General features: G+C 32.9%; 8 protein-coding genes across 17 annotated transcripts in view; 3 read left to right on the top strand and 5 right to left on the bottom strand.

Moving 5' to 3' along the window:
- Positions 1-16916, bottom strand: part of LOC134705362 (uncharacterized) — an 18805-nt gene extending 1889 nt beyond the window's left edge. Inside the window, exons 1-7 of one of the 2 annotated variants that reach the window (XM_063564107.1) lie at positions 16710-16916; positions 8293-8549; positions 4810-4975; positions 3870-4087; positions 2455-2632; positions 1801-1968; positions 467-493 (exon numbers count right to left, since the gene is read on the bottom strand). In XM_063564107.1, coding sequence (XP_063420177.1) covers positions 467-493; positions 1801-1968; positions 2455-2632; positions 3870-4087; positions 4810-4975; positions 8293-8549; positions 16710-16803 — 1108 coding nt within the window. In that variant the 5' untranslated portion in view covers positions 16804-16916. The remainder of the gene's footprint in view (positions 1-466; positions 494-1800; positions 1969-2454; positions 2633-3869; positions 4088-4809; positions 4976-8292; positions 8550-16709) is intronic. The other variant, XM_063564108.1, reaches the window with a different exon arrangement.
- A 6323-nt stretch (positions 16917-23239) lies between these two features.
- LOC134705361 (uncharacterized) lies at positions 23240-41602 on the bottom strand. 3 transcript variants are annotated; one of them, XM_063564104.1, is made up of 9 exons: positions 41482-41602; positions 36794-36909; positions 33303-33559; positions 32597-32765; positions 31023-31240; positions 29630-29810; positions 27782-27952; positions 27238-27255; positions 23240-24154 (listed from the first exon to the last, which is right to left on the bottom strand). In XM_063564104.1, the coding sequence occupies exons 2-9, from the start codon at positions 36873-36875 to the stop codon at positions 23940-23942; spliced, it is 1311 nt and encodes a 436-aa protein (XP_063420174.1). In that variant the 5' UTR covers positions 36876-36909; positions 41482-41602; the 3' UTR covers positions 23240-23939. The 3 variants fall into 3 exon arrangements, with proteins under 3 accessions (XP_063420174.1, XP_063420175.1, XP_063420176.1); XM_063564105.1 differs by lacking the exon at positions 27238-27255; XM_063564106.1 differs by lacking the exon at positions 36794-36909 and having other exon boundaries at positions 41482-41591.
- Positions 41603-78873: 37271 nt separating this feature from the next.
- Positions 78874-81324, top strand: LOC134705360 (epithelial membrane protein 2-like). Its single transcript, XM_063564103.1, has 3 exons — positions 78874-79161; positions 79473-79607; positions 80974-81324. The coding sequence occupies exons 1-3, from the start codon at positions 78906-78908 to the stop codon at positions 81135-81137; spliced, it is 555 nt and encodes a 184-aa protein (XP_063420173.1). The 5' UTR covers positions 78874-78905; the 3' UTR covers positions 81138-81324.
- A 2367-nt stretch (positions 81325-83691) lies between these two features.
- LOC134705359 (uncharacterized) lies at positions 83692-94456 on the top strand. Its single transcript, XM_063564102.1, has 3 exons — positions 83692-83981; positions 91531-91665; positions 93117-94456. Exons 1-3 carry the CDS (start codon positions 83729-83731, stop codon positions 93290-93292), a joined length of 564 nt encoding a protein of 187 aa, XP_063420172.1. The 5' UTR covers positions 83692-83728; the 3' UTR covers positions 93293-94456.
- A 2704-nt stretch (positions 94457-97160) lies between these two features.
- On the top strand, positions 97161-103831 carry LOC134707901 (uncharacterized). Of its 4 annotated transcripts, none has more exons than XM_063568058.1 (2): positions 97161-97278; positions 102111-103831. In XM_063568058.1, the coding sequence occupies exon 2, from the start codon at positions 102111-102113 to the stop codon at positions 103788-103790; it is 1680 nt and encodes a 559-aa protein (XP_063424128.1). In that variant the 5' UTR covers positions 97161-97278; the 3' UTR covers positions 103791-103831. The 4 variants fall into 4 exon arrangements, with proteins under 4 accessions (XP_063424128.1, XP_063424125.1, XP_063424127.1 ...); XM_063568055.1 differs by lacking the exon at positions 97161-97278 and adding an exon at positions 98637-98800; XM_063568057.1 differs by lacking the exon at positions 97161-97278 and adding an exon at positions 99717-99829.
- Positions 103832-107094: 3263 nt separating this feature from the next.
- LOC134707899 (kelch-like protein 38) lies at positions 107095-113069 on the bottom strand. Of its 3 annotated transcripts, none has more exons than XM_063568052.1 (3): positions 113003-113069; positions 110011-110187; positions 107095-109673 (listed from the first exon to the last, which is right to left on the bottom strand). In XM_063568052.1, exons 2-3 carry the CDS (start codon positions 110175-110177, stop codon positions 108002-108004), a joined length of 1839 nt encoding a protein of 612 aa, XP_063424122.1. In that variant the 5' UTR covers positions 110178-110187; positions 113003-113069; the 3' UTR covers positions 107095-108001. The 3 variants fall into 3 exon arrangements, with proteins under 3 accessions (XP_063424122.1, XP_063424123.1, XP_063424121.1); XM_063568053.1 differs by lacking the exon at positions 113003-113069 and adding an exon at positions 111423-111467; XM_063568051.1 differs by lacking the exon at positions 113003-113069 and adding an exon at positions 111352-111417.
- Positions 113070-116801: 3732 nt separating this feature from the next.
- On the bottom strand, positions 116802-125868 carry LOC134707898 (uncharacterized). Of its 2 annotated transcripts, XM_063568050.1 has the most exons (7): positions 125714-125868; positions 125198-125381; positions 123637-123763; positions 122861-122906; positions 121719-121793; positions 119925-120092; positions 116802-119128 (listed from the first exon to the last, which is right to left on the bottom strand). In XM_063568050.1, the coding sequence occupies exons 2-7, from the start codon at positions 125290-125292 to the stop codon at positions 119103-119105; spliced, it is 537 nt and encodes a 178-aa protein (XP_063424120.1). In that variant the 5' UTR covers positions 125293-125381; positions 125714-125868; the 3' UTR covers positions 116802-119102. The 2 variants fall into 2 exon arrangements, with proteins under 2 accessions (XP_063424120.1, XP_063424119.1); XM_063568049.1 differs by lacking the exon at positions 125714-125868 and having other exon boundaries at positions 125198-125695.
- A 3172-nt stretch (positions 125869-129040) lies between these two features.
- Positions 129041-141990, bottom strand: LOC134707897 (uncharacterized). Its single transcript, XM_063568048.1, has 6 exons — positions 141819-141990; positions 137729-137858; positions 136616-136664; positions 132701-132775; positions 132121-132276; positions 129041-130793 (listed from the first exon to the last, which is right to left on the bottom strand). The coding sequence occupies exons 2-6, from the start codon at positions 137855-137857 to the stop codon at positions 130774-130776; spliced, it is 429 nt and encodes a 142-aa protein (XP_063424118.1). The 5' UTR covers position 137858; positions 141819-141990; the 3' UTR covers positions 129041-130773.
- Positions 141991-144179: the final 2189 nt, after the last annotated feature.

Below are 144179 nucleotides of genomic sequence, written 5' to 3'. Positions count from 1 at the left end.
CATGGACAGTTTCCATTTCAGATAATCTGATTGCATCCCGATTAAAGATTTGGGTTGCTTTGTGTAGTGTTTTATGTTTTTTTAAATGTATTTTCTAATATTGTCTGCTGTATGGCAACTCATGGTTTATATTGACACAAAACAGGGTGATACTTTTATTACTAAAGAATTGCTTGTGGTATGAACAAGCAATCCCTTTCGTTTTTCGAAAGCTTCGTATATTGCACCAATCATTTTTTTAAATTTCAATTACATTTTTAATCGCATTGACAGACTGTACTCCTTTTCCAATCAATTCCCGAGTTTTTTTTTGTTAAAGGTATATGTTCAAAACAGTATATAAAATTGGATTTAACTTTTCATGCAAAATCCATAAAGTATCTGTTAGTTATGATAATACATGGGAGGTTAAAGAATCAATGTAGTTAGTTTAGATACATAAACAAATAAACACTCTTATACATACTTCTGCACCTAGAAACTACACGTCGACCTGCAATGGTTTTGTTTTTATTTTGAAAATAAAAAATAAACTTAGATAAACTAAAAATCTCCTGGATTTTTTTTGGGGTTGTTATTATTTCATCATTTTCAATTCAATGGCATTAATCGAATATTTATGGATTCCAGTCACTCCTTGTCAGCATCCCAACTTTTGATTTCACGGCAAATAGATGTCAACGAATTTAATGTTATTGAACGTTGCTAATGTTTAGTTTAAATGATTAGGAGGACCAAACATATTATTTTGGTGATTTAACTGGGGACTGACTGACAAAAATCACGTTAAAGTTGAAAAGAACTGCAGTATGTGAATTAATTGCCACAGTTAACACATCAGAAGCTAAAACAAAACCCATGTTCAATCCTTTAGTAGCAATTGATCTAGATTTTCCCTTTTTTTTGTTTATCTCGGAAAATTCCTGTTGAAAGTCAGAAATGTGACGTTTGTTTTCCATTCGTTCTGTTAGTCAACAAAGTCTCAAGTTTGGTATTGTTAGTGTTTGTGTATTTCATTTTTAATCCTCCATGGAGTTCGGTATTTATGTTATACTTTTTAATGTTATATTGAAAGTAATGATTTGTTTTGTTTAATACTTTTCAATTTAAAAAATTGTTCCGGTCATTATTAACTGGGACACAAATACAAATGTGCATTTGGTGCATCAATATGACAACACTTAATGTTGCATTTCAATGATAATAATGATCAAAATAAACTTAATAATAAAAGTCTATTTGAAATACATGATAATAAAAAGTGTGTTTGTGTGTGTGATGTTGTGTGATGTTACATTGTTATTTCAGGTTAGGGTGAAGGCTGGCGCCTATTGATACGTTTAAACCCCGTACATTTGTTTGCACCTGTTCCAACTAAGAAATCGGATTTTCAGTGGTTGTCGTTTGTTGAGGTTGTTCATAAGTGTTATTCCATTTCGTCTTTTATATAGATTAGTCCGTTGGTTTTCCTGTTTGAATGGTTTAAGACTAGTCATTTTTGGGGTCCTTAATAGCTTGCTGTTCGGTGTGATCCATGTCACCGTGTTGAAGCCTTATTTGGATCTATAATGTAAAAAAGAAGATGTGGTATAATTGCCAATGAGACAAATCTCCACAAGAGACCAAATGACACAGAAATTAACAACTATAGGTCACCGTACGGCCTTCAACAATGAGCAAAGCCCATAGCGCGATGGTTTATTTTTTCACATTGTGACCTGGATGGAGAGTTGTCTCATTGACACTCCTACCACATCTTCTTATATCTATATAACAAATATTGAAATCTTTTATTTTTACCTTGAACTGATGATTCATGGTGGATGTAGTTAACGACTTGTCCAGAATGGGTCGGTTGACATCTTTTACTCTTTATTAAAAACCCAATGAGAATTAGCAATAAAATGAGAAAAACTCCTCCTGCTGCAGAGATTGCTATGGGCACAGCATTATTTTCGTTATTGACACCTTTTAAATGAAAAAAAAATTGTAACAGTAAATGATTTAGTCGTTTTTAATTAATTCTGTGATTTAATTAATATAGATATCTATAAATTATAAGATGCTGGAAAACAAATTTGTAAATCAAATTGTATTTATTGATTGTTTTCTGGTGTATAGTTTTGCCTCTACTTTATATAAGAAACACCAACTAGCACTAACATATCTTATCAATTGAGACATATATTCCTCAAATGCATAATGTTTAAATATTGTAAACAAAAAGTTATCAATGATAATATTTATGCCTATACAAGTAGTGAAAAATGAAATTCAAATAGAATGCAACTATAATGTTTAGTGACAACAATCCCTTGTCTCCCATGTTCTTATTTAAAGTTTCAAATACTTTGATAATGATCAGTATGGTTTTATAACATTTTGTTAAGATTTACCCTGGTTGCTTGAAGTTATTTAAATTCTGATAAATCAATCATAATTAATAATAATCACCATCCGTATCTGTGGTTGTTGTTAATGAACACCTCCCATAATTACTAGTGTTTGTGAATATTGTCACAGTGCAAACGGTGTGGTCAATCACGCCTTCATTCTTAAAGTTCAATTTTAATGTTTCTCCTGCTATATTCCAAGGAAGACACCAAGGGATATGTATTGCCCTGTCTAAAGTCTGTAAAAGCATGAACATATAATTACATGAATTACAAGAGAAAATAATCTTTAAAACTTCTTTAGAAGATTCATTGAATACTGTAATATTATTTGAAAGATATTGTTGGCAGTACAATATTGAATACGTATCATGTTTAAACAATTTAATTGTTAAATATTAAGGATACAACACACATAACAGTGGCGGATCCAGAAATTTTGATAAGTGGGGGCCCACTGACTGACTAAAGAGGAGGCCCGCTCCATTCACGCTTCAGGAATTCCCTATATAAGCAACCACATTTTTTTAAATCCGCCTCTGTATAAGGGTCAAATGTTCTTAGAAAACCATACAAGATACGCTTCTTTTTGTTTAAGTGTTTTTAGTTATGACGTTTTGTTTCGTTTTTAAAGGGACATTTCTGTCAATTTCATGTTAATTCACGATTTGACACAAATTACAATATTTGATTCAAACCATATTGAAATGTGTATCTAAATTACAACAACTCTGAAATAAACGATTAACATTGCATGAACGCGATGTATCCAGACGAACACCCAATACTGCCTTGCAGTTCTGCATAACAGAGTTGAAGATATTTATTTCTTCATATCTTCAACTGTGTATCTGGTATTAAGCACTGCAAGCCGTTTGACGTATCCCATGTTTTGATATGGTTCGTGTAATCCAACCTGTTTTATGCCAAGAGTTTGAAAAGCGGCTGTTTGTCATTTCGCGTTTTTTCTATTCGACCCATACATTTTTTCTTTGCTCTTGGTATGAAATACTTTCTGTAGCACCTGTGACCAATCTCCTTTGTGGAGGGTTATTTTTTTTCAACGGTTTTCTCTCAATCGATTCATGACTTTTGAGCACCGATATACTACTGTTGCCTTTGTCTAGTTTTCTATACAGTGTTTTGTAGACCGTTATTTCTTTGTTTGTGTTGAGATTCTATTTTAGCCATGGTGTTTTCCTTCGACTTATGTATTTTGATTGTCCCGTATTTCTCCCACCCCTTTATGTGAATTTTTGCAGATATTTCTGAAATTAAATCAAATTAACTGAAAATAAGACTTTCTTTGAAATTGTAAATAATTGTCTTTAGTAAAATGACACGAGCTTTAAATCATTTAAAAAGTTTAAAAAATCTGTATCATACATTTTTTACATAAAGTAAGTATCAAAATCTACCATAAACTAAAGAGACATTGATTGTCGAAATGATATGGTGCAGAAAAATGGTACTTACAAAATACAATTCGTGACCGACACTAATTTCTGCAATATGACAATTGTTCGCATTTCCACAGCAGTAACTACTAACTGTTATACAAATCTGTGGGTTATTTGTTACCGGGAAATATAAGTAACATGAATCTCTGTTGAACTGTGATGATGCCCTCATCTGATAGGTTACAGCGTAATTGTCCAAACAGTAATTTGTACCACATTCGTCTGGCAAATCAACTGAAAAACAACTGTGTATCTTTAAACTCGAATACTGTCGATTCTTTATTTTCGTAGATACCAATTTTTGAGGATTCTGTTAAACTTTCACTTTCGTGGATACTTGATTTCATGGTTTTGCTAATATTTGTATACAATCGTATAGAAAATATGTTATTCATTGAACATTTAAATTTGTGGTTGACCTGCTCCCACGAAATCTATTAAATTGGTTCCCAACGAATAATAATGAATCTACAGTAAGCAGGTGAAAAACTCCTACACAAAGAAGGTGGTTAATTAACTATGAAATGGCAGATTAAAACGAAAAACCGTGTTTTTGCCCCTGTTTTCTTTCTGAAAGTACTTAGTCAATTTGTTTATGTATCGATCGTTTATTGCAAGCTTCCGTTGTTCTAGTTATCCAATATATTATTAAAGGTAAGAATATTTCATTAACCTCTTTTAGCTAAAATATAGACCTTTGTGTTCTACAATCTTTGTTTGGCGAAGTTCTTGATCGGTAATGCCTCGTCATTATATAGATCTCACATTTTTAATTGATCAGAAAACCAAAGGATATGGGTTATCCACCCATGACATAATATATTTCACATGATAATTTTCGAATTCATAGTGCCAAAATAATTTAAAAAAAAATCCATACAATTGGTTATATATTCAATAAGGAAACATAGCAAGTACTAAAATACTTCTCCTCTATGAGCAACAAAATAACTTACTTATAGTTGTTGGTATCACACTGGGCATGTTTAGCTCATAGCAATTGTCCATGCACTCCTTCACAGTAACACTGATAGTAAAATTTGTCACTACTAGACTGACAAATGTTATATACATATCACTCGATTGTAAATGTCCTGTCCATTTTTGTGGTGCATAAAATGTCTGAAATTGAAAATAATGCAACCGTAGTTAAAATTCTGTGTGACTACAGGTTGAATTTCTGTAAATACTGACAATGCAATTTCCCATAGGAACTCCTTTTATGGCTAAAACTGTACCACTTTTACTAAGAAGTTTTGAAAAAAATCTTATCCTAGAATTGTAAGTTCATTTGCACCACAATTTTTTTCAAAGGTAAAAATATAGGGCTATGCGGCGTATTTTTTAACGTTTATATGCCCTGAAGTTTAAATTTACACTAATTTTCTTAACTACCCCTACCGCGAATGAAAGGTTACCACAGATTTCAATGTTAAACAATATGCACGTGTTTATTTACTGGTAACATTCCCAAATTCTGTCTCTGCGATATGGAACACAGAGAGCATAACTGGGAACCAGTATGTAAACCAAATTAATTTTCTATGAATATTCAATTTCTCCCCAAAACAGGCGTGTTTTCAGAAACAGCTGTATTTACAAAGTGCAACCTATACAGACATTTATTCATATAGAAAAATCTAAAATCAGTATTTCTCACATTAATACTCATTTATCAGATTTATAGTCTAAAGAAATCACTGTGTATACTTTAAGTTTTTCTTTACTATACATTTTATACCCCCTCTCCTGTTTCAATTTTTTTTAAAGAATTTGAAAACAATTTGAAAACAAGACTTTAATTAATGCCAGCTTACCCTATTTGCATATTTTCTGATAAAAAATACCTAGAATCTGTTAAAAACTGTTTTGTTAACATATTGAAAGCATATCAGAATATTATAAATGTAATGTTTAGCAGTCAATCATTACAACATTCAAGATTATATAAAGTATCCAATCCAACCTCTGTCTCCAGTCCACATCTTACTGTGTGCCTATTTGTCAATTAAAGAACACATTTTCTGCCTCAAATGGTCAATTTAGAATTCTTGTCACAACAGTATCATCTGTTACCATATATCTGACACAATTTAGCTACTATATATACTAGAAGTGTTCAAACAAAGCCATATTTGCAATAGTTGTATGTATGCAGATACCAGTCCGAGATATACATTCACTTAAAATGTTGTACAAATGACTGCTAATATCTGACATTTGCATAACTTCCAAGCATAGTTATTGTTTTCTATATCAAGAACTTCAAAATCATAAAATTATAGCATTTACAAGTTAAATCATTTGTTTTATGACCCAGGGGGTAAGCAATTTTCTATGTTTTTTGCCCCTGGGGCCTCAAATTTCCTAAATCCTTCTGCTGTTTCTAGCAATTTGGAATATTTAGTACATATTCAGGATAGAACACACTATTGTAAGTTTTCTTGAGATATTTTTTTTTCTAGCTTGTATTTATCATGCCGTGGTGACAAAAAAGCAGATTTAGGTGTTGCGACTTAATTTTGGGTTATCGAAAGGACACAAATACTCCATAAATAATATTCAGGAAGGATCTATGAGTTTCAATGACTGCGAAGAGTAAATATATGCACTTCTTAACAATTTAACTTACAAATATGCAAATATTATGAATTAATTTTGTATCCAGGACTTTAAGTAAACTATGCATACTGTAAACTGTGAATTTATGCTGAGCCCAGGATTCTATCAATCTTCATTAAATATTTATTAAACTTCATATTTGAGTTAATTTCTTTAAAATCTGTGAAATAAAGCAAATTTAATTAAATTCTGAATGTTCCTCTTTTTCACCCTATATAGGCTCAGAAAATATGAATATTCTACGGTTTTGGGTTTTCTATTCAATCTTTCGTGCTTGTTAAAAATGTGTTTGTGTGTTGACTTCATACACATCTTGTCAATAGCAGCTGATATAACTATCTTGGGTCGGGTTCGAGTTCCAGGTCTTTAGTTGTGTTTTTTGGTCTGTTGATTGTCTTTTGATCTTTTACTTTTTTTGCAAAAGCGTTGGCAGTTCGCTTTCTATGTCAACTGTTCCTTTGATATCTTTTGCCCCATTTTTCTCCAAAATTATCGATCCATGGCAATATTCTGATTGGTGATTTCTGAGGTTTCCATTCGTTTTATGTGTTTGAGCTTTTGATTTTGCCATTTGATTAGGGAATTTTCCTCGGAGTTTGATATTTTTGTGATTTTACTTTTTAGTATGATCATTCACAGATGCCGCGTGTGGAGCAGGATCTGCTTACCCTTCCGGAGCACCTGTGGTCACCCCTAGTATTTGGTGGGGTTCGTGTTGTTTATTCTTTAGTTTTCTATGTTGTGTCATGTATACTATTGTTTGTTTGTTTGTCCTTTTTCATTTTTAGCAATGGCGTTGTCAGTCTATTTTCGATTTATGAGTTTGACTGTCCCTCTGGTATCTTTCGTCCCTCTTTTACTCAAAATTTTTATCACTATAATGCATGTTTTTGTTCCTTTTCATGCAATTGACCTCAGTTTTTGTTTGTTACCTCGATTCGTATATCTTAAATCGATCATAGGGATTTCCAAATCGATAAACTACTGTTGCCGTATTAATGCGACTTACAAAATGTTTTGTCTGTTATTTTGATTCTTATCGTCGTCATCGATTACATACATTTCGTTGAACTACTTTTGCATGACTTTACATAATTACCCACATATTCGTTACAGCTACATGCTCATGTCATCGGTCACCGAAAATAGAGTATCTGACCAATACGTAGTAACTCATTCCTTCCAAGTTTTATATGACACATTGCCATTTATAACTTTTAGTCTATTGGTTTTAGATTGTACTACACTTAAGGTTGCAGACACCTCTAACTAGTTCTCCGAATATACCAGGTTTTTTTTTACAAATTTTGCACGTAAGGGTTATTCCAAAAATACCGCCATGCGCTTTGAAATCAGTCTCGTTTTTATTGAATTAAAGGAAACTCTGTTGTGTTTAAAGCCATACAGTGATAAATAGTTGGTAACTTATATGTATTATGTCTCTTGTGCAGATGTGTCTCATTGGCAATCACATCACATCTTCTTATTCTAAATATATATCTTCCTTTCCCTATTTGTTAGAACCATGCGATACGTAAATAAAGCCAAAAGTACTATACCAGTGTTCAAAAGTCATCAATCGATTTTGAGAAAAACAAATCTGGATATTAAGTAAAGCCGGGAGAAATATATCAACTATAAGAGGAAAAATAAAGTACGAACTATTTGATGACAACTGCCATATTCCTGACTTGGTAAAGGACATTGTAAGAACAAACGGTGGGTTGAACTTGATTTTATGGCTAGACAAACGTAACATCACTTACATTTTATTCTGCAGAGAATATCAATTGCGATATGTTATAATGCATATTTACCTCAACAGGTTTACTTCGATTAGGGTGTCCAGCAAATACATGAACTACAATCATTCCAGATATCGCTCTATTACCGATTAGTTGAACTGTTGCATTGTATTTATGTCTGGGTTGGAAGTCTGTATTATGAATATGAATAAGACAATTGGAACGGAGTAGAGAAGTGGATATGACGGCATTGAAATCAACGGAGGAACTGGTTTTATCGACAGACACAATGTTATTGCGTACACAGTTTTTCTCGTTTATCACCACATCTGAAAGGTAAACATAATGTTATATTACAAACCAATATTTGAAATAAAATTAATATTTTATTATGTTGTTAAAAAAAATAATGTTATATTACAATCATATTATCATGAAAGTGATTTCTTCATGTATCAACTTTATATACTTCTATATGTATATTACACTGTATGGAGAGAAAGAAAGGCTATTATAGTTGTTAGCGTTTGTTGTAAGGTTATTATCTTTTTGACATTTAGCGATCTTTTCTCTAATAAATAATGTCTGTGTCATTTTTGTCTTTTGTGGATAGTTGTCTCATTGGCAATCATACCCCATCTTTTTTTTATAAGACTGTATTTCAGTGCAACGATATTTTGGATTAACCATCACATTATCTGCCAACTAACGAAAATGAATACCTTAAGGTTCATGTGGACCCTATGGCTAAAATGGCCGTATTTTCACCTCAAAGTTTTCTCTGAGTACAGGCAAACCTGTGCATCAGGAAAAGATTTAAGGCAAAGCATGCCCTAGATAAATAGAATTCAAATGCATTGTATGATTTAGAAAATTCATAACTTAACTGGATTTTGCCGTACACTTTTTCCGTCTCTGCAAAAGATGATAAAATTAACAAACAGTTGAGTTTACCTTGATATGGTCCACTCAGGTACACAGTTTAAATAACCAATTATTGTCAGGTATCTATTGTCCATCTAATGTCCATGTCAATTAAAAATGCTCACTTTAATTTTTACCTGTGGGGAAGTTCTCAAACTTGTTTCCAAACTTAAAAATATAGTATATATACCAATACACATAATTAACAGCGCCTGGTGATGTTTGTTTCCAAACTTAGTTTATTTTGGCACCTTCTGGAGGAATGAAAAAATGTGCACGGCAAAATCCTGGTAAGTTTTTATTTCTTTAAAACATAAAACATACTAAAAATTCATTTATCTAGGGCATGCTTTGCCTGAATTTTTTTACAGATGCGGAAGTTTGTCTGTACCCAGAGTAAATTTTGAGGTGAAAATACGGCCATTTTAGCCATAGGGTCCACATGAACCTTAAAGTTTTTTTTCTTTTCTTAAACACCTTCTATTCCTCTGTGAGAGATGACAATATTCTAGATGGTTTGACTGTTGCTAGCTCTAATTTGGTGATTTTTTTATGGGGCATGATGAAAGTTTTGTTAGATATAAAAAAAAAAACCTATACATTTTGTTGTATCATTCATCTGTAAATTTAGATATAGTGGATTGACAAGGAGGTTGCGTGCTAAGAAAACATTCCTCGCAAAATTTTTCACTTGATCGTGATACTTTAAAGGGTGACATCTCAAATAAAGTAACACCCTACTACATTTTTATCCGTCATGTTACTCTCTCTTATTGTGTAATATATTGTACTTCTGTTACATAATACAAATGAAACTAAGATAAATTCCTCTTCCTTTGTCATTTTATAAAATTTGAAGATCATTTGACTATATTTTTTCATATTATCTGCGCTTTAAAATTTCTCAAGGTGACCTTCACACATAATTCATTTTCCCTTTATTTATTTTGAAGAGTATGTGCCATTGTTTCTCCCGTATGCAGTATATATTTATTTGTTGAATCAATATGATGTGCTTGCAGTAAATGAATGCATTTTGCAATATTGTATATTCATCAAGGATGTATGTCATAATTTGGTAATTTTGTATTTTGATCCGATACATAATTATTGCAAAAGTACGATGGCAATAGCCTGATTCGAATACAATATCAATTATATTAGGAAATTTGGTTTTATCGCCATTGGGACAATTATCCATTAGATAACAAAATTAACTTAAGGATATCCTTATGTGGAAATTAAAACATATATAGAATTTAAAATGATACTAAATGAGCTTTAATTATTAATAGGTTATTGAGCTCCTTTTCGAGATGATTAACTTATTATAGGTATGATTTGGTTTTCATATCAAAAGTAAATCAATATAGAATATCCTTGTATCTAGTGAATGACCATTCATTAGCTATTGCAATCTTGATGATGAAAATGTATAAGTGTTACGGGGCATTTGTTTTTGTATCATTGGAAAAAACTAAGGAAGCCGAAAATTCGTCAAAATTCCTGAACTTCAACTGAGTACATCCTTCAAAACGGTTCAAGATTCATAACAGTTATAAGAAAAGTCGGATTTTTGTCCATACAACATATTTGTAAGCACACATCCAACTATTTAGTGTTAAGATATCATATACGTTTTAAAGTAAGTTTAAACTATATTATGATGATTTACGAAAAAGCTATAGTTTCTGGAGTGAAAGGATAGGTCTCAAAACTAAATATCGTTTGAATAACTATAACAAAATATGCACTCTATCCTAAATATTCTGAAGAAAAAAATAGAATTGAAATTGAACAAATTGAGATGGAATAGTTTGGTCGAGCTTGAGTAAATAAACTCATCATAGATACCAGGACTAAATTGTGTATATACACTCATCAGTGAAGCTCGGATCCAGATAATTTAAAAAGGCCAAATAAAGTACGAAGTTGAAGAGCATTGAGGACCAAAAATTCCTAAAAGTGTTTCCAAATACAGCTACTATAATAAGGGTATTTATGCCTGAGGTAGAAACGACTTTGTATTTCAAAAACTCCAAATTTTGTAAACAGGTAATCTATAGATTAACCATATCAATGATAGTTCATGTCAGCTCTAAAAAGTGCTGACTACTGGGCTGGTGATAATTGATTTATAAGAAGTGAAAAAGACTAATTCGTTTTGCACCTGTTGTGTAGTGAAGTGGTACATGGACGCAATTCTTCCGTACAATTTCTGAATTTTTTTTAAATTTGAAGGCCGATATTATTGTGTTATATGACAACCTTTTATATGTTTTTTTTATTGGTTCCATATTATAGCGATAGAATATACACATATTGTATTCTAAATTCATAACTACAATAAAATCGTTCTCCTGCGAAGAAAATTAATACAAACACTGTCAGCGGTCCTTTTATTTACACTTCAGGTATAGTTATTAAACACAGTATTTTGACCTTATGAAAATGTGTTGGTTAATGTTTCATTATTAAGATGTAACATATACATTGTTGACGTGGATCTGTGCAGATTTGTTCTTTCAGTGTGTTTCAGTGTCATGATTTAATGTAAGTATCATTTGCCCTTAATGTTGTTTACAGACCATTTTTGTAATAAAATATGCACTTGCAATGAAACACAAGAAAACTGACCGTCTTTGTGTTTTGTTATTTGAAAGATAAGTTATGTCTTCGTGACTGCGGACCTTATTACGGAAGTTTATTTTATCTCGTTCAGCATTGTTATAAACGGTGTTTACTTCCGCATTGTAACTCCTTTTTTTTTCTCAGGCGCAAAAAAGGATGAAATTTGGGTCGGTCTGCCTAGATGAATTCTATATTTGTTTTAATTAACAAGATATCAACTAAGAGTGATGTGAATTTATACAAGTTCATTAAACATTGTATGGAAAGGGTTAACGCTGTATATTTTTGTCTGATAAATTGATAATAAGACTAAGTTTTTTTTTATGTCAAAAAGAAGCCCTCTTGCATATTTAGAATGTTATGTTTGAAGAAAGAAAATACAATGCAGATTAATATTATGCAGCCTTAAAATAGAAGTTGTCTTTGGTTTCAGCTTTACTTTAGTTATTTATGGTGTACTTGTTATTTTGTCAACTACATAACGAAAAAGTTTTGCTTGCTATAACATAACTTCTGACATTTCTTTTTATCTTGAAAGTGCCTAAGCTATAACTCTACATCATTATTATAATGAAAGCATACTTAAAAAAGATATATCTGAAAATAGTATCAACAATAATTGAGATTCAAGTTAGTAGAAGTAGCCCCGTACTTTACCTTGTACACTTGGTAACAGTGTTTATTTTATTATATATATATTTTTTTTATCAAAATCACAATGGAACATATAGAAAAAAGCACATTATGTGGGATGTCGAAGTATCAGTGGTATCAACAATGCCCCAAAGCTAGTGTGAATTCTTTCACTACATAACGTTTATCTACATAACAATTGACATAATTTTGTAATGTAGTGGACATTTTTGTTATTTATTTGACAATGTCGTTATGTAGTTGACAAAATTCAAAAAGTCAAAAGTGCACGTTGACCACTGGGATAACTGAAGTTATCAGAAAGATAGTAAATTTATCATAAAATATTTAACGAAAATTTCATCATTTATTAGTACCTTACATTGATACTGCATCTCGTATTACACGAGATTGGGTGGTGGAATCTGTTTCTCTAATGATCTTTTAACATTATGCAGGCAAACTTATTCCTTCTTTTCGAATGATCTGCAAAAAGCTGTGTTCTTTCTATGTGACGTCGTCAGGCATGGTCGCCTTTTTTCATGCCGTAACAATAGGAAATTCAGAGGAAAGCAAGAAAATTCGACGTCACAATCGGATTTTAACCAATGAAGTACTGAGATCAAACGAACAACACGTTGATTAATTTTTTTTTATACAATGGGTGCAGAAAGGGATAAATTGACGAAGAATTAGAGAAATCAACATAATTGATATCTTTATTTTGTAGACAAATTCCGTATTTTTTGTTATTTATTTGCGTTTAAAATGATCCTCCGAGTTTCATTAAGACTGTATATTTTATATGATGTTTATATAAATTATTAATAGTTAGAATATTTGAAATTGAATTAAATTAATAAACAAAAATCAACTTCTATCTAAAATATGAACTGATTTTGAAAACGACTGATTTTTATAGTTCGTTCTTATGTTGTACTGTTATACCACTGTCCTAGGTTAGGGGAGGGTTGGGATCCCGATAACATGTTTAACCCCGCCACATTATTTATGTATGTGCCTGTCCCAAGTCAGGAGCCTGTAATTCAGTGGTTGTCGTTTGTTTATGTGTTACATATTTTTTTTCGTTCATTTTTTTTTTACATAAATAAGGTCGTTAGTTTTCTCGTTTGAATTGTTTTACATTGTCTTATCGGGGCCTTTTATAGCTGACTATGCGGTATGGGCTTTGCTCATTGTTGGAGGCCGTACGGTGACCTATAGTTGTTAATGTTTGTGTCATTTTGGTCTTTTGTGGATAGTTTTCTCATTGGCAATCATACCATATCTTCTTTTTTCTTTTTTTTTGTTATACCAAATGAACAAACTATAAAAATCAGTTGAAAAGTGCTCAACTTTTCAGATCAATACAAAAAGTAAAATAAAGAATCTTTATGAAAAAAGTAAAATAACAAAACTACCAAACTTTGAGGAAAATTCAAAACAGAACGTCCATACCCAAATGGCAGAATCAAAAGCTCAAACACATCAAACGAACGGACAACAACTGTCATATTCAAGACTTGGTACAGACATTTTCCTATGTATAAAATGATGAACTTAACCTGTTTGATAGCTAGCTAAACCTGTCACATATATGATACTTTCATAAAAATAACTATTTTTACAACGATGTTTTATCAAAACAAATATGTAACAAAGAAATATAAAAATGCATATGGACAAAGCACATCAGCAACAATGAAAGACAAGAATAAAACCATTACCACTTCACAATTTCATAATGTGACCGAGCCATGTAAAACGAATATCACAAAAAATAGATTAAACAGTAACAGTAATATTAAATACAAAAAAGAATATTATAACACGTTATTAAGATGAGAAACAATATCAGTACCTAAAATATATACTTCAAAACCATCGAGTATTATTTGTGAAGTAGATTCGGAATATTTTTCAACATGGTCTTGGCACCTTCCGATGAACTTTTATATTAGAAAAAGAACGTGCGTTCTTTGACATACCCCTGGTTCATTAACTTTCTTCTCAGACATACACTGGTGGCGTTTTACAAGGTCTGAGTAGGAGTTGCAAGCTCTTGAATCCCGAATAAGTTGGGAAATATATATCCCATATGCAGATGAAGCTTGTATATTGCTACTCAGATGTGAAAAATTTATAATTTTAAATATTGATCGTCTCGTTTGTCATATATTATGGTACTGATTAATTAATTGATTGTTGGTTGCTTTACGCCGCATTAGTACAAAAAGGCTATATCGCGGCGATATTTTGGTACTGAGAAGGCTGTGTATGTCACAAAAACAAATAACAAGCGTGGACGTGGTAGGGTACTTTTACCTCCCCATAACAAAAAGACAGTAAGTACAGATCAAAGGGTACACGTAGAAGTATATCGAGAAAAAATAACTGCTTATAACAGAGTGTATACCCAGGAGCTCTAATTGCAAATAACAGAAACGGTCAGTAAAGGTATTTAATTGAGATAAGTATTCCAAATTTATAATCAAACGTTGTTCGATATAGTTAAATTATATAGAATTATTCCATGATACAAAAATATGTTAGGAGTACAAACTTAGTAAATTGTTACAGCATATATGCAATAAAGATATTTTTACGTTAAAAAAATGAGTACAAACATGTAGATAAAAATCTGATGTAGGTATTGGTTTCCAGGACATCAATGGCAATGTAATATTAATTACAAAAATGTTTTTGTAATAGCAAAAAAATAGTGTAATAGTATCCGCGAAAAAAAATGATATCTTCTATAATATGCATTTTGTTTTTGTCTCATTCTAGATTTACCGCATTGACTTTTGACATGTTGGTTTTTATTATTGTCATCATACTCTTCACACCTGTATTTGCAAAGCAGAAAAAAACCTGATTAAAGGTGTAAAATGTTCTTTGTATGATTACCGACGATAACAAATTTGGAAATATTTCTAATACGGTTAAGTTGCTTTTTTAAAGAGTTTTTTTATAATCCTTTAGAGGCTCTTAGGGTACATTATTAAAATTTAGATTAATCAAATGGTGTTTTTGTTAACATAAAAAAAAGTTAGTTTTGATGAGTGAGGAGTAATTTTATAGTTTAATGAACCCTTACATTTTTTTTTCGTTTTTGAAGAAGCAGATCCATTCTGAAAGCAACATTTGACAAAATAATAATACAATGTATATAAATATAATGTAAATAAAGGCAACATTTACATTACTGCTGTTCAAAGTCATTAATCGATTGAGAGCAAAAGACTCCGGGTTACAAACTAAAACCGGGGGAAACACATCAACTATAAGAGAAAAACAACGTAACAATAGAACACTGAAGTACTACTAAACATTTTTAAAGCGTTATATGTGACTTTATTGACTGAAACTACTTTTTCATGGAAACCAACATGGCGGAGGAAATCTTCGATGCTCCAAAATAAAATATATTTAGACCAATGAAAATATTTGAAAATAAGAAATTGCTAATTTTAATTGTGTTTTGGGGTTTTCCATCGAAAGTTTGTCTGTAATTACGAAAAACAAAATGTAAAATGAATCTGGTAATCAAACAGTTGCACATTCCATAATTACTGTGAAAAAAGTGTTTGTGTTCTGCTTTGTTTTTTGACACGGGTCATATATAAATTCACATTCGACATTTTGAAAACAAAAATTTGAACCAAATTACCAATGCATTTTTTCCGAGATTCTTTTGTTATTGAAAATTTGTAATTTACTACGTTTGCAGTGTGCTCCCTTACAAAGTATTACCTATTACTAGACTTTAAACTGTTTGATCAGATATGAGTACTATGTTTTATGAAAAAAAGCAATTTGCCAATTTATCGTTTGCTGGTTAATTAATATTTCAAAAACTGTGCTGACGTAAAATAAATTAACGAAATGGGATGCATTATTAAGATATTTCTGATTTTTATTTCAATATTTTTATTTGTAATATGTGTGCCGTTTGTGCTTCATCATTAAAATGGGAGCATACAACTATTTAAGTATTACATCCTTACAGAAAAACGATTATTCAAAATAAATATGAAAATTGATAACTGAAATATATTCGGCTACATGTCATCAGTTCTAATTTCCTGTTTGTAAATAAACATTGTATAAAATATTATTTACAAAAAACAAAACTGATCATATTCATTTTGCAAATAATTAAAAAAAAAATAAAAAAATTAGATACTAACAATTTATTTTCAAATTGATTGTTCTCAATAGATGAGAAATAAAGAACGACAAGTTTAAAAATACCTATTATCAATACTATTAAAATAAAATAAATACTGATGACTTACATGAGCAATCATACAACTTCAGGAAGCTAAACAGACACAGGATCGAAAATATCAGTTGATGTTGTTTTTTCAAATCCATTCTCATAAAATACATGAAAATCGCATTTAAACTCGGTTTAAATCTTTTATTCTTATCAATCTACTGCAAAAATAAAGATAACAATCTTACACGTCTTTATGACTTGAACTAATTAAGTTTTTTGATAATGTCGCATCTGTAACTGATATAGATAATGCAATATTTAGCAGGTAATAATATATGAATGAAATGCATACGAAATATTTATTGTAATCAACCAATAGCATCTTTTTACTTAAATCAAGGTGGAGAATTTCACCCATGAGTACCCATATATCACTGACATATAAATAGAGGCATATGTATATTTAGATGAAAAAAGCCGTGACTGTCCGACTTATGCCTCAGTGGTGTTGACCCAAATTTACATCGTATTGTGTTTTTAGAAGAAAAAAAATAAGGTAATTTATTTTGGGGGATTTCATTAAGTTGTTATGAAAGCTTAATACCATTTTGTAAACATGTGTTTTGGCAATTAAACTATCAAATTCGTTTTAGTATAATGGTCGGATATATATTTATTAGAGAAAGATTTAATTAATATGTCAAGAGTACAAGTTGACATCCATCAGTTATTGAAGTACTGTATTGAATACAAATCTGACCCCTCCACAGACAACATAAGTAGCAAACAACGATAAAAAAAACATAAACAAAAACCAACGAAACCAACAAAAATAACCAGTAAAATTTTTAGTTATCACGACGAAAAAATAGAAACTATATCATCTTCCCATAACTCATTAAAACATTTAATTGAAAATTTATTAGTTAAGGAACATAGGTAATAGTATCATACATTCGCATTTGGATTATACCATATGAACGAATGAGTCCCTAACGATGATCCCAGCTGTATAATGATTTTCAATGTAAAGCTCAAGTTTTGATAGTTTTGTAATGATGTCATTTGGTGTGCTGAATTCATTCATTGCTACTCACCACGATGCAAATTAAGTTATTACGTTCATATCATTGGTCACTATCTTTCAATTATTACTTAACAAAAGTTAGCTCTGATTGGTTCGCTAATGATTTGACTTACTTTGGTTAAATTGAATTAGTTAGTATTGGGAACATCTAATGGAGTTAAAAATTGGTATTCAATTAAAATACAAAATGATTTTTTTTCAAACTTGATCCATTCAGATACATGTATTGATTTCGCTTCGGGTCCCCCAGAGACATAAACGTATTGTCTCGGGTTACCGTGTCACTTCCAGCCTTTTGTGGTAGAGTTAAATAGTTAAGATCTTTCATATATCTTACATAACACTTATGTCACCGATGAGGCTGTTCTTGGCGAATAGTGCGTCTAGGGAACAACATTTGAATCCTAGAGTCTATGATAATTTTTCTTTATATGCATACAATATCATATATTTGTTAGAATAAACATACACATAGCAAGCATTCATGCAACCGCTTTTTCATGTAGAGATGAATAAATTTGACAAGTAGCTGGTGCATTTATGACTGTAGTTTGAAATGACTGTAGTTTGAAATGACTGTAGTTTGAATCACATGTAATTCAATCTTTATACGAGTTAATTCAATAAGCAATTTTGTCATAAATGTTAGGACCTTAATTTTTTTTAACCTTCTCATACGAAGTTTGAAAGGGTGGCATATATGCACATCCCTTCGAATCACTACATAGAAATGTCGTTCATTCTAATTAATAGTACACTATTCGTATGCATGATTTTAAACAACAATTAACTATATATATTAATAGTATTGTACACTGATGCATTTATTAGGTGCTGACCTAAAATATTTATAAGGACATTATTTGCGATAAGGAACTTGTGAAAGTACAATGTAGTAATAACAAAAATTACATTGGACTAAAACGTTCTCGTAATTCTTAAATCAAAACAACACGCAAGCTGTTAATCTATATCATCAAAACTACTATACTGGCTATGGGGTCAACAAATTCGAGCTTGATTATCGTAATAGAGATATCAACATCCTACATACGGACGTTACTCTATGAACGTATCATAAGGAGCAGTAATTTTGTTTAGTTAAAAATTGCTTCCGATATTGCAGTGTGTTTAAAGACTTAAAAGGTGTAATACCACCATTGCTTTTTCCCTATTAGTCTTTGTTAAATTGGTACTTAAATTGTTTTTTACAGTATTTACCTTTATTTCAACCAAAGAAATACTTTGCATGTGTAAAGTTTAATCTTTTCCAGTGCTACAGTGAAAATTTCACACTACATTTCATTGCATATAAGAAAGTAACCATCACCGGAAGTAAACAACCCAATTTTTACACTGTTTTTTACTGGTTACCTGCTTTGGTACCTATGTAACCTTATTGTTCCAAAATATTTCATAAGACCATCAAATAAAAAAAGAATGATGCTTTCAGACACCCAACATACATGGTTATGACTCAGAAAAATTTAAGTGCATTGAAATGCAGGGTTAATTTTCTACAACTGTCAAATTCAAGGACCTACTTTCGTATACAACCGGATGTGACGTACCATGATTTGGTGGTATTACACCTTAGGTAAACAGTTTGATGATCTTTTTGCATCGTAGTATTTATTGTAGTGTTCCAATAAATTTATTTTGTCTTGTAATATGTTGCGTAATCTAACACTGAAATCCGTTTGTTTACATGTCGTATCTGCGTTCTATTTATCTCCTTTATACATTACCAAAGAACGTTAATTTTGTAAATTGGTTGAAAGAAAAAAAATCGCGCATCTTTTTTGCGTTTGATTGATTGATTTATCAATGTTCGACTTCAGTGGCAAACTTTGCATCATTTAATGCAGGACTGGGTGCAAAGTGTTTGTGTGGATTTAGATAGGCCAAGCAACACATATTTATCAGAAGTGCACAAGGACTTAGCTAGATGTATAATTGTAAAGCACGATTTGTAATAAAATGTATCAATTAATACTGGTAAAGAGATAAATTTCGTTCACAGTAAAAGGGCATGAAAACAAAACAAACCAAAAACACTATACATTACAGAGTATCTTTTTCAAGTTGATTGTTTTTTTCAAACTTTTATTTTGATATTTTTCTTTATGTATCTTCTTTAGTATCCCAGTTTAGCAACGATATAAACCAGTAATGATCATCTAGGGTTTTGTTATCTTTGATCTGAATCTGGATAAGTTTTCAAAAAAGATTCCGAGCCCTCCCATTTCAAAGTTCTACATTTACCATTTTCACATAAGTGCACTAAAAAAATCTACTTGTTGGTGTTATGGTTGTTCAAATCTTTTATATGATTACTATCTTAAGTCTAAATATTGTATATTCTTCGCCAGAATGTATTGATGAATTATATTTACTACTGTATTGTTTAATCCATAAATTGTATATTTCATTTTGTTATTATCAAGTCAATATAATATGCGTATAAAGGCAACAGTAGTATACCGCTGTTCAAAATTCACAAAACTGTTTAAAAAAAAAACAAAAAACAAATGCGGGTTACAAACTTAAACAGAGGGAAACACATCAAATATCAGAGTAGAACAATCACTAAAATGGTTGAAAAAATCTCTGGCATGCATATTTTTTTAATTTAAAAGACATTTCTAAGGGATTGCAGCACCGATAGTCTAATATTATCAACCAAAAATGCGCCCTCCCTTTTTGTACGTCAAGGTAGTTAAGTTAGGGCTTTATTTGTTCGTTCGTAAGATGTTGAGAACCTCAAATTACACAAATCATTATACTGAATTTGCGGTACCGAGATAAAGGTTTAAACTCCGAGTAAAATGACAGAGAGCCAAAGTGTCAATCGACATCCACCTGAATCAATCTGATCTATTTATCAGACAGTATGAACATATTTTAAGGGTAATGATATATCACGTCAGCCTAATCAATAACAGTGTTATGTTATTTTTTTATTTCACATTTCTTTATTTGTAACCCTCATACAGGATGGCCCTAAACTTGTTTGACGCATTAGATTTTGTTCATGATATTCCAGTAACTAGTAACAGATACAAGAGTTAGCTATATGTCTCTTTATGTTTGATCACACATCGTTGCCAATATTATAGAATTGTATGCGACTGTCAATCAAGTGAGATGTTTGGCTAGTTATAAAACTATGTTTAATGCACCATTTGTACACGAAGACATTGCCTGTAAAAGTCAGGAATACGACAGTTACTATCCATTCGTTTGATGTGTTTTAGGATTTTGATATTTGCTTACTGACTTTCCGTTCAGAATTTTCAACGGGTTTCGGTATTTTTTGTAATTTACTTTGTTTTGTATCAATAAAACGGGCTGGTTTGTTGCATTCCAGGTTCTACTTCACCAGTTGCATGCGCCATGTTCCTCTTGGCAAAATAGATAATTTTCAGTGAAAATAAAATACGTGATAATGACTACGACTATTTGAATATATCCATGTTTTGTAACAAATATACTATTATTATTCCATAGTGGTCAACCAATCAATTATTTGAATGTGTGACTAACGTTTACTTTAAGTAATCCTTGGTCAATAGTATATTGGTAAGCATCAATCCTCTACTAGGAAAATGATGACAACAATCACAATTAAGCATTGGGATAACGCATCATCTGAGAGCATTAATAATTCTGCATTGGCATGCGCCGCTAGAATGTTTAATACTATATGCAAATAGAAAGTTCGCGAATATCGTAAATTTTAATTTTCAATCGATGGTCATCCATCGCCAATGTCTCTAGTAAAAACTCAACAAAGATGTGAGTTTTTAGTTCTATATGTCAGTCCAACTTTTAGTCTACACAAGTCTCATCAAGTTGAAGAGCATTATTACCTGAAATATTTTAGAAAGATGTGCCAAATAAGGAAATCTTTGGTTTTTTTTTAAAGGCCATACGGTATCCTTTAATTTTTAACTTCTATGTCCGTTTGTCTCTGGTATCGAGTTGTTTCCTTGACAATCACACCACATTTTCTTATTCTTTATTTACATTAAAGGGGAAAAAGCATCATTTTATAGTAAACTGAAGTTAAAAGATATAATCAATTTAGCTGGAAAAAAGTAAATAACAATAATAGGTGCAAAGATTATAGCTATGAGCTAGCATTTGATGCTCTTATATCGATACTTTGCTTATTTTTCGCTTTTATCTTTGTTTTGTTGTGCTTTGTGTCGATCTGACAAGTCGGAATACATGTATTTAACTCTAGTGTAGTTTTCATTACTTGACCATGGTTTTTGCTTTGGTTTATCGCTTACAATATGAAAAATTGTTAACCAGAGGATGTAAGAATGCATAGCCCTTCATACAACTACAACAATGAATAAAACACAATATCGTATATTCGACTCAAGAGGCTACGCCATTGAAAATATGAAACAGTTCAACTACCAACGCCTAATGTATACCAAAACAATTTACGATAAACAAATATAACAGACATGAACCAAGGACAACTACTGAACTGTAGGCTCTTGACCAAAGACAGGTTCATATTTCTAAGCAGTCAACCGTCATATAACCTGGGACAGTGGTGTAACAAAAAACATAAGATCAAACTATCAATTCTTATTTGACAACTCAAAATATATGTTTAAGGTGGCACCCAACACCTAGACCAAAATTAATTTGGCTCGTTTAATTTTCATAAAAAAAATTCATAAAAAGTATTTACTTTGACCCTTTGACAAAAATACAAAAAAATCAAAAAATTTGAACCAACCGTTTTATCAGAAAAATTACACTGGTTATAAAGCAGTTTGACAAACACTTATTTTGATCATTGAGAGGCTTAATATTCCCTTTAAACACAACGTACTTAAAACGTTTAGCTGATTTTACAGAGGTATCTCCTTGTAGTGTTAGGTACCACCTTAAGGTAAAAACATAACATAACATAAAGATACTTGACATAAAGCACCAAAATGAGAGTACTCTTTATAGCAAAGTTACTGATGTTTCGGTTAACCAAAAAAGAATAATTTGGAAGGTTTGTAAGACTGTTTTAAAAGTGACATGTATGATCAAACAATATTATTAATCATGAATACGTTTTTTTTCGGATTTCCAGTGAAATCAAATAAGGTAGTTTGCGTTTGCCTTATTCAATGTGAAAGTGTGCAAGTAAGCTCTGGTGCCTGGTTTATATAAGAAAATAGGAGTAGCCTTTGAATAGGAGTATCATTTGATGTACAGGCAAAAGTTGCAATCAAAATTAGTGTTATTAGAAACTGGAGAGTGTAGGACCACAATTTTATAACTTTTGATGTGTAATGTTGTGTATGATAAATAAGATGATATTCGTAAATTTTTTTACAATATTGGTTACTAGTAGGATTTTCCAACTAGCATTCTGGCAAGAACTAATTAACTTTAATTATACTTTTAGTAAATAATATAATAAATAATAATCATATGAAAATTAAAAAACAAAACAAAACATTATATCTAAATACATTATATATGATGCAACTCAATATCAGACACAATCAAAAAATTCTATGGAACAATAATATAAATCATATACCATTTACAAAACATTTCAAAACCCTTCTTTTAAGCAATGAAGTTTTAAACGTAAAGATAAAAGCAAATACCAGGTTTTAGTCAAATTAAAACTAACGTACACTAATTTTTTTGGCAGAAATAACCAATATGGAAATGATGACTGTTATATTCATTTATTTTCAGATAGAGGTTAATCATCAATAAAATTATAAATACAAGGCTTAAGATGTGTACGGCAACGCGCGATTCGTCTACAAAAAAATCATCAGTGATGCTAGTATATTTCCCTTTCCCTCTTTCTCTTACTCTCAATATTCAAAACGGTTTTATTTGTTCATGGTTATTATGTGATTAAATTATCACATACTTTAAAAATTAACAAATGATAAGGTACTTATATAGACTGTTGATAATACATTAATGTATAATTGATAGATGTTGAAACTCATCAAATATATTAGGCTAATAATTTGAGACTTCAGATTTCACTTTCATTTTCTTACACATATACGCATCAACCTGAAACATTTTACATTTTAAAATATAACAAATTTTTATCTATTATCGGGATACAAGTTTTGCATTCTTCTTACTGCTTTTTTGAGGTATCAGCTACCAGTTTTTGAATTAAAATCTATGAATCGTCAGCTATAAACCAATCAAAATTTCCTGTCATGTTGTGTTGTGGTTTAGAGAAACGCTATAAGGGGGTGGGCAGTCTATGTTTTGATTTAAATCGTCAGTATTCCGCACCATATTCTCTGATTGATCACTTCTGGTTACAATTACTTCTGAATCATATCCCGATTCAGTAGAATTGCTGTTATTATCGTTTGAATTTGACAGAGGACTATCTCTCACTGCAATGCTATACGGCGGTGGTGTCACTACAAAAAAATAATTTAAAATGCACAAATGACAACTAATATGTTTCAACTGTCGTAGCTAAAATCCCATCCCCTTTTCGCCTAATCTGAACTACCGAATTTGACTTAAGTTTTATATGTTGTGTTCTGTGTCCAGTAGTTTGTCTGTCATTTCATTTTAAGCCATGGCGTTGTCAGTTTATGTTCAACTTTTGAGTTTGAACGAACCTTTGGTATCATTCGCCTATATTTTTATTTATTTTTTTTATATTCTGAACTATCACAAATCCAAGTGGATCCCGTTTAGTGTAATCGAAACACGGACAACAATGAATATAAACTAGAGGCTCTAAAGAGCCTGTGTCGCTCACCTTGGTCTATGTGAATATTAAACAAAGGAAGCAGATTGAAAATTGACTACAAAGGTCAATAACTCCTACAGGAGTCAATTGACCATTTCGTTCATGTTGACTTATTTGTAGATCTTACTTTGCTGAACATTATTGCTGTTTACAGTTTACCTATATCTATAATAATATTCAATATAATAACCAAAAACAGCAAAATTTCCTTAAAATTACCAATTCAGGGGCCGCAACCCAAAAAACAGGTTGTCCAATTCTGAAAATTTCAGGGCAGATAGATCTTGACCTCATTAACAATTTTACTTCATGTCAGATTTTCTCTAAATTATTTGGTTTTTGAGTTATAAGCCAAAAACTGCATTTTACCCCTATGTTCTATTTTTAGCTGTGGCGGCCATCTTGGTTTGATGGCCAGGTCACGCCACACATTTTTTAAACAAGAAACCCCAAAGATGATTGTGGCCAAGTTTGGATCAATTTGGCACAGCAGTTTCAGAGAAGAAGATTTTAGTAAAAGATATATAAAATTTACGAAAAAATGGTTAAAAATTGACTTTAAAGGGCAATAACTCCTAAAGAGGTCAACTGACCATTTTGGTCATGTTGACTTATTTGTAAATCTGACCTTGCTGAACATTATTGCTGTTTACAGTTTACCTATATCTATAATAATATTCAATATAATAACCAAAAACAGCAAAATTTCCTTCAAATTACCAATTCAGGGGCCGCAACCCCAAAACAGGTTGTCCAATTCATCTGAAAATTTCAGGGCAGATAGATCTTCACCTGATTAACAATTTTACCCAATGTCAGATTTGCTCTAAATGCTTTGGTTTTTGAGTTATAAGCCAAAAACTGCATTTTACCCCTATGTTCTATTTATAGCCATGGCGGTCATCTTGGTTAGTTGGCGGGGTCACCGGACACAATTTTTAAACTAGATACCCCAATGATGATTGTGGCCAAGTTTCAAATAATTTGGCCCAGCAGTTTCAGAGGAGAAGATTTTTCTAAAAGATTACTAAGATTTACGAAAAATGGTTAAAAATTGACTATAAAGGGCAATAACTCCTAAAGTGGTCAACTGATCATTTTGGTCATGTTGACTTATTTGTAGATCTTACTTTGCTGAACATTATTGCCTTTTACAGTTTATCTCTATCTGAAATAATATTCAAGATAATAACCAAAAACAACAAAATTTCCTTAAAATTACCAATTCAGGGGCAGCAACCTAACAACAGAATGTCAGATTCATCTGAAAATTTCAGGGCAGATAGATCTTCACCTGATTAACAATATTACCCCATGTCAGATTTGCCCTAAATGCTTTGGTTTTTGAGTTATAAGCCAAAAACTGCATTTTACCCCTATGTTCTATTTATAGCCATGGCGGCCATCTTGGTTAGTTGGCGGGGTCACCGGACACAATTTTTAAACTAGATACCCCAATGATGATTGTGGCCAAGTTTGGTTAAATTTGGCCCAGTAGTTTCAGAGAAGAAGATTTTTGTAAAAGTTAACGACGGACGACGACGACGGACGACGACGGACGACGCCGGACGCCGGACGCAAAGTGATGAGAAAAGCTCACTTGGCCCTTCGGGCCAGGTGAGCTAAAAAGCAGACGAAATATTTCAATAAAAAAAACAAGTAAATGTAGTGCAGTTTGTGTTAATTGTGGAAATCTATGCGCACATCACATTGTCACCAGGCTCTTGCGTGATTAAAAGTTTGGAAAGCAAAGAATGATCAGGCAGTTAGGCAAAACAGTTTGTATATTGTGTAATAATACTTCCACCATTAAATGGACCTTTGAGTATTGCGTAGCATTAAATAAAGAGTTTTGTTGAGTAGTGTATATTCAATAATTATTTACGTTTAATATTGAGTTAAAAAAGTAAATCTTTAAAGGCTGAACTCAGGAGCGCGGATTCAATGAGTCAATGTTAAATAGTTTCTTCAATAATTTCTCCTGGATATATATAAGTTGAAGAGTCTATCAATAATTCCTAAATTGAGGTAAATTATAAGGCCTTCCAAATACCGTTTAGATCCCTAAAATCACTGACGAGACATTAATTGTCGAAATCCGGATATGGTTTACAAATTTTTGCACCTCATGTTTACGGTATACCATCATGTCCACATGTTTATTGTTTTCTGTTTGGTATTAAATTAACATTCCAGATACATTTTGTTAAATCTGGTATCAATGTATTTGGCAATCTCCAATGGCAGTCAGCAGGGTTTCAGAATTTCCGTTGTTCGACCTGTATGTCTAATACGTTTTGTTAAAATATAGTTTCTCACTTTTTATGGTCCTTGTGAAAATGATTTTTATCCAACGCAATCATAGGTTTGAACGTTGTTTTCAATTAAGAGTGGTTTATTTATATATATAAAAAAAATAACAGGGAAAGATTGTATTCTTTACCAATCCAATTTATATTAATACATCATATTTTATATTGATTAAAGGCTTTGCCACTCATTTTCCATCGAAATGCTGTGTGTTTCACTATCGAATGAATTCTGCAAAATACAACCTTACACGAACTTCACTTATACGTGTTTTGATTTAAGAGTATGTTTTGTGTTGAGTCATATTGAAACAGATTCCGATGATTACATTAGTAAATAGTTAGTTGTGTTAGTTATGATAATATTTTTAAGGTGAGTGCGATAATACTTGTAGTTTTGCTATATATAAATAAAAAGAAAAGTACGACATACTTGTACATATGGAATCTCCTACAAAGGTATATTTATTAGTTTAATTGATGTATGGTGCTGGTATGTCAGTAAATGCTAGTAGTACTTTGTTAATTTATATATAATTTAGTCCATGTTCACTGAACTAGCACACATTTGTTTTTAGGGATCAACTCAAGCCCTCCTCTGATTTTCGGATTTTCGCGCTGTGTTGAAGATCCATTGGTAGACTTCGGCTTTTTTCTACTCTTTAATTGGGTTGTTGTCTTTTTGACACTTTTTCCCATTGCTTAGGATTTCTCTGATTAGAAATATCATCGGAGCTCGTATTTTTAAGATGAATCATTTTACAAGTCATGGTTATCTTTCTTTGCATAAGTATTTTATAATGTGAGAATAAATTTAAGACTTCATTCTAATGTTTTTTTTATTTTTCTATATTTGATTACAATCGTAATTGACCAAATATATTTTTGAGCTTCACATATAGTGTATCTAATTGGTTTCGGTTCACTTCTTTCAATGAATAATAATAATGATAAACTCATGACTCAGCAATTTTTACCTGTAACTGACGATTGATGGTGAAAGAAGTTAACAACTTGTCCTGTTTCAGCTGGTTGGCGTCTATTGCTAATCATAAAGTATCCTATGATTATTGTTGATATGACGAGTATAGCTGCTACTCCTGCAGAAACGGTCGCTATGAGCACACTGTTACTTTCTTTTCCAACACCTATTAAAGAAAAAGATATTTATGTGAAAGCTTCTATAAGTTTCGTCTTTTTATTCAATTATTTCAACCCTTCAGAAGCAAAAACTTCGATATTACATTAATTTAATTGATATAGTAAAATAATCCAGAACATAATGACAAAATATAGTTTCTGTTTGCTAATCAATGAGCAATTCTACTAAATTTAAGGTTTCTGCCTATCTTACAAAAGTGTTAATGTTATATGCATCTTTTTTCGCTTTTTGAAATGTTTGTAACGAGTAAGCATAAAGATAATTGCTGTAGAAACATGTGTTTTGATTTAAACATGCATATCAATAAGGATGTGAAGACGAGTTGCCAATGAGACAACAATCTCCCCTTTCACAGGCTGTGTCAAGTATGTATAAACATTGCAGAAAATTCAGTTAAATCTTTTTTCTAAATTGACCATACACAAAAGGACGAGAATGGTATCAAGTATATGTCACCGTACAACTTTCAAAAATGAGCAAACCCGTATATTATTGTAAGCCAAAAAGACACGATCGGCACAATATGTGGAACTAATCAATAGAGAGAACCCAAAAATCTATTCTATGCAAAAACTATAAACGAAAAACAAATTGGCTGACAGCAACAATGAAAACATTGAATTTAACCTGACTTATCCCTTGGAAAAGGTATATAATGAACGTGGCGGTATCACTTGTTTGTTAGCGATCAATGTGCCCATAGGGAAACAGCACAACATAAAAACACTCTATAAACATCAGTTGTTAACGGCTATATACTCATCAGAATGACTGTACAAAATAAAACATTACCAATTTGCAATAGGACAATCAAAACTTATACGACAAAACACGTGATCACATAATTATCAAAATCAAACATAAAATAGCAAAATTCCATCACCTATTTTCGGAAATATTTCTGTTCAATCTAATTTTTAGGATTCCTATCTTTGAATTTTGACAAAACAAAAACATCATACAAATCCTGAACACTACGTCTACAATACTGGCAACACATAACGTAAGCCTAGTAACACATACGAATCCTGACAGTAAAATACTGCCTAACAATGGCAGAAGTTACAATATTGCATACACATGCCTGGCAGTACAAAATTTCGCGCGGTTGGCGCAAATACAAAATTTCAGTCCTGGTATCTATACACAAATGTCTAACATGCATACAGATGCTGACAGTACCATACTGCTTACAAACCTGACCGTTAAATAACGCATACACATGCCTCGTAGTACAATATTGCAAACCAAATGTCTGACAGTAAAATAACGCATTCAAATTATCCCTCTTTTTATGTGTCCCCATTTCGATTTTCAATTCTAAATATCCGACGCTTAAATAATGCGTATACATGTATGATAGCACAAAGGACTTTCAAAGCTGGCAGTTAAATAACGCATACAAATGTCCCATCGCTAAGTGTCGTACAATATTTGTTATAAATCTTTGGCTCTTAATCTTGCTGTCGTCTCTTTACTTGTTATTGTGTTATAAATCTGTGTTCTCATTTTCGTTTCTATTTTATTTTATCAAAGTGTACTTTTTTTCTTTGGGCTCCTTTCAATTTTGTTCATTGTATGCTTGTTTCTTATGGTTTATGTATTAAAATGAAAGACTTCTTATTCAATTAAAGGTGTTTTCATCGTAAAACAAAATACTCACCATTTGAGGACACTGTTGTTGTTGGTAAAGAACACTGTCCGTGATTGCTTGTGTTTGAGAATATTGTCACGGTGCAGACGGTGTGCTCGATCACGCCTGTATTTTTCCAATGAAATGTTAAGGTTCTGTCTGTTATTGTCCAAGGTAGACACCACGGTCTGTATATTTCCTTGTTTAAAGTCTGTCAAGCATAAAAAAAAATGGTTAAACGTACTGTTTGTACAAGATTGAATATTGGAGATTATTTATTCGATTTTTGCAGGTGGAAACATTACGCGCATTTAAATCGTCACAAATGTTTCAATCGTGGATTTCTCCTCCTATAAATATACCAACAAAAGACAGTGTGAACAATCCATGGAGAATTTGATAGTTCAATAAAATTGACATCCCTTCGGCCAAAAAATAAAAATGTCGAAGAGACAAAAAATGATAACAAAACATTACACATCCAGACTGAGGGAACAACACGAACCGAACCAAAAACTGGGACTGAGCTCGTATGCTCCGGAAAGGAAAGAAGTTCATTATCTACATGATTGTTGTAAAGTTTAAAAAATTGCGGAAGTAAATAAAAATTGTAACAAATCGGATAGAAAAATGTTATAACGGGATTATGATTTAATCTTCATAAATCCAAATTATTTAACCACCACGAACGGAGCACAGTCTAGAAAAAAAAATAATTTATCCAATTTTCTTGAAAAATGTTACAGTTTATTCTTAAATGGATACACTATATTAGAAAATATGCATGCTTTACCATACAGTAACCTAAGCTATGCTTTATTAGACAAAATTTGAAACCTACCATGTTCTTTGAATAGAGAACATCTCTACTATGTGAGTGAGTGCAAATGTTTAAGCGTCAGTAATCTGATACATTAAGTGAATAAATCGTAAAATGTGCATATCATGCACACCATGAACAGTAATTACAAATAACAATCAGGAAGAGAAATTTATTTAAGTGTTGAATGTTCAATGTATAAATTTATTGGGTTGTACAAGCATTGACCAAAGCACATTTTGTATACTTAAATTCTGCGCACGATCAACCCTTTACAATTATAAAAAGAAACATTCATTATTCTTAGAGACTCCATGTTTATACCACCACCACCATGAACTCACTAGTTATTATATTAAATGTTTCGTTTGTTTTACTTTGCATCGTTTACACTTTGTTTCCATTTTGAATTATCCTCGGAGTTCAGTATTTTTTTTATTTTACTTTTTACAAGGAAAGCAACCATGGTCAAGACCATTGTGAAATAAAATCTAATTTTGATATGCCTCCCGATTGTTATCAAAAGTAAGATTCTGATTAAACCTACATGTAATGTAACTATTTTCAAAAAATTCAACGAATCTTATTGTTACTTCCACTTACAAAATATACCGCTTGATCAACACTGATGGTTGCTATATGACAGTTGTTCACATCCCTACAACAGTAGCTACTGACTGTTAAACAAATCTGTGAGTTTCTGGTTACCGGAAAATATAAGTGGCATGGCTCTGTATTTAGCTGTGATGGTGCTCGTATAACATAGCTGACAGCGTGATTGTCCAAACAGTGAGTGGTACTGCATTGTCTTGGCAATTCAACTGTTTGAAGATTTTTTTTTATAAATTATAAGGTACTAATTATCTTGAAAAGAACGTATTATGATTAAATGAAATATTTTATATTTTTACCAACAAACCAGCAGGTTATCTATCACTTGGTAGAAACCATTGATGTTAGACGGTTTATTTTTTATTTTTGCTGAAATGAAATACCGTTGATGCGACCGTTTCTGTAAATTTAATGTTGGTTCGTATGTACACAAAACGTAAAAATGACGAAAATGTATGTGAGTTTTAAAAAATAATCCAAAAACACATGTTGTTACATGTGGTATTAATTGCCAACTGTTGCAAAACATTGCAGTATAGAAAAGAAAAAAGTATATTGTTCTAAATGGCGATGCAAACGTTTTTCGATCAATATAATATACAGCTAAAATTGCATTTGCAATTTTACGAATTTGCAGAGCATTTTTGGATGTTACAGAAACTTTCTGCTGTTTAGAAATTTGTCTCACTAAAAAATATAGTTTTAAAGTTGACATGCTCAAAATTGCTAAGACCAGTTAAAATCGTCATTTAAGGTCATTTACTCCTATTTTGAGTTGTATGATTGTTTCGTTGCTAGGAATTGTTACTCCGGCTGGTTACTTCCTAAAGAAAGTACATTTAATAGGACTTGACGATATTCTTAACATTTATGTACCGTTTGATACGTGTAATAATTATGTTGTTTTTGAATTAAACACACGAACTTCTTGTTCTAATTTAAGCATTTTACCCATGACGGTAATGTTATTTGATGAGCCGTAATACATTTTACAAATTTCATTTAGACATAATATCATATTATATCAGTCATATCAAGTTTAATTTCCATTGGTTTATTAGTTTCGATGAAAAAGATCATTGGACAGGCAATTTTTAATACTTTGAAGGCTACTATGTCATATTCAAGCACGCTTTAATAGACAGGATTAAACACACAAATTGTGATATAAGTTACAGTGAGGGGAATACAGGGGGACATGCATTTCTCATATACCGCTTTTATAAATGTTCCAACTTCTATTTGTTTTTCTTTCTTTCTAAGATCCCACTTTTTTTTACTAGTTTCATGGTTTCATAGTTTATTAAAGAAAACTCAGCCGCAGAAGAATGCGTAACAGGAGCATATTACTCCTGTACCCATATTCCCACTTTTGAATTTTTATATTATGTTCGTATTATAGTAATATATAACTTGTGTTATGCTGTTCCCCCTTTTTTGGTGCTCGTAAAGTGCATTTCCAACTATTATAATCTAACACGAGTTAACTTAAAAATTGGCTGCTTGTGATTTATTCACGGTACAAATCGAATTAGTGTAATTTAAGTTAAACATATGTTACTTACCGATAGTTGTGGGTATAATACTTGGCATATTGAGCTCATAGCAGTTTTTCAAACACTCTTTTACAGAAACGCTGATAATAAAATCTGTTTTCACAAGACTCACGAATTTTATATACATATCACTCGAGGGTAAATGTCCAGACCAATTTTCATTTGGTGCATAAAACGTCTGAAATTTAAATTTAAATTTTAGATATTTTTTTAGACAGAGTTATGTCATAACCTGTACAGTCTAAGATTAAGGAAAAAAGACGGTGATGCAACAGTCATGTTTGGTTGACCTTTATGGAATATCTATTTCACAGATGATATCGGATATGTTCATAATGTCGCAACTACAAATTACAATCCGTTCCCTTTTCACGAATGTGACCTACCGATGTAGACTATTTATCGGGTTTGCAATAACACGAGCAACACGACGGGTGCCACATATGTAGTAGTCCACATACTGCTTACCTTTCTGGAACACATGTGATCACCACAAAATTTTCCTTAATCTTTAGTTTTCTATTTAATGTCTTGTGTACTATTATGTGTCTTTTATTCAGCCAGTTTATCAGTTTATTTTAGATCTATGAGTTGGAATGTTCATGTGGTATCTTTATATTGCAAAGGACATCAATTCTGTATTTCTTCAGAGTTATGTTATCTAGTAAATACACAAATTTTACGAAAAATACATTGTTTATAAAGTTGCATTTACCTTAACAGGTCTACTTAGATTCGGATGCCCAGCAAACACATGTACAACAATCATTCCATACAATGTTTTATTACCAATTAGGCCTACTGTTGCATTGTATTTTATTCTGGATTGAAAATCTGTATACCGGATATGAATAAGACAAGTGGAACGAAGTAAAGAGGTCGATATGCTGGTACTGAAATTAATCGAGGGGCTGGTTTTGTTGACAAACACACTGTTATTATACATACAGTTTTGGTCGTTGATCACAACATCTGAAAGATTAAAAAAAATACCTAAACAATCGTATTATTATTGGTATTATAGAGGCCCCTCATGGGGAGTCCTAGTAATCACATAATCACCATTTTTTTGCCAATATAATCACATAATCATTAAATATTTGCTTATCTTTAGTAATCAAATAATCATAAACTAAAAATACAGTCCTAGGTAATCAAATAATCATGAAATATTTGGCTTAATAATCAAATAATCATTAAAAAAACGGCCAAGTAATCACATAATCAAAAACTCCATGAGGGCCCTCATTATAATAGGTTGGTCAATGAGACCGCAACTAATACTACAATAACAAATACTACATCTGGAGGTCCAATGCCACAGTATAGAAACAACTGCGGTATCATTTATAAATATTCTTATAGTAGTTATGCATTGAAAGTTTTGAAACTGTAATTAAAATTCTGCCATTAATTGTCCTACCTTCTTTTTTTTAACAAGAGGTCACAAGATGCCAAAGGGGTTATAACCTAAAAATGTTCAATTTAATCCGTGTCTCGGAGACGGCGTGCACAAAATGAGTCTACAAACGTAATGTCTTAAAATTGATTCAATCATTTACGACGTTGGTATTCCCCCCAGAAAACGTAAGCGTAACAAAAAACACTGGACACTAAGTTTTTGATATAACTCTAAACACATAAGTTTAAGAGATTTCTTTTTTTTTCAACAACAAAGTGCAGAAAATGCACATTCTGGAAATATGAAGAAATATATGCCAAGAGCAGTGTCATTGAAATACTAAGCGACTATGTTGTGGACCCTTTTTAGAAAATAGCGTTGAAAAGGTCATTTCTTGAAATTGTAACATAATTTGACATTAAAATATGCAGGTTTAAAGCCTGAACTTTCGAATCATTAATTTTTTTCAGATTTTTTTAAACCTCTTGTTATGCACATTAGGAATTCAAAAATCTGCAATTACATATTTTTCTAACCGATTCATCAATTTTCGAATACTAATTCTTCCAAATTACTACATTCCAAACTCCACCATGGGCGTTTTTTTAGTTTTTTACGGTGAATTTCGCATAATGTCAAAGTACGAATTCAAAAAATGCGGTTATAAATACGAAAATGAGGGAAAATATGTTGAAACTTGTATAAATTTTAGGTCAAAAACTGTTTTTCATGCATTTTGATGGTTTCAAGTTTTACGTATTTTTTTTTCATTTTCTCTATGTTCGTTTCGTACTTTAAAGATTTAATCTTGATAACCTAACTAGTAATGACTATTTTAATGGATAGCATTCATAATTTTCTCTTAAAATAAAAATCATTTTAAACACGGTTGTATGAACTACTTTTCAAAACGCATTAATTACAGTTGCCGTCAACTTTGTGCACGCCGTCGTTACACTTATCGTGATGAGTAGCGTTTTAGATACAAATGAAGATAAATATCGAATGTATGTCATAATTAAAATGCCTTGCGGACTTCAATATCCAGTCAAGTTTTGCGTTCAGATATCGCAGATTAAATTTATTCGTGCATAGTGTATTAATTTACGTTTTTTGATTGATTTAAGCCTGCTAATTGATATTTATCGTGTGTTTTACTATGTTGTGATGTTATGCTATTGTTCAGAAAAGGGAGAAGGTTTGGTACCATTTAAACGTTTAATCCAGCTGCAAATGTTTGCACCTGTCCTAAGTCAGGAATCTGATGTACAGTAGTTTGTTTATGTAATTTGTATGTGTTTCTCGTTTCTCGTTTTTTATATAGATTAATTAGACCGTTGGTTTCCCCGTTTGAATGGTTTTACAATAGTAATTTTGGGGCCTAGGCTCCGTGTTGAAGGCCGTACATTGACCTATAATTGTTTACTTTTTTAAATTGTTATTTGGATGGAGAGTTGTCTCATTGGCACTCACACCACATCTTACAAATCTTTTTGGCTTATTCAACCTTTTATAAAGATCAGTTTAGTGTAATGAAATGGTGGTAAAAAGAACTTGGAATTTGTACGCGAATGATAATACCTTCCGTCAATGCTAAGAACGAGCGTTTAACGAGTACTTCAAAATCATGAAGAAATAGAGTATAATTCAATAACACACCTAAAATATTGTAAAGTCCTCACGTTTCAAATGACCTCTTTGTTTGGGTTTAATAAAACAAATCCTTTCATTGTCTGTTCTATAAATTCTAACTGTCGAGGCAAATTTCAATGCTTAAGTATCTGCCGGACCTTTTTGGATATTTAAGTTTCAATTTACAACTGCTTAAGGTGGTATACCTTGGTTCAGGGAGATAACTCTTTACATCAGTAATGTGTTTGTAAAAGTCAAGTTTCATCAACGTATTTTAAGCATTTACCTGAAACAGATTGAAGCTTAGAATATATTAATGAAAATGGTTGACACAAACGGACTGATGATTTTAAGTGTTATTTCCCTTTACCCAGGTCTACCTCCTTAAATGATTTGGCCTTCCATGGATTGAAACGAGCGTCATTGATGAGTCGTACGTAACGAGATGTGCAACTGGCATAATAAAGGATAATCCTGTCTCTTCGATGACTTTACAGTTGTTTTAATGAACAACAATAAAACACATTTTAAATAGATTTGGTAAAGGTATTTTATTTCATAAATTAAACGTTGTTCAATTAATGTTTTTCATTTGACACTACCGGGTTTCCAATATCTCAAGGCGTGACTAGAGGTATTTAAATATGGTCGCCTGGTCGTCTCTAAAACGACTGTACCTAAATTTCCCATGCATATAAAGAAGGGACATCCGTTTGTCTGCGAGTAATTAATAGCCAGGAAGCTATGTCCGCTTTAAATCTGCTCCCCTCTAATGATATTATAAAGTTCCCACCCTTTCCTGGTCAATCAACTTTGCAAAACCTACCATATTGGAATTAAATTATAATTAACTTGCCTCAATCTTAAATATACATGATATATTTGCCACTGGAAGTTCAGCAAACACCAACCAATGGATTAATTGGCTCTAATCTCCTTCCAAGTTTGAATTGTTTATTTAAGTTAACTAACAGTGGTAATTAACGATTTGTTCGCAAAAGGTTTGTTGTTCCTTCGTTAATGCAAGCGTATGAACAAACATGTTTTTCGTTTAATTATCAATCCGATTATATTCAATAAATGATAAAAAACGATCCTTAGTTATCAAAATTGAAAACTGTTATTTTAGGTACTTCCAAAATAAAATTTGAAAAAAATACAGAACAACTTACTTGATGAATACAACAATTTCAGGAAGCTACAAAGGCACATGAGTATCAGAAATAGCTTTCGATGTTGTTGGTTCAAATCCATATCAGTTCTGGTATTCAAATATCACATCAATATGCTACAAATGATTTTTTTTGTAAATGACATACATCTGGATGACTTTGCCAGCATTAAAGTACATTGAAAATTGAGCATGTGTAACTAATTCAGTTGATAAAATAACTTACTAAGTTGCATACGAACTTTAAACTTATCTTTTTTCAATCATGCAATAAGATGTATTGAACTAAAACAAAGATTTTCATCCATGACTAGTCTACCAACACATTACCGAAGTAAATATATAAACTGTCAATGACCGACTTACGTTGAACTAGTGACGTAAATTTTTAAACATAAATTAGCTTATTTACAAATGTATTTATTTCTAGTTGAATGACAGTTCAGCGTCCAGAGATTTATATATATACATATTTTTTTCATTTCACGTTTGGATTTTTTTATTTGTTGATATATCAGTGAAATTATATAAGAAGGGTACTTGTATTGTGATCATTGTGTATTGTTGATCGTTCGTCCGTCGGCGGATTGAATCTTAAACGTTCATTATGCTTCACGGTGAAAAGGGAGGAATATATTATTTGAAGTAATAAATCTTTTAAATTTTCTGTAAATTACTTTTTATATTTAGCATAAACATGTTATTGCAATGTGGTTACATATACCTTTAATGCTATAGATATTTCTTTTTCTTTATGGATTTGGCTAAATTGATATGCCTAATAATATCCTAGATAAGACCTTTAGGGGAAATGGTGTTTTTTTAACAATTGTATGTTGTATTACTGTGTGAAATTTATTTACAGTATGTGGTTTGAAATGTTAGAGTAAGCATCTTCTATCGTTCATATAAAATAACACGTACAAAAATAAATTCAGATAGTAAATATGATATATTTCAGACGTTTGATTATTTTTTTTCATCTAATAAAATGCATGCCTTTTAATAGACGAATTTTCTGTATTCTCTCTCCTTTTCGTAGACAAAAATACGTTGTATTAATTTTCGGCCTATTCACTCGATAATTGTTTTTTGTGAGAGTTTCATTACTTATACATAAGGTAAGATCGCAATAACGGAAATATTCCTTGACACATTGAATCAACTGTGGTCTGTTTACGCCATCGGTCTTATTATAATGGACAGATTATATGTTTTTCTAAAGAATGGAAAGTTAACAATATGAAAACTGAACATACATGCGGTATGAGCTTTGCTCATTGTTGAAGATCGTACTGTAACCTATAGTTGTTAATGTATGTGTCATTTTTGGTCTCTTGTTGATAGTTGTCTCATTGGCAATCATACCACATCTTCTTTTTATATACATCGCGTGTGTCATTGATCCACATGTTGCATGTTCCATTAGCATATTTTTTTGATATATAAGTCGTAGAAAAAAAGCAGAAATGCTTGTCTATCTAGACACGTAAATTGACATGTTTTGAAGTTATAAGGCCATATCATTGTTTTTGATGTAACCATTCAAATAAACGAACTTGACCAGTTTATTATAATCAAGAGTTCCATTTTTATTTTTATTTTTTCTTTTAACTACTGGTATCATTTTGAATAGCTATCTATTTTATTTAAGTTTTCATTCCTTTGGAACATCCTACCACGTTTATCTATCCAATATAATAGACTGGACATTTAGATTGGTATTACGGGTATTCAATATGTCATTGAAATATAATAGATTAATTGATTCTATGTCGTTAGTAGTTTCATTGAAATATAAATTGATATAAGGTCGTAAGTAATTTCATTAAGATATAGGTTGATACTCAATTTATTTCACTTGACTGGGCGGAGTTTAACCGGTTCGCTCACAATAAACCAGTCCATCTATAGATAGGTGAATTAGGATAAACTCATCAATGAAGTGTACAGTAATTCTTTTGTAAATTCCTTTCATGACACTGATAGGTGATTTGAAATCAGTAATAATTATAACGGCAATCATCCTTATCACACACATCTTCAAATAGACTGTCCTTATGCAAATTAAAACCTAGCTCCGCCCGATCAGTTGAAATAACATTGGTAATACTAGTAACTATGTCGTAGTTAATTTAATCTAAGGAATGACTGTAATATTTTTTCTGTCTAAGAAGAAATAAAATAAACAAAAATGTGGTGCACACTGAACAAACCTCGCAACGAGTCGTAGTGTGTTTATATAAAGTGTGCAAACACATTTTTTTTAAAAAGTTATATCGAATGGAGACAAAATAGTACAGTTATTCTTTATAATTTTAAACAGATATATCATGTTAAGGAGGGGTATTTGCGAAAAATACCAGTCGAGAGAATGTTGAATTTCACGAGCCGTAAGGCGAGGGAAATTCATTCTCAAGACTGGTATTTTTCGCAAATACCCCTCAAGAACATGATATATCTGTTTAATTACACCGAATGTTAATGTTCTAAAACGCATTGATGATCAACCGTCCAGACGGATAGAGTATTTTTTGGCAAATACCACGGCACAGAGGGTCAAAAAGGCAAATCCTTTTGGCAAATACCCCGGCGGCGTTAAAATATGAACGGTATTCGTTTGATGACAGTGAATTGGTGAAAAAAACAACGGCTATCAACCAATCAAAACCCAGGATTCTTACATAAGGGATCATAAGGTGTAATTAATTTCTAAATTCCTTTTTTGAGTAAATCATGAAGACATTGCCACAGTCACATTACAATTATCAACCAATCAGAAGACACGTTACATACACAAAAATAAATTATTGAATTAAAGATTTATATTATGTCGTACTTCATTTTATTGAAATATAGACTTTGGTATTATGTCGTAGTCAGTTTAATGTATTTGGTTCTCATTTCGACTACATATTTTGTTATATCTTTCTAACTGTTTTTTTTTAATATTCGTACATGTGTACTCAGTGAAATTCGGTCACGTCTGGTAGATATTGACCAATTTATATGTGACAAATAAAATTGAGAATGGAAATGGGGAATGTGTCAAAGAGACAACAACCCGACCAAATAAAAAAACAACAGCAGAAGGTCACAACAGGTCTTCAATGTAGCGAATAATTCCTGCACCCGGAGGCGTCCTTCAGCTGGCCCCTAAACAAATATATACTAGTTCAGTGATAATGAACGCCATACTAATTTCCAAATTGTACACAAGAAACTTAAATTAAAATAATAATAGACTAACAAAGGCCAGAGGCTCCTGACTTGGGACAGGCACAAAAATACGGCGGGGTTAAACATGTTTGTGAGATCTCCACCCTCCCCATATACCTCTAACCAAAGTAATATTAGGTATTCTTTTTTTCACTCAATAACAAAATAACAAGTACTGTTCTTTTGTCATTTGATTATTATTAGAAAAACAATCTTTATGGGGCAACGATTAGCCAAAATTTAGTGTGTTCTTAACATAGCTTGTTTGCGTACTTTCCTTACACAATATTATATATTTAGCACAAAGACGTAATAAAAATGTGATAATACTACATAAACTAATTTAAAAATCTAGTTATTTGATATTTTTTTCGATATGGCTTTAAGAAATAAAGCCAAGACATTAAAGTGAGATAGTATTTTGTTTACCAATATTATGTTGTTCAACACATTCAGATAGTTAACATTTGAAAAGATTAACTTCGTACTTTTCGGAATTAGATATTTCATTAACAATTTTTAAAAATCGTGTTTGACTAGTTTTTGCTGTTCAGTGTTCAATGTATGTGAGAAAATTAGTTGCGCGATAAAAAAAAAAGCAGCATTAACGTTATAAAAAGCTTTATTTTGAAAATAAAAAAATATGTATGATAACCAATGAACCAACTCCCATCCAGAGACGTAGATATATGCCACCGTATATAATAAAATTGAGAATGGAAATGGGGAATGTGTCAAAGAGACACAACCCGGCCATATAAAAAACAACAGCAGAAGCCCTTTTTCAAGGAACAACACCCATACACGAAACAACGAACAAACGAGAAAACTGACCACCTGATTTATAAAAGAATCAAGAAACGAAAAACAAAGATTATTTACAGCAATTAACCACACACATTAAATTACAGATTCCTAATTGGGTCAGGCACTTACAGACGGTGGTGGAGTTTGGTATATTGATGGGCGCAAGCCCCCTTCCAACTCTCACACACTCTTCACTGAGGAGTTACAAAACATCACAGGAACAAACAAACATGCAGTTAAACAATTTTAAATATTTGAGTTACTCCTGTATACAACCATTTTGGTAGAACCATCAGGTGAATAAACAATCGGCATATTATAATGTTTTACCAAAAATGCCTCGATATATAGTTGTCAGTGATACATATAATAACTTGATGGGTCTCACACTATCATAACTTAATGTTGATATGATCGACTAGTTGCTTTTAAAAGAGGGACAACAGATACCAGAGGGAGAGTCAAACTCTGAGATACAAAAAATAAACTTGAAAAAGACAATCAGACAAATAATAGTACAGAAGACATAACCTAAAAACTAAAGACTAAGCAACACGAACCCCACCAAATACCTAAATTTAAATTAGTAGTACATTTTTGTACAATGAAATATATAATTCATCAGTATATTATAGACAATTCGTTTTAATATCAAATACTTACATGAACAGCTTCTGAACATAAGTAATTAACACCGATGATACGATACGCATAACGTGATCCTAAATTAAAAAAAGGAAGATGTTTTAAATCTATTCTTACTGTTCTTCGTTTTACAGAAAATTACTGACCTGAACAAACCAGACAGAAGCTAGCGAACAATAGCTAGCGAACAATAAGCCAGCGAACAATAAGGCGATATATCGAGAAACCACAAAATAGAATAAGACAACAACGGCCGTTAAATAAAAAAGTATTCAAAAAGGCAGAAAATCAGTTAAAATATAGCAATTTTAACTCAATTTTGAAATGGTTTTTATCCAATCCATTGATTTAACAAGTCGCATTACTTTTTAGGCTAATATTCAGTACCACAATAACTCTGCATCTATCAACGGATTATTTGTAGGTGTAGGGCCACCAATGCACCCACTTTAATTTAGAACGTATGTAAAAGTAGTCCTACCCTGTAAATTATAGCAACTTTTATGTCATTGTTTAATTTAGAGCTCAAAATTTGAAAAAAATGTGAAAAAATTAGGGGGGTCGGCCTATTCCGGGGCTTCTAGAGAAAAAAAATGAGGGGTGTCACGGGGAATGACTATATAGGTCTTGTAGAGGAGAAACAGGCGCTTCTTTTGCGCTAGGTATCGAAGGGCGCTATGTTCAAAAATCTGAAACTAGGGCTCAAAATTTGAAAAAAAGGTCAAAAAATTAGGGGGGTCGGCCTATTCTAGGACTTCTAGAGAAAAATAATGAGGAGTGTCACGGGGTATGACTATATAGGTCTTGAAGAGGAGAAACAGGCGCTTCTTTTGCGTTAGGTATAGAAGGGCGCTATGTTCAAAAATCTAAAACTAGAGCTCAAAATTCGAAAAAATTGTCAAAAAAATGGGGGTAGGGTTGGCCTATTCCAGGAGTTCTAGAGAAAAATAATGGGGGGTGTCACGGGATATGACTATATAGGTATTGTAGAGGGGAAACAGGCGCTTCTCTTGCGCTAGGTATCGAAAGGCGCTATGTTCAAAAATCTGAAACTAGGGCTCAAAATTTGAAAAAAATGTCAAAAAAACGGGGGTAGGGTCAGCCTATTCCTGGCGTTCTAAAGAAAAATAATGAGGGGTGTCACGGGGTATGACTATATAGGTATTGTAGAGGAGAAACAGGCGGTTCTTTTGCGCTAGGTATCGAAGGGCGCTATGTTCAAAAATCTGAAACTAGGCCTCATAATTTGAAAAAAATGTCAAAAAATTAGGGGGGCGGCCTATTCCAGGGCTTCTAGAGAAAAATAATGAGGGGTGTCACGGGAAATGACTATATAGGTCTTGTAGAGGAAAAACAGGCGCTTCTTTTGCGCTAGGTATCGAAGGGCGCTATGTTCAAAAATCTGAAACTAGGGCTCAAAATTTGAAAAAAATGTCAAAAAATTAGGGGGGTCGGCCTATTCTAGGACTTCTAGAGAAAAATAATGAGGGGTGTCACGGGGTATGACTATATAGGTCTTGAAGAGGAGAAACAGGCGCTTCTTTTGCGCTAGGTATAGAAGGGCGCTATGTTCAAAAATCTGAAACTAGAGCTCAAAATTCGAAAAAATTGTCCAAAAAATGGGGGTAGGGTTGGCCTATTCCAGGAGTTCTAGAGAAAAATAATGGGGGGTGTCACGGGATATGACTATATAGGTATTGTAGAGGGGAAACAGGCGCTTCTCTTGCGCTAGGTATCGAAAGGCGCTATGTTCAAAAATCTGAAACTAGGGCTCAAAATTTGAAAAAAATGTCAAAAAAAACGGGGGTAGGGTCAGCCTATTCCTGGAGTTCTAAAGAAAAATAATGAGGGATGTCACGGGGTATGACTATAAAGGTACTGTAGAGGAAAAACAGGCGCTTCTTTTGCGCTAGGTATCGAAGGGCGCTATGTTCAAAAATCTGAAACTAGGGCTCAAAATTTGAAAAAAATGTCAAAAAATTAGGGGGGTCGGCCTATTCTAGGACTTCTAGAGAAAAATAATGAGGGGTGTCACGGGGTATGACTATATAGGTCTTGAAGAGGAGAAACAGGCGCTTCTTTTGCGCTAGGTATAGAAGGGCGCTATGTTCAAAAATCTGAAACTAGAGCTCAAAATTCGAAAAAATTGTCCAAAAAATGGGGGTAGGGTTGGCCTATTCCAGGAGTTCTAGAGAAAAATAATGGGGGGTGTCACGGGATATGACTATATAGGTATTGTAGAGGGGAAACAGGCGCTTCTCTTGCGCTAGGTATCGAAAGGCGCTATGTTCAAAAATCTGAAACTAGGGCTCAAAATTTGAAAAAAATGTCAAAAAAACGGGGGTAGGGTCAGCCTATTCCTGGAGTTCTAAAGAAAAATATTGAGGGGTGTCACGGGGTATGACTATATAGGTATTGTAGAGGAGAAACAGGCGCTTCTTTTGCGCTAGGTATAGAAGGGCGCTATGTTCAAAAATCTGAAACTAGGCCTCATTATTTGAAAAAAATGTCAAAAAATTAGGGGGGGCGGCCTATTCCAGGGCTTCTAGAGAAAAATAATGAGGGGTGTCACGGGAAATGACTATATAGGTATTGTAGAGGAAAAACAGGCGCTTCTTTTGCGCTAGGTATCGAAGGGCGCTATGTTCAAAAATCTGAAACTAGGCCTCATAATTTGAAAAAAATGTCAAAAAATTAGGGGGGTCGGCCTATTCTAGGACTTCTAGAGAAAAATAATGAGGGGTGTCACGGGGTATGACTATATAGGTCTTGAAGAGGAGAAACAGGCGCTTCTTTTGCGCTAGGTATAGAAGGGCGCTATGTTCAAAAATCTGAAACTAGAGCTCAAAATTCGAAAAAATTGTCCAAAAAATGGGGGTAAGGTTGGCCTATTCCAGGAGTTCTAGAGAAAAATAATGGGGGGTGTCACGGGATATGACTATATAGGTATTGTAGAGGGGAAACAGGCGCTTCTCTTGCGCTAGGTATCGAAAGGCGCTATGTTCAAAAATCTGAAACTAGGGCTCAAAATTTGAAAAAAATGTCAAAAAAAACGGGGGTAGGGTCAGCCTATTCCTGGAGTTCTAAAGAAAAATAATGAGGGGTGTCACGGGGTATGACTATAAAGGTACTGTAGAGGAAAAACAGGCGCTTCTTTTGCGCTAGGTATAGAAGGGCGCTATGCTCAAAAATCTGAAACTAGAGCTCAAAATTCGAAAAAATTGTCCAAAAAATGGGGGTAGGGTTGGCCTATTCCAGGAGTTCTAGAGAAAAATAATGGGGGGTGTCACGGGATATGACTATATAGGTATTGTAGAGGGGAAACAGGCGCTTCTCTTGCGCTAGGTATCGAAAGGCGCTATGTTCACTAATCTGAAACTAGGGCTCAAAATTTGAAAAAAATGTCAAAAAAACGGGGATAGGGTCAGCCTATTCCTGGAGTTCTAAAGAAAAATATTGAGGGGTTTCACGGGGTATGACTATATAGGTATTGTAGAGGAGAAACAGGCGGTTCTTTTGCGCTAGGTATCGAAGGGCGCTATGTTAAAAAATCTGAAACTAGGCCTCATAATTTGAAAAAAATGTCAAAAAATTAGGGGGGGGCGGCCTATTCCAGGGCTTCTAGAGAAAAATAATGAGGGGTGTCACGGGAAATGACTATATAGGTCTTGTAGAGGAGAAACAGGCGCTTCTTTTGCGCTAGGTATCGAAGGGCGCTATGTTCAAAAATCTGAAACTAGGGCTCAAAATTTGAAAAAAAATGTCAAAAAATTAGGGGGGTCGGCCTATTCTAGGACTTCTAGAGAAAAATAACGAGGGGTGTCACGGGGTATGACTATATAGGTCTTGAAGAGGAGAAACAGGCGCTTCTCTTGCGCTAGGTATCGAAAGGCGCTATGTTCAAAAATCTGAAACTAGGGCTCAAAATTTGAAAAAAATGTCAAAAAAAACGGGGGTAGGGTCAGCCTATTCCTGGAGTTCTAAAGAAAAATAATGAGGGGTGTCACGGGGTATGACTATAAAGGTACTGTAGAGGAAAAACAGGCGCTTCTTTTGCGCTAGGTATCGAAGGGCGCTATGTTCAAAAATCTGAAACTAGGCCTCATAATTTGAAAAAAATGTCAAAAAATTAGGGGGGGCGGCCTATTCCAGGGCTTCTAGAGAAAAATAATGAGGGGTGTCACGGGGAATGACTATATAGGTCTTGTAGAGGAGAAACAGGCGCTTCTTTTGCGCTAGGTATCGAAAGGCGCTATGTTCAAAAATCTGAAACTAGAGCTCAAAATTCGAAAAAATTGTCCAAAAAATGGGGGTAGGGTTGGCCTATTCCAGGAGTTCTAGAGAAAAATAATGGGGGGTATCACGGGATATGACTATATAGGTATTGTAGAGGGGAAACAGGCGCTTCTCTTGCGCTAGGTATCGAAAGGCGCTATGTTCAAAAATCTGAAACTAGGGCTCAAAATTTGAAAAAAATGTCAAAAAAACTGGGGTAGGGTCAGCCTATTCCTGGAGTTCTAAAGAAAAATAATGAGGGGTGTCACGGGGTATGACTATATAGGTATTGTAGAGGAAAAACAGGCGCTTCTTTTGCGCTAGGTATCGAAGGGCGCTATGTTCAAAAATCTGAAACTAGGGCTCAAAATTTGAAAAAAATGTCAAAAAATTAGGGGGGTCGGCCTATTCTAGGACTTCTAGAGAAAAATAATGAGGGGTGTCACGGGGTATGACTATAAAGGTCTTGAAGAAGAGAAACAGGCGCTTCTTTTGCGCTAGGTATCGAAGGGCGCTATGTTCAAAAATCTGAAACTAGGCCTCATAATTTGAAAAAAATGTCAAAAAATTAGGGGGGTCGGCCTATTCCAGGGCTTCTAGAGAAAAATAATGAGGGGTGTCACGGGGTATGACTATATAGGTCTTGAAGAGGAGAAACAGGCGCTTCTTTTGCGCTAGGTATCGAAAGGCGCTATGTTCAAAAATGTTCAAATATCTGAAACTAAGCCTCATAATTTGAAAAAAATGTCAAAAAATTAGGGGGGGCGGCCTATTCCAGGGCTTCTAGAGAAAAATAATGAGGGGTGTCACGGGAAATGACTATATAGGTCTTGTAGAGGAGAAACAGGCGCTTCTTTTGCGCTAGGTATCGAAGGGCGCTATGTTCAAAAATCTGAAACTAGGGCTCAAAATTTGAAAAAATGTCAAAAATTTAGGGGGGTCGGCCTATTCTAGGACTTCTAGAGAAAAATAATGAGGGGTGTCACGGGGTATGACTATATAGGTCTTGAAGAGGAGAAACAGGCGCTTCTTTTGCGCTAGGTATAGAAGGGCGCTATGTTCAAAAATCTGAAACTAGAGCTCAAAATTCGAAAAAATTGTCCAAAAAATGGGGGTAGGGTTGGCCTATTCCAGGAGTTCTAGAGAAAAATAATGGGGGGTGTCACGGGATATGACTACATAGGTATTGTAGAGGGGAAAATGGCGCTTCTCTTGCGCTAGGTATCGAAAGGCGCTATGTTCAAAAATCTGAAACTAGGGCTCAAAATTTGAAAAAAATGTCAAAAAAAACGGGGGTAGGGTCAGCCTATTCCTGGAGTTCTAAAGAAAAATAATGAGGGGTGTCACGGGGTATGACTATAAAGGTACTGTAGAGGAAAAACAGGCGCTTCTTTTGCGCTAGGTATCGAAGGGCGCTATGTTCAAAAGTCTGAAACTAGGCCTCATAATTTGAAAAAAATGTCAAAAAATTAGGGGGGGGCGGCCTATTCCAGGGCTTCTAGAGAAAAATAATGAGGGGTGTCACGGGGAATGACTATATAGGTCTTGTAGAGGAGAAACAGGCGCTTCTTTTGCGCTAGGTATCGAAGGGCGCTATGTTCAAAAATCTGAAACTAGGGCTCAAAATTTGAAAAAAATGTCAAAAAATTAGGGGGGTCGGCCTATTCTAGGACTTCTAGAGAAAAATAATGAGGGGTGTCACGGGGTATGACTATATAGGTCTTGAAGAGGAGAAACAGGCGCTTCTTTTGCGCTAGGTATCGAAGGGCGCTATGTTCAAAAATCTGAAACTAGGCCTCATAATTTGAAAAAAATGTCAAAAAATTAGGGGGGTCGGCCTATTCCAGGGCTTCTAGAGAAAAATAATGAGGGGTGTCACGGAGTATGACTATAAAGGTCTTGTAGAGGAGAAAAAGGCGCTTCTTTTGCGCTAGGTATCGAAGGGCGCTATGTTCAAAAATGTTCAAAAATCTGAAACTAGGCCTCATAATTTGAAAAAAATGTCAAAAAATTAGGGGGGTCGGCCTATTCCAGGGCTTCTAGAGAAAAATAATGAGGGGTGTCACGGGAAATGACTATATAGGTCTTGTAGAGGAGAAACAGGCGCTTCTTATGCGCTAGGTATCGAAGGGCGCTATGTTCAAAAATCTGAAACTAGGGCTCAAAATTTGAAAAAAATGTCAAAAAATTAGGGGGGTCGGCCTATTCTAGGACTTCTAGAGAAAAATAATGAGGGGTGTCACGGGGTATGACTATATAGGTCTTGAAGAGGAGAAACAGGCGCTTCTTTTCTGCTAGGTATAGAAGGGCGCTATGTTCAAAAATCTGAAACTAGAGCTCAAAATTCGAAAAAATTGTCCAAAAAATGGGGGTAGGGTTGGCCTATTCCAGGAGTTCTAGAGAAAAATAATGGGGGGTGTCACGGGGTATGACTATATAGGTCTTGAAGAGGAGAAACAGGCGCTTCTTTTGCGCTAGGTATCGAAGGGCGCTATGTTCAAAAATCTGAAACTAGAGCTCAAAATTCGAAAAAAAATGTCCAAAAAATGGGGGTAGGGTCGGCCTATTCCTGGAGTTCTAGAGAAAAAAAAATGGGGGTGTCACGGGGTATGACTATATAGGTATTGAAGAAGAGAAACAGGCGCTTCTTTTGCGCTAGGTATCGAAGGGCGCTATGTTCAAAAATCTGAAACTAGGGCTCAAAATTTGAAAAAAATGTCAAAAAATTAGGGGGGTCAGCCTATTCTAGGACTTCTAGAGAAAAATAATGAGGGGTGTCACGGGGTATGACTATATAGGTCTTGAAGAGGAGAAACAGGCGCTTCTTTTGCGCTAGGTATCGAAGGGCGCTATGTTCAAAAATCTGAAACTAGGCCTCATAATTTGAAAAAAATGTCAAAAAATTAGGGGGGTCGGCCTATTCCAGGGCTTCTAGAGAAAACTAATGAGGGGTGTCACGGGGAATGACTATATAGGTCTTGTAGAGGAGAAACAGGCGTTTCCTTTGCGCTAGTAATTGAAGGGCGCTATGTTCAAAAATCTGAAACTAGAGCTCAAAATTTGAAAAAGATGTCAAAAATTAGGGGGTCAGCCAGCAGCGGCATAACACAAAAAAACTCATCATAAATACCAGACGCACGATTCATCTACAAAAGACTCATTAGTGACGCTCGAATCAAAATAATGGTTGAAAGGCCAAAATAAAGGACGAATTTGAAGAGCATTGAGAACATAACATTCCTAGCAGTTTTGCCAAATACAGGTAAGGCAGTTTATTCCTGGTGAAGAAAAACCTTATTTTTTTTCAAAAAATTCAAAGCGGTGTTAATTCATAAGATTATATCAATGATAAGCCAAGTCAACACAAGTGCTGATTACTGGGCTGTGATACCCTCGGGGAAAGAAATCTCTACCAGCAGTGGCATCGACTCAGTGGTTGCATTTTAAGTTTTAACTCATCATAGATACCAGTATTTTAATTTTATATTTACGCCAGACGCGCATTTCGTCTACAATATATCAGTGAATGTCCTGTGAAGGGAAAACAGGCGAACCGTTTGCGTAAGTCTTCAAATGGTGCTATGTTCAATTTTGTCGAAAGGAACTTAAAAAAATTCAAGAAACTCAACTGTCAGACAAGAACGCGAAAACCCAAAAAAAAAAACATATGATATTCAGCAAAGACTAATTTTCAATTTCTTGTCATAAAAAGTCATAATTTACCCATCCGAATAACATGATAAAAGAGTTTGTAAAATGTGTTATGTAAATACTGATAAAAAAAATGCTGATTACTGGCTGTGAAGGTTATGTCGAATAAACAACGAAGATGAAAGAACTTTAGTGCGAATGCCAGATGGTATATAACCAAATTGGAATTGAAATAAAAAAAACACTCTTTATTTTTTTCTGATATGATTTGTTAAAATTGAACTAGTTAAACACTATTTAAATATCACCGGAGTTTGATCAATAATTATCGACTCGATAAGTTCTTATCTGCACATGCAGCTACTGTACCCGTACACAGCAAAACATGTGTTTCATCCTCATTGTTTTCAACACTTTAAATAACCAAGTTTATAAAGTTGTGTGATTGACACCTTGAAATTGGTCCTCCACAACTCTTAACCGCAGCAAGATGGCAGATTATCAGCATGAGAGAGGCAGGAATGTCGCTGTGACAATTGCACGTATTGTCGGTCATCAATTTTCCACTATAAGTCGTTTAGATAAAAAAAAAAATGAGGCAATACACGATATAAAAGACTATCCGAGATCAAAAAGACCCCCTATGCCACCTGCTAGGCATGATAGAGCTTAGTCAGAAAGAAACCCATTGCATACAATACCATCCTAAAAAGAGAGGACTGGGCATACAGGAGTCTTTTAACAATAATTTTTCGAGATTGAATCATCCCTTTTGGTTATTGTGCGATAAGACCATTTCAGGGACGTTTGCTTACGAACAGACACACAGTTATCCGTATCCAATGTAGTGCAGAGCTCGCCAAAATTGGAAATTAGCATCGTGGAGGAAAATCCATTGTTCAAATTGAATTCGGTTCATCTTCCTTGGCCAGATCGTAGCCCGGATTTGAACCATATCGAGCATATTTGGGACACTATTGGGCGGAAAGTGCACAAAAAGACACACCAGTTCAAACACATCATGAAATAAACAATGCCCTTCATCAGAAATGGTTGCTGCTACCTTAACAACGTATTAGCCGATTTATGGCAGGAATCAGAATACGGTGAGATGCGGTAATCCGTTTGATTGGAGGCTGCGCACAAAGTACTAATTCTTTGGCGTATAACGACCAACCATGATGCGAACAGTCATCTGAAGATTAATTTTGAAATACCTGACATTGTAAAGTTCGACTACAGTACAAGTTGAAAAATGCATTTTTTGTACAAAAAACACAGTGACTACATTTTGTTATTAAAATTGTGGTTGCCAATGTTATCATAAACTATGTTTCAATAATATCATACACATATGTTATTATATTTCATCCAAAAAAAGAGGCTGATTTTTCAAGTTTTAAAAAATCAAGGTGTTGCAATACTTTTTTCTATGTGTATATATAATACAGCCGTGCGTAAGATGGGTTAATTAGGGTTGTTAACTAAGCGTCTTTTTGAAAGAAGTCACTCGCCTATTGCAAATAAGCAGTCGATGCTCAACATAAGAATACAACGACTCGCAACTATGTGAGTTAAAGAACATGGGTTGTAAACTATGCACTATATAACCGACTTCATCTAGTCAGCCGTTTAACAAACTCATCTTCACAAAAGTACAAATCGGTCTAGGTGTCTCTATAGAAAAGTTTGTTAAACGGATAAAATATTTCGACTTAAATTCGAGAAACGATGCTTGATCGTTGTTTGTTTGAGTGAAACTTGGATTACAGTTCTGTTTCAACAGAAAAAAGAATTCACGTTTATTCTTCGCATCATTTATGTTTTACTTGCCAATATGACTAAGTGCCGCCCAAGATCAAGAAGTTGTGATGATCCAGGTTGCTTTTCATACCATATTCAAGTCAAGTATTTTCATAAAACTATGGACGGAAAAGATTACCGAATTCAACAACAAAGAGATCAAAGTACTATGTATAAAACACTGCGTTGATGTCTCCTCTATCGATCCTGCAAGATTTGAGGAAACTCGAGTTTTTCTCGACCACTGAGATCATACCATGATGGGGAAGATGAAAAAATACTTTAAAGCCAAAAATATTCGCACTTGCGTGGTTGGTACTTTAGATGATCTCATTAACCAACAAAAGCACCACCAAACAGCAATCGACTTGAGACATGTGGCCGCAACTCATAAGAAATATGAAAGGTAATAAGTTGAAGTGTAACTTGTATGCAGACATACTAACTATACAGCAGGATCAGTTCCGCGTGATTACCAATTCCAGAATTTTAACAATGAGGAAAAACAGGGTTCCCGAACTTCTGAATACCGCGTATCGCATCTATAATCGTATTCTTGGGTGATGTAAATGATCTCTTGGAGGAATGGAAAGGTATTCTCAGTCATTCATTTCTTGGTTCAAACAATAAGACATGGAGTCACAACCTCTATTTTCAAACACAAAGGTTCGTGGTTTTATCTCCGTTTCTGGGAGACAATTTCAGGGACCAAATTGTCGGCTCTTCCTTCACACCATTTGCGAGTATCGTCTTCTGGAACAACGATAGTCTGCCAGAAGGATACGCGACTGATCAAGTGTTAAAAGAGAGCTATACCACTTGCACGTAAAAGACAACTTGTTAGCTTCCAAAAAAAGCAGGCTAATGGCGCTACAAGGCAGCACTCGCACAATAAAAGTAGAAAGGGGTATGATTAATTTAACTCATAATAACTTGTTTCCAAATACACTTAAAATAACTATGCTTAAACTAACATCTCTAGAAGGTCTATATTCTTGTTGATTCTCAAGGACTGTAGAGGTTATGTGAATGTAAAGGTTACTAGTAGTAACCAATGATTCAGCGGTTTTCTCTGATAAATCAGTGTAACTACTATGAATATATGCTGCATTCTATTAAACAAGAGATGTCGACGTGCATCAATTTAATTGGCGTGCCGGTGCTATTGAGAGGAGTGACTTGCGGGTAGACATTGTCTGTAGGTGAAATTATGATATGTATTTGTGTATTAGAGGTAGTAACATGGCTACCTCAAAAAACGATAGTATTGACGGGTAAGTTATAACTAGATGATTGTGAGGATTGAATAAAAAAAATCTAATTTAACGAATTTCTTAATCTGAACGAACATTTACTGATTTGTTTGCTAAATCTCTTCCACCACCTTTTTATACCAGCAATCTTCTGCAATTTTATCATGATGACCTACATAAATATCACTTTTTTGTGAGTATGAATCTAAAAATTCCTCAATTTTTTATATCGAAACTATCTAGTTATGTATCTAAAATTCTTCTAAAGTCTTGTAAGTGCTCGTTCTTTTCCTGAACAAATGGCTTTAAGCTTTGTATTACTTTTCCTTTCTTAAAATAGAAATAAAGGACTTCTTAACTATGTGAGAGACGTATTATTCATAGAAAGATGTCAAAGTGACGTGACATTACATTGAGTGCGGCACATAGTAAACGCCATGTGTGTGGTATTTACGAGAGGTATGAGTATGATGCAACGTATTACCCTAAATTTTTAAGGTTTCGATATCTATTCTAGTTTGTCTCAACACATCTCACTCCGTGAATCTATTCAATTTCTCTTTCTTGTTCTTCTTGTTTTGCTTACCAAACATTCATCACCTGGATCTCAGCTGTCGTTTTATTTTCGTGAAGTTAACAAATCAATGGTTCTGCATGTTGGAATTTGTGGTCATACTTGTCCAGCTTGTTCATTATTTTTTCTCATGTTCTTTTATTGCTGCTTCATATTCTATTTGCATCCATTTTATATCCGTTTCATACGTGCTTTTGAATGAACCAACATTTCATTACAGCATCCGAAATGGCCCTCAGAGCTTTCATGATGGTGATATTGTGGTCATTCATGTTCCAGTATCTGAAGAAACTACACTTGATCGTCCCTTTTTATCAATGACCCTTTCTGTTGTTATTTTCCCTGAAAAGTGTTATTCAAGTTGGATGACCGTTTCCGATGGATTTGGGCTCTTTTTGGTGAGTCGTCCAAGTTCGTCCCAAAAGATGTCCCATTGGCGATAATCTGAAGACATTACTGGCCACGGCAACACTCGAATGCGATTATTCTCCAAAACTTATTAAAATGTGTTTACAACGGGCGTTTTCTGTTAAAAATGTAGTTTAACGATGCCTTCGGAGAAACGGGAGAACTAGTGGAGCCAGAATTTCGTTCCTATACCTTTTTGCATTTAGGTTTCATTCACTAATTGTCAGATCGGGGCGTTCCTGGTAGGTTATCCATCTCATACCATTAATTCGCCACCCTAAAGCCAATTTGTTTCCTGTACGCACGCATCAAAAAGCATGCCTTGCACCTGCGGCAGACCATGTCTCTGCCGTCGATAAATGTCAAGTTGAATTTCGATTCAGCGGTAAAAAGGATTTGTCTCCATGTTAGTCTATGTCATCCAATCCGAACCGCCCTTATTTAACTCGCAACATCCTTCGATTCTGCGTAAGGATAGGTCACTTCAACGAACGACGAGCTCTTAGACTGCCTAAAATAAAGTCGGTTACAAACTGTTTGCGCATATAGCCTATTTTTGTTTCTTCCATGAGTTTCTCCAAATCGATTATGGAGATGAATAATGCGGATTTGCCAATCTTCACACAACCTCGTTTCACGTGAGTTGCAACCTCGGGGACGTTAAAATGTTGTACCAGTATCTCTAAGACGAGTCTTTAGCGCCTTTCAAAGTCATTCTAGAGACATTGAATAGTGCTCGATACATTTAATGATCAAAAGGAAAACTCAGTTCCATCTCTATAAAAGGTAAATGGTTGAAAAAAATGCGTATTTGTTTGAAATCGGAAAATGGCGTTAAGTTATCTTCGAATTTAAAAAAAAACCTAAATGATCATGAATAAATTATTCAGGTCATTAGTTTTAATCGTGAAAATATTACAAACTAATATATTAAATATATTTTACTAAAAAAGTAATGTTTCTTTTTTTATATATACACATGGAAAAAAGTATTGCAAAATATTGATTTTTTAAAAATTGGATAATCAGCCTTTTATTTTTGATGGAATAAGATAAAATATATTTAAAATAATATTGAAACATAGTTTATAAAAATTTGAGAAATATATAGTCATTCCCCGTGACATTCCTCATTATTTTTCTCTAAAACTCCTGGAATAGACCGACTCTACCCCCATTTTTTGGACAAATGTTTCGAATTTTGAGCTCTAGTTTCAGATTTTTGAACATAGCGCCCTTCGATACCTAGCGCAAAAGAAGCGCCCGTTTCTCCTTTTCAAGACCTATAAGTCATATCCCGTGACACCCCCCATTATTTTTCTCTAGAACTCCTGGAATAGGCCGACCCTACCCCCATTTTTTGGACAATTTTTTCGAATTTTGAGCTCTAGTTTCAGATTTTTGAACATAGCGCCCTTCGATAACTAGCGTAAAAGATGCGCATGTTTCTCCTCTACAAGACCTATATAGTAATACCTCGTGACACCCCTCATTATTTTTCTCTAGAAGTCCTAGAATAGGCCGACCCCCCTAATTTTTTGACATTTTTTTCAAATTTTGAGCCCTAGTTTCAGATTTTTGAACATAGCGCCCTTCGATACCTAGCGCAAAAGAAGCGCCTGTTTCTCCTCTACAAGACCTATATAGTCATTCCCCGTGACACCGCTCATTATTTTTCTCTAGAAGCCCTGGAATAGGCCGACCCCCCTAATTTTTTGACATTTTTTTCAAATTATGAGGCCTAGTTTCAGATTTTTGAACATAGCGCCCTTCGATACCTAGCGCAAAAGAAGCGCCTGTTTCTCCTCTTCAAGACCTATATAGTCATACCCCGTTACACCCCCCATTTTTTTTTCTCTAGAACTCCAGGAATAGACCACTACCACCATTTTTTGGACAATTTTTTCGAATTTTGAGCTCTAGTTTCAGATTTTTGAACATAGCGCCCTTCGATACCTTGCGCAAAAGAAGCGCCTAATTCTCCTCTTCAAGACCTATATAGTCATACCCCGTGATACCCCTCATTATTTTTCTCTAGAAGTCCTAGAATAGGCCGACCCCCTAATTTTTTGACATTTTTTTCAAATTTTGAGCCCCAGTTTCAGATTTTTGAACATAGCGCCCTTCGATACCTAGCGCAAAAGAAGCGCCTGTTTCTCCTCTTCAAGACCTATATAGTCATACCCCGTGACACCCCTCATTATTTTTCTCTAGAAGTCCTAGAATAGGCCGACCCCCCTAATTTTTTGACATTTTTTTCAAATTTTGAGCCCTAGTTTCAGATTTTTGAACATAGCGCCCTTCGATACCTTGCGCAAAAGAAGCACCTGTTTCTCCTCTTCAAGACCTATATAGTCATACCCCGTGACACCCCCCATTTTTTTTCTCTAGAACTCCAGGAATAGACCACTACCACCATTTTTTGGACAATTTTTTCGAATTTTGAGCTCTAGTTTCAGATTTTTGAACATAGCGCCCTTCGATACCTAGCGCAAAAGAAGCGCCTGTTTCTCTTCTACAAGACTTATATAGTCATATCCCGTGACACCCCCCATTATTTTTCTCTAGAACTCCTGGAATAGGCCAACCCTACCCCCATCTTTTGGACAATGTTTTCGAATTTTGAGCTCTAGTTTCAGATTTTTGAACATAGCGCCCTCCGATACCTAGCGCAAAAGAAGTGCCTGTTTCTCCTCTTCAAGACCTTTATAGTCATACCCCGTGACACCCCTCATTATTTTTCTCTAGAAGTCCTAGAATAGGCCGACCCCCCTAATTTTTTGACATTTTTTTCAAATTTTGAGCCCTAGTTTCAGATTTTTGAACATAGCGCCCTTCGATACCTAGCGCAAAAGAAGCGCCTGTTTCTCTTCTACAAGACTTATATAGTCATATCCCGTGACACCCCCCATTATTTTTCTCTAGAACTCCAGGAATAGGCCAACCCTACCCCCATCTTTTGGACAATGTTTTCGAATTTTGAGCTCTAGTTTCAGATTTTTGAACATAGAGCCCTTCGATACCTAGCGCAAAAGAAGCGGCTATTTCTCCTCTTCAAGACCTATATAGTCATACCCCGTGACACCCCTCATTATTTTTCTCTAGAAGTCCTAGAATAGGCCGACCCCCCTAATTTTTTGGACATTTTTTTCGAATTTTGAGCTCTAGTTTCAGATTTTTTAGCATAGCGCCCTTCGATACCTTGCGCAAAAGAAGCGCCTGTTTCTCCTCTTCAAGACCTATATAGTCATACCCCGTGACACCCCTCATTATTTTTCTCTAGAAGTCCTAGAATAGGCCGACCCCCCTAATTTTTTGACATTTTTTTCAAATTTTGAGCCCTAGTTTCAGATTTTTGAACATAGCGCCCTTCGATACCTAGCGCAAAAGAAGCGCCTGTTTCTCCTCTACAAGACCTATATAGTCATACCCCGTGACACCCTTCATTATTTTTCTCTAGAAGTCCTAGAATAGGCCAACCCCCCTAATTTTTTGGACATTTTTTTCGAATTTTGAGCTCTAGTTTCAGATTTTTTAGCATAGCGCCCTTCGATACCTTGCGCAAAAGAAGCGCCTGTTTCTCCTCTTCAAGACCTATATAGTCATACCCCGTGACACCCCTCATTATTTTTCTCTAGAAGTCCTAGAATAGGCCGACCCCCCTAATTTTTTGACATTTTTTTCAAATTTTGAGCTCTAGTTTCAGATTTTTGAACATAGCCCCCTTTGATACCTAGCGCAAAAGGAGCGCCTGTTTCTCCTCTACGAGACCTATATAGTCATTCCACGTGACACCCCTCATTATTTTTCTCTAGAAGCCCAGGAATAGGCCGACCCCCCTAATTTTTTGACATTTTTTTCAAATTATGAGGCCTAGTTTCAGATTTTTGAACATAGCGCCCTTCGATACCTAGCGCCAAAGAAGCGCCTGTTTCTCCTCTACAATACTTATATAGTCATACCCCGTGACACCCCTCATTATTTTTCTTTAGAACTCCAGGAATAGGCTGACCCTACCCCCGTTTTTTTGACATTTTTTTCAAATTTTGATCCCTAGTTTCAGATTTTTGAACATAACGCCTTTCGATACCTAGCACAAGAGAAGCGCCTGTTTCTCCTCTACAAGACCTATATAGTAATATCCCGTGACACCCCCCATTATTTTTCTCTAGAACTCCTGGAATAGGCCAACCCTACCCCCATTTTTTGGACATTTTTTTCGAATTTTGAGCTCTAGTTTCAGATTTTTTAACATAGCGCCCTTCGATACCTTGCGCAAAAGAAGCGCCTGTTTCTCTTCAAGACCTATATAGTCATACCCCGTGAAACCCCTCATTATTTTTCTCTAGAAGTCCTAGAATAGGCCGACCCCCCTAATTTTTTGACATTTTTTTCAAATTTTGAGCCCTAGTTTCAGATTTTTGAACATAGCGCCCTTCGATACCTAGCGCAAAAGAAGCGCCTGTTTCTCTTCTTCAAGACCTATATAGTCATACCCCGTGACACCCCCCATTTGTTTTCTCTAGAACTCCAGGAATAGACCACTACCACCATTTTTTTGGACAATTTTTTCGAATTTTGAGCTCTAGTTTCAGATTTTTGAACATAGCGCCCTTCGATACCTAGCGCAAAAGAAGCGCCTGTTTCTCTTCTACAAGACTTATATAGTCATATCCCTTGACACCCCCATTATTTTTCTATAGAACTCCTGGAATAGGCCAACCCTACCCCCATCTTTTGGACAATGTTTTCGAATTTTGAGCTCTAGTTTCAGATTTTTGAACATAGCGCCCTTCGATACCTAGCGCAAAAGAAGCGCCTGTTTCTCTTCTTCAAGACCTATATAGTCATACCCCGTGACACCCCTCATTATTTTTCTCTAGAAGTCCTAGAATAGGCCGACCCCCCTAATTTTTTGACATTTTTTTCAAATTTTGAGCCCTAGTTTCAGATTTTTGAACATAGCGCCCTTCGATACCTAGCGCAAAAGAAGCGCCTGTTTCTCTTCTTCAAGACCTATATAGTCATACCCCGTGACACCCCCCATTTTTTTTCTCTAGAACTCCAGGAATAGACCACTACCCCAATTTTTTGGACAATTTTTTCGAATTTTGAGCTATAGTTTCAGATTTTTGAACATAGCGCCCTTCGATACCTTGCGCAAAAGAAGCGCATGTTTCTCCTCTTCAAGACCTATATAGTCATACCCCGTGAAACCCCTCATTATTTTTCTCTAGAAGTCCTAGAATAGGCCGACCCCCCTAATTTTTTGACATTTTTTTCAAATTTTGAGCCCTAGTTTCAGATTTTTGAACATAGCGCCCTTCGATACCTAGCGCAAAAGAAGCGCCTGTTTCTCTTCTACAAGACTTATATAGTCATACCCCGTGACACCCCCCATTTTTTTTCTCTAGAACTCCTGGAATAGGCCAACCCTACCCCCATCTTTTGGACAATGTTTTCGAATTTTGAGCTCTAGTTTCAGATTTTTGAACATAGCGCCCTTCGATACCTAGCGCAAAAGAAGCGCCTGTTTCTCCTCTTCAAGACCTATATAGTCATGACCCGTGACACCCCTCATTATTTTTCTCTAGAAGTCCTAGAATAGGCCGACCCCCCTAATTTTTTGACATTTTTTTCAAATTTTGAGCCCTAGTTTCAGATTTTTGAACATAGCGCCCTTCGATACCTAGCGCAAAAGAAGCGCCTGTTTCTCCTCTTCAAGACCTATATAGTCATACCCCGTGACACCCCCCATTTTTTTTCTCTAGAACTCCTGGAATAGACCACTACCCCAATTTTTTGGACAATTTTTTTCGAATTTTGAGCTCTAGTTTCAGATTTTTGAACATAGCGCCCTTCGATACCTAGCGCAAAAGAAGCGCCTGTTTCTCCTCTTCAAGACCTTTATAGTTATACCCCGTGACACCCCTCATTATTTTTCTCTAGAAGTCCTAGAATAGGCCGACCCCCCTAATTTTTTGACATTTTTTTCAAATTTTGAGCCCTAGTTTCAGATTTTTGAACATAGCGCCCTTCGATACCTAGCGCAAAAGAAGCGCCTGTTTCTCTTCTACAAGACTTTTATAGTCATATCCCGTGACACCCCCCATTATTTTTCTCTAGAACTCCTGGAATAGGCCAACCCTACCCCCATCTTTTGGACAATGTTTTCGAATTTTGAGCTCTAGTTTCAGATTTTTGAACATAGCGCCCTTCGATACCTAGCGCAAAAGAAGCGGCTGTTTCTCCTCTTCAAGACCTATATAGTCATACCCCGTGACACCCCTCATTATTTTTCTCTAGAAGTCCTAGAATAGGCCGACCCCCCTAATTTTTTGACATTTTTTTCAAATTTTGAGCCCTAGTTTCAGATTTTTTAACATAACGCCTTTCGATACCTAGCGCAAGAGAAGTGCCTGTTTCTCCTCTACAAGACCTATATAGTCATATCCCGTGACACCCCCCATTATTTTTCTCTAGAACTCCTGGAATAGGCCAACCCTACCCCCATTTTTTGGACATTTTTTTCGAATTTTGAGCTCTAGTTTCAGATTTTTGAGCATAGCGCCCTTCGATACCTTGCGCAAAAGAAGCGCCTGTTTCTCCTCTTCAAGACCTATATAGTCATACCCCGTGACACCCCTCATTATTTTTCTCTAGAAGTCCTAGAATAGGCCGACCCCCCTAATTTTTTGACATTTTTTTCAAATTTTGAGCCCTAGTTTCAGATTTTTGAACATAGCGCCCTTCGATACCTAGCGCAAAAGAAGTGCCTGTTTCTCCTCTACAAGACCTATATAGTCATTCCCCGTGACACCCCTCATTATTTTTCTCTAGAAGCCCTGGAATAGGCCGACCCCCCTAATTTTTTGACATTTTTTTCAAATTTTGAGCTCTAAATTAAACAATGACATAAAAGGTGCTATAATTTACAGGGTAGGACTACTTTTACATACGTTCTAAATTGAAGTGGGTGCATTGGTGGCCCTACACCTACAAATAATCCGTTGATAAATGAAGAGTAATTGTGGTACTGAATATTAGCCTAAAAAGTAATGCGACTTGTTAAATCAATGGATTGGATAAAAACCATTTCAAAATTGAGTTAAAATTGCTATATTTTAACTGATTTTCTGCCTTTTTGAATACTTTTTTATTTAACGGCCGTTGTTGTCTTATTCTGTTTTTTGGTTTCTCGATATATCGCCTTATTGTTCGCTGGCTTATTGTTCGCTAGCTATTGTTCGCTAGCTTCTGCCTGGTCCTGAACAAAGAGGAAGAACGTACTGCATAAATGACTAAATATAATGGTGCTATTGTTTCTTTGACCGATCGATTACAAATGTCCTAAATTAGTACAAGTAATTATTACACTTGAACTAAGAAAAACACTTGTACTTGTTAAAAGACTACCTTTTATTCTTCGAATAGTATTATAAATAATAAATGATAATTATCCTTATTTGTGATTCGCCAAAAAATGACCGTAACTCGTTTAGTACGACTTCTTGCGTAATATTCATGAAAATCTTTTTGTAACCAATACTAAATTTTTTTTTAACACCAATGCCATTGATAAACCGTATTGTCTCTCCAACCATGGAACCCGACGACTAGCCGGAGGAGCCAAATAGTAATCACTCTGTCTGTCTCTCCGACCGTAGCCCGAGGACTAGTCGGAGATGCCCTATAGTAATCACTCTGTCTTTCTCTCCGATCGTATTTTCGACGACTAGTTGTAGATGCCCCATAGTAAACACGCTGTCATGATGTCTCTGTGTCTGTCTGACCAGACGACAATTCGGAAGTGCCCCATAGTAATCACTCTGTCTATCTCTCCGATCGTATTCCCGACGACAATTCGGAAGTGCCCTATAGTAATCAGTACCTTTTTACTGCGTCCATCTGCGCCAAAGACTAACCGGATGTTCCCCATAGTACTTGTAATCACACAGTTTTTTTCTTGTACGTGAGCACCGACACTAGTAAGAGGTATTTCAAAGAAATCATTTTGCTTGTTTCTACGTCATTAATGGGTACTAATCACTTGTCGGAGATGCCCATAGAAATCACTGTTTGTCTCTCCGTCGTTGGTCTGACGACCTGTTGGAGTTGCCCCATAGTGACCACTTTGTTTGTCTCTCCGTCCGTAAGACTGACTAGTCGAAGGTGTCTCATTGAAATCACTCTGATTGTCTCTCTGTGGTTGGACCTCGACGACTATTCGGAGGTTCCATCTCCGTCCGTCAGCCGCGATGACGAGTGGGAGATGCCTTAGAAATCACTCTATTTGTTTCTTCGTCTATTGGCTGCGACGACTTGTCGGAAGTTTCCATAGTAACTACTCTGTGTCTGTCTGCCAAGACGACTGTTCGGAGATATTCTTTAGAAATCCCTCTGTCTCTATCTCAGTCAGTCTAGACGACTAGTCGGAGGTGCTCCATAGTAATCACTCTGATTTTTATAGTTCGTTCTTATGTTGTACTGTATAACACCACTGTCCAAAGTTAGGTGGGTTGTTGGGATCCCGCTAATATGTTTAATCCCACCACCAGTATGAAAAACAATGTGGTATGATTGACAAGTGTCATTGAGACAAATGACACTGAAATATACAACTGTAGGTCATCGTATGTAGCCTTCAACGATGAGTAAATATCATACCGCATAGTCAGCTATGAAAAGCCCCTAAATGACAAATGTTAAAAACTTTCAAACGAAAAAACTGACGGGCTAATTTATGTCAAAATGATAAACGAAAAACAAAACATGTCACGCAGTAACAAACGTCAATCACCGTAAATAAATATGATAACGGTTCGGGAAGTATTATCTGCTCTCCGACTATTCAGATTTTTCAAAATGTATATAGGAAATGTAATATACTTTGACACACGGTAAGATTGAAAAAAATGTTATATACATTTGAAAATCTCTCAATTTATATGATCATATGAAATTAAAGTTTGGTGACAAATAAAAGCTAATAAATTACTCTTTCATCTGATACCAATTTTTAGATGATATCTTCATGCGAGAATTTATTATAAGCGTTCCCGTGTTTGAAAATGAAATAGAAAAAAATCAGAAAATCACATTTTAAATGCAAAAAAATGCACCGTGGGAAAACTCTACGACAGGGCTAAAATGAAAGTATAATGTTTACTCTATCTTCATGCTAATTTTCAGCCGTGAGGTATTTCGGTCCATTAAACTCTTTGAATAAGAGACTTTTCCCGATTTGTCACTCTACTTTCCCTCCACCTAGACTATATCTTCAATGGATTCATACAAATATCAAATTTATATCAAAATCATATAGGTTCATCTCACACATGTGTTGATATGAACTATAAAATACATGTACATAGAATGGAAATAAAAGAATATCTTAAGGTATATAGCTCCACGAGTCTGCAGAATATTTATTTGTAATAAATCATAACCAATATCATAATTATCAAGTAGGAAATACTGCTCATTGGCACCATGCGGCATTGCCAGCTTACACTTTCACTTTCCTCTTTCCAATAAACCGCAAAATCTTTTTTTGGCATATAGTTTTGCATAAAAGTTCTTATCATTATGAAAATGTGTGCTAAATCTTAAATTAATAATGTAATACTTACTGTTTCTATCTAAATGTTAAGAAGCTTTTGCTATAATAGAAAGAAAAGCAGTTTCTCTGTCAAAAAATTATATTTAGAAATTTTATTTTGTGTTACCTCCCTTTCATTGAGTTTTGATGAACGACTTTATTTAATATATGTGTAAACTTTCATTATTTTTAAAAGTTTAAAATAACAAAATCAAGTTCTTTTAATCTTTGTTTGTTGTAAATTAGTATCTTTCTTAAGTCACTAACACATACTAGCGCTTTCCAATCTAACAAATTAAAAAAAGAAGATGTGGTATGATTGCCAATGAGACAACTGTCCACAAGAGACCAAAATGACACAGATATTAACAACTATAGTTCACCATACGACCGTCAACAATGAGCAAAGCCCATATCGCATAGTCAGCTATAAAAGGCCCCGATATGACAATGTAAAACAATTCAAACGAGAAAACTAGCTAACGGCCTTATTTATATACAAAAAATAACCCAAAAAAAACAAATATGTAACACAACGACAACCACTGAATTACAGGCTCCTGACATGGGATAGGCACCAGTCTGTTTCACTTAATGAATGGCTATTATTTATTTTGAATTTATTGAACCATAAAACTAATTTTTGACTCTTCACATTGAATAATCCGCGAAGCGGATTATGTAAAATGTGAAGAGTCAAAAATTAGTTTTATGGTTCAATAAAATCAAAATAAATTATTGCCATTCATTATAAATAAATTTCTATCAAAAATAAGGCTTAAAGAACTTTTTATATTATTTATCTTTACAATAACAACGTACACACATGTTGGCGTACGAATACACAACGTCAGAGTGGGCGTGTCGCCATTAAAATTGGTAACATTGAAAATAAAACTAATAATTTTAACCAATCAGAAGACAGTAAAAACACAAAATTTATTTATATAGTATTGGTTTTCGATGCGAACTATTTTTTTAATTTTTTAAAGGCTCGATAGGTGAATCAAATCAGATATCAGAAATACTTCATAAATTAATTTTCAATCGGAACATATAACAACAAAAAGTGGATAAATATGAAAGATACAAGAAGAAGGGATTGTAGTGCAGAATTTTTAACGAACTATATGTACAATTATAGTACAATTGTTGAGATTATTCAAATTGATAAATAAATAAATAAATTCAGTCTAAAATCATTTATTATAGTTATTGCAACTCACTCATAATTTCTAAATGCGGTTCGTGTTGCTCAATGCATGTTTATTTTTGCTTCGCATTACGGCGCCAAGTTATTAGTTTCAGTTGACATACACGGTATGTTGATTTAATTACGTATCATATAGATTCAGATTGGTTTGTATTATGATGCGGCTGAGATCCAGCAACAGCTACTGGCTTATTTAGTTATAAAAAGTACCATGTTTATAATTTAGTACGCCAGACGCGCATTTCGTAGATACATAAGACTCATCAGTGACGCTCATTTCAAATAATAATTTTAAAACCAAACAAGTACTATCTTGAAGAGCATTGAGGATCCAAAATTCCCAAAAAATTGGGCCAAATACGGCTAAGGTATTCTATGCCTGGGATATAAAAATCCTTAGTTTTTCGATAAATTGAAAGTTTTGTAAACAGGATATTTATAAAAATGACCACATTAAATGAGATAAACTCTCGTCTAAGGAGAAGACACCAAATGCCGGAAAATAAACTATGTGTACTTTCGATCAAATGTCATTAATTCATTTTCATTTTATTACGCATATATTCCACAGATAAATTCAATATCGAAATATCAATTATTAATATGGGTGTATTTGATTTGTTAATCTGTAATATGCACCATTTTCTTTGCTTAACAATGTTCCTATATACGATGTTCACAAAAATGCATTATCTGTAATTTATAACTTCTGACAATCTAGGCATACCTCCAGAGAGGCACACCTCAAAAGTCGTGTCTTTTTTTTTAAAAGCATGGGTGTATAAGGCACACTCTTAAAGTAAATCAATGAATGAATATCTACAAATACCACATTTCTTATACTAAATCAACAACCATATGCACATATTACCTTAAATTAGGATAGAGCGAAGCAGTCCATAACTTTGTAGAGAGCTCAAACTTGTTCTACATTGTGTTCTGCTTTCTGTTGTTTGTCTTTTTGTCGTGTTTTTTTCTCCATGACGTTGTCAGTTTGTTATTGACTGATGAGTTTGAATGTTTCCTTGGAATTAATTTGACTCTGTTTTAAAAAGAAGGAAAAAAAAAGAAGTGAGCTTTATAGTTGATACTTGATTTATTTATGTTACATTTGATACAAACTAGAGTTTAAAAGACGTATAGTTACTCTTTTTTCTCACTGCTTACGAACACCAACAAATAATTTCAATAAAAAAAAAACTTTAGATAATATGACCTTTCAATCAGAGTTGCAGTTAATGAATTATGCTAATGGAATAGACATAAATGGTAAAAGTTCAATTTAGTAGTCAGTATGATTTTAAGCAAACGTTCCTTTCTGGGCATTCTGCTTTTTATCTGTTTGAGTTCCTATACGTGCTTGGCTTTCAAATATTCGGCTTTGAGCGTTCATGAAGAAGGTAAATCCAACGCTTCGAACGCATGCATGCATGTTATACGTGTTGTTTTTCTTTTTTTATACAGTAACTCCTGCAAAAGTGTTCATGTTGTATGACTGAACTACACGTGATAACACAAACTCATACATATATAATCACATTAGATGTATGTATCATCATAATACTTTATTCTGATTGGCTAACTGCACATCACGTGTTCTTCCTCAAGCAATTGCATCACTAAATAAAACCTTTCATTCATGATAACATGTGGTCCCACAATAAAGTGCACAAGTAAAATAAATAAAACAATTATAAAATTCCTGTTTTTATGATCGTAGCTAAAAAATGTAATTATAAGTATTGAATGCTTCTTTTTGTAACTTCAAAGGGTTGATAAGGTTTGACCGTGCGCACATTTTCCCGCGTTTTATTCAAAATGTACTTCGGTCACCGCTTTAACACCCCAAGAAGTTACAAAAAGAAGCATTCAATTCTTAAGTTTGTAGGTAAAGAATCTTTCCCGAGAGGTAGCGATAACAACGTTTTATAATGCTAACTTAAGGCTAAATCAAAGAACTATCGCGAATTAGAAAAATGTACACAATAATATAGTTTGTCATTTTTCACAATTGTTCACTATGTATGAAAGCTTGGCTATCAGACCACAGTGGAGTACTGTATACGATGTTGCATTATGCTACAATATGTTACATATCGTTAAAGTCGAAAACATAATCAAAACGAATCGTCAGTATGTTATGGTCTTTTATACATGATGACAGAGATAGACAAGCTTTTGGAAAATATTCTTCGAAAAGTAGTGTCATGTGCAATGTATCATAAGTAAAAAAAAAAACTGGTAAAACTCCGATTATAACTAACGCCAAAGTTATATCATAAAAGTGGTATATTATAGTCCCTGAAGAGTACATAATGATCATTAATGGCAGTATAGAAATATACTTTACATGAAGCCAAATGAAGATAAAGTTTCCAAAATGATTGTCAAATTCCAAAACGATTACAAAATAGTATATGCACAATAATACCATATGGTTTGTCATAAGGACAATCAATTTCACTAAGTATGAAAGCCTCGTGAATTTTTGAAATCTGATTGTCCATCATAAAGTGTTCCTTTTATTTTTAATACTGGTTTCTTAAAAGAAATGATAACAACTATTACATTAAAAAATATTTAAATGTTTGTATAAAATCATACAATTTTAATATAGTGCTAAACAAAAACACTTTTTATATCCCGGCACATGTTGGATATTTCCAACATATTTTCCATATTTCGTTGAACATTTGTCGAAATTTCCTCTAGTTTCACTCTGGTAGGCACATGTTTGAAAATGATATATACCTGATTTCACAGTGATTATTAAACGATGCAACGAATATCCTTGTAGTATCATGATCGTGCAATTAACACAGATTACTTAGGAACAAGGTAAATTATTTTCTGACTACTATTCGTCCGAATTAAAGATAACAAATGTTGACTTGATTTTAATAATATTTTTCATTTTGATACATATGACGTGTCTCTATACTTCCCGCCATTGTTTTATTGTTCTAGTATAATTTTTGTTTTCTTGTCTTTCATATTTGCTAGTTCTTTGTTTACATGTTCTTTTGTGTTTCATTGATACTTAATGACGTTGCTCTTTTTAAAAGAAATATGCAATAGACATATAGACAAGCGGCGAAAAGGACAAGGTAAACGTCTAATTTACATTCTGCAGAGGATATACGGGGCGCCGAATGGGACTCTTGTGGTTTTGTACAAAATTCAATTCTGTCATAACAAAATCATTTTTGTCTTACAAAACTATGTGCTACAGACTTTTTTTGTGAGAACTTCAATTTTGTGATGACAAAATTCATTTGTGTAGACAAAATTCATTTTTGTCATGACAAAATTCATTTTTGTAGACAAAATTCATATTTGTCATGACAAAAGTCAATTTTGTCTTAAAGGTATGCAAATATAAACATATTTGCATACAAAATTGACTTTTGTTACCTGATATGGAAATTAAATCACAAAAGTCAATTGTGTACGGTAAGATTCAATTTTGTGAGACAAAATTGACTTTTGTGAAACAAAATTAACTTTTGTGAGACAAAATTGACTTTTGTGAGACAAAATTGACTTTTGTGAGACAAAATTGACTTTTGTGAGACAAAATTGACTTTTGTGAGACAAAATTCAATTTTGTCATTTTTGTTGAGACAAAATTCAATTTTGTCATTTTTGTTGAGACAAAATTCAATTTTGTCATTTTTGTTGAGACAAAAGTCAATTTTGTTAATTTTGTTGAGACAAAAGTCAATTTTGTCAATTTTGTTGAGACAAAAGTCAATTTTGTTAATTTTGTTGAGACAAAAGTCAATTTTGTCAATTTTGTTGAGACAAAAGTCAATTTTGTCAATTTTGTTGAGACAAAAGTCAATTTTGTGACGACAAAATTCATTTTTGTGATGACAAAATTCAATTTTGTAACAACAAAATTGACTTTTATGAGACAAAATTGACTTTCGTGAGACAAAATTGACTTTCGTGAGACAAAAATCAATTTTGTTGAGACAAAATTCAATTTTGTTAATTTTGTTGAGACAAAATTCAATTTTGTTAATTTTGTTGAGACAAAATTCAATTTTGTCAATTTTGTTGAGACAAAATTCAATTTTGTCAATTTTGTTGAGACAAAAGTCAATTTTGTCAATTTTGTTGAGACAAAAGTCAATTTTTTCAATTTTGTCTCACAAAAGTCAATTTTGTGTAACAAAAGTCAATTTTGTGTAACAAAAGTAATTTTTGTGTAACAAAAGTCAATTTTGTGTAACAAAAGTCGATTTTGTATGCAAATTAGTTCACAGAAACCGAACTAAACTAATTTAAATACAAAATTGACTTTTGTCGCTCAATTTTCAAATTAGGTAACAAAAGTCAAGTCTGTGTAACAAAAATGAATTTTGTCATGACAAAAGTGACTTTTGTCCGCTGATAGATAATTTTGTATGACAAAATTTCAAATTTGTAGTATGATACAAATTTTGTTAAACTGAACTCATTTTTGTTGAACAAAAGTCACTTTTGTCCGTACAAAATTGAATTTTGAGTACAAAATCACAAGAGTCCCATTCGGCGCCCCGTAGGATATGCCTAAAAGTACTAAAGACTATATTCTTTTTCATACTTTGGACGACTTTATTGTATATCACAGATGAAATCGGATATGTTCTTGATGTCGTAACTAAAATCCAGTTCCCTTACACAAATGTGACCTACTGAATTAGACAAGTTACCGGCTTTGTAATAACAGGAGCAACACGACCATTGCCACATGTGGAGCAGGATCTGCTTACCATTCCGGAGCACCTGGTATTACCCTCAGTTATTGGTGGGGTTCGTGTTTCTGTTGTACCTATATATGACATTTTACCTATTGTATTGGTTTTGTTCACAAATCGTTGTCAATCTAATGGAATTTGATGAGACTGTCATACAAGTGAGAGGTTTAACTAGCTTTAAAACCAGGTTTAATTCACCATTTTCTACATAGGAAAATGTCTGTACTAAATGGCAAATGTTATCCATTCGTTTGATGTGTTTGAGTTTCTGATCTTGACATTTGATTTGGGACTTTCAGTTTTGAATTTTCCTCGGAGTTCAGTATTTTTGCAATTTTACTTTTGAGCGATAAACTTAATATCTCTGTTAATTGATAAATTGCTTCAGTGGTTTATAACGATACGTACATCAATTTTGTGCTATTTTGTGGAAGTTAATTTCTACTTTTGTCCAGAGGGAACAACCCATGTGTTTGGTAGGATAGGTAACATTTCTAGTCAACTAACTTTTAAAGGTTGGTGCCACGTGCGGGTTTCGAACTCACAACTTCAGTGTTGAAATGTTAATGATATAGTAGACCACTCTGTTCTTAATGACCCTCATTTAATTTAACGTTAAACGTTAAATACAAGCTATAATTCAATTTTTCAACATTAGAAATATCCGGCACTTAAAATCCAACATGGTTTTAGCATGATAATTGTTTTTACTATTTTCTTATGTTATCAAGATTATTCAGCTCCTGATGCACAAGCTACCCTGCCTTGTATTCCCTCTTTTTGTTATGTTTTTTTTTTATTATTATTTATTTTTGATATTGACATTTATGTTCGTTCTGGTCAGTCGAAAACAAACAACCAGGCTTTTGTTCCTAATCATTTTGAATGAGGTTCCTTCAACTACCACTTTGAGTCAAGATAGTATAGTTATAATTTATATAGAAATTTAAATGTCAGTTACAGTTATGTTGACACATTCTTTATATAAAAAAATTATGAATTACATATTTGGGGTTATGATATCGATTGTTACATTATTATAGAAAATAGATAATCTAAAATTAAATGCTTTAACAATTGATATATTACTCATTTTTGTTTTCAATATGATACTTCCTTAATAGATTTTGTTAAATTTAACATATTATTATATAACTGTTAAAAAGGTTAAGGTTTTTATTCAAGTTGAACTATTGTAACACACATGAGTGGTAAAATATTGTAAGTAAATATGAGATTTACAAAGTTCTTCAATGGAGCTTAGATTCTTTTATTTCAAAATGTTAAACTGTCATTGAAGGCTTTCACGTCTGTAACAATACCAAAAAAAAACCCAGTTACTTTCTATACTATGCTAAGGCACGGGTCTTTCAGATAAAATCCATTGTTGAATTCATAAGTTGTTCATAATGCAAAAAAAAGAGAAAAACGAAAAATTTGCAATCACGTATCTTAAATTTACCAGTTATGAATGCAACTGGACTATTTTTTGAGGTTATGTGGATCAATCGTCCATAAAAATGCATGACATATTTGCCACTGGACGTTTAGCAACCAACAATCACTCAATCATATATTGATCCTTGTGAATCTTCTGATTAAACCATTAACATTTCTATTAGTTTCATCGGAGATTTCATCAACTCTCCATGTTAGATCCTTTGAGCAAACTGTATTAAGGAGAAAGCCGTCATATTTTTTCAATATCTTTTAGCAATACATTTACGTTGATAAGATCTAATTTTATTTCAGCTCCAAAGTATGAACAAAATTAAACTACGAAATCGGTAAAGTAAATTATTCATTATGGAAGGAAACAATGAAACGGGTCAAAATTCTTGCTGTATTGTCAAGTTTTAGATGAATAAATCAGTATTATGATTAAGTAAGGAAAACAAATATACGGAAAAAAACACAAATTCTTCAAACGAAAGAATTGTTTCAAAAATAAAATTTCCTGTTTTATCAAGTATTATTCATATCAGCCCGTATCACGATTTGATAAAACCGGATTAATTACCCACAGAGGTGGACATACATAGTTAAAACAAATATTGAAATTATGTTGTTTGTACATAATTCAAGTTTTACCCGAAAAAAATTTCCGTCTCAAATATTTATTAGCGTTTGTATTACAGAAATGTTATGAACCTACACAATGATTTATGTATTTACCCTTAATCATTTTACCTTTCCAGGACATAATAAATGACGATTCATACAATTTTCCAAAATGATAAAAAGAAAAAAGAGTTTTTTTTGTAAGAGAAACGATTTAACTGCAAAATTCAAACAAAGTCATTTAAATAGGTGATCCATAAACACCTTTTAATCTGACAAATTTTCTGCAAGGAAATATTAATATGCAATATAAGGGGGGATATCATTGCATGGATTACAAATAAGGAAAGACATGGAGTAAGTCATACCATTTTGAATGTGACAGAACGAAAACAATATAACTACTATTATTTTATCATTGATATCAACCATACTATAGTAAGATTTCCTATTATTTCCTATTATTTCATGCATTTTTTCTCCCAAAGCTTACAAATTAATCAATTTAAAAAAAGAAAAGCTAAGTAACTGTATAATACCAACATTTTACTATATCCATGACAGTAAAAATATTTTAAACAAAATATAAAAAGATATTTGATATAAACATTAATGATTACCAACAAATTCATAGCATGAACTTCAATCCAAAGTTCAAATGCAACACGTGCACTTCTTCGAAACCTATAACGAGCAATAAGTTCAAAGACATACCCCTTTTAAATGGGATAAACTTCATAAAATGCTTATTATTTCCTCTAAAAATGTCCTGTACCAAGTCAGGGATATGGCCATTGTTATATTATTGTTCGTTTCTGTGTGTGTTACATTTAAGGGCATACGATACAGTTTTGATCCTGATGCCTTTAAGTTATTCATACATATCAGACATATCTTAGTAAGTGTATTTTAAAAAAAACAACAACATTGCAACGAGCACTTGTTGGTAAGCATTGTTGGTAAGTAGAATTACCGACTCGACACGTATGATGTTTCGCATTTTTCTTTTAAGGTAGTACCTAACACTACAGGGAGATAACTCTGTAAAGTCAGCGAAACGTTTTAATTATGTTGTGTTGTAAAGGGAAAATTAAGCTTCTCAATGATCAAAATTGATGTTTGTCAAATTGCTATATAACCAGTGTAACTTTTCTGACAAAGCGGTTGGTTCAAATTTTTTTTTTTATATTTTTGTTAAAGAGTTCAAAATTTTATGAAAATTAAACGAGCCAAATCAATTTTAGTGAAAGTGTTGGATACCACCTTAAAATAAGTGGCATTTTATACGGCGTTTATAAAATAATGACAATGTATTTAATAAGTTTCAATACTGTTTAAAAAAAAAATAACTTTATGAGTCATTTACGAATCATGGAAAGCAAGCTTGCCCTAACACGTGTAAGGAAACTCCAAATGAAGTTGTCAATTAATTTTTGATAAAGGTGAAAATCGTACTTCTACGGTAAAAAAAGGAAATTCCAAATAATTTTGAATTAAAGAAACCCTTTTAAAAAGTTTCCTGTCCTTGTTTGGTTTAGATTGTTTTCCAACACTTTCGAAATGGATGAGTGTATCATATCCATGCGGGGTTAAAACTCAAGTCGATTGTTATAATTGTCATGCCGTGATAAGGAGAACCGGAAAATATAGATATATTGAAAAACATAACTCGAAAAACAGTATGTATTAGATCACACAGGAAAACGCATATATATGGAGGATTCTAAATGAATGGTCAGTAATTTTTACTTTGTTATTTTATAGAATAAATATTTCTAGATCTATACTATACTAGTCAACAAAAGAAATGATACAAGGCAATGTATTTTCCATATTTTGAACTTGGATACATTGCTTCAAGTTAAATATTATCAAGAGTGTTATTTCTTATCAGAATCATTGATTTAATGCAAATACAAATGCAAATGCGCGAATTGTTTTATGCAACTTTGGTTATTTCCAAAATCTGATTTTCACCAAAAAATTAAAAAAAAATGTATTCGAACTTAAAAAACTTAAACTTTTGGAAGTATTGTGTGCCTAAAATATTGAATAACTTTGCAGATATTTGAATACTCAATTTGCATTTTCGAAATAAATTGCCGACTTTGGACCAATTTTGTCAGATTCTTTATATCATATGCTTAGATTAAATTAAAAAGCCAGATATATATACAAGTCTGAACGAAACTTTAAGTTCATATTAAATTGAAACGACATGTTTGTGATTCTTTTTTTCTAAATTTTTACGGAACCTTGGTTAACCTTTGGGGAATTTTAGTGGCAAACATGACTTCATATATGTTACAATTGGCGAATCCGCACCTGACTTAATAATAAACAATTTAAAAAAAATCCTATAAATTTTTCACATGTCGGTTTTAGTTTGAGTCAAATCTGGTTTTACTCGTCATTATGAGTTTAGCAGCAAAAAATAGATAAAAGTTAAAATCTGTTTGCCAGGTACCTTCTAGTTTTTTGATGTTGTTCTGGTGATGCCAATGTTGAATTGCGAGTATACCTGCTTGGAGTCGGAATTATTACACACATCTGATCACACTCTTAGATAGAGACCTTAAGTCACAAATGCCGGTAGCAGAGACAAAAGTAAAAAATATGGTAATATTTTTGTGTGAAATTGTGTATGTATATTTTCTTATATATGTCCAAGCCAGACAAATACTATATATATATATATATATATATAGACGAACCACTTGGTTCTCGGTAATCTTCAACTTTGTACTTTTTTTGGCTTTCAAACCTTTTTTTCATCTAAGAGTCGCTGGTTTGTCTTGTGTGGATGTGGCGCGCGTCTGGCGTTTTTTTAACCTGGTACCTTTTGTTGGCTACTATTCGTTTGTTTCTGTGTCTTATAGTTTCTTTTATTTGTAATTATTGTAGTTCTGTCATGTAATGTTGTCATTTTATTGTTATAATCAACATTGCCATTAAAGCGTGGGGTTTGGCATGCCACAAAACCAGGTTCAAGCCACCATTATTTTTTCTTAAAATGCCCTGTACTAAGTCAGGAAAATGGCCATTGTTATATTATAGATCGTTTCAGTGTGTGTTACATTTTAATGTTGTGTTTCTGATGTGTCGTATTTTTCTTACATTTGATAGATACTTTCCCCTCAGTTTTAGTTTGTAACCCGGATTTGTATTTTCTCTATCGATTTATGATTTTAGAACAGCGGTATACTACTGTTGCCTTTATTTAAAGCATATATATAAGTTTACATATATAAAATATAATTCAAAATACTTTTCGTTATATTTATTTACAGTTTTAAAATTTCATTCCTTCTTTTAACAGAAATGGACAAAAAAGCAGAGCGTCTTTTGTCACTACAACTGTACGGGTATCTGTGTGACACGCTTGGAGATAAAGATCTAGTGAAAATAAGACGAACGTATTTTTCTGCTGTAGATTGTACATCGGAATCCTGCTTCGATGCCAATATAAGTAGTGGGTCAAAGGCGGAAGGCCTTGACATGAAAGGGAGTGATTTAGATTTAATGAATTTGTATAAAAATGTGCATATTAGTGAATATTGTGACAAATCGTTACCAAATACGTTTGTAATGGAAACAGATGAAAGTAAACCTGGATTTACCCAGTTAAAATTATGCAGTTTTATAAATGACAATCAAGTATACCAATGGTGTGTCCATGTTGGAAGTGATCAATATATGTCGAATGATCTGTTGAAAAAGTGGTTCAAGTCTACACATCGTCACCAAACTAAGATACATGGACCTTGCGTGACAGACCTAAACAACAACTTAGATCATGCTATTTGTTTCCGCTGTAAAACATGGGTAAAACAGGCCCAACTATGGGTAACTAGACCTCGACTTTGGCCGTCAACGCAGTTAGTAGGTCAAATTGCAAGCTATGGTGTTCTGGTTGTACCAGTAGGCAGTAAAGGATCACCTTTTGAAGATACTGAATGGAGATTATCATTCTCGGTAGCGGAAAAACAGCTCATCTACTCCTTCACCCAAACTCAGTTGTTTTGCTACGCATTGCTCAAGATATTGTTTAAAGAAGTCATTCGAGCTAATTCAAGAAGAGAAGATACCGATAGTCTACTATGCTCATATTATCTGAAAACCGTTGTACTATGGGTGTCTGAAGATTTTCCGAACACTGAATGGCATCCGATGAATCTCTTTTCATGTTTTAATAAATGTCTTCAGCGTTTAATGTACTTCATAGAATATAGATTTCTTCCTCACTACTTTGTTCAGGACTGCAATTTATTCAATGATAAATATAACGCTTCGGAATGGTGTCGTCTAAAACATGCCTGGTCAACAATATACGGGAGTTCCATTTTTGTATACTTCGGAAAGTCTAAAACGATGCGGGGTTTTTTAACGAAAGGCAAATATTCGAATGTCATGAAAAACATTTCGGCAAGCTCACCAGTTATTGGAAACACGATAAAAGCACTTCGATCTATTCAAAGTTTAAACTCGTTGAATCATATTCCACGCCTTCTTATTACAGAACCATTGTTGTCGATGGTTGTTCAGTACAAATCAAAACGTATATTCTCTATAGTCTCTTTAGTGTGTTTCCAAACCTGTAAATTCATTTGCCAACTATTTCAATTTTCGCTCAAAAGTAAATTGTTAAGTTTATCCGTTGCAATGCAAAATTTACGGGTAGTAGATGACCCTCAAATGTCCCTATGTGTGTTTGGAAGAAGCTGTTCTAACAAGGAACAATACAACCAACAGAAGGAGTTAATGCCATATATATTACTCAGTACAAAGAACGACTCGGTATCTGGTTGGCTTTATCTAGCATCCTACTTCTATAATCTTAAACATTATAAAGATGCCTACCTCGTAATTGAGAATGTACTAGCTAAATGTACCCCTGATAAAATATATTTTCACAATGCCAGCACTGAACAGTTTGATTCTGTTGAACTTGAAGCATATAAGTATCATTTAGTAAGCATTGCTGATATATATAGAAGGCATGTCATGTCAACCTTGTATTTTTATGACGAAGCCATACTGCTGCCAGCGGAACTTAAAACAGAGATGTTATTTATAAAAATGGTAGAAAAACCTCCAGTTGTATATTGCCATTTTCTTCGTTTTTTGTGTCTCCATCATATGTTTAACGAACCTGGTTGTAAGATAGCATTGTCAGATTTACAACTTGTCATTGCAGAATGCTACTACATCGGGAATTCAACAAATCGAGCAGGTTCTTACACGTGTCTAGGAATTGCACAACAAATGTCCGGCCAACGAGAAGCTGCAATTTTAAGTTTCAAGAAAGCTCTAGACTTTGACCCAAATCTTCTAGATTATGTGAACTTTATGATAGATTCTCTCTGAAATCGTAGACCAGTCTACATTGTTAACTTTTATCCTGGAATTCTGTTTTATTCCATAGAAACGTTGATCACATTGATATGTACTTTATGTTTTTTAATATCACTATATTATTATTAAAAAAGTATATCACTATTTTATTGATTTGAAAAGATTGGCGCAAAAAAATATTCACCGTTTCATGTTTTATCACTCTGTGGTCTGCCTTGAATTTCAGAAATGCATAACCTTTTACATAGTATTCTTTTTTTTCTATTTTTTTTTACAAAAAATAAATATTCTAATCTTCATTTGCTTGTTACAACTGTACTTCATTGTCTAAGCTTCAATAAAGTATCCCTGCGACATAATATGCTGGTTAATTCATAAAATCAAATGTAGCAATAAAATGCATGTTCTAATTTCATTTTGTCGGTTTATAGAACTACATATGTAAATGGTCTGTAACGCTTTAATATCAGTTATGATATTCAAAGCAAACGGAAAACAGACTGTGAATCATCCTTAAATGTAGTCACAGGACGAGTGTTACAATTTCCCAACAGTTTATACATTTTGAACGATCAGTCCAACAGGAAGACAGACATCAGATATGCCAATTGCGTTTATTCAATATGCATTGATAATGTGAACCAGCTCCTTTATATGTTTTTTTTTCATTTGACGGTAGAGCTCGTTTTACGTTTGATACCAATAGAACTACGATAAATCTAAGAATTTTATACATATTCTGTGCTGGCTATAGTTCTACGTATTTTAACTGTCATCATAGTAGGATTATATTACATATAAAAAAAGAAAAGGTGGTATGATTGTCAATAGGATAAGACAACTGTCCACAAGAGACACAAAATGACACAGACATTAAAATATACAGGTCACCGTACGACCTTCAACAATGAGCAAAACACATACCGCATAGTCAGCTATAAAGGGCCCAGATATGATAATATAAAACAATTTAAACGAGAAAACAAACGGCCTTATTTTAAATTTAAAAAAATGAACGAAAAACAAATGACAACCACTGAATTACAGGCTCCTGACTTGGGACAGACACATACATAAATAATGTGGCGGATTTAAACATGTTCAACTAGCAGGATTCTAACACTCCCCTAACCTGGGACAGTGGTATAACAGTACAACATATGAACGAACTACAAAAAAACAGTTGAAAAAGGCTGAACTCATCAAATGGAAAAAAATACAAGTGAACGTGGCCGGGTACTTGTACATCCCGACAACAAAAAGACATAAGGAACAGATCTCAGAGTACTCGCAGTTATCTGACAGCTAGTTCAAAGCCACTAATAACTATTAAAAAAAATCATGCATCTAAGATTAATATTAAACTCGTACTTCTTTCCTGATTTATTCTATTTCACCCCAAAACACTTAATTAGTAGCAATATGCTAAACTATTTGTCGTTATACCTTGAATAAAATTATGAACACAGTTTCATGGAATGGACTTAAACGAATCACGATGTGTTTCTTAATGATAAATGATATCTAATTATGTTCAGTTGGAACCCTTATATGATCTACATATTATTTCGGGCTTAATTGTGATTCGTTTATATGTTTTCGTACTACAGTTCATAAAGTGGGTGTAGCAAACACTTAGGGGGTTAGCGAGTCTAAATCATATTTTTTTTTATAGGATTTCGCTATTTTATTTCTGTAAATAAACTTTGTCCTATGCTTAATGGAAAAATTTAATAAAATATGTGGTCAACGTTCATTTAAGCTCACAATCTGCCTTTGAAAGAAGCATGAATTTTTGATAAAGTACTTTTTTCTGTTGAACTAATAGGGGGAAAAAAGGTCAAATCGAATTAGAAAAGAACTAAATTACAGAAATCGTTTAAATTTTACAAAATTCTTTGAAACAAAAAAAAATAAAGGATAGGTCACCGATGAGTTAAAAAAAAGTTATTTCAATTTATATGCCAAAAAATGCTTTTTTTCCACCAAAAATAACTAATTTGAAGCTTTTTTTAATAATATAAACATATTAAAAGTCATCTGGGACCAAAATGAATTGATTTTTTTGGTTGCTTTTTGTACCATATCATAAAGTGACAACTAATTGTGAAATAAGTAAAATCTGTAATGAAAAAAACAATGTATCAATTTTTGCTGATTTTTTAAACCGTGTGATCGGGCCTCCTTTATAAAACATAATAACCAGTATTAGTGTCAACATAACTACACAAACGCATAGCCATGCTACTATAAACATTAGAATCGTAAATAGATAAGTATGCTTAGAATAAAAACCGAAATCCAAATTTAATGAACACAATGTCGTACAAAAAGTTTTATTCAAGTATCTATGATAAGTTTATTTACGACAATTTCTTCCGCTATAAATAACAGGTATTTTTCAATCAATTTCTAAAAATAACCTGAATTCTCAGATATAGAACACGGAAGTATTATTCATTATGGTAATCTCAAACATGCATGTAAACAATACATATAAAAAATGAGCTCTACATCTTCTTGCTGTGATTGGAATATTGACATATTGAAAAATCTCATTAAAAACACTGCTGAATTAGATGTTGTAAAAATCATACATATAATATTACAACTAATATCGTTCTTTATTCTCATCGTGTGTTTGGTTGCGGATCAGTGGTTGTCAGGAGATACTGGTCACCAAGGTCTTTGGAATGTCTGCTACACAAACGGAACATCTTCGTGCTGTGGGAAACTTGATGATGTCGTTGGTTATAAAGGTAAGATAGTGATATATGTAAATTAAGTCAGAACTTTTCTCACTTCAGTTCAAAACCTCTTAACTTCTATTATCCAATAAAAAAAGGTATTTATAAAAGAAGCTGATAATAAGTATAATGATGCCTGAATGACAAAAGTAAAAGAGCTAAAACATACAACTTCAGAATATTAAATATATTTATTAAAATAACTATATTCAACTTATTTACTGTATCTGATATTTAATGTATTTCTTTTTACGTTTATCTATGTTAATGTATCTACGTGCAAATTAAAAAATATATACTATACTTAACTTTTATCATTTTAGATTTTATTGGTGCAACACGAGCTTTTTTAATTATTGAAAGTCTGATTTTCCTTGCCATATTTTATACCATATACAGAACAGTATATGAGAAAGATCCAGTTTATCCTGTGGCTACTATTTTAACTATTGCTATAGGTAGGGTTTTAACAAATAAATAAAAACAGTATTGCATAAGTTTTGTTCAACCATTAAATTGTTCTTGTACAGTTTTTGTAATTAAGTCTTTGTTTGTGTGACTTAAAATCTATATTATTTTCCCATAGTAAAACAGGTAAAAATCAAGGTTTAAATTCAAAGATAATAAGGCATTAACATTCAATGCTTATTATTTTTGTCACGGTTTTGGTTATATTGTTAGGTGCTCAATGGAACAGTAAAACAATACCGTTGAAGATTTATTCAGTATGGTTAATGAAATAAAACTCTCGTTAGTAAACAATTGTTAAATACATGTTGAAAACCAAGTAACACATTGATATGCTTCCTATCGATTCTCTATTTTATGATATAATTACAAACAATGCAAATAGCATATCGTGGATGGGCTTCCAAAATGCCGTATATGACTCTAATGCTAAAACTACTTTTGACACAAATTGTTTTGGTAGAAGAAAATCTGTGATATTCCAAAATAGCGTTCAGTTCGACCATTTGAAATGTTTGAAATAAGACATGCTACAAATTTGCCAATCTGTATAATGACTTTTAAAATCAAATACTTGTACATTCTCTTTATTTCTGTTAAAAAATAAATGACGTTTAGGGGTAATCTAGAAATGCCAAGTTTTTATTTCACTTTCAATTTCAAAAACAACATTTTGGAAGCATGAATTTCTACCAAATTCGTTTTTCTATTCAAAATTGTTGATATTGGTACATATTAATACTATAAAACTTGAAATATTGTAATCAATAAATTTTTTACTGGGTTAATTCATAGGGTTAAAGGAATTTAGATTATAAAGTAGACACTCACAGGCTGTTTATCATAGATTATTAATTATAAAAATCATGGACTTTGTTTTTGTAGATCTAAACTTTTTTTCAGTATTTTATAAAGCTCTTTAAAAAAAGTTATTCCAAGGCATAATTGTCTCAAACGTCTCCAGACCAACATATCAGAATGACATTGATGGCACAGCAAATATCGCCGAAGCGACTAGATGGTTTCTTTTATATAATATATGCCTAATTGGGGAATCTCAGACAAATATACTAATGCTCTTCAATGACATTACAAAATGTAATAATGAGTCGTCGTATAACCATTGTTTCTAATGTACTTTAGACATTATAGGGCTATCTTGTCTTGTAGTAACATTTTATGATAAATGGTCAAAATATATATATTTGAAAAATAGGGGACTAAAATACGTCATTGTATACAATGTTCCACTCAGTTAACGTATGTGAGGACATTATAACAAACTTTTTTTTAAATTCTCCGTTTCGAATAATTTATAGTGACTGTCATTATTATTTCTATTAATCTTAATTTCAGGTATTTGTACTTTCCTGTCTATAACAATTTATGGAGCACGTCATGGTGATGTCAGTAAAAGCACCACCAGTACGATGACGTTGAGTGTTTCCTACATATTCTGTGCGCTAAATCTCGGTTTACAGATTATTTTTGCCGGATTTGGGTTATATTTATGTGACTAACGGAATTCACGAGTTAATATTTGAATACAGTTCTGTGTTTTAAGTCCGATTTCCAAATAATGTACAGTCATATCAGTACATAACTGTATTTGCCAATTCAAAAGTTTGAAACCTGTAAAATATAATCATGATTATTGTCAATTGATTTGTTAATCTAGACTGTATGTCAATTAAAAATAAACTTATGTAAAGCTATGAAACAGAAATCTTTTTTTAATAGTTTTGTTAGCTCAAAATCAAATAACTAATACCTAAAATTAAAATAATAGACATCAAAGTCCATTGAAATGACGATCAACTGCATCATGAAAACTTACTCAATGTAAAAACAGGGGGGGGGGGATAGTTCCCACTAGAACTATAAGCTGCCACTGGGATTTTGAGTTTTCATGTTAACCACAAATATCATATAAAATACAGCAGTTGTTCGGGCAATACAATATTTGTAAGTAATCAATTGTCAATTTTGAAATGATTGTCTTTCTTTTGACGCAAAGTAGTAGGACCTATAATTGATTAATGTTGTTTCGGCAAACTGTAATTGCTTACGTCAACTTCATTTGAACTTTGGTGAACAGATTTCTAATTGGCAAACATACAACATCTATTTTCCCCATAATAATGCAAATGAACTTAGATCGATTCTGTGTTCCATATGAGTATATATTATAACATTGTATTATAGTTATAGTTTTCACGATTTTCTCAATTTAATCGTCTCATAATCTTCCATTATTTATTTTTAAAACAGTTTTTCGCCTTATACAGTAAGCTCTGCTTTCTGTAAGTGTTATTTTTTCTGTTCTAGTTTCAGGGGTTGAGAACATAATTCGGAGATTCCAAATGTCATATTCATTTTTAGCCAGGCGTTGTCAGTTTGTTTTCGATTTCTGAGTTTGACTGTCCCTCTGGTATCTTTCGTCCTCTTTTAGAGTCTACTCGTTTGTAGTAGAGAACATTATAAACTAGTCAATCTATTAAAGTGAATTAGGTTTTGATAGTGTTGATATGTGCTGCTAAAAATATACGTTAATTCATTAATGTGTAATATTTGAAAATGTACTTCAAATTCCTAGGACCATTTTTAACACTTTGGGACATCAATGCTTATCAACTTCGCGATTTATTTGGCCTGTTTCCATTGTTTTATTTGAGTGTCACTGGAGAGTGTTTCGTAGACTAAACGCGCATCTGACATGCAAGTTTTAAACCTGGTATGTATGATTCCATACGTATCCTTAATGTGTGTATACAGGTATATAATATTGGTCTTGGTCGTTTCTGTATGTCCAAACTGTTTTAATTTTGATGATTGTGCTGACTTCCTCTCTGAAGGTACTTTCACGAGAACACGGCATTAATTTAATGGAATAATTTGAAATGCACATTTCTTCGTATTAAACGGGGCTTGTATTTTCCTAATTATGTAAGCAGATTTAATTTTATTTAAGGGGAGGTGTTAACCAAAGCACCTGACAGAAATTTCATGATTATTAAATCTGATCTGATCACGTGTGGTAATTAACTAAACCCGTCTGCCTCATTGTGTTCGTACCGTTGATGTAAGGATAGTAAGACGAGTTTCTTATGTACAATTATCTAGGAACAGCACATTCACATATTCCTGTCGCAGCAATATAGAGATGCAACATTTTTTCCCAGACTTTAGTGTGGTACAGGTTGAAAGAATTGTTACATGAAATACAAACCTTAAAACATACATAACTGGGATTTCAATTTTGGCTTTTAGAAATTTCTTTGACTTCAATAATCCAGTATTTTTAATAACCTCAGGTAAGTCATTTATTGAATTTGTTTAAAGGTAAAGAATAAGGGTAAAGTATGAATTTAGTTATACATCAGGATTAATCATAAAAAAAAACAGAAAATGTGTTTTGCCTTATTAAAGTCCATCAGTATATACATTATATTCATAAATCAAATATTGAAAACATGTGCCTGTAATGTCTTTTTGTTTTGTTTTATTATAATCAAATTTTGTAAATGAATCATTTTTTTTAATAATTATAATTTTGAAAGATTTAAAATCTATATAAAAATGCATAATAATGAGAGGTTGTTTTTTAACGTCAAATATTTGAGGGATTGACACAATATCCAATATATCACATCAATGTAGAAGGTAAATGTGCTGAAGTCCAGTGCAAATTCATAGGGGAAAGTCCTTTATTCAGTCCCTTGATGTGTTTAATTCTACTAAGTTAAGCTATAAAATGGAATAGATACATGCATCCAAGAGCCCCTCATTCATTAATACATTTGATTTCAATCGACAATATTTTTTTTATATAACTTCCCTTCGAAATAATTATTAATAATGTAGGACTTTATACTAACTAGTTGGTCTTTTTGAGTATAAATATCACACATTTTATGAAATATTAAATAAAACAAGTAGATGCCCTGAATCATGACGAAAATTATGTACATCTGTAGGAGTTCTTCGTCTATAAATAACAGGTGTTTTTCAATTTCTAAAAATAACTTTGTTATTTTACGCTTCGGGAAAACGAATGTGATACTAAGATTTAATGACCTCTTTAATATTAAGGTAAACAGTGCATATCAAAATGAGTACTACAAGTACAACATCTTTTTGTGGTAATATTTTGAAAACATTCATCAGAAACATTGCTAGTCTAGATGTTGGACGAATCATACATATAATATTACAACTAATATCGTTTTCTATTCTCATCGGTTGCTTACATGCGGATCAGTGGTTGTCTGGGTATACTGGACACCAAGGGCTTTGGAATTATTGCTACAAAAACGGGACGTCTTTGTGTTGTGGGAACCTTGATGCTGTTTTAGGTTATAAAGGTTAGTTATTATTTTATGCAAATTACGTCATATAAGTTTTCACTCGATCTACTTCCTGTACTCCTCGATTACTCCTTGAAGGGGATCTCATTAGGGGGCCTGATCCTTGATCAAGTTTACTATGTTGTAAGATTCCCGTACCCGTCTAATCATTTTAATAATGACACATGTTTGTAATTTCATGTGTCCCGCTAGACTTCCCGTATCCCTCTTATCCTTGTACATATTGTAATAATAACACTTGTAGTTTCACATGTCCCGCCAGACTTCCCGTATCCCTCTTATCCTTGTAATAATAACACTTGTAGTTACACGTGTCCCGCCGAAATTCCCGTATCCCTCTTACCATTGTAATAATAACACTTGTAGTTACACGTGTCCCGCCAGAATTCCCGTATCCTTCTTACCATTGTAATAATAACACTTGTAGTTTCACGTGTCCCGCCAGACTTCCCGTATCCCTCTTACCATTGTAATGATAACACTCGTAGTTTAACGTGTCCCCGCCAGACTTCTCGTATCCCTCTTATCATTGTAATAATAACACTTGCAGTTTCACGTGTCCTGCCAGACTTCCCGTGTCCCGCCAGACTTCGTTTCCAAACACATTAATTGACTTTCATGAGTCAATGTCACAAAAAAATGGCCAATCCGCGTCACGCTTAGACCACAATGCGGCCAACCTTGACAGCTTCTAGTTCTGTTTTTTATTTCAAATGTTTGAGACGGAATTATAGACTCCTGACGTGGGACATGCACATACAAATTGGACAGGGTTGAACTAGTTTGAAGGAACAGTGGTGTAACAAGAAGAACTTAGAACTACGGAAGCCGATAAGGGCCGTTCAAAAAAAAAATTATGTCGTAATTACGACATAGCATGTCGTAATTTCGACATAACATGTCGTTATTACGACATCGCTATGTCGTAAATTCGACATAACATGTCGTTATCACGACATCGCTATGTCGTAATTTCGACATAACATGTCGTTATCACGACATCGGTATGTCGTAATTTCGACATATCATGTCGTAATAACGACATCACTAAGTCGTTATAACGACATTGCTATGTCGTAATAACGACATCGATATATATAAAAGAATATGTATTATGATTGCCAAGAGACTAATTGACACAGATATTAACAACTATACGTCATCATAATGCCCTCAATAATTGTAAAAGCCCCCGCATAGTCAGCTACAAAAGAGGGAGGAAAGATACCAGAGAGAGAGAGTCCCCGAAATGCTGTGTGGCAGACAGTGTTATTATTCAATTATGAGCTCCCTTGGTAAAACTCCAAATTTCATATTTAATGCATTTTATTGTTAAATAATTTACATGAAGCTTAATAAGTATATATTTGTTAATTGCATAGCTTTTGCTATTTGAATTCCTTGGTTAAAGATATTCATTTATATTGTAAAGTTTAATATTTGCATCGTCGCAAAATCTTTGGATACCTTCTATGAATACCTTCAGTGAGAAACTTATATATTTTATAAAAAAGTATGTAGGTTAATGAAATATCAATGGTCAAATGGCTGTTTAGACAGTATAGAAAGATATTATTGAGTGAATATACGAGCTTAACTTGCCAGCTAAGCATCCCATCTCCCTCAAAATAAGCGCATACTACATGGCTTCTTGTAATAAGGATAATTGAAAGTAACAGTTGCTCTAATGCTACTTTAAATATTGGGCACGATAATCCTACAACACGTTACACTTAAAATGCGACGTCGAAGAGGGTCTTTGACTTCGATTAATTTTTGCAAGTTTTATTCGGTTTTTTATATTGTTGGTTGATTCAGGTTCTGTTCGTTTTGTGATGTCATTTTATCAAAAAAATACCTCGAGTTGTGGAAATCGATATAATAATGTTTACCCTTTAAGTTATTTCAACTTAAAATGCAGTACTGTCGCAAGTAATGTAGGAAGGACAGATGGGACGGAAGTACATGTATATGGTTTTCATATTTTTTTTTTATCATAGGATGTTTAACTTTCAAGTTGCATATCATCTGTCATTGTAAAATTTCTATATCTTAATTCATCCCCAAAACAAATATATCTGACACTCTGCAAGTAAATCGAACATTTTTACCCTTGGTTAGATTTGAATAGAATTGTATTTTCCCTGACACATAAGTTGTCGAAATACACCCCTTCAACTACTTGAACCTTGGCTTGAGAATTATTTCCCAAGTCATCTTCAGATATATCATGACATTTTAAAATATAGTAATCTACTCCTGGGTAATCCGCGAAAACGGCAAACAAAAATATAATCCCGTTTTTTTTTAATTCGATGAAACGGTTTTCGTTGCTGTTTTGGATTCGTCTTTCAATTACCTCCATTTCATGCACAAGTTTATAGTGACGAAAAGTTCCGGCTTCGCTAGTACAGGAATTACTTTCATCACGAAATAGCAGGACAAATCGCGAAGTAAAACATTCCGTGAACTGGTATTAAGTGTTTTGATATTGGTGATTGCACCTAATTGAAGTGACGACTTTAAATGATCTATTTCGGAGTACTTCCGTAACACAAATTTCAATTTATTTTACAAAATGGGATTTTCCCCCCATTTCCAAATTCTTTTAAATAAATCGTTAAAAGCTATACAATTAATAAAAAATGCAAAATTTAACCTGTGTCGAACCTATTTCCCCGGGCAGAGTCTTTAGCAACATGCACTATTTGTTTTTCGGCAGCAATCATTAACATCTTTCTCCAAATTTCATAACACGATTTGTTTTAATTATCATAAACTTTAGCACATTTAACGTCGGAAATTAGCGTCTTTAGGATTTTAATCGTTTTTAGACATTTGGAAAAATTGGCTACCGTTTTGTAATGTATGGAAGCATTTTATTCCTTTAAGACCCAAATATGTAGTCAATAAGGAAAGAATCTTGGCATTTTTTACTCTTCGTATATCTAACTTTTGTTTTGATGAATTATAAAAAAAATACGCCTTAACTGCTTTGAAAAATGAAATATCAACTTGGACAAAAAGGGCTACCGTTTGAAAAAACGACTGTGTAGAGAAGATTTTATATAATCAGCAATATTTGAACTCTTATTATTATTATTGTCTTACTATTTTGATTTATTTTCTACTATAATATGCAGTCGAGTCAAGTGAAATTTGGTAAAATAACGGCTTTAACGCCACAAAGAACCGACATATGTCGTTGTTCCTGTCAAGAATGAAGAAGATCAGATAATAAGAAATAGGATCACTATACATAAGAGTTAAAACAGTTTTTCATAAATGTAACGTTGGATGGGGACATCCGTTTTTTTCACATAGCTTTCTTTTTTAAATCCTCAAATATACTAGATGTTACTTAGGAGATGATCAAGACCTGTAAAAACATAATTCAAAACATAATTCAAAACATATATTGAATTTGTTTTAATAATGGTTCGTGTTTTCTAACATTTTAATTTTTTTTGCGGATGAAATTTCGAAGATTCTGTTTTAAATCCTAGGGGTTGTAGGAACATAGCGCGTGCCCAACGTTTGAAAGTAGAAATAGAGCTATCAATACTTCAATACACCCTTATACCAAGAAGCCATGTAGGTTGCGCTTATTTAAAGGGAGATGGAAAGCTTGGCTTGACGTGGTTGTACAATTTCAATCCTCTATTTTTTCAACATTTCAATCTTCCAACATGTGTGACTGCATAGCTATTCTACGACCGGTTACTTGTTAATCTGAACGACTTTGTTTGACTATACAACCCTTGCACTATGGGCTTTGTAAATCTAATATATGGAAGTGTTTAACGACCTTGACTGGCTTTTCAGCCCTCGCACGGTCGGTGTAAATCTAATTTGCTATCTATAACATATATAAGTTTCTCACTGAATGTATTCAAAGAAGGTATCCAAAGATTTTGCGACGATGCAAATATTGAACTTTACAATATAAATACTGTAACCATCTTTAACCAATGAATTCAAATAGCAAAAGCTATGCAATTAACAAATATATACTTATTAAGCTTCATGTAAATTATATAACAATAGAATACATTAAATATGAAATTTGGAGTTTTACCAAGGGAGCTAAAAATAATAATACTGTCTGCCACACAGCATTTCGGGGACTCTCCCTCTGGAAGCTTTCTTCCCTCTTTTATAGCTGACCATGCGGGGGCTTTTATAATTATCGGGGACATTATGATAACGTATAATTGTTAATTTCTTTGTCATTTAGTCTCTTGCTACGGAAGCCGATAAGGGCCATTCAAAAAAAAAAATTATGTCGTTATTACGACATAGCATGTCGTAATTTCAACATAACATGTCGTTATTACGACATCGCTATGTCGTAATTTCGACATAACATGTCGTTATAACGACATCGCTATGTCGTTATTACGATTTGATATGTCGAAATTACGACATCACTATGTCGTTTAACGACATCGCTATATATATAAAAGAATATGTATTATGATTGGCAAGAGACTAAAGGACACAGATATTAACAACTATACGTCATCATAATGCCCCCAATAATAAGAAAAGCCCCCGCATAGTCAGCTATAAAAGAGGGAGGAAAGATACCAGAGGGAGAGTCCCCGAAATGCTGTGTTGCAGACAGTGTTATTATTCATTTATTAGCTCCCTCGGTAAAACTCCAAATTTCATATTTAATGCATTTTATTGTTAAATAATTTATATGACGCTTAATAAGTATATATTTGTTAATTGCATAGCTTTTGCTATTTGAATTCATTGGTTAAAGATATTTATTTATATTGTAAAGTTTAATATTTGCATCGTCGCAAAATCTTTGGATACCTTCTTTGAATACCTTCAGTGAGAAACTTATATATTTTATAAAAAAAATATGGAGGAATTAATTTCATCACGAAATAGCAGGACAAATCGTAAAGTATTTCGGAGTACTTCCGTAACATAAATTTCAATTAATAAAAAATGCAAAATTTAACCTGTGTCGAACCTATTTCCCCGGGGGGGAAAGGGGGGGGGGGGGGTCTTTAGCAACATGCACTATTTTTTTCGGCAGCAATCATTAAAATCTTTCTCCAAATTTCATAACACAATTTGTTTTAATTATCATAAACATTTAATTGAAACGTTAGCACATTTAACGTCGGAAATTAGCGTCTTTAAGATTTTAGACGTTTTCAGACATTTGGAAAAATTTGCTACCGTTTTGTAATGTATGGAAGCATTTTATTCCTTTAAGACCCAAATATGTTGTTAATAAGGAAAGAATCTTGACATTTTTTACTCTTCGTATATCTAATTTTTGTTTTGATCAATTATAAAAAAAATACGCCTTAACTGCTTTGAAAAATGAAATATCAACTTAGACAAATTGGCTACGGTTTGAAAAACGATTGTGTAGAGAAGATTTTATTGAATCAGCAATATTTGAACTCACATGAGGCAAATATTTGAACTTTTGTTAGATATTATTATTGTCTTACTATTTTTATTCATTTTCTACTATAATATGCAATAATATTGGTTCGTGTTTTCTAACATTAAAAATTTTATTTTGTTTTGCGGATGACATTTCGAAGATTCTGTTTTAAATCCAAGGGGTTGTAGGAACATCGCGCGTGCCCAACGTTTGAAAGTAGAAATAGAGCTATCAATACTACAATACACCCTTATACCAAGAAGCCATGTAGTTTGCGCTTATTTTAAGGGAGATGGAAAGCTTGGCTTGACTTGGTTGTACAATTTCGGTCCTCTAATAATTCCACATTTCATTCTTCCAACATGTGTGACTGCATAACTATTCTACGACCGGTAACTTGTAAATCTATACGAAATTGTTTGACTGTACAGCCCTAGCACTATGGGCAATGGTAATTTAAAATGGTATCTATAACATATATAAGTTTATCACTGAAGGTATCCAAAGAAGGTAACCAAAGATTTTGCGACGATGCAAATATTAAACTTTACAATATAAATAAATATCTTTAGCCAATGAATTCAAATAGCAAAAGCTATGCAATTAACAAATATATACTTATTAAGCTTCATGGAAATTATTTAACAATAGAATACATTAAATATGAAATTTGGAGTTTTACCAAGGGAGCTAATAATTGAATAATAACACTGTCTGCCACACAGCATTTCTGGGACTCTCCCTCTGGTAACTTTCTTCCCTCTTTTATAGCTGACCATGCGGGGGCTTTTATAATTATCGGGGACATTATGATGACGTATAATTGTTAATTTCTTTGTCATTTAGTCTCTTGCCAATCATAATACATATTCTTTTAAATATAGCGATGTCGTTATTACGACATAGCTATGTCGTTAAAACGACATAGTGATGTCGTTATTACGACATGATATGTCGAAATTACGACATAGCGATGTCGTTAAACGACATGTTATGTCGAAATTACGACATAGCGATGTCGTAATAACGACATGTTATGTCGAAATTATGACATGCTTTGTCGTAATAACGACATGAAATTATTTTTTTGAATGGCCCTTATCGGCTTCCGTACTTGCCAATCATAATACATATTCTTTTAAATATAGCGATGTCGTTATTACGACATAGCAATGTCGTTAAAACGACATAGTGATGTCGTTATTACGACATGATATGTCGAAATTACGACATAGCGATGTCGTTATAACGACAGGTTATGTCGAAATTACGACATAGCGATGTCGTTATAACGACATGTAATGTCGAAATTACGACATAGCGATGTCGTAATAACGACATGTTATGTCGAAATTACGACATGCTATGTCGTAATAACGACATAAAATATTTTTTTTGAATGGCCCTTATCGGCTTCCGTATAGAACTATACATATAACTTGAAAAACGTTTATCTCATCAGATGGGTTCAAACAGAAATACATCTAACAAAAACACAGAGTGGACGTTGTCGGCTACTTATACATCACAACAAAGACACTAAGTTCAGATCTGAAATATAGAGTATTCACAGCTATCTCAAAGCTAATACAAACTATAAAAAAATTATGCATCTAAGACTAAAATTTTAAAACTTCATATTATATTACATCTTTGATGATAGTTACTCAATTGTACCTTCTGTTGCGCAAAATACAAAATAACAAAAATGTAAATATTAATAATTGTTCAGGTTTTTTTCATATTTCATAAGTTACATTAATTAACTAATTATTATAACCTTTATCAACACTATATAAACAAATTAATCACTATAACAAAATTCCAATTGTCCCACATTAAACTACTTGGTAGAAATGTTAGAAGTGAGCGACACTAAAAATCGAGATTGTACCCTTCCATATAATATTGCGTCGATTTGTCACTTAGAATTTTAATAACAATTATGGAGTATAAATGTATGTGCTCATCAATGAAAATACTGAAAATTTAAGATATAGAAGAACTAGTAGAACATATTATTACGTAAACGCATTTTTTTCATTATGCCATGTAAAAAATGACAATTATAAACTGTACCTCTCTCTTTCTCTTTTTATATTTCTATTTCAACCTTTTTTTTTACAGTTTTTATTGGTGCTACACGTGTTATTCTAATCATTGAATGTGTTGCGTTTCTTGGAATATTTTTAACAATCATCAGCACTATATACAAGCTACATCAAGTTTGCAGAGTGTCTACTTTTCTGACCATAATTATTGGTAAGGTTTTATATTGACTTCGGCAATGTGTTTGTTCTCTTTTGATTGCATGACATTTCTCTTAAAACCTGGTCAGCTAAATGTTTTTTAAAGATATTTTAGTCAAAATAATATAAGACGAATTAGTAATTATACTACAAGTTGTTTTAAAATGAATGGTTCATAAAAGATGAGGTATGAAATATCTGAATGAAGACAAAAAAGGACAGAAAATCAATTACATTATGGTAAATTGGCTACAAAAATGGGATAATAAAATAAAATTGCTTTTGTTTTAATCTTACAAAGAACAATCTCATATTAAGAATTATTTATAGTTTATATTATTGTATGATATATGTCCGTTTTATATTTGGTTGCCATTATTTGTTTATGAATGGAAATAAGTTATGTTCTGAATATAAAACTTTATAAAACACGACTCAAACAGACCTCTGATTGTTTTAAATGGTGAAGGATTTAGATACCCAAAACAAAGCCAATAGGAACATCAAGCAACTGTCCTAGTCCATATATTAATGATTGTGTTTTTTGAAAATTTAATTTCAATGAACAACAAACAAACAAAAAATGAACGGCAGGTCGTTGATATTTAAAAATTTTAATTAATTTTCGCAATTTTGTTGTTTTATGGATGAATTTGTCTAAGAGCTGATTTATTGATTCGTCTTGGCATATAGTTTTTTCCATAACTCTTAAACGAAAATTCAGACAATCGTTACAATCAAAACGCAGCAAGTTCCCCCATTTTAAAGAGTGAAATGTTCGTAAGGGTTATACCAAACCAGATCAATTGTTGTTTACTTAAGGTGGTACTAAACACCTTGACTAAAACTGTTTTAGCTCGTTTAATTTTCATTAAATTGACAAAATATTTTTATTTTGACCCTTTGAAAAGATATATATAATTTTGAAAACACTTGAATTACACTTTCGCCGAAAAATGTCATTGGATATCTAGCAGTTTGACCAACACTGATGTTGATCATTTAAAAGCTTAATACTTCCTAATAACAATACAACGTGATTTTAGCGTTTAGCTGATTTTAAAGATTTATCTCCCTGTAGTGTGAGTTACCACCTTATAAATGTCCAGTTGTAAATATTACATGGCTTTTTGCATATTCAGGACGAGTCGCCCGAGATGATTTGTGTGAACTTTGAACTGCCACTGGGAAATATGTTGGAGAGATAAAGCAAGTTATTTTTGTAACGCGCAAAATGCGAACCACTCAAATTTTGTGAACTGCCATTGAAAATTATTGCGTTTTAGACAGGGATAGAAATTTCGAAACAGTCATCTATAAACCCCTGAAAGCGTTTTTCGAGAGTTCTAAGCGTGCAGAGAACGTGGAAAGCTCTCTAAACGTTGCAGAAAAGGGTCATGAAATAATTGTTTAGTACTTGTTACTATTTAAAAGAATTTATTTTGTTTGTTTTGTTTGTTTTAGGTTTTTGTACGTTTTTGTCTACAGCCATTTATGGATCACAGCATGGTGATGTCAGTAGAAAAACATCGATGGACCTTAGTACTTCCTTTATTTTCTGTGCGTCGAATCTCGGCTTACAAGTTCTTATTTTCGTGGTGGGATTATGTCTTTGTGCTGAAGGGAACGGAACCTTTTGAGGAAATGCATTAATATAAAATAGAAGATGTATTCTTCTGACTTTTCAGTCTCGTCCAGTCTCGTTGAAATCTCGTTCTTGAATTAATCCGAGACTTGTGATACATGTGGAAAATATTAATGAATTTCAAAAATATTATAATCAAACATAACACTGTGAAAAAATTGTGTAATTACAATGAATGATTTTTTAGTAATCTAGTTTTCAAATTTTACGACCAATCAAGTTAGTATTTTCAGCCAAAATTTGAGAAAACGGGTTAGGGATACAAAAAATGATTTTACAAGAACTACGTACATCCCGTATCATTTTGGTCTTTTCAAATTTCTTAAATACATATTTTTTCAATCATTTATAACAAAAAAAAATAAGTAATATGCAATTTGTTCTTAAAACTGAAAAAAATCACAAAAATACAAAATTGACATCATGGTAAATTTTACACAAAAAAAGCGTCAAAATATGATAAAACTTTCGTATGTAAGCACTTCCTATAGTTTTTTTAAGTAAAATTTATTTAGATGGGTCCACTTCATCTTTATAGAAAGTATGAAAAAAGTTAAATTGTGAAACTGTGATTTTTTTCACGACAATAGCCCAAAAATAAGTAAAAATCGATGAAAAACGGTAAAATCATCAAAATTGGGCATTTTTAAAGTGCCGTATCAATAAAAAGAAGTGCACCACCATATGATTTTTTCTTCGCAGATTATTTTGTAACAGTCTTACAAACCCAAAAATCAGGTTAAAAAAAAGTGTAATTCTATAAATTTTAGGCTCCTCAGAGGTGCACATCCTTAAGCAAATAATTTATAATATGTTATTTATATTTTCCAAATGTGGTTATTCGTTTAAAATTTGACGGATTAGGAATCTCATTATATAGTTTTATGAATTGTTTAAACTGTCTTAATATATACATAGTCATTGTGTACATAATGTCACATACACATGCAGGATTGTGATAGTCTTTTTAAATGTTAAAACCTTTTTAAATAAATGTTTTATATGTATCCATTTCTTCATCAGATGTCAATTGTCTTTGAAACCTTGATATTACTATCATTTTTACGAAAACTTTACTTGATATATAACATCTAACATGCCATTTAAGGAAACATCACACATACGATAATATGTAATATAATATATAAATTTTTCCACTCGAGAGGAATCTGTTTCTCAGTTTTATCCCCTTCCATTTCCAAGATTTTCCGAAAGTTGTGTTCTTTATATATGACGCCATCGGAAATGGTCTCCTTTTTTCATGCAGTTACAATTGGAAATTCAGAAGTAACCAATCATAACTAAATTTTACCAATCATATGCCGAGAACTGAGTCAGACCTCTCTTGAGTGAGGAGAACAAATTTTCACTATCGGATGGGAATTGTGAAAAATGGTGGGGGAAATCTTGAGAAACCAGAGGCGGATTTATGAGGAGGACACGGCCCCTTCTTTTTGAGGGATAAATGTGGTTGATTATATAGGAAATCCCTGAAGCATGACTGGAACGGGCCCTTCTTAGGCAGTCAGTGGCCCCCACTTATGAAGATTTCTGGATCCGCCACTTGAAACAGTACGTATTATGAAAAGAACATGCTGTGGCTGCAGACACTATTTAATCAATATGGTACTCTATATAAATCTATATAAGTATTGTTATGGACATTTTCGTCTGTTTCCGTAAAGGTTAACAAAGCTTGTTTGGAAAAAATCCGAAATATTTCGTTTTACCATGTCAATTGATGCACTCAGAATGATCTATTGAGATTTTTTATCGCTTTTCTTTTTAATATATATAATTTGTATTCCTGCATCTTTTCCAAACGCACTTATAGTCGCCTCTTTTTATATCACAATTCTGATTTAGCTAAAATAGACTCACCAGTGATGCTCGAGTTTAAAAAAGTAAAAAAGGCCAAATACATTCTAATTTATTTACCATTTATTAGTTGTTATAGGCTTTGAACTAGTTGTCAGTAACTTCGAGTACTTTTAGATCTGTATTTAGTGTCTGTTTTGTTGTGGGGATATATAAGTACACCGTCACACATGTTTTGCTTTGTATCAATCTGATGGGTATGGCCCTTTTCAACTTATTTGTTTTATAGTTTGTACTTTCGTTAAATACTCTTACACTTGCATCTGATGTAGGGGGAGATTTGTCGTCAGCTAACTAGTTTAATGCTGACACATTCTGTATGTAAACCTACCTGTCCTAAGGCATAAGCATGTGATTTTGGTGTTGTCTTTTGTTGCTATATATCATGCTTGTTTTTCGTTCATTATTTTATTCATAAATTTGGCCGTTAGTTTTTTCGTTTGAAATGCTTTACATCTGTCATTTCTGAACTCTTAAATCTGACTATGCGGTATGGATTTTACTCATTTTTCAACAAATTGTCGGTATTCCTATCGGAATGAACTGTGCGTGCCTCCTTGCCAACCTCTTCTTATCTTAATCAGTCGGAGTTCCTTCAGACACTCGTCAAAAGTAAGAAGATCAAAGAAGCCAGAACATTCAATTACACATTCAGATAATTGATGATGTTCTTTCAATTAACATTCCAATTTTTTTCTGATTGAGTTCCAATAATATAACATCTACAACAAGAAATCAAAGAAACAACATACACGGCTTCTCCTGTCCCACGTTTAGACTTGTACCCCAAATTTGGATATAAGTAGATTATGTCATCTCAGTATTAGAATCTTCAGAACTTCACCTGCATATGGGATATACATTTCCAACCCATTCGTTATTCAAGAGCTTGCAGCTGGTACTCAGACTTTGTAAAACATCACCAGTGTCTGAGCAAATGTTGATGAACCATGGTTATGTCAAAGAACTTCTCGTCTTTTTTTTCTAAATTAATCAACATATACACAATGCCTTTAATTTGTTTACATTCTCTGTTTTTGCTGTCTGGTAGAAGTATCCATTTGAAAATTATACGGACGTCATCACGAGTTGGTTGACATTTATGGAATATCTGTTTCACAGATGACGACAGATAAGTTCCAATCGTTCTTAGCACAATTGTGTCTCTCTTCCTCCAATATAATCTACCGAATAAGACTCATAATTATGGGTAACATGGCGGATTCCCAATGCGAAGCAGGATGATCTGATTAACCTTCCAGTGCTTATGAGATAGTTTCTGGTTTTCGATGGGGATCGTGTTAATAATAATTTTGAAAAAAACACAATCAGATGTGTTATGATCCCCATTGAGACAACTATCCAATACAATTCAATGAAGTAAATGTAAGCAAGTATAGGCTACCAAATGAGAAAACCAATGCAGTATAGTCGGCTACTAAGACCCCGACTTTTAAATTATGAGAACTATCAGTCTGATTGATAACAAACCAATTTTCAAAAAATAAATATGACAGACATTTACCAACGTAGCTATAGTTTTACTTACATGGTACAGGCACATACAGAATATGGATTGTACATGTTTGGAGGAGCCAATCCTCCCATAACTTGAGACAATGGCGTAAAAGTGCAAAATAAGAAAACAACTAAAAAAATCAATCGAAATCGTTTAATTTTTTCATCAATTCCATAACTTTATGAATTTTATAAATATGTTTCCTCTAACTGAATCTTCTCTGCAGTGGATGTTTATTTATTTAGGGGAGTATTTCACGTATAACATTATAATTTGTATTAAATCCATGTAAGGATCACACGAAATACATGTACATTTGTACTTTACTGGGGGCAGACAATGTTTTATCTCCGAATCCTATTAATTATACAATTGTATTAATATGTTATGTCAAATTGTTAATATTATGTAACTTCAATTTAAAACAAGATTGTTTGGACAAAATTTGTTTTAACATTTCTTAAAGGAATCAATCGTATTGTCCTATTTTATATACAATAACGACATCATTGTTGTTCGTTTGAAGAAGGGGCACAGCGGATTTAAATTCAAGTGTGTTGCAATCTGTTCAAAAGGTTTTAGACGTGAGTACTTTTCGAAATATCACCAAAAAAAATGATAAAAAGTAATAAAAAATTAACAGCAGATACTATAAAGAAACAAGTAACAAAAAAAAATAATCGGGTTTTGTCTCGCCTGCAACGGAAGGCAAGACATATGTGTTGCTTTGATGACGAGTGGTTGGTAAGTTTTCAACTTAGGTTAGTTTGAAAAATTCAACTTGTAAAATATCAATGATTTGTTGTATATAGGTACATATCAGTTGGACGACTTTTTAGGGTCCTGTTCCCTAGGTAACAGAACAGTAACTTTGCATTAATCATCATTTTTCAGTGTTAAGTTTAAATTTCTGCTTAATTTGTTTTTATTGGAGCCACTGGAGATAAATAAATGATGTTTTATGACGTTGAATGACTGTTTGTTCATTTCTATTTAACGACTATTTTTGAGTCCCTGTCCCTTTGTTCATTGTCCAATGACTTCAAATTTATTACCAATTCTCAATGTTAAGTTTCTGCTTAAGTCAGTTTGATCCATGATAATTCTTGCGATAGATAGACAACGATAATTTTTTTAAAGATACATTGCTGTATGTATATCTCAGTTTGGCCACCATTTCGAAGTCGTTAAATTGTCTCTAGCTAGTTCATATTCCAGCGACTTTGAATTTATTTGAAATGTTGCTGATCATTGGGTTGTCTTTTTCTGAATTTTAAGCAGACAGGCGAGACATATCTTCGCTTCAAAAGTTTATATTACTATGCGTTTACAATTTTTATATCGAAATATTTAATGGCGATATTTAGAGGAAGGTTGCTTATACACGATGTATTCGCCACAAACACGTATTGATACATTCAGTTGTAATTTAGATAGAGCAATCAAGTATCTTATGTACATCATTAGTTACAGCCGATGTGCGGCCACTTGAATAATAGAAGATATCATTAATAAATTGTATTGTACGAAAACATTGTTACTGCTCCCTAAAATATAATAATTAATGTCTTGTTAATTACTTGGCACTGTAATTTTCATCAACCTTTGTTTATCTGCAAAATGCTGTAGATGTTAATTAATTTGACATGTGTACTGATGCTCAGTGTCGACTGATGACCTTCGCAGATTGTTAATAAACTAGTACTACATGTACATGATGTATAAACCAACACTAGATGCATATACCATGTCTACTTAAAGAAAAAACATACCAAGAGGACAGACTTTGCTCTTGTACCACTTTATGTGTCTGCATGATATATTACAATAATCATGTGATAAAGAACGTGAAATTTGAAAAAAAAAGTAAACTCCATGTTACATTAGCGTATTAGATTTTATATTATAATAAACGAATGACACCGATAATATGGTGAATACACATCCACTTAAGTCGAGACTTTTAAAAGTGGTCGATAGAAACTTTAAAGTGTGTACTCGTATACACGGGTTGTAAGGTATTAACTTCCTCACCTTTGTTTACTCCAATGTTTTGTTTACAATGGACTAGTAGATGTAATGGGAAGTTATTTTTCTAATATTAAGGTAGGTAAAACGTCTATTGTTTGTCAAGAAATCCACCTTAAAAATATTTATTTTATACTGATAAAAGAATTTTTTCAAGTACTCATCTCGGTGGTGTTGTATGGCAGGTAAGTAGAACCTGTTGGGAGGGGGGAGTTGACCGTGTATTCTGAAATAATTCCGAAATGTCTAACTTCAAATAATGTATAATGAGTTTTTCGCCATTTTAAATTCTCTTATCCACTTATTTCTATTTCTCAAGTTGCCCCTAGCTCTAAACTGTTTCATATATTAACCGTACTGTTGTACGGAAAGTTTAAATCAAATTATACATTTTTTCCGGAATTGACAGCATGTTTCCAGCGATGGACCAGAGTGGAGGTCCGGGGACGACGGCATTGCATAACATGCATAATGATTGCATACGTTATACGACCAAACAAAACAACACACATAATTTACTTAACATATTCAGTAAATAGAGAAAAATCCATTTTACATACGAAAAACAATACTGATGAGACGGACGTTGACACTGATAAGATATACATGTATGCGTATATTAGAGTTTTGATAGGTTTATTATTATAAAGAGAGTAATGGGAATTGCCACAAGGCGTACATAATTAAAGACAATGGAATAAAGAGTAGATAAATAAAAATAGTTGCAAAAGTTAAAGATTTAAGAAATGAAGGACACCATGCATACAGACCCTCGTATATTGTTAGATTATGTACATATTTGTCAAATTTAAGATAATGCTATCAACTTTTTGTTAATGTTTTGATTTAATCTCGTTCCTTTCGACCTTTAAGTATAAGAACTTCGAGATAATACGAGTTAGCACGAAAGTTTAAAATGATAGGTATCTTAATATGTATTATGGAAAGTTCAATGTTATTAGCATTAAATTATCCCTGGACTGATATGATATTTTATTACTTATTTCAATGACATATTTATGGGCACTTCAATCAAAAGTTCTCAAACGCTTTCTTCATTAAAATTAAGGTTTTTGGTAGATGCCTTTTTTTGAAACTGTGATTTACGTAAGTAACATTTTATTTGCAATATATCTACAAGTATACGAAAAAGGCATGATATGTTATTGTCTTGATTTAAACATACACGTAAAAGCTTAATATGCTTTTCCTGCTACACATGTAAAGAATGTTAATACGTTAAGGATTTGAATTTAATATTTTTAAATAAGACTTAAATACATAAATAAAGATATGTGTGTAATGACACATTTAAGGTCACGCTCACATGATCAAATATTTTAGCTATACACCCACTGACTATTATTGTTTATATATTAAGCTTCCTGGTTTGCTTTACACGGTAGGCGTTTCTGTTTTGTTTCACTTTTATTTAAAAAAAAAAAGAAGAACAATTGGTATGATTGCCAATGAGACATCTCTCCACTAGAGAGAAAAAAATAACATATAGGTCACTGCACGGCCTTCTGTATAATGAGAAAAAAAAACATAACACAAAGTGAGGGAAAGAAGGACCAGAAATGTCAAAAAAGTAGAACAGTTCAAACACGAAAACTGGAAAGGCTTGATTTATTATAATATACAAAACAATAAACGAAAAAAAAGCCAAATAAGATATACGGCATCAAATATCAATCACTGATGTTTAGCTCCTGACTTGAAACCGGTACAAACAGTCAGAATGTGGCGAGTCAACTTGTTTGCTTGAGCAAAACCATCCCCCTAAATATAAATATCAGTTGGAAAGCGGTTAACTTATCAGATTGATCAAAAGGACAACACATGATAAAAAAAGTATGTATCTGAGAGTACTTGCAGTTACTGAAAACTATACAAATGCAAATAAAAACTAATAAAAAAGTAGGGTAATAAAACTACAATATCATTCAGCACACATCTAACATCAAATGAATTTAGCACAAGTATCAGAAAAACTTAAAATATGCAATACCAAAATTTAGGCATCGACAGGTTGTAGAACAGTGAATGTACATATTTGTCTAACAATGATTTATTCCTTCTATATCCAAATTTTGAAATCTGGTATAATATATATTAAGAAATCCAAAGAAGTTGGAGGAATATGGGTAATGTTGGGAAATTGCATAAATAATGGATTGATTCGGATAAGGTTGTTAAAACATAAACCAAACTATCTGATGGTAAATAGCCAAAATGTGTAATTTAAAAAAAATGCTAGTAAACAATGTTGCAAAAAGATAAATAAAACAATTACATGTTCTTTTCTCATTTAATTCAATTGTCCTATATCTTAAACCTGTTTTAAATCTTGTTTTATGAAAAGCTTTTGTGTGTTTTTCCTTGTGTAACAAAAGGTCTTTATAATTGAGTGACTACAGTAAATAATCAAAGCACTGACATACTGATAACAAGTATGACCTCCAAATCTGGTGGCTGTCAAATGAATTATACAGAATTCAATCAAGCTGAGAATTGGTAGAAGTAACTTGTCGTTTTTTGTCTTACGTCCAGTATCAAATATTTGAAGAAGAAAAAAATCATACCATGTGCGTGCAATTGAAAAAAATTGTAGTAGATAATGTTACAAAATAATAAAACAAATTCTTGTTCTTTTCTCATTTAAATTGTCATATATCTTTAAAGTGTTTTTAATCAATACAAGAAAACGTGTAAACAAAAGGTCTTTATAATTGAGTGAATACAGTAAATAATCAAAGCACTCACGTACTGTGGCAAGCAATGCCCCCAAATCTGGTGTTTGGCAAATCAACAATACAGAATTTGATCTACTTGAGAATCGGTAGCAGTAACTTGCAGTTGTTTTCTAACGTGCAGTATCAAATATATGAAGAAACGATTCTACGATGTGTATACAAGTAGAAGTACATGTAGATAACGTCCTAAAATAATAAAACAAATTCTTGGGTTTTTTTTCTCATTTAAATTGTCGTATATCTTTACACTTTTTTTTAATCATTTTATGAAAACCTGTTGTGTTCATTTTCCTTGTTTAACAAAAGGTCTTTATGATTTAGCGAATACAGTAAATAATTAAAGCACGCACGTACTGTAAGCAGGGAGTGCCACAAAATCTGGAAAATTGATAATATAGAATTCAATCTACATTTGTACTGATAATTGGTAGCCCAGTAATTTGCAGTTGTTTTCTTACGTGCAGTATCAAAATATTGAACAAAAATTTCAACGATAAACCATTCAACGTTTTATCAATTGTGTAAGGTACGTCGGCACAGAGTATTGTCTGACAAGGGACGAGACAATCGAACAAGGCCCTGTCCGAATGCCGGATATATTACAAAATTTGTACTATTGATTTCTTTTTCAGATGGACGATTCCGATATCCAGTGTACATTGTGTTCTAAAAGAGACATTCCAAATGCTGCAGTCATATGGTGTGCCGTATGCGATGAAAAACTATGTCAGTCTTGCAATGAAATCCACAAATATTTAAAAATCAGCAGCAGCCACGAAGTCACAGCACTAGATGTGTATAAAAAATTACCTACGTTCATTTCTTCATTGAAGCAGACATGTGACAGTCACGAGGAACATTTCAAACTGTACTGTCCTGCTCACAAGGAGCCTTGTTGCTACAAGTGTACAACAACGAAACACAAAACATGCCATGGATTCCAAACACTTGATAGTCTAATCGAACAGTCCCAATCACAGTTTCTAGATTTAGAATGTACGATTGACGAATTAAACATAAACATTGAAACAGTATTTAATAATCGGAGAGCAGCATTAATTGAATTAGATGATCAAGTTTTGGATTTAGCGATGAACATTAAGAAGACGGGAGAGAAAATAAGAGAAAAACTTGAAAGCAACGAAAAAGAAATCCTACAACAATTGTCGGTTGTTCATTCAAAGTACAAGACTACTTTTGAAAATACGGTTGAAGAACTTCAGACGATGAAGGCTGAAATAAAGTCGTTACAGAAAAATATTGAAGAAATGAAAGAATTCGCTTCAGAGTATCAATTTGTTCTGGGATCTCAAGAAATCCGTTTAAAACTCAAAAAAGAGAAAGACAATTTCTGCAAATATTTTGAAAATGATCATCAATTAAGTCAGAAAAATGTGGCTCTAAAGTTTACGCCGGGGCAGATATTAAATCAAGACATATTTCTAGGCACGTTGGTTGTTGAAGAGGTGGCCTGTGAAATTCCCTTCAAGAAAAATGCAAGTTTAGAAGCTGCATTTCCACTTGACATTTTTCAAAACATCGAATCGGTTAAGATGCATACAAGTTCACAAACTAAAATACTTGAAGGTAAAGTGACTAGAAATCTAGCAGGGTGCACATTTTTAGAAAATGACCAAATGCTGTTATCTGACTGGAGCGAGAACAATGAGCTCTTAATTTTAGACAAACAAGGTGAACACTTGAGAAATATTGTTCTTGAAAAAAAGGCATTTGATGTAGTTTATGTGGGCAATCATTGTGTTGCAATGACATTACCAGACGCAAAACAAGTTTCTATTTTGGATTTAAAATCCAATCAAGAGAAAATTCATGTTACATTTGAAAACCGATGCTGGGGTATCACCTATTCCGAAAATACATTATTCGTTCGAGAATATTCTGTAGGGATTCATTGTCTAGATTTGAACGGGACTATCAGAGTAACAATACCGGTTCATGGTTATATCACTCATATTACTAGTCTAGGCACAAAATTGTATTACACGGAACATACTCCCGATGTTGTGCATTGTTGCGATTTGAACGGAACAGAAATATGGCACTTAGCGTTAGATGGTCGTGGAGCGCCAAAGGGGATCGCAGTTGGAAAATTCGGTTTCGTATTCGTTGTATTAGAAAACGAAAGAAAACTTTTAGTCATTTCACCAGACGGGAAAAAACATAGGGAACTATTGAATGAAGAAAATGGTCTAAAAGAACCGCATGCACTCGTCTATGACATGAACAGAAATAAGCTCCTCTTAGTGAAAGACAAAACTGGGTTGACTGAGCTATATGAAGTATTATATTGATTTATATTTATATTTGTTTTGAATGAATGTATATATTTTCTGGAGACTTTCTTGATGATATTTTCTTTTTTTCGTTTGGCCAAAAACATTTTTCAAATTTCAAAAAAAAAAAATCGATGATCCGCTTAGTTCTGAGGGTCTAAATTATTTATTTTTCAGAATGGACAATGAAAGGTACAAAGTGCAGAAAAAAGGCGAAAGTATAAAGAATAAGAGAGAAAAAAGGTCTAGAAATAGAAATAATGAGGTTCTGGAACATGAAGATAAGAGAATGAGAGTGAAAATAGATAAAGAATAGATAAAATAAAATTCTAGAAAAAGGAAAGAATAAAGAAGATCCCTCCCTAGACCCTATTTTTCCCCAGTAATAATTGATCATGAGCAGACCGTCCAATATTATTTTTTATAAAAGAGAGTCGAAAGAAACAAGAGTAACGTTAAAACTAATAGATCGAAAACAAACACAACAACGCCATGGCTCAATAAAACGAAAAAGACAAACAGACACATAATAGTACACAAAACACAACATAAAACTAAAGACTAAGCAACACGACCCCTTCCAAATACTGGTAGTAATTCCAGGTGCTTCGGAAGGGTAAGCACATCATGCAGCCTGCTTCACATGTGGCACCTGTTTTATTTTTATAGAAATGTGGAATGATATATCATGATTATAGGTTATGAATTGTGGCCTTATTGCTGAAGGCCGTACGGTGGCCTATAGTTAATTGTTGGTGTCTGTGTCATTTTGGTCTCTTGTGGACAGTTGTCTCATTGGCAATCATACCACATCTTCTTTTTTATTGTATGTTCTACTGGGGATGAAGATGATAAGTAAGTAAGTGTATGACATTAATAACCTAAAGACAGCTATAATTAATGGTTATCCATCTTCAGGGTCATATGTAAATGTTCGTCTGCGCCCACTTAATTACATGGGATATTTAAATCGCACAAGGTCTAAATGCAAAACATTAAATACCACATTTGACAGATTTTATGCCCCACCTACGATAGTAGAGGGGCATTATATTTTCTGGTCTGTTCCGCCGTCTGTTCATTCGTCCGTCAGTCCGTCTGTCCCGCTTCATGTTTAAGTTTTTCGTCAAGTTAGTTTTTGATGAAGTTGAAGGCCAATGAACTTGAAACTAAGTACAAATGTTCCCCATCATATAATCGTTCTAATTTTAATGCCAAATTAAAGTTTTGACCGCAATTTCACGTTCCACTGAACAAAGAAAAGGAAAATGCGATGTTCAGGTTAAAGTTTTTGGTCAAGATAATTTTTGATGAAGTTGAAGTCCAGTCAACTTGAAACTTAGTATACATGTTCCCTATAAAATGATAGTGTACCATGGACACAGTCTTGTTTATACTGACTTATTGATTTCGAATTCAGAGGTTAAGAGTAGTGGTCTTATCATACCTTCTTCAGATCTGTCTTAAATTGTTTTAAATTTATAATTTTATTTTATAAGACATCATTGTGTACTTGATGAGCAATAGTCTCATGCTTATGTCATGTTAGTGTTTTTCAAAAGTGAGAAAAAACAAGAAATACGGTAGAATATTGGAATTGAAATATATATCTTTTAGATTTAAATATTTGATAAAAAAAATGATGTACTGTAAAAAAACAAAAAACAAAAAAACATAAAAAAACACAAACAAGGACAACGAACTCACTTATAATGGAAATCGGAATAATCTTGTATTATGTAGAAATTGACATTGTAAATATCGTGCACTGGCGTCGAACACCCCTTTTCTCGGTTAACAAAACACATTATTGGCAATGAAAATGAAAATATAAGCGGATACTGACACACTCATACACTCTTGGCTCGTCACTATCAGAAGTGAGTAGCAGACATGCTTGAGAGGAAATACTAAAAACAATCTTCCTATCCTCCCTCAGTTATCAAATGGTTGTCACCTTATATATTATATCTGATGTTAAACCATGTGAAAAGGTAAATTTGATTTTAATTGCCACTTCAAAAATTTACTTTCTGCTTCGCTTGCATTGTCATATATAATATTGTAAAAGATCCCAATAAACAAAATTATAGTCAGTAGCATAAGGGTACATACGATCAGAAACACATAGATGATTATCATTACATACAAGTGAAGGTCATCTCCGCTCAATGATCGATTTTATGGCACACATATGGTGAACTTGGTATTAAGGTATTAAGGTTATAAATAAACTGTTGGTATATTCAACATAGTTATCATAGTGAATATTTAAGCTGCCCATTTTTTTATATTTCAAGTAGATTTTGATACTGATTATGCTCGAATCTTCTGCACTCTGTTGGTAATAAATTACAGCAATACATTCACTGTCATACAGACTTTCAGTAATGAGATGTATAGTGTAGTTTAGATCTTTAGATACCAAAACATGAGCAACACGACGGGAACCACATGTGAAGCAGGACAAACCTACCCTTCCGGAGCACATGCAATCCCAATTGAGTTTTGGTGGTGTTCGTGTTGCTCACGGTTTCGTTTCCTACTCATGTGTTTTTATATTGTTGTTTGTCTGATGATATTTTTCCGTTTTTTTTGCCATAACATTGTGTCGGTTTGTTTTCGACGTATGAGTTTGTATATCACTATGGTATCTTCCGTTCTTAAATAACTACATGCTAAAAAAAGTTGTACTTTTTTTGTTTTTGTAGTTTATACGTGTTTCTCGTTTCTCGTTTTTTTTTATATAGACCGTTGGTTTTTCCGTATAAATGGTTATACACTAGTAATTTTGGGGCCCTTTATAGCTTGTTGTTCGGTGCTCCGTGTTGAAGGCCGTACATTGACTTACAAATGTATAATGGTTTACTTTTTTAAATTGTTATTTGGATAGAGAGTTGTCTCATTGGCACTCACACCACATCTTCCTATATCTATAAACATGTGCCGTTTATCACTTTTCTCCAGTACTTCTGAACATAATGCTCGGAAAGCTTCTGATACACTAAATAACGAACGCTAAAAGCGTATTTTTTTTATAAACATTAACTGATGTCGGTCCCATTTAAGGTGGTACCCAACACTTTTTCACTAAAATTAATTTGGCTCGTTTGATTTTCATAAAATTTTGTCGAAGTAAATACTTTAATAAATATATAAAAAATTAAAAAAAAATTGAACCAACTGTTTTGTCAGAAAAATTACACTGGTTATATAGCAATTTGACAAACACCAATTTTGATCATTGAGAAGCTGAATATTACTTTTACAACACAACGTAATTAAAAAGTTTAGCTGATTTTACAGAGTTATCTCCCTGTAGTGTTAGGTACCATCTTAAAGTGTTGGTGTAAGGATGGAAGAGCAACTGAAGAAAGTAAATGATGACGTCATTCAACTTTCATCTATTTAAACTTTCAGAGATCGTAAGTTAAATGTATAAGGACACAATTTTATGCGTCTGTAGTTTAAAAGTTATGTCTCTTTAGTCTGGAAAAACCTGATCTTTCCATTAGTTGAAACTGACTTTGGACTATATCTTTTAGTGACTGAGAGCACACTTAGATCGGTACTGTTGTATTGGACCTTTTGTTAATTTGTTTGTGGTTTGTATTAATTTGACGAGTCAAGCCCTGTTCAACTGATTTTTAAAAACTTGTCTATACTCGAGGCACATATGAATTAGCCGCTATTTGAAAATTTCGAAAGTTGTCATTTACAAATTAGCAATAATCTTTTACCGATTTGGAGCATCCGAAGTGCTGTTTTTAATGTACTTTTACTATGACAGCTAAAAAAAACCCATCAAAACCTAAGTTGGTATAAGTACGAGTACATAAATGCATGCAGAACTATATACCAGTAGCAGACAGAAACCTAAAAATAATGCAACATACTCTCTTCGAATTGGACAGTGGTCCTTGAGAAGAGAGTTTTATAGTTAAAAACAAAAAATAATGTATCCCTGCAAAGTTTCATTAACTTAGAAGATCGTATAACCTTTCATCTCGCGTTTAAAATTGGCATTACCATAATGACTTTCATCCCTAAAAAATAAATGTATGCCACTTGATCATACCGTTCACTGTTCAAAGACGAAATTGTTATTGGTCGAATCGTATAAAAAAAATGATTTCATAATTGAAATATTTCGACCAATTCAAGTGATAGTATTATATCATGTTGTTTATTGTTAATGTCTTACATCATGTTTATTCATTTGGTATTTCTTACGCATCACTACCGACGCTTACAAAGTCGCTTTCAGTAAGAAAACTCGTATTGATATTTGCGTAAGTACATGTAACTGAATTTGCATATTGCACCATTCGAGATTCTTTCCACCACGCGTCTGTTATCACATTATATGAATACAAATCTTTGCTTTCTACTGTTCTTGTGGGTTTATTTCTTCGAATAAACTGACGTATTCCACCGCACACATAAATTTTGTTACCAATCAAAGTAACGGCTGTTACCTTTCTGTCATCCGGAAAATCAGTGCCGTGGCGCCATCTATTTGTGTTGACGTCAAATATCTGAATGACAACTGCATATGAGCTCCTTGTAACTCCACCTATTAAATAGATCTCGTTATTCATTGTAATAGCAGAATGTTCACATCTTGGGTTAACTAACTTAGTGTCAATGATATACCATGTCTCAGTTTTTATATCGTATCGCATAACCATATCAGAAAATTCATCTAATACATCTTTTCCACCAAATATGTAAACGCCATCATTTGCAATAGCGGATGCGTGATGGTAAAGTTTAAGTGGCATCGGCTCAAGTAATTTCCAATAGCCTAATTCAACATCGTACATTTCGAAAGAATCAAGAGGATAACCAGTTGGATACACTGCTTTTCCACCCGAAACAAATAAGCAGTGTCCATGGCAACATGCGGAGAATGCACATCTTGCTGTTATCAAATTATCACACGCTGTCCATACTGATAATCTTTGATCGTATTTATACACATTCCGCATAGCTTCGCCTGATTCAGAGAATCTGTAGTTGTCATGAAAAATGCCACCAATAAAATATGTCTCATTTTCTTGTACAGTTACGATTTTGAAATAGTCAATTCTATATTTTAAATCAAACGTTGGATGATGCTTAAGACCGAAATAATTCTTTCTTGTTTCCGGGTCATATGCTGTAAAGGACCGCTCGTGCTCTCCGTTGGCCCCTCCAGAAAACACAATTAAATCTCGACACAACATTCCCGATCTTTGTTTAGTTTTATATGCACCACTATGCTTACTTTGTATTTGTAAGTCTGATGAAGTATTATAAGCTGAATGTAGAAATTCCTCAATAATACTTTGACAGAAAGGGTTTTCTTGGACTAGTTCGTTGTTGATAATACAATCATTGAAAAATTGTTGGGTAACGAGAGGAAGCCGCACCAAATGAAATAACCTTGGGAAAATAGATTTTCTAGAGCCTACATCAAATTTTACCCAGTCGCATATTACTTTAAAAATAAAATCCTCCGTTTTTACGTAAATATCATCTGACTGTAAAATTTCCTCCAAGGAATTTGTATCAATCTCGAAAAATTGGTCGGTAGTTGATACGTCAGTAAAATGCTGCATAATAAAATGTTTGCAAGCATCTTGAAGTGCTTTACAATGATGATAATGTGCAAATCTATACATTTCCACGCAATTAGAACAATGAAGTTGTCCATTCATATACTCAACACAACAGTCAACAACATCCAATAACTCAAACATATTTGAAGCCATGAAGATGTCCTGTGCATTGTCCGGGCCTATGTCAATAACACCAGAGTACATAAAGTTCAAAATACACTCGACTGCGTCAGCTGTGACATCGTACAATGCAATATTTTCCTGTGATGTCTCTTGTACGTTACTCGTAAACATAGCCCTGAAAGAAAAAGAAAGAAAAAAAATAAACACGTGATTTTTATTCATTAAACGCCTTAAATTTTGCCAAAAAGTAAAAAAACAAATCAAAAAAATCTAAGAAGTAGACTTACAATACGGCTTATTTGACCTGTCTTGTCTTTTGTCTTGTTATTTTTATTTACTTTAAATAGTATGTGTCAAAACTCCGACACAGAGTTAACGTTGTCTTTGTTCCATTACCCCCATCGGAAGTTGAATGGTCGTTTCCTAACCAATAATTCTATAGGTTATTGATAAATAATCAAAATACAAATGAATTGTGGTTCGTCAATCTTAATATAATGATAAATATATACCGAAAGTAAGGACTGCTAGCTGCCAATACATTTCTGTTGCAAGGAAATGTTCGTTTATCTACAGTTAGCGTGACGTCAGTCAGTGTCCGGTCTTGATAAAGCTGCAATAATCCTTTCAATAGACTTTCTTGGTGGTCTTGTTTTCGCTCTAATTTAGACTTCGCCATTTTCCATAAACTGTCATAAACACAACATTTATTATACACAATCAATTGCAATGTTTAGAATTTTAACACTGGAAAAATCAACACGCATAATTATGAAAATAAGATGTGGATGGTAATGATACCAAATGTCGACAAAATGAGCAACTAGTTAAGTATATGACAGATCAACGTACGGCCTTTAGTAATAAATAATGCCCATTCCCGCATTCTAATGTTCAAATGCGAATGTAAATCAATTCAAACCGTTGTACCTCTATTTCGACATTTTTACCTAGCATGTCTATTTGTTTTGTTCATACATCGATGTTTTCAAGATAATTGAATTTTATGAAACTGTCATACAAGTAAGAGGTTTACCCTCGGAATTTTTGATTTTTGCGATTTTATCTGTTGAGATACATGTTACCAGCTACCCAACTTATGTACAATAAAATAGTCGAAATACAAATTTGATATTCATGCAGCAATGAACAAAAAACAACCACTGAATTGCCAAAATCCGAATTTGGAGAGGCACATAAAAAATGTGGCGGGGTAAAACATACTTGCAGGCGCCTTATCTATACCTACTGTAACCTAGGATCGTTATGGGTTTTCTTAACAGTACAACATAAAACGAAACAATTCAGGTGAAAATGGCTTAACTCATCAAATTGATACAAAGCACTAAGGAAAACCTATATAACAAAACCAAAATTACATATTTGAGAGTACTCAAAGTAACTAGAACATAGTTCCAAGCTTATAACAACTAATACTGAACCATTAACATAAGAATAAAATCCTATTTACATTAATATTCTAGGAATTCCGGTTTCGACGGACTGATCATATTACATAGAATGGTTTTGGAAATTGTAATTCATAACAATCTAACATGCAATTTATCTCAATGTTAGATATTTATTCGGACTTCAAACAGATTTTTTGCTTCGAAACATATATTTTAATCTAAATTAATAAGATATAGGTCATATATATCAAAAACTCGAATGCTCAAATTTGTAGATAACCAAGATCATTTAACAAATTTATGAATTTGAACATGATGGCTTGATTCCTATACAATCACGATGTGTACAGCTCCAAGAGTAACACTGTAACACATGAAAGCAACACAATGACATATATATTAAAACTGAACTTGGTGCGTTTATAAAGCCGAACTTCTTACATCATTATAAAACGACAAATCGTATACTACATGTATACTAGTAAATACTAGACAGAAACGATGTAACAGACCGAAACAGATATGACTGCAAGTAAACTCGTCAGAATATTTTTACAATTGTAAGCTAATGCAGAAGATTAAATAAATAAGAATATCTTATATTTAACACATGGCAAGAGTAAAATCTCTTTGTTCTTACTGTGGTATAATCTGGATAATGCACAGCTAAGGTGTGCATTAACTACCTCAGATAACTGCACAGTTCAAATCTATTTTTACCTTTAGGGGCGGTTCTTGGATTTTGAAAGGGGCGTTATTCTATCAAATTAAAAAAAAATCCCCGAGTGTAGCGAGACTAAAGACAATATTGACGTTTTGAAGCTAAAACACGATACTTTGTCAAATCCAAGGGTTAACGACCTGTTCGCCCCCACCCCCGAGTCTGTCATCTGCCTTGAAATTACGACAAAGATAAACTTCGTGCAAACATCGTAGTTTCAAAATAGGAAAAAGAAATGTTTCTCATTCCTTCAATTTTTTTTATCTTAAAGCTGGGACATAAACTATTTTATTATATTTTGTGTACAACGTAAATCTATATCAGTGTTTTAAAGTAAAAAAGAAAGTTAAAACAATTTTTGTTAATTTCTGCCCAAAAAGAATTGTATCTAAGAATATCCGAATATAAATAAATCAATCTGATTTAGATTAGTTTCAGACTCAATGGAATTTATAACGACTTTTTGAATATCCGAATATAAAGGAACTATTTTTGGATCGAATTTAATGAGGACCATATTTCAGTTTGTTTTAAAACAGGGGGATTAGCTGGAGATCAATCAGACTTCATTTAGACTGACGTGTCTTAAAAAGCAATACAGAAGATAAAAAGAGATTGGGGGGACGGGGTTGCGGGGAGTAAAAGGTTTTGAAAGAGAAACGTATTTTCTGTTTATTATACATTTTAAATTTAGGTAATATAATATCTTCCTCGTTTCTTTTTCTCTCTAAGCATATCATTGAGAAATTCAAAAGCAATTATTCTGATTTAAACTCAATAACCCTTGCAGTTATGTTTTTTTTTATTCATACACCGAAAGTACACAGTTTGTGAAAGTCTTAATCGTCACCAATTAAATGAAAATGGGGAATAAATTTAACGGAAATATTTTAATCAACAAAACATTTTTTTTTATCATATACCCAAGCGCCTGTGGAAACGATAAAACAAAATATACCATTAAATCCCAATTTTAGAATGAGTCTAAATATGAAAAAAATTATAAATTTTAAACTTACCAAAGTCGTATTTTCGCCTTGCTTTACCCTACAAGAAATTTTCCTAGGATCCGTGGATTGCGGAATGACGTCAACATTTCTAAAACGTTCACGTAAATTGATTGCGTCATGTGTTAAAACAGTTATTGGCCAATCAAATCGGTATATGGAATTTAATCTGCACAGCACGAGATGACCCAATAACCCGAACTCCTACGTCGTTCGGGTTATTGTGTCATCTCGTGCTGTGCAGATTAAATCCCATATACCGACTTGCTTGGTCAATAACTATAACATACATATCAATTCAGAGAGTTTTTTGTTTGTGTTGAAGCAAACAACTAGTAGGAAGATAAGTAAAAATAACCCTTACCTCACAGGCTCGTCCTCCGTGTTAATGCTTCAGTTGTTTATTGCGAAAACAATATATTTTTATTGTTATGTATATCATGTTTATGCAGGACCATTATATAATTCTAAATGAAATGCAATATAAAATAGTGATTTATATAGAGACTTATATTCGAAGACGTAGGTAAAAATGCAATTGTACGAAACTTGAAAGTTCTGGTATCTTATTTTGTATTTAGCTGATTAATTAAAGACTGTTTTCAGGCTGTCCCCTTACAATACCTCTACATCTCCTGTGTGCGTGCATACACATACTAATAACAATGACGACAGATACATAAACACATGACTGTAATTATTATTCCTCAGTGTGCACTGAAGTTGTTGTTGATTCTGGCAGTTTTCATCGGAAGTATTAATAAACAATACTGAGTGAAGATACCTTTTGACCTGTATTATAGGCGATTGGACATGATGCCTGTATTATATATTTTAATATGTATTTCCGTATTGCTTTTTTATGGTTGACATGTTTGTTGTATTTCATTTCACTATTTGAATCTGATAAATTGTATGTTTTGTTTTGCTTTGTATTTGATGTGATCCACTCGATCGAACCTACATATAATATATAATTTAATCGAGGAAAGCCACTAACTATGGTTAAGTCATAATGATTGCTCTCATGAAGTGCTTGATTACTCATTTTGAACTATAAATTTAATTCAGATATACTCAGTATATGACAATGATCACAACTGAACGGAGTATTTAGGATCGTACGTTAAAACAATCATCTTCAATATAATCCGACGAAAAAGATTAGTCATTTAGGGACAGAAGCTACGAGTTATAAGAAATAATTAAAATTATGTTCAATTATTTATGAAAGTGAAGTAATGAAATAGTAAGTCACTTATAGCAGCCAGTTTGGTGCAGTTTTGTCAAAATAAGCTCAGAAATATAGCTTATGAATTTTTCACTCACAAGTGAATAATTCGACATGATTTAATCAGTATTCATGTGACCTTTAATTTATTACCTTAGCTAGAACTGGATAACGTGTGTATAGGGCGTGTTCAGTTTAATATTAAAAAGAAAAGAAAACATTGACAGTGAAACAAAGTTAAACCATTTGCCACAAAAACTCATTCTTACACAGGTAAATACAATGATTCACATATATGTTTATGCCCCACCTACGATAGTAGAGGGGCATTATGTTTTTGGTCTATGCCTCCGTTCGTCTGTCCGTCTGTGCGTCCGTTCGCTTCAGTTTAAAGTTTTTGGTCACGGTAGTTTTTGAAGAAGTTGAAGTCCAATCCACTTGAAACTTACTACACTTGTTCCCCATGATATGATCTTTCGAATCTTAATGCCAAATTATAGTTTTGACCCCAATTTCATGGTCAACTGAACATAGACAATGATAGTGTGAAATTCAGGTTAAAGTTTTTGGTAAAGGTAGTTTTTGATGAAGTTAAAGTTACATCAATTTTAAACTTAGTACACATGTTCCCTATGATATGATCTTTCTAATTTTAATTCCAAATTAAAGTTTTGACCCCCAATTTCACGGTCCACTGAACATAGAAAATGATAGTGCGAGTGGGGCATCCGTGTACTATGGACACCTTTTTGTTTTTATCCATAATATGAAATCAAACAGACCTAGAAAAATCCAATTACAGGAGTTCTCTTTCTGCTTATTATATATATTTTCATTTATTTTAATATCGGAGAGTCTTCGGATGTCACCTGGTTGGTTAAATAGATTGCGTCTAGACAAATTACATACGAAATGTTGATATGTCTTATCCAGCACATGCTTTGTAAATTGCTTATTCTACACATTCTACATCTTTTATAAACGTTTTATTATGGTATAAATCCAAGGCGAGAAAATGAGTTAAAACGGGGAACGTACATTTGACAGCTAATGCCCCTTCAACATACTTGAACATTACTGATATTCAGCCTTGTGATATTTACATACAAAACAGGACATAAACAGTCTCACAAAGGACTCATTAATGGTATTAGTTAGACAGCAATGACATATTAGTTTATCAAAATATTTTTTTAATGTTGAAACATGATTACACAAAATATTAAGTAATTAGAGAAATAGTTTTCTTGCAACCAAACTAATATATATATAGTTTCATAGTTTATTAAAGAAAACTCTGCCGCAGAAGACTACGTAACAGGAGAATATAATATACATTATAAATTACAACATATTTCATAATACATGCAGTATACAATTTTAAATTATATATCTTCAGAGATAAATCTTTGTTTATTGCAATTTTACATCAGACAAGCATCTTTTCTACCTTTGAATATAAATTGACAGCTTAGACAGCACATTATAATTACAATATTTAAGCATGCCCCGTACTTATTTAACATTTTGATATTTTAAATAATATGGAGGAATGAACATCCCCTTAACTTCACAATTGGTACATAGAAACAAGCATCTCTACGGTAAAGTATTAGCGCCACACAAACTTCTTTTTATATATTATTTATATGTTTGCATTAAGTCGAAATAGATCAGACATTTGCGTTATACATATCCAGAAATCAACGCCACTTTGCTTATTTGAATATTATACTAAAGAAATCGGATACGGGTCACGGAAATTACATTAAAATGATAGGGAATTTTGAAAAAAATGTCTGTTTTAATTTTAATTTAAGTGATAGACAGGTTGCCGGGGCAGAAAATGAATATACACAACAATATACACCATTTAAACGAAACATAATTAATGACTGTTGTTGCAAAAATACAGGTTCCTGAGCTATTTTAAAAATCGAAGCGAGAGGCTTTTAACATTGCAGTGTAAAATACAGGCTAAAATGGCTGAAACGTCAAATTTGCAAACTTCGTGTTGAAAATTGGCTTACAAGGTCTTTACAAAAACAGGTCATATGCAACTATTACAGTCATAATAAAGTTCGATAACTCTGCATGTGACTGGTTCAATATAGGATTTTTTTACTGGTTACCTGATGAATTATTTTAAGAAAATTGAAAAATATCTTTAGTTCACCTCGGTTTATATCCATTCGATGTCTTCTTTTATGAATATAACATAATATTGCAAAGAATTTCATTGATAATCGGACAACACTAACAGGCATAGGTATTGTCAAAACATGCATCTACATGGGTATTGTCAAAACTTACATCGTGATTAGGTGCCATGTTTGTTTTCTTTGATCACGTTGTTGTTATGACTTAATTAATTTCTCCTCAATCTTGCTATGTCTAAGGCTATTCTTATAGTTACAATAACGTGTCATATTTAATTGCAATATAAACAGTAAAAATAAATTGAATTATGTGCATTAACAAAATAAGTGTCGAACATCCTCTACGTTTGAAAATTATTTGTTCGCCATTTTTCAAAATTTTATAAAAGAACAACAGCATGTTTAAACTTGATAAAAAGGAACCAATGTTCGGTTACATGCTGCTTTAAGGTAAGACAATGACTGAAAACGCGAGCATCCAACATTTATTTAATATTCATTGTAAAAATCGTACAAATAATATTTTTACCATGTCGCCCCACGCTGTCAATCTGGTCGCCATCTTGAAAAATAATAGCAGATTTTCTGAAAATAGCTTATTTTCAAATCAATTTGGAAGGGACATAATAGAAAATTAAACTATTCTATGTACGATATTTCAAATATTTATGAATATAATAATAAGCACAAAGACAATTATTCCATCTGTTTTGTTTAAATCGCAATTTAAGGTTAAAGACGATAGAAAATCCAATATTTATCGTAGTTGTATGATTTAACAATGTGAACTATCGAGGCAACAAGACAAATTTTCAAAAGCATTTGGAAGGGAGAAGATCAAAATTTAAACTATTTCAAAAGCAATATTTATATTTCTAAATATATGAGGAATTACTACAAAGACCCACACTTTTAGTATCATGAACTTAAAGTAATGTATTTCATCGATTCCAGAAAGCCCCTATGCATTTCTATACAATTTACTAGGGCTTGATACGGGTGATTTGTGAAGTCACAAAAGTCACGTGATGACTGCTATAGTTGGATATGTGCCGGGGTGAAATTTGAAACTTGAATTTCGAAAGAATAAGTAAGTCCAAACCTTGTATGTGTAGTCGTTGAACTCTAGGTTCCCACGTAAAATTAAAATGTCATTATTTCAAGAAGAATAAACTCGTGAAAGCACGAAAATTCACTAAATTCGCGTTCATTGTTTTGATTTTGACCGCCTGACAACTTTACGGAAATATCAAAGTGATTGTAAATAAGGACTCTAAGACGGGCAACTTATAATATCCGTGTTTTAAAGATTTTAATGATATCAAGCCTGTAAAGCAGTCCAGTTCAAACTACTATCACGTGGTACAATTCTCATTTACATATTATGAATATTAATTAGCAAAACCACTACTTATTTCTGGCTATGAATGATTTTTTTTAAATATTGCAATGGGGCTATACCCTTCCAGCAATCTTTTTTGCTTCAGTATAACAAAATTCAAAAGTTGGTGTAAAACAAAACTAACCAGAGATACCAAACTTGTAATTTTTAATATAATTTGTACAAAAAAAAATCCTAAAGGTTTCACTTAATACATCTACGGTTATCTATGTCTGTGGTAGAAAGTTTTAGTATTTCGATCATTTCAAAAGTTTAATTAGCAATATTGATAGTATTAATGCAGCACATTTCTTTGATAGGAGATACTAAAATAATTTACCAATTTTTGAAAAATAGACTCGTAAACATGCTGGACTTTCAACATATTCTGAAAGACTGTAGCATACGTTATAACTTATTAATGTATATGCAAATGGTTGATCTAGTCTACGTAAATACAATGTATGTAAAATTACACTGTTTAATAATAAAAATAAAATCCAACTATCAACATTTCATAAAATTACGTCATCAAAATCAAATTAACTCTACCACACACTAAGATCACTCTTTCTTCCATTCATTCATTCATTTGATTTGACCATCCATAAAATAACATACATTTAACCTGCAACGCTCATTCGTCCTATCTCAATCTGTATGAATTAGGCATCCACCCTTCTATTCATTCGCCAAATCATCCATCAATATGCACGCAGACAACCATCTCTTTTATGATCCTGCATCTCTAACTCGTCTTATCTCCATCGGTATGAATTATGCATCTTCCATTTCCATTTATTCGATCAATCATCCATCAATATACACGCAGGCAACCATCTCTTTTATGATCCCGCATCTCTAACTCGTCTTATCTCCATCGGTATGAATTATACATCTACCATTTCTATTCATTCGCCCAATCATCCATCAATATGCACGCAGACAACCATCTCTTTTATGATCCCGCATCTCTTACTCGTCTTATCTCCATCGGTATGAATTATGCATCTACCATTTCCATTTATTCGACCAATCATCCATCAATATACACGCAGGCAACCATCTCTTTTATAATCCTGCATCTCTAACTCGTCTTATCTTTATCGGTATGAATTATGCATCTACCATATCCATTTATTCGACCAATCATCCATCAATATACACGCAGGCAACCATCTCTTTTATGATCCCGCATCTCTAACTCGTCTTATCTCCATCGGTATGAATTATGCATCTACCATTTCCATTTATTCGACCAATCATCCATCAATATACACGCAGGCAACCATCTCTTTTATGATCCCGCATCTCTAACTCGTCTTATCTCCATCGGTATGAATTATGCATCTACCATTTCCATTTATTCGACCAATCATCAATCAATGTCAACGCTTCGACTCTTATGACTATTCATTCGTCCAATCATCCGATGATATGAAATATCAACCCAATACACAGTATATTCATTCGTCCAATCATTCATCAATATGAACACAACGATTCACAAAGACACTGTTTTCGTGAATATGAAATCACACATCTTTTGGACACTCGTCCGACTAACTATCCCACTCATTCATCTATCATGAAAAATGTAATAATCTCATAATTAATTAAACTTATTGTTCTGTTTGTTGAGGCAACTAAGTTTGCTGCATTGTTCCACAAATAAAAACGATTTATACTGGAACTATACTGCTGTACTTTCATTTGTAACTAAAAAAAATAAAACATATATAGTCAAATGATATGGTATCATGAGCTCAATAGGAAGTAGCTCGGTACTGTCATGCTTTATACGAAGACCCTTCTTAAATTATTCATTTATAAAACTAATTTAGAAGTTTTTAAGACAATGAATAAAGATTTCAAATCCCTTTGAGATGGATTTTGCTAATATTCATTCAGTCCTTAACCTATTTCTATTCTTAAACAGTATTGTCTTACAAAATTATGTTTGGTTCTGGACGTTCCTAAAGAAAGTGAATCCAGAAGAGCGCCTCAGACGCATGACATTAAGAAAGTGTTTTTTTAATTAAAAATATGCATAGAAAACAGTTGGCTGTAGCCTACATGTATACAGTTTTTCGTTTTAACGTCAAACATTTAAGTCTTACTATATTTAATGTGTTGCTAGTTATTTGATAATAAGATATCACTACGTTGCATGAAATTTATCGTGCACTTCAACATGCTGTTTATAAGTAAGGAAGTATACAAAAAAGGTAAAATCATAAAAATACTGAACTTAGAGGAAAATCAATTCGGAAAGTCCATAATCACATGGCAAAATAAAATAACAAAACGCATAAAAAACGAATGGACAAGAACTGTCATATTCTTGACTTGGTACAGGCATTTTCAAATGTAGAAAATGGTGGGTTAAACCTGGTTTTATAGCGCTAACCCTCTCACTTTGATGACAGACTCATCAAATTCCGTTATATTCACATTGATGCATTTATGTTTTCTGAGAAAAGAATTCTTTTTGAATATGATATATGTATCTTACTTGAATCATTTATCTCCTTTGTTTTCATGGATTGCATTTTCTTGCTGACTGTTCCATACATCCTGTATAGAACACGTTCTACAGAGGAAAACTTTGAAGGAGTTTGTCTACATATGGGACATTTCAGTTGTGTATCTAAGGATCTATTAACACAATCCTTATGAAATGCTAAAAAATAACACAAAAATGGCACAAATCTGAATAAAACCAAACTGATTATTTTTTATGACACTGTTAATAATTTAATCTTATAAAATACTTTTCATTTGTTGAAATTTTTTGAAGAAATAATCAACTAATTGTAAGAAGTGAAAGAAACTGAACTGTAGGAAGGTGTGATGATGCCTCGTTCCCATTCTATGTCACACAAAAATTATTCAGTCTCAATTCGAATGTATATTCGATACTTCACTTATTCATATGTTAGTATCAGATGCATATGCATATACATTTTATAAGCTGGTTTTTTTTTAGATAATGTCTAACTCTTTTTTCCTAGTTCCGCTGTTTGCTTTATGGATGGATTGTATGATACTGTCTCAGATATATCTTATGGCTTAATTTTCATATAATAAATCCATACCACAAAATAAGGTTCTTTTATGTAGTGAACTATGGTATACGTTTATCATTGTTGAAGGCCGTTTTGCAACCTCTAAAGTTGTATACATTCACCTCATTTGGACTCGGTTGAAAAATAGCAATTGTTCATCTAATTCTAACATGGTTCATATATTGACCTCCGCCCTAAATAAAAACCAAACAAAATATGTCTAGTCAAATCCAGTTTTCCGATTTTGACCCCATTGACATTTCAACTTAATAGTAAATAAAGTTTGAATCACTTAACTTAGTTTTTTGAAGTCATATATATATATATTAGTTTGTCACGCATATTGACAAACGAAATGTTAAATGATACTTTTCTAGATTTTAGATAGTTCTTCGACCTTGACATGTACATTACTTTTAAATGCACAATACGAAGGTAAATATTTCAGTGATGTTTGTTAAACGAAAGCTTAAATTGATATAGTTGATTAATTTTGTCATAAACTTAACTAATGATAACTGCAAAATTGCACAAATTGCATTTTCAACTGAAGCACATTTTTATGTGTGTTTCATACGTGTGAGAAAAAATATATAAGGCTTAGCACACATATAAGACATGTTTTATTCATTCGACATCGTGGCTGAAGTATGTCTATTTCCATATTCTGGATGTTTAAGCATATAACGTGACCGGACAAATCGTTTTGGAAAGACATTTTATATCGATGACAGTATTAGAATTGTAAGCTTTTATTAGCAGTGACTTTTAAATTTCTTTGGCTATGCCATCTCCTCTTTCTTTCACGGAAAAATAATCATTAGATATATATTTACTTTGTCAAACAAATAATCTCCGACCCGCCGTCTTCTATTTAATAGGCAAGTCAGTTATGTACCTTTCTTGTTAAATTATTATTTCGTATAAAATATTAATCCAGTGACAGAAATTTTCTATTTGCAAATGGTTTCTCCCTTTTATATTTGTTAACCGTATTTTATCAAACAGGTTCAAACAATCATTGTCTCTTTTAATATCCTGTATTACGTCCGGAGTAATGCAGCTTTATCAAATTGTTCGTTTCCATGTTTAATTGCGTATGATTTTGTTGCAGTTCAGTGTTACTGTTGGTGCGTTTTCATCAGTTTAAGTTTGTAACCCGGATTTGTTTTCGCTTTATCGACTAATGACTATTTAACAGCGGTATACTACTGTTGACTTTATTTATTGATACAACTTACTATGTTCACAGGTTAGCTTTACTACTTTTTCACTCTTTGAATCCTTTGGTTCAATGCAAATACCACAGTTCGATCCTGCAGATTATAATTTATGAAAGATGATAAAACGAATTACGTATACTATTTCAATTGCCAATGTATCTATAATATATACGCTGGTTCTATGTCTCAGTAATTAAAAATTGTATTGGATTCTGAATATTAGAAGGTTTTTAAATTGTATTTACTTAGTATGTTGTGTTTTATATCCCTTTTTTGGTTCATGGAATTTCAAGGGATTTCCTTAATGGATTAATGCTGTTTGCAATGAAGCTATTGAACCCAAGATTCTCAATAGCTATACATACGTAAAAATGGTGGCCTTTGCCTGTTGTCTGCTCTTTGTTTGGTCTGTTGTCTTTTTGACATATTCCCCATATCAATTCTCAATTTTATTTTATTGACCTTATTCAAAAATATATATGTAATCTCTTTTGAGTTTTTATATGGTTGAATTATCCAACATATTGTCCTTGGACATTGAGAGGACACAGATTAGTCGAAATGCACGTCTGATGCAGAAAAAAATCTAACCACTGAAATGTTTCATGTGGAATGTGCACTAACTCATTATCTATCCCAATGTTGGTGTGTGAGTATGACTACTGCACTTTGACTTTACATACAAATCCATTTGTCATTTATGGTTCAGAAACCAAGCACGTAACTAGAAAAATCGGAGTAAAATTATCGATGGTGTTCTTATTGCTTTGTCTTTTTTTTTATGGGCAGATACACTTACATTTTGATAATTCTGCTTGTATAGATTTGTCAAAATGTTCTTGTCTATGTTTGGGATGTTTTTGTTTCCCCTTTGTAATTGAATACTTATATTTAAGTGGCGGTTGTTTAGTTTTGGGGATATGCTATTTGAAAAAGTATATACTACACACTCGGATTTTCGTTGTTAAAAAACAATTTGAAAACATAAGTATTTAAATCATAAAGTAGTAAATTGTGTCCTTAACATATTACAAACTAAACAGCAATGTCTTCGATTTCATTTTGACTCGTACGTAAACGAGTATTTGAAGTGAATTCATGTGATTACTGCATAGACACCAAATGTTTATGTGTACATTGTGCCCCCTTCCATAACTTACCCATAAGTACTGTTACAGGAATGTATGATGTCTTTCGAATTATTTCCTGCAAGATACATTTTATAAGTATAATAACAAGTTTGTGTGTAGTTTAAGGAATCCCCTGAATAAGCACACTCTCTGTCAAATAAATCGATATTATTATTATATCATTTTGGTCATATAGCTTTTATATGTGTTTCGTATTCGTCTGTACTTTGGTAGATTGATAAATAAACTCTAGGATAGATACCAGGATTAAATTACGCCAGACATACGTTTCGTCTATCAAAGACTCATCAGTGACGATCGAATCCAAAAAAGTTCAAAAGGCCAAATAAAGTACGAAGTTGACGAGAATTGAGGACCAAAATCTTCTAAAAGTTTTGTAAAACATAACATATTTAAACTCGTATCTTGTGTTATTGCTCTTGGCTTAGAATAATAACTTGACTGTTTATCAACATTGGAAAAATATGCTAGTACTGAAAGATGCATAATATATTTAACTTTTTACTAATTATATAAAACAAGCAAATAACACTTCAATTAGTTTTAATGACCAATCACTTCAAAGGTATATTGAATATTGGGGAATATTGTCCTTCGTAGAACACATATTTCACTCGCAAGCTCGTGCAATATAAAATTCTACTCGGGACAATATTCCCCAATATTCATGCAATAACCCTATTATTATTATTATTATTATTATTATTATTATTATTATTATTATTATTATTATTATTATTATTTTTTTTTTTTTGTTCATAATAAAATCTCCGTAACATCCAAACCTTGTGAGCATGAACCTTGTGCCATCCTTTACAGCACGCTACCATTGATATTACTAAGACTAATATCGAAATAACTGTTATGATACTTGTAGCTATGATATCTGCGTTTGAAAGCTCTGACTTTTTCCTAGAAAAAAGAAAGTAGTCGAACAAATAATTCTGCATATTTAAATTTGCCTTGAAAATAGAACTGAAATTCAATGTTTACGATGATGCAGTTATTATACAAATTTAAAAATGTTAGATATTAGTACAACATTGGTCATATGAGAAAAAAATGCGTGTGGTATATCTAGGAACTTCACGTTCATCTATATAGAGCTATCATTTTACTTTTCACCCTCTATGCGGTTTTTAATAGCTACGGCGACTGCCTTGATTATTCTGCAGGATCACCGAACAATTAAAAAGAATACATTTCGTTTTTCCTAGCGTATTTCAACCATTAGATGAAACCTGAATCTGCCTTCACTGCATAAGATAGCCAAAAATTGTCCTAACAATTAACAATACAACACGGCCTTCAGAATTATCATGAAACTTCTACTCCTCTGTGGACGATTTGAATCATGTGGGAAACGTAAGAATATATAAGATCTATTTTACTATACGTAAAAAAATATGAGAAGCCATTTCCTTTTGATAATTTATAAAACATTTGACTGGTCTGACCTTTACACAAGTGTCCCTTTTTCGTAATTTCTTTTTAAAAAAAAAAGGTGCTATAATAATACGCCAAACTATGTTGCATATAATAGAATGGCCAACGAAGAAACAAACATTTGTTATCACAACACTGTGTATTTCTTCAGGAACCAACTGGACTCCTAATATTGCCGATTTATTTCTTCAATCATAAGAGACATCGTTGAGATTTTCGAAAAAAGATCGAAATTAAGCAGGTAAAATAGAGGCAAAATACCAGAGGATCATTCAAACTGATATATCAAAAATAAACAGACGTCGCCATTGATAAAAACGAAAAATACAAACAGAAAAACAATAGTGTACAAAACACAACACAGAAAACTAAAGACTAACGCGAATCCCACCAAAACTAGGGAGGGGGTCTCATGCACACCGGAAGGGCACGTTCCATCAACTTCTTTTTTGGCTATAATTACAACACCCTCTGATTTTGTCATATAAGGGTCATTTTATCACTGTTATTTGGAAATTTACGTCAACACAATCTCGTCCTCTGTATCATGAGTTTGACATCAACCAATGAGGATTTTCAAAGAATGTGAACCTACAATGAGCAAGATGGCGGTGGTAATTTAGGAACATGATCTGATAGCCCCTCGTAACACCTGAGATCGGTTAAGATTTTTCTGTGGATCGTTAGATGTAGTTTCTTATGGGGTTTACATTTTTCTGTCGTATTACCAATTTGCCATGGCGTTGTTCGTTTTAGTTCGGCTTGTAAGGTTTACATGATTTCCTTTTTCATAATTTCTTTTTTTATATCTGATACGGTCGATTTATGTTTCATTATGTGTTAGATTTGATAGAATTACAAATTTTAATCACCAAGATGTACAAAACATACAATACATACCATTTAGTAAACTCGTATAATCCAGAACAAACTATCAATAATATTGACCCGAGAATGGCCAGGAAAATGGATGTCTTTCGTTGATTGTCATTCATCGCATATTGTGTTTCTTTAGTGACTATCCGTCAATTTGATCATATGTATGAGTTTATTAAGTCTGTCATCCCACGGTTTGCTTTCTGACCTTTTGTAATAAATCATTGGTCGAATTTAAAGTTACTGGCAAAATCCAGACGGTTTGTATAATTAATGCCGAATTATGCAATTTGCAGAACCATCTTAGATAGAATATTCGTTACGTAAGAAATGTATTAATATCTTTTTTTCATTTATGAACGCGATATCATTAATTCACAGACAGGTAACACAGTTTTAACACTTATGGTAATGTACCCTTGCCGATGAACTATATATCTTCCTTAACATAATTAATACAACTGTTATCCCTTCTTCGTTATAAACGCGATATAAAATTATCCTGAATAGCTTTACGAATTGTAAAATGTTTTTATTTACCTTTCAAATGCATTTAACGAACACAATTTTTTAAATAGGTCATTCCCTTCGGTGTTCTAATAAATTTCGTTTGTCCTCAATAAAACACTAAAACACCAATAAATTAATATATGTATAGTCCAATAACCAGCTCGTACAATAAACTTTATTATAAGACAAGTTCTTGTTGAGTATCAAGATACAATTACAGTTGCAAGTACCTTAGTGTAGTTGATCCGAAACGAGTCAGTCAAAAGGATAAATTGCATTTAAATATTGGGTTTCATTAAGCACAAAGGGAAAATATAACAAAAATAAGAACATGGATATGTGGATTTATCTGTTCTTAATTTGATATATACTTCTTTTATAAATGTGAATTATTTCTTGTAATTTAAGTCTTGTTATATTCGATAGAGCAGACATTAGATGCTCAACTCTACGTCATACGGATCAAGTGGAAACGAATAAAAATAAAACAGTTTATTTTGGTCCGCATCTCCAGTGCTCATCTCCTTGTCCACTAAATAACTTGCTTTATAAATGGACGTCACAAGAGAAAGAACTGCGTTGTATAATATACAGATTTTATTTTCTATTGAATTGTTCAATATGTTTTTATCTCTTTCTCGTTGATACCATCATCCTTTCAATTTTTAATTGTCATGAAATATAAAATGAGGGTCATGAGTTATAAAGATGGTGCTAACTCATACCACATAACAGTATTGATGGTGTTAATGAATAAAAATGTTTCATTGGCAGCTGAGGGGAAACAGATTTTGGTACGGGTCTTTTTGTTTAGTTGTCATTTTTAATTTCCGAATTTATAGACATTTGGCTTTTTATTTTTTTATCTATTATGCACATCTTAGTTGTCTCACTTCAATTTTTCATTATTTTCTTATTTTTGGTTTGCTATGGTTTTTAACATTTCAAAATCAAGATCATTAAGGAATCAATTATAATTAGTGATGGACAATTGTTGAAAACAAAATCCTCCTTCAATATATTGTGAGTCTTTTAGAGTAAGAAATTTCCAACAATCATATCAAATGCTACATTATCTCAGGAAGCGTTATTTATGGGTTGATATAACAATTTCTTACAATGGAATTTGACGAGACTGTCATCAAAGTGAAAGGGTTAGCGCTATAGAACCAGGTTTAATCCACCATTTTGTACATTTGAAAATGCCTGTACCAAGTCAGGAATATGACACTTCTTGTCCATTCGTTTTTGATACGTTTTGTTATTTGATTTTGCCATGTGATCATGGACTTTCCGAATTGATTTTCCTCTAAGTTCAGTATTTTTGTGATTTTACTTTTTTCACAATTCAAAACATTTATGAAAGTTCGGCAAGTTCCGAGTGTCGAATTTCTACCCGATTTGTGTCTATCACAATGCTGGTAAATATAATATTTTACTTCTCTCTGTCGCAGTAACATACCATCTGCTACGTCGTATGGTGACTAACTTAGTGTAGTTCATCCGAAACGTGTCAGTCGAAAGGATAAATTGCATTAAAATATTGGGTGTAACTAACCACAAAGAGAAAAATAAATCAAAAATAAGAACGTATATATGTGCATTTATCTGTTTTAAATTTGATACTTCTTTTAAAAATGTGAATTATTTTTTGTAATTTAAGTCTTGTTGTATGTGATAAAGCAGACATCAGATGAACAACTCAACGTCATTTTGGATCAAGTGGAAACTAATAAAGAGAAAATAGTTTATTTGGTCCGCATCGCTAATGCTCATTTCCTCACCGACTTAATCATTTGCTGAATTCATACATGGACGTCACAAGAGAAAGAACTAAACAAACTATTATTATCTTCAACTGCGTTGTATAATATACAGATTTTGTTTTCCTTTGAATTGTGCAATATGTTTTAGCCACAATCTATTTCTCGTTGATACCATCATCCTTTCAATTTCTATGTCTCAATTCATTAGCGACATGTTTTAGGGGTCTAAGATCTTTAGAAACCAATGAAGTCGTCAAACTTAAAATAATTTGCCAGTTTCTGTAATAAAAAGTGTTAAATTTCCAAAAAGTGTTGTCCCTACCGAAAGGGGAGAAACAAAATTTGTGACATCTCTCATAACCGTACCTTTTTTAATAATTCGTGTAGTATTGCATATTGTGACCACTGAATACATGTTCTATGTAGTAGGGTAACAAGCTTACATTGTGTTGTTTGGATATTCCATCTCTTTGGTTGATTCATAATAACTTGATGTAACCTTTCTTAATTAATAAAAACTTAGTTTTGATGTCTGTTGGTATACCTGTGTGTAGTGCTAATAGTAAATATCAGGATGATCTGACCAATAGCTTATGTCTTTTTTATGATAGCACATAGGCTCCTTATGTCATAACCACAATACGATCCCCTTTCTCCAAATATGAACTACCAAACTAGACTTATTACCGGGTTGTAATACCATGAGCAACACGACGGGTACAACAAGTGGAGCAGGATGTGCTAACCTTTTGGAACAAAGGATACCACCTCCTGTGTTTTGTCGGGCTCGTGTTTCTCAATCTTTATTTTTCTATGATGTGCTGTTGTTTTTCTGTTGATTTTATTTTTCAATTTTATCCATGGAGTTGTCACTTTATTTTCAACTTGTGATTTTAAATGTCTTTTGGTATCTTCATCTTCAATCGCCTCTATTTAACATGTCAATATTCAAAACTGAGATTTTAAATCAAACAAGCAATATTTATTTGCTATGACTATGTCGACCTAATGCGTGCTCGGTCTAATTCAACTTTTGTTTAGTCCTGTATTCTTTATTTTGTCATTCCCTGGTCACGGATTATCTGATTGATAGGTGTCTGAGTTATACCCCTCTTGTATCAAATGTTCCATGCTTATTATGGATCGAGAATTTAATAAAATAAATCCTTTGATAATTTCAAGTCATCACCTTGGTGAGGTTCATGTTGCTTAGTCTTTAGTTTTCAATGTTGTGTCATGTGTACCATAGTTTGTCTGTTTGTCTTTTTTCGTTTTTAGCCATGGCGTTGTCAGTTTATTTTCGATTTATGAGTTTGACTGGCCCTCTGGTATCTTTCGTCCCTCTTTTAGCACTGACTAATAAGCTTTTCGTGTAAACATGAAATGAATAACATCAATGGTCTTAAATAAACACTATAAAGATCGACGTTTGAATCAAGAAAACAATTATACACTTTTAAATTCATTTTGGTCAGAATCGAAGAATACCAAAAGTGTTCCCAAGAATCAGTTACATTTAGCGTATCCAATGATATAATTGAGAGGACTGGTTCGTAATCATTGTCAAAATGTCAGAAACAACCAATGCAAGCAAGATCATTTTATTTTATTGTTTATTTCAGGAGACAAAATCACAAAAGTGAAATCGCAATTTCAGAATCTAATGCATCCTGGGTAATATTTTCTAAAAGTGTACACCAATACGTCGTGATTGGTTAAAAATGTCATAAACAATGGAAATGTAACCAATGAAGTGACGTTATTTTCGTTTTGGGGTACGAACAATGAAATTACCCATGATTCTTTAGATTCTGAAACGGCCAATTATATGATTCATTCATAACTGAATTAAGAATGAATCGTATATATATATGACAGTTAAAATCAGTTTAAGTTAATATGAGCTGACGCATATTAATTGACATATAAAATAAATGTTGTTACTATGTTATTAACCAATCCTGCCGTAACGTGAAACTTTAATGTTGTTTGGGAAGGTTGATCAACATGGTAATTCGAAATGAGAAATTAATGAAAATGATAATAAATGTACACATAAGAATGACATATTTGATAATTCAAATCAACCTGTCATTAATAATTGAACACAATAAATGTATCACACACAAATAAACACACACCCCTTTTTCACACACACACACGAACACTCTCGTTCACACCAATGGGAGTATAATTAATTATAACTTCGTCACCTTTTATTATTTGATAATAAAGATGTGAAGAAGTCATAGTCGTTAAACATTCAATAAAAATTTTAGTTCCCAATTAATGTATCGTTTCTTATTGATATATTTCAGATACTGTATCATTTGACAAACAAATTCTTTGTTTTTTATTAGTTTTTAGTAACAGTGCCTATGTCATGACAGTTAAGATATCAACATGTCATTCGAAAGGGGATAATGGGTTTATTTGGTCTGTCCAGAATTTACATGGAAGTTCTACATTAAGTATTTATATTGACACTTTGGTCATCTGCTATGTCCTATGCCATATATCTAAATTGCACTGCTATTGTTAATGCAAGCCATTTTTGATTCCCAAAGTATCCAATTGATCGACATAATCTTTTTACAACATACGGCGAATGTCAAAATAAGGTGGATTTTTATGAATGAGCATTCGTAATTCTAAGACCCACCATTTCTAAAGAAAAAGAATATTTCTTCATAGAAAACCCATAAGCAATGCGCGGACAATGGTGCTGGTATTGTCCGTGTGTTTTACCTGAATATTGGAATCATTGCATTATGTTAAACTATCAGCATAGTTATCTCGGATCAATGAATACTACTTTTGCTTTCATACATGAAAATATATCAGTACATTCTAAGAACATTTCTCATTGTATTTGTACGCCTTGAACAAGTACTTTCCTTGACAAATATGTCTGGCATTTAACGGGATTTTAATATGTATCAGCTGAAATTTAATGTGTGATAAAGTTAAGAACATTATAAGTCGATCGACATTTTTTTTGTTTTTTGGAACAGTACTGAAGTACCTACATAATATTGTTCTGCATAAGATTTAATAACAACATTTATCATCAACATTAGTTTACTGATTAAAGTTTATAAATGTTATAGGTGTTATATATGATCCCATGGGTTATCCAGACGTTGAGCAAATGTACATACACAAGTAAACATGACTATATACAATTGCATTGTATCATAATGATGTTGAGGAAGACTCTGTCGCGAACGATGACAGCCATATTGGATTTCAGGTTCAAGGTCAAATTAAAATCCACCTGAGACGCCAAGTAAATGCAGATGAGACAAAGCCATTCTACTGTTGTCATACATTACTTTCGAAATCTGAAAAAACAAACATAAACAGTTTATGATATAGTTATGTACTTACAAATGAACAAGTATACTACATATAGAAATACTGATGAAACCCTAGATGTACAAAGCGGCATAACTCAACAATTTCATTCGTAAAATATTATGCAGCTCACTCAAGAAAATAAGAATCAACTTTTTTACTCTATTTCATTAAATATAAGAATTTACCGACCACCAACACCACAATGAAGCCAATAGTGGCCGGGCGGAGGTAGTGTTTAATACCAGGCAATCTATAAATCAATCATGTACGTAAAGATTATATAGTTATAAAAAAAGTAAAATCACAAAAATACTGAATTTAGAGGAAAATCAATTCGGAAAGTCCATAATCACATGGCAAAATCAAATAACAAAACGCATAAAAAAAACTGTCATATTCCTGACTTGGGACAGGCATTTTTAAATGTTGAAAATGGTGGATTAAACCTGGTTTTATAGCGCAAGTTAATTCTAACATAACAAATTGTTATACACCAGAAGCGCTTTTCGACAAATTAATCCTCTTACAATCATTTAGAAGTGGAATTGATAAATGTAATAGAGACAAATAACGTGTATTTGGATTTAGGCTTCTAATCTTTAGGATCCCTTTCAAGCTCTGTTTTTATAGATGACGAAGCACCTTCAAAATCACATGTAACAATTATAACGACTCACCTTGTTCATTGTTATAGTTATCACATGTAACAATTATAACGACTCACCTTGTTCATTGTTATAGTTATCACATGTAACAATTATAACGACTCACCTTGTTCATTGTTATAGTTATCACATGTAACAATTATAACGACTCACCTTGTTCATTGTTATAGTTATCACATGTACCAATTATAACGACTCACCTTGTTCATTGTTATAGTTATCACATGTAACAATTATAAGTTATCACATGTAACAATTATAACGACTCACCTTGTTCATTGTTATAGTTATCACATGTAACAATTATAACGACTCACCTTGTTCATTGTTATAGTTATCACATGTAACAATTATAACGACTCACCTTGTTCATTGTTATAGTTATATCGTGTAACAATTATAACGACTCACCTTGTTCATTGTTATAGTTATCACATGTAACAATTATAACGACTCACCTTGTTCATTGTTATAGTTATCACATGTAACAATTATAACGACTCACCTTGTTCATTGTTATAGTTATCACATGTAACAATTATAACGACTCACCTTGTTCATTGTTATAGTTATCACATGTAACAATTATAACGACTCACCTTGTTCATTGTTATAGTTATCACATGTAACAATTATAACGACTCACCTTGTTCTTCGTTATAGTTATATCGATACTGGTTAATTTTAGTCTGAAAATATGCAAATATTCTCTGACTTGGTGTAAACTGTTTTACCCGCTGCCGACATAATGGGCACTTTGTCTGACTTTTTAAAGATTCTGTCATACACTTCTGATGGAATGCTGAAAATGAGACAAAAGTTTTGTTTCGACTTCATTGTTTTAGTTCATGAAATTTATTTTCACAGAATTGATTGTTCTTTCATCAGATATAAAATTTACATATACTGAAAACTATCAATTTCAAGTCATAACAGCAAGATAAAAAATTATCATACAGAAAAAAGAACCGGGTTATTTTTAATATTAATTGAAGTACGTAATTTATAAAACAAAGACGTCGTTTACTTTAGTAAGGACTCAGTTGGTGCATCTCAAGGTTATATCTTAAAATCCTTAGAGAAAAATGGTAACATAGTGTTTTCATCCCTGTTCTATTGCAGAGCAATAGTTAAACGAAATTAAACAATAAAATCATGTAAAACAAAGAAACCATACTTTGCTAAGATAAATGTTGAAATAATCAGACAAATACAATTCCACTTACTATGGTTACAATGAAGTTTAACAATTTGGCCCATTCTGGAATCTTTGGTATCTAGACAGACTCCACAATCAGAACCTAGAAAATATAGATGCCATTGTTCCAAAATATCAAATTAAATTATATTGGATTGGTGTTTATATATTCGAATATGAATGTCAATAAAAATATTGTCTAATCAAAATGATAATAAAAATTCTATCGGTTACCCTGGTTTAGAATTTATCTCAATAATCCGTCTGATCGATACGACCATGTAACAAGCGATGTATAAGAACGAAGCCATTTAATTGGAATGGGGACATTAATCTTAATTTGAATCGTAAATGGAGAAAATACACTATCTTAACGTAAAAGAAGTTCTGAACACTTGCAACAACTCATTCAGAGGTCTGGGCGTTGCCTATTGTATAAAACACCATTTATCTACAACATGTCCTCATTTCAAATAGCAGTTTAGATATTTTATATTGGTCACTGCCTATCGATGAAGCTCAATATGATAGGTTTTTCTAATGTGTTCTCAATATGAGTATATATGAAATATTATTTGCTCCCGTTTGTTGAAAAAAAATGCAATCTGACATCAATGTTTTCGTAGAATCGTTCAGTATGGATATGATACACATCCTATGAAAATAATGTTTGTCCCTAAGGATTGTTGTTGTTGTCCTCAAGCACAATTTGTCAAAATTTGGACCTAAAAACTTATATATTCTTGGATGATTTTCATATTTAAAGACGAACACCATGACAGCATAATGATCATTAAAAAAAATTTATGCAATTTACCCAAAACTTATTGAATTTGTAGACAGGTATTTTACATATTGTTCGACTTTACCTTAATTCTATGGAAATTTTGGACGGATATTGACCTCTTGTCAATTTACCCCTGTATGGCAAGTTGAAGTATATTTATCTCTATGATTTATAATTGAAAGTATGTGCTTTTCTTTTCATATCACTGTTATCAAAGGTCCAAAGAAGTAAATAGGGAACCAGTTTGACACTTCAGAATTATGAGCCGTCTTTGAAAGATAAAAAAAATGTTTTGATAAGGTGATGCCAACTTTACATATTAAAATATTAAAGCAAAACAATAATTTAAATGAGACATGACAAATACTTTTGCAACTGTGAACTTGGGTTACTTACGTTAAAGAGGTATAAGGCCAATTACTCCTGGATTTATTTCTCACAAACAATATTTTGGAGTATTTTCGAACATGTTTCCAAATGAATGTCTTACAATGCTTCCAAATAGTATCTATAATAGTATTGGACATCATTAGAATAACCTTGTATTATTGAAGAGAAAGGTCATTGTTAAAAAATCCAAATCATTCAGAAGGTAACTTGGAGCCTATTTATTGTCAATCAGATACCACTGCTTAATACATTCTTGTACACAACTTGTAACCTTTCTTTTCACCGACAATAAGCATTTTGATAGTATGGGAATATATAAAACTACTGTATATTTTTATATGTATATAAGAAAGACTCCTTTTTATTAAATTTTCAATATGTTTTAACAAAGGAGTAGGTCCGGTAAGAACCGATTTTGGCCTCAAATTTCAGTTTCATCTGACGAAAGATTTTGACCATTTATTAAACACTTAAGTGATCCAATTAATTATTGTGAAAGATTTTAACTTATTTAGTCATAAAAAACAATCCGATTCAAGCTCAAATATGAAAAATCTACCAAACATGCGAAAAAATGTCACTTTTCAGATGGTTTTTGTCAAAAACGAAAGTGGCCGCATCCGTGTTCATCCTCAACCTTTATATATGATATGTATTATCATCAAATACAACTTCCATTTCAATATTTTGGATGAACACGAATGCGGCCACTTTCGTTTTACACGGAAACCGTCTAAAATTTAACTAAAATGCTGGAATTGTGAAGGTTTCAGTAATTTAGCATGACTTATTGGTGCTAGTACCCAATATATGAGAATTGTATTGTCAAAAACAGCCCATATTTATGAAGCAGAACCATTCTACTATCCAATAAATAACTAAAAGTTTACATTTTAACAATTTTGTAAAACTGCTATATTTTGGGGCCGAAAAGGGGTCTTTCTGGACCTACTCCTTTAAAAACTATGTTTCTGAAAAGGCGATTTAGATAATTCCAAGGTAAAATAGCCCTTTTCCCTCTTTTCAAATATGTTTGTGAATTCATCTATGTTGTAACCGATTCGCACTTTAAATTAATAACACATTGTTAAATATTTTTTCTAAAATGTATACTAACAAAATTTTAATGTTTTTTTAAAAACATTAAACATTTTGAACCATTAATCTTTTTTGTAATTACATCAGAAAACATTACATACACTAACACTATACTAATCCATCATAAGTTTGTCTTAGTACAATAAAAATAACATTAACATCGGTCATTCACATTAATAGTGTGGGAAAAAACATTTAATTATAATGTACTAGTATTTAAACTCTTAAACTAGGCTAATTTACTGACAGGTTGCACTTCTGTAAATAAAGAGACAACGCAGTTCCACATAGGAACTTCTTTTCTTGTACGGCTTAACAATTGCCCCTTTTACCATAAAGTTTCGGGGAAAATATTATAGATCTACTATCCTTAAATGGAAATATGCAATTTTTTTCTGAAGGTCAAAACATAAGGTTGTTTGGCATAATTTCAACAAAGTCATGTGTATGGCTCGAGCTTCCAAGTGCTCAAACTTATGCTAACATTCTGTAGTCCCCCTTCCTTTAAGTTGAGTCTTCCTGAAATTCATTTGACCTCTATCAAACTATATGTATACTGGGAAAATTCCAAAGTTGTGTCTATGAGATGAAACATTGGGATCGTTTCACGGAACCAGTAGGTAAACGAAACAATTTATGTATGAATATTATACCATTTTGAATATGGCTATTCTATAGCATGACTTAATATAAAAAAAAAAGATATGGTATGATTGCCAATGAGACAACTATCCACAAAAGACCAAAATGAAACAAACTTATTGTTAACTCGTTTATAAAAGTAACTTTTGATATGTTATAAATAACTCATAGTTCAATTATCAGATGGAATTTATTACATGACCCCATTTGTAGCCTTTAAAATTTGATGTGAGTTTGTCTGGCGTTTTGGTTTTTTAAAAGCAAGTGTGTCTGCAGTTATGTACAAATTGACGACAGGACATTTCAATTATTTGAAAATTGATTGATGGCCATGAACATTTTGGGTGAATTAAATCTTGTTCCTTAATTTGAGTGGTCTATTTTGTGGTCCGAAACCCAATTTTCGTGCTGGAATTGAAAAACAATCCCGTTCTTGTAATCAACCAAGTTTAAAAGTTTATAAAAAAAAACATTGAATCATGTTCAAAATTAAAAGGAAAAATCCGGTGCTCCGGAAGTCACCATGGAAATCACCAGTCTTATTTCTCGTGATATGCCACATTAATTTTTTTCTCCATTTTTAGCAATGGTGTTGTCAATTTATTTTCGATTTATGAGTTTGACTGTCCCTTTGGTATCTTTCGTCCCTCCTTTAATTGGTCTCATAAACGATAAAAGGTGAACGCATGTGCTGCTATAGCAAGTGGAACATAGTCATGGTCATCTCTGACATATATTTCAGTACTACCATCCACATCATGCATGATGGCGTATGTAAAAGTCAAGCAAGTGAGTAGCGAGAAGATGCGGATGGGATTGTGGTAGCAATAAATGATACACATTCATTATCAATTGTGTATTTCTGCGTAACAATGGCGTTTACATTCTAAAGTTTTAACGGGATATTTGTTCATTTATTCACTCGTTATTCACTTGTTGAACCCCCCCCCCTAAAAAAAACAAACAAATAACGACAACAAAATAATTAAAACAATACGTGTATATATGTTATAATTATATTCTCACCCATAATTTTGGCTACTGGAATGTATGTTGCTTCTCTGTCTACGATAATCTGTACAAAAAAAACAACAACAAAAACATGATATAAAAGCATGTACATAATTTAGACTGCATTTTAAAAGTATATTTAGAAAATCGTTCAAGGTAATTAAATGGTAAACATATACAAAAGACATGTATACATGTGCTTTCAAATTGGATTCTATGAATACATTCCAATTTTTAGAACGTTGCTCTATTATTAAGCGTTTCGGCATTCTATTGTGGTTGAATTAAGAGTTGTTTGCAATAAACATGTAACGCATTCTATTAATAATAAATATGTGCACTTAATAACGTCTAGCTATAGGAGATAGGAAGCTATAATAATTTAAATTTTTGTTTAATGCCTGCAAGACTTATAAATGACTAAGCTGCAATACTTATGGTTTGTGATTTTAAAGCCCCAAATAAATTCAGTACACGAAAATATTAGTAGGTGGATATTTTGGAGGTATATACCATCATTCTTGAAATTTAAGAACCCGCGGTTAAAAACTGTAAACATAGTCGATTAAACACACTTTCTATAGCAAAATGTAAACTTGATTTGTTTATTTTTTTATTAGTGTTGTCAAAGAGTACAGTTTTGCCTAACCGGTTACTCGGATAATCGTTCGACCGATTGACCGGTTAACCGGTACTCTAAGTTGATGTCTGCAAGCCTTATCTTTTTGTACCTGACAAATGCACGCTTTTATAATACACTGAATTAAAGTTTGTCCTTTGTTTTTAAAGGGCTTGTCTGTGAGGATTTTTTTCGAAGTTTGACTTTTAATAACCAATACACCGTATTTTCTATGGCGTTTGTAATCACTTCAGATTGAAAAATCAAAAAAAAACTTGATCTCTTCGAATTCAGTTTTTCAGTTTTACGTAGATAAGATTCGAGGTCAAAATTTCTCCGGAAAATGACTGCGTCAATATAACAGTTACATTTCACTTGTTCTACTGGTTGATAGCGTTTAATATTGCCAGGTTTTTTTTTTATGGCCTTCCCGTTTTTGAATTATCCTTGAAGTTAGATAGCTTTGCTTTTTTGATACCTTCCTGTCTCTTTAACAGTGTCACTCCTACCTTTTTACTGTTCTGTTTATGTCTTTTGTTACATCGACAACACACAGCAATGACAATAGCTATCACTAGAGACAGGATTATTACCACTGTGGCTACAATATCACCGACCTTGAACTCGGTGTCATTCATTCTGTAAACATAAAACAATAGCTATCACTAGGGACATATTTATGACCCCTGTGGCCACAATATCACCGACCTTGAAGTCTGTGTCATTCATAATATAAATAGCTACTTTTTAGTATTACCAAGGAACGATTTATAACCACTGTTACCACAATATCACCGACCTTTAACTCGGAGGCATTCGTTCTGTAAACATAACAATAGCTATCACTTGGAACACATTTATAACCACTGTGGCAACAATATCATCGACCTTGAACTTTGTGTCATTTATCCTGTAAACCTTAAACAGTAGCTATCACTAGGGACAGGATAATAACTAATGTGACAACAATAGCACCGACCTTGAACTCTGTGTCATTCATTCTGTAAACATAAAACAATAGCTATCACTAGGGACAGGATAATAACCAATGTGGCCACAATATCACCGACCTTAAACTCTGTGTCTAAAACAATAGCTATCACTAGGGACAAATATATAACCACTCGTCGGCAATTATATCACCGACCTTGAACTCTGTGTCATTCATTCTGTAGACATAAATCAATGTTGAGCGACTTTCATACAAGTGAGAGGTTTTGCTAGCTTTAAAACTAGCTTTAATTCAACATTTTCTGCTTTGGAAAATGCATGTACCAAGTAAGGAATATGACAGTTGTTATCCATTCGTTTGATGTGTTTGAGCTTTTGATTATGCCCTTTTGTTAGGGACTTTCCATTTTTCAACGGAGTTCAGTATCCTTGTGCTATTACTTTTTGAAAGCAAAAACATTTTAATAATATATTAAAGATACATATTGAAATAATCATCCCCCTTCACATTTTTTATGCCTCACCTACGAAAGTAGAGAGGCATTATGCTTTCTGGTCTGTGGCTCCGTTCGTTCGTTCGTTCGTCTGTGCGTCCGTTCAGGTTAATGTTTTGGTCAAGGTAGTTTTTGATGAAGCTGAAGTCCAATCAACTTGAAACTTAGTACAATTGTTGTTTATGATATGATCTTTCTAGTTTAGAGCCAAATAAGACTTTTGACCTCAATTTCACGGTCCTCTGAACATAGAAAATGAAAGTGGGAGTTTCAGGTTAAAGTTTTTGTTCAAGGTAGTTTTTGATGAAATTGAAGTCCAATCAACTTGAAACTTAGTACATATGTTCCCTATAGTATAATCTTTCTAATTTTAATGCCAAATTAGATTATTACCAAATTTCACGGTCCATAGAACATGCAAAAGGATAGTGCGAGTGGGGCATCCGTGTACTTTGGACACATTCTTGTTTTTAATTAACACATTAAGGGAATTACAGGTTATACATGTCAAAAATGCAATTGTGTTCGCTCCAAGTGTATGATGCAGTGAAGTACTTTGACCACATTACATAGTTACACAGGCTTTCAAAGGATAGCATAACTTTTCTTATTTAGTTATGAATACTTAGTTTTCATATATTGCTATAATTGGAGCGTACACACAAAAGCACTATCTTGTTTCTCCAGACCTATTTTATGGTCAACCTTTCAATAACGAAATGAGATAGTTCAAGATTAAGTAAATAACCCTGTTTCATGGTGGCTTTTTCAAACCATACATTAGCTTTCTATAAATCATTCAAAGGTGACAGACGTACAATTGTACTAGTAAGTACTTAGAGGTTAACGTAACTAGTGGAGTCATGTAACCTACAAATTCAAATGTAAATAAATAAATGAAAACAAAAAAGAATACTAGTAATGGAAAAGATTAAAAACTATTAAACGTAACAACAACAATCTGATTTCATTAGAGTTCTTCTTTCTACTAAAAAAAAATCACGTTTTAATACCAATACTAGTACAGTTTTAATTTATACATATATCAATAATTTCTTATAAAGAAAAAAAATATTATAATATATGTCAGAATGCATTGTCAACCTAATTCTATACGTGTGCCGATTACTGCAAAATTGATAATTTACGTGCTTAAGACAAAATTCTACAATGCAAAATGCATAACATATTGCTTACGTTTAAGCACTATAGAGAATCATAGGAAATTATCTACATCAAAACAAAGCAAAATCGTCTTCACAATTGCACTTGTCTTGAGTTTAATATTAGTATTATCTGCATATCAAATGCGGATTCTTATATTTCACATCAATATGCACATCCGTATGTAAAAAAAACCCATATAAAGCCATTTTTATGGAATAACTATATAGTAATATGTCTGAAAACAACAGCATATACAATCACTGTAATTATTTACAACAACACAGATTACCAAAACGTACTCTACTTTGAAATTCTAATTCAACACTCTGTGTGCGTATTTAAAAAGCGCAAACAATTTCGCTAAATCATTTTAAGAATTGAATGCTTCTTTTTGTAAATTTATTGGGGAGTAAAAGCGTTGACCGAAGTACATTTTGTATGAAGCGCGGAAGCGCTTCATACTAAAAATGTGCGCACGGTCAACGCTTTTACAACCCTATAAAGTTACAAAAAGGAGCATTCAATACTTATAATTACATTTTTTAGCTATGATCATGAAAACACGAATTTTTTAAATTTTGTATATTATTCACCTGTGCACTTTATTGTGGGACCACGTGCTATCATGAATGAAAAGTTTTATTGAGTGATGCAATTGTTTACGGAATAACAAGTGATGTGCCGTTAGCCAATTAAAATAAAGTATTATACTGAAACATACATCTAATGTAATTATAAGCATGACAATGATATTATTATGGTTACAGCTCTTCTATAAAAGCATGCAAAACAACAATTTGATCAACTTGCTTGCTGTGTTTGCTTGGATGTTTGCATACAGTAGGTAGGCAGAGTTTCAATATATACTGGGATTTGATTAGACATGAATTAAAGTTAATGTTTATTGTCCAATCAAATTCCAGTATATAGTAAACAGACTACCTAGCTGTTGTTTACAAACATCCAAACAAACATAGCAAAAAATGTGATCAATAGTTTGCTCTGCATGCTTTTATAGAAGAGCTGTTATAACCAAAAAAACTCTCTCAAGTTATTTGTGATGCTTTCCTGATGGTTTAACATTTTAAATAACACAAAACAAATATACGATCACCATCTGTACACCCTGCTTTTTTTAAATGAAAAGAACTTAATTTTTTTTGCACCATTTAGTGGTATAAATGGTTTACATTTCAGATCAGGTAATACCACCTACCAAAATGTTAGAGTGGCATTAAATTCAGGACCACTACCATTGTTTGAGACAAATTTGGAACTTATTTGAACAAGTATTGGCGCTGCGAAGTTCTACTACTGTTACATGTACACACGAGTGTATGTACAACATTGCCTGACAATTCGATGTTAGATACTATTATATGAAAAACGAAAAACGAGAAACATTTATGAACCACATCAACAAACAACTACTGGTCACCAGATTCCAGGCGTTATGCATGGAATTGCTGTTAAGTATGTGATCACTCATATTGTTTTAAAAAAAATCGACCTCCACCTAACGTGCGGACCAGGAAGCAAACACTGTCTAGCAAACAGAAAGAATATAATAAGCATTAACATGTTGCTAACCTGTGCAGTGGAGGATATAAGACTAAATTTTTACTTTAAAATTTACCCAAATGTCGACTTTCCATTGAAAAAAATGCATCATACTTCTAGCCTAAACGCGCATCTCCCATTCGATAACGCTTCAGAGAATCCTTTTCACAATTATTGATTTGAATTTTGGCGCGAAAGCATAGATGAATTTTATGTCAGTTAGTATCAGTATTAAACTTAGTATTGCATTTTAAGATTTGAAAGCCTATTTTTTTCATAATTTGATCACTGGCTCCTGCTAAACCAGGGAACTCTAATTTGCGATCGACTCGCAAACTAATGCTATCAAGCTACAAACCCTTCAAAAACATTACCGCAATGAAAAGGTATAATCAGCATATATTATAATAATAAAATCCCAACTTACGTTTTCAGAAGCCTCCAAAATTTCCCAACTTGCGTGCAAACATGGGTACAGCTTGCAATGTGATGTTTTTGTCAAAATCAACAAATTAAAAGAGTTCAATCCTTCATAAAGAAGACAATTGGAACATTCCCCGTCTAAATACAAACATTTTTCAGCATAACCACGCGTCGAAGACATGATTATTTTGTATATATGCAAGGTTGGTTATTTTTAGAACAATTATACAGGGTTTTTACCTATGTATCAGGTATTTAATTAGGCGAAGCTTTTGTTTGTGTATTGAACACATAACATATGTCGATGACCTAAATAACTATGATCTATTATGTAAATACGAATATCACCGAAAACAATCTATTTCCTTATATTCAGTCACCAAGTTAAAAAGATTCTGAATTCACGTTTCGTTAAGATATTTGATATTTTCAAATCGATTATATCGACAAAAATGCTGACAATGCGTTCTTCATATTGATCTTTAGCTGCGTGTACAAACAGTGCATTGCAGGTATACACAGTTGTATATTTGCATTTCAATACACCAAATAGAAATTAAGAAGAAAAAAAATCATCAAACATTGCCAAACAAATTATGATAATTTGCCATCGCTTGGTTTCCGTTTTTCGTCATATTTTAAATGTAACGGTCATTTTTATGTTCATGTATTTTCCTCCTCAACTAAAACTTTTTGAGGGGTGATGTATGGAGACTCGTTACAAAGATTGATCACATAGCACTGATGGATTAGATACAAAATGATGCCACTTAATTTTGCAAAAACAACTTTTTCATGTAATTTTTTAATCTAATTTATTAGAATTATGAGTTAGAAACTTTACTTATAGAATAATGCACTTTTAAATGATCGATTGTAAGCCGGCTATAAACAAAAAAGAAAGACCACATTTTATACGGACGTTCTGCATGTAAACGAAGTCATATCCCTCTTGCTTTCTTTTCCCATGCTATACTTCTCCGATGCTCTTGTGGTAGCATGTTTGCCACGAATGCGGGAGGTCGCGGGGTCAACTCCCGACCACGACTACCCTAGATTAAAACATTGGTATTTGCTGGGTTTTTTTTCGGTCAGGATGTGGAATTGAGGAGTTTAAGCTAAGACTGATCGGTTCAGAGTCAGAATAGCGTGTCCGCATATAGTCTTCAAGTGAATTTTTACCTGGTTAATTATCGCGTTTAAAATCTTGCTCAATCTGTCGGTCTAGTACATTGGTACAAACACGGTTAATATGTATATTAACCTAACATGTGTTTGTCCTATATATGCATTTACGTTGCCACTGGACGTTATACAGCTATCCATCACCATAATCTTTCCTGACAAAATGCATTTATATAAGTTAAAATAACTTCTGCATTTCATTTTGACCTGCAATATTTTGTTGTTTTACATTTAATTATGAAAAAACTTTAATGTACAATGAGACATATGGTAGTAAGACTGTAATACTTCGAAAATAGTTATGACGATGATAATGATGTTTAAACGTTAGTGATTTCCTTTAAAATTCAAAAGTTAATCGGAAAAAAATTGACAAGAAATTGTTACCAATTTCTAAGTCATTATGTCTGTTATTTTAATGGTCTGAAAGATAAGTGTTGTTTTTAACCTTCTTAATCCTTCTAGAATGGAGCCCATTGTGGTCACATACAGATTAAAAGTGACTTATCTTTTTCATAATCATGCGCTGGAGATATATATATAAAGTCAATCGCTTGAGATGTAAAATCTAGTGCGGTAGATTTAGAGTCCAGCGCTGAAGATGCAAGCTCCAGCGAGACAAATGTTATGTCTAGCGCTCAAGATCTATAGATATAGAGTCCAGCGCTGTAGATGGAAACATCAGCGCTCAGGATATAAATCGCAAGCGCTGAGCTGTACATTGTTAATTGGGATTTAGAGCATTGGACTTTATATCTACAGCACCGGACTTAACATCTCCATCGCTAGACTTTACATCTCCAGCGATCGTTATTTCATAATCTACATGCAGTGCTAGACCTTCCATCTCCAGCGTTCGACATTAAAAATCACAACTCTATATCTTGTTTAGACCAACAAACAATGATCATTAACATAAATTATAAATAATAAGTCACAATAAGATGGTCTCTTGAAATACGTTTCACTGTATTCGAAAAAAATGGCATTATGATAAATTGTTTGATCTTTAATTTGAATACTTATATAGAAAAAAATACTTGTATGGTAAGATTTTATAATGTCCCTGGTACGAGTACATTTTTTAATCTTTACCAATGTTGTCATGTGTTTTTACTGTGCTTCATATATAGTCAATGTCAAGGTCGTTAAATACCACCCTCTTCGACGTGTTTTTATT

Source organism: Mytilus trossulus, chromosome 2 (assembly GCF_036588685.1).
Source record: "Mytilus trossulus isolate FHL-02 chromosome 2, PNRI_Mtr1.1.1.hap1, whole genome shotgun sequence".
NCBI lineage: Eukaryota > Metazoa > Mollusca > Bivalvia > Mytilida > Mytilidae > Mytilus > Mytilus trossulus.
Note: the sequence above shows the minus strand (reverse complement) of the source record. Positions and strands in the feature narration are given on the sequence as shown.

Coding starts and splice junctions, on each gene's coding strand:
- LOC134705361 (XM_063564104.1), bottom strand. CDS start 36,875: ATGGATTTGAACCAACAACATCGAAAGCTATTTCTGATACTCATGTGC. Junction 33,560..36,793: donor GAAATTGTTGTATTCATCAA/GTAAGTTGTTCT, acceptor TTAATCTTTCAG/ATGTTGTGATCAACGACCAA. Junction 31,241..32,596: donor TATTATACCCACAACTATCG/GTAAGTAACATA, acceptor ATCTTCAAACAG/TTGAATTGCCAAGACAATGC.
- LOC134705360 (XM_063564103.1), top strand. CDS start 78,906: ATGAGCTCTACATCTTCTTGCTGTGATTGGAATATTGACATATTGAAA. Junction 79,162..79,472: donor TGATGTCGTTGGTTATAAAG/GTAAGATAGTGA, acceptor TTATCATTTTAG/ATTTTATTGGTGCAACACGA. Junction 79,608..80,973: donor TATTTTAACTATTGCTATAG/GTAGGGTTTTAA, acceptor TCTTAATTTCAG/GTATTTGTACTTTCCTGTCT.
- LOC134705359 (XM_063564102.1), top strand. CDS start 83,729: ATGAGTACTACAAGTACAACATCTTTTTGTGGTAATATTTTGAAAACA. Junction 83,982..91,530: donor TGCTGTTTTAGGTTATAAAG/GTTAGTTATTAT, acceptor TTTTTTTTACAG/TTTTTATTGGTGCTACACGT. Junction 91,666..93,116: donor TTTTCTGACCATAATTATTG/GTAAGGTTTTAT, acceptor TGTTTGTTTTAG/GTTTTTGTACGTTTTTGTCT.
- LOC134707901 (XM_063568054.1), top strand. CDS start 100,050: ATGATCAAATATTTTAGCTATACACCCACTGACTATTATTGTTTATAT. Junction 100,125..102,110: donor TTCCTGGTTTGCTTTACACG/GTAGGCGTTTCT, acceptor TTTCTTTTTCAG/ATGGACGATTCCGATATCCA.
- LOC134707899 (XM_063568051.1), bottom strand. Junction 109,674..110,010: donor GCTAGCAGTCCTTACTTTCG/GTATATATTTAT, acceptor TTTTTCTTTCAG/GGCTATGTTTACGAGTAACG.
- LOC134707898 (XM_063568050.1), bottom strand. CDS start 125,292: ATGAATGACAATCAACGAAAGACATCCATTTTCCTGGCCATTCTCGGG. Junction 123,764..125,197: donor TTATACGAGTTTACTAAATG/GTATGTATTGTA, acceptor TCTTTTTTCTAG/GAAAAAGTCAGAGCTTTCAA. Junction 121,794..122,860: donor TCCTGTAACAGTACTTATGG/GTAAGTTATGGA, acceptor TATAATCTGCAG/GATCGAACTGTGGTATTTGC.
- LOC134707897 (XM_063568048.1), bottom strand. CDS start 137,857: ATGAATGACACCGAGTTCAAGGTCGGTGATATTGTAGCCACAGTGGTA. Junction 132,277..132,700: donor TAAACTTCATTGTAACCATA/GTAAGTGGAATT, acceptor TCTCATTTTCAG/CATTCCATCAGAAGTGTATG. Junction 130,794..132,120: donor TAACTATAACGAAGAACAAG/GTGAGTCGTTAT, acceptor TTGTTTTTTCAG/ATTTCGAAAGTAATGTATGA.